Here is a 119,776-nt window from a genome sequence, read left to right on the forward strand (position 1 = left end):
TCTCACTTCAGAAGAGTCCGTTCAACTTGGCTTCCTTTTTGTTTAAAGGTCCCCTATTATGCAAAATGCACTCTTTGATGTATTTTATACATAAATATGTCTCCCGGTTGTGTAAAGAAACTCACAAAGTGTCAGAAAATGAAACCCTCTCTTTTCCTCCTTACCCACATCTCTAAAAACGGGGGTACAATGGAGCTGATCCAGATTTGCTGCGGTCGTGACGTAATATCGGAAATGTGCGCTGGCTTAACGCCCACAGCCCTATCAGAAACGTTGCTGTATCAGAAACAATGCGCTACGTGTTTTGGACGTAATATGGTCTGTGTTCACATTAGCAAGCATCGCTAACACTCAGAGCTAACTTGTACTGGAGAGAGTATGTGTAAAAAAGCGGGAAATAAAAAGGAACTCGCCTTGTGGTAAACCTTCGAGAGAAAAAGCATTTGAGCTCAATACTGTTTCAGAAATAATCCTTGATATGGTTTGAAACATAATATTGCATTTAATCACGGCAGCGTTTAGCTGAGTATCTGCCGGTAGAATTCTCCTGTATGAGCTCTCCTCTTTTCTTTCTTTTTTTTAAAGCTACGGACCCAGAATCAGCACTTCTCTAACAGGGCTGACATATATGAGGTATGAGGCTAGAATGGGTTTATCTTTTTGGTATTTTGAGCAAAACACTTCCTAGACATGTTTTTTTATATATCTGAGACCGATAATTTATGCCTAAAAATAGTATAATAGGAGACCTTTAAATATGCCAGAATAGTGAAGCTGTAACCGAGACGAGAGTCTGTATCCTTGACCTATGTAGAGAAGAGCAGACACCAGGCTTTGAGTGCTGAGGTTTAGACGTCCAGGATCATCAGAGGAGATTCACTGATAGCTCTACTTGAAGCTCCTGGCAGTCCGCAGGAGAACTACTTCTAGATCCCCTAAGCAGATGTCTGCACAGCATGGAGTTCTTTGAGGTGAATCGAAAAGCTGACACCCTGGACTCGAGGGCCACAAGTCGCTGCCTGCTGCATGTACAGACTGAACAAAGATCCATTTGAAAGGAAGGGGCAACCATTGCAAATGTCAAAAGAAATGTATCCTTCATCGTTTGATGTGTTCATTTGGTTAAAGGAAACTATGATGAAATATGTTTGTCAGCATTCTTTTCTCCAATAACAAAATGTCAACTTATTGTGTTGATGTTAAAATACTATATCTTTGGCAAAAAAACAGACAAGTATGAAATGTGATTTTTCTTTTTTAAAGTCACACATTCTTTCTTTCTTTTTGTCACCGTCAAGCTCTCGTTGTCACTTTCTTCGCACTATGAAAACTTTACTGTAAAAGGTCCTCAGTCCTAAAAAATGTGCTACTAAGAATAAAGTTAGCAGATTAGATCGGGTTAGGGATTTAAATTGTATTTTTTTTTTATGGGTGACTGACCCCCACATCTGTAATGACTATAAGTCAGGGGTAGCAAAGCTGCATTCTTAATAATGTCTTTCTCTTCAGATAGTGATAAGATAGAATCAGGTGAAAGAAGTCTGACTAACATGGCAAAAATGATTGGTTTTGGCTCGAGTAGATTGACTGTAATGTTCAATTCAATATTATCTGAAAATGTTTCACTATAGGTGAACAAACTATCATATGCACACATAGAGTGGTTGAAGCAGTAAGCAACTACTGTCCTTCACCGCAATTATAGAAACTACTACATAATGCCTCTCCTCCTCCAGCACAAGCGTAACAAGGCCTCAGTATGGGCCCAGTTAACAAAAGCATGGAGCCACTTTATACTATATACCTACAGGTTGGGCCTGCATAGGACTGAGTCATCATCAGGGACATGGGAGGCTGTAATTATCCCCACTCCTCCCTCCCTCACTGTCTGCTGTTCTGTGCTAAAGAGTAAGAATCCTGCTCCAGTGTATATCTGCCTCAACAGCTGCCCCCCCCACCCCCACCTGCACAGGCCTGCTCGGACCCCCTGAGGGAGAGACAGAGAGAAGTAGAGATGTCGGAGGTCTGCAGGAGATGAGGATGGAGGGAGGGAGGAAGAGAGAGCCTATGATTGCCAACCAGCATGTAGCCGGTAATTACAATGTTGTGTTCCCTCACTCACTCGCTCTTTCTCTCCATCTTTCTCTCCCTTTCCCTCAGCCATTCACACCTTCCTGTCTTACATGCCTATGTGCTCAAGGTTAATGGGGAGTTGAGGGCGAGTGCTAAATAAAGACACACAAACACATGACATACAGGGACCAGACTGTTCTGTGAGCTGGGGAAGTGCTCACAGTGTTACACTATTACTCATAATCACTGTGGCAGTTTGTTCATGCACATAAGTTATGTCAAAATGAGAATAAAGTTGCGTAATTTAAGAAATAATAGTTTCTCTTTTTGGGTAGATTTGATGGGCCTTAACTTTGTGAGCCTTCAACATATTAGCTAAATGAATCAATAGTTTTGTATCAACAATAAATAGATGTAATGTCATGAGTTTTGCCCAAGCTCCTTAGCTCTTTAGAGCATTTTAGTATCCTTCAGCTCTATTTGTGTTTTACTGCTCACAGCTTTACTGTCCTGGTTCCCCCTCTCAGCTCTCATTAACCTTGTTTTCAACAGCAGCTTCTTTTCAGGGTAAAGCTCTACACTACCTGCCCCAAACCAAATCAAAGAGTGACAAGGATAGAGGTTAGTTAGAGAGCTAAACTTAGAGCATTTAGCAGCTCGAGCCAGACATTTCCCTGTGGAGATCAAAACAAAGCTAAAGCTAAAACGGTTAGACAATCCAAGAGGCGGCCAAAAACACAGCTTCAAATGAATGTTATTGTTGCACTTGGTTCAAAATGAGTGCTATAAATCCACACATTTGAAAGGTTTTACGTTAAAGGTATAGTCCATGGAGTTGCGAGCCTTTGTTAGTGCTTTGCTATGTTTCTTGGTGCATTAACGCCAACAACTGTCAATCCAAACAATGACGGAAAACTAACTGCATGACAGTTATTGCAACACACATGGTCACGCTAAAAGAAGGCCAGAAAAATACAAAAGTTAAACTCTAAAAGACTAAACCTAATCGTTTATTAAGTTCACATGACTAATACTGTTTCCTATTTACACATCCAGCAGACACAGAGTCACATTTATTTGGAGTCATTGTTCTGGCCATCCGACAAAGTTAAGTTTAATAATTATAGGGGCCCTATTCTGCTCATTTTCCGGTTCATATTAGTATTTTGTGTCTCTACTGTGACCTGTTTCAATGCTTTTGTGTTCAAAAAGCTCTTTCTTTTTCTCATACTGCAGCACCTCTTTTCACCCTCAGTCTGTTGTGATTGGTCAAACGCTAAGAGACGTGTCGGAAATGTCCCACCTGCTCTGTTGTGATTGGTCAGCTGCATATACTGTAGATCACGTACAATGTGTTGGGGCGCTCGCCAATAGAAGTGCAAGTGTTACATAGTGATGTCATTATGTTATGGAAGTAAACAAAGGAGTCCAATGGAGGAGTTTCAGGCAGGCGGGGGGGGGAGTATGTGGGAATGCCTTTGCAGACATTTACATGCACAAAAACCCACACTACAGGAAAAGGGAAACCCAAAAAAGGCATAATATAGCGCCTTAAATGAATTTTATCTTTGCATTAGTCTCTACACAAATTATTTTCAAATGTTTTAATACATTTCAGGTCTTTAAGATGCTTTTTGCTCCATTTCATAAACTGTACCACTCTTCAGTGCTGAGAACATAGCATATAGTGGCTTTATACATGTATTTTGTATCGCTTGTTTCTCTGCAGCTGGAGTACAGAATGTGTGGGATGTTAAAGAAGATTATAAAACGGACAAGTCAAATCAAGCAATCTGATTCAAATCAATCAAATCAAATCAAGTTTTATTTATAAAGCACATTTAAAAGCGATTTTTGGTTGAGCCAAAGTGCTGTAGATGTAATAAAAACACATTACTACAATCACAATAAAAGACAATAAATTACAACAGATACTGTATATATAAAAAAAATAAATAAAACACAAGGAAAAGTCAGGAGTCGTACTCCGCTCTAACTAGAAGGCCAGAGAGAAGAAGTGTGTTTTTAGTGTAGATTTAAAAACCCCTAGGGTCTGGGCCGACCTCACATGGAGGGGCAGAGTGTTCCAGAGCCTGGGGCCAGCTGCTGCGAAGGCTCGGTGCCCTCTGGTTTTAAGCCTGGTCTTGGGCACTACCAGCAACAGCTGGTCAGCAGACCTTAAAGCTCTGGCTGGGGTGTTGCGCTGGAGGAGTTCGGCTATATAGGCCGGAGCCAGCCCATTTAGTGCTTTAAAAACAAATAAAAGGATTTTAAAATCAATTCTGAACCGAACTAGAAGCCAGTGTAATGAGGCCAGAATAGGGGTGATGTGGTCACGCTTTTTATGGCCAGTGAGAAGACGTGCAGCTGCGTTCTGAACTAGCTGCAGGCGTCTAATTGAGGCCTGGTCCATACCCACATACAGAGCGTTGCAATAGTCCAGTCTTGAGGTAACAAAGGCGTTAATAACCCTTTCTAAGTCTTTAAAAGATAAATACGACTTGGTTTTGGCCAATAGTCTTATTTAAAAAAAGCAGGATTTGACTACAGTGCTGACCTGCTTGTCGAATTTAAAAGTGCTAGTGAAGGTCACTCCAAGGTTCATGACCGAGGGGAGGATGTTTTTTTTTAGAGAGCCCAGAATATCAACCGGAGAGGCTGGAGGTTGGGGTCCAAAAAAGATGACCTCAGTCTTGCTCTCGTTGAGGTTGAGAACGTTTTTGCTCAGCCAGGATTTTATCTCTGCTAAGCAGTCCATCAACTGCTGTAGTGAGTGTTTGACATTTGCTTTGAGAGGCAGATATATCTGTACATCGTCGGCGTAGCAGTGGAAGGGAATATTATGTTTTGTGAGAATTGAACCTAGGGGCAGTATGTACAGTAGAAAAAGGATGGGGCCCAGAATCGAGCCTTGGGGAACCCCACAGGTAAGAGGGGCTTTGGCAAAGGAGAAGGCACCTAGCTGTACCGAGAAGCTACGGTCTGTCAGGTAGGACCTGAACCATGCAAGGGCAGAGCCTGTGATGCCAGCGGACTGTTCAAGCCGTGACAACAGGATGCTATGGTCCACAGTGTCAAAGGCAGCTGTCAGGTCTAACAGCACCAAGACAACTGGGCTACCTGAGTCGGCGGCTCGGAGCAGATCATTAAAAACTCTTAAAAGGGCTGTTTCAGTGCTGTGCATGGGTTTGAAGCCAGACTGAAACTTTTCATGGATTCCATGCATGGTTAAAAAAGACTGCAGCTGGGCGTAGACTACTCGCTCCAGGGCTTTTGATAAAAAAGGTAGCTGGGAGATGGGCCTAAAATCTGCGAGAATGGAGGGGTCGAGATTTTTCTTTTTAAGTAGTGGCTTAACCACGGCATGTTTGAAGGCAGCTGGGACACATCCTGAGCTAAGAGAGGTGTTTAAAAGTAATAAAATACTTGCTCCAACTGAATCAAAAACATCTCTGAGAAGGCGAGAGGGAATGCTGTCTGAGGTGCAGTTTGTCGGCCGCAGGTGCTTGACTACATCCGAGAGAGAAGAGAGGGATACAGCCTCAAAGTGGTCGAGGACAGCAGGGCACAGAAAAGGAGCAGGATCTGGGGTAGCACTAGTGTGGGCTAGCCTAAGAGCAGATACTTTTTCAATAAAGAAATTAAGAAACTTATCACAGAGAGTAGTCGATGGGACAATAGAAGAAACATCACAGGGATTAATGATCGAGTTGAGGACATTAAATAGAACCTGAGGTTTATGGCTGTTTTTGGAGATGAACAGAGAAATGTGCTCTGTTTTGGCTGCTTTGACTGCCGTCTGGTAGTCAGAAAGGCAAGCACGAAGGATTTCTAGGGAGACATGGAGTTTATCCTTTTTCCATTTTCTCTCTGCACGTCTGCAAGCGCGTCTGAGAGCACGAGTACAGTCATTGAGCCACGGCTCTGATAGAACTTTGGTGCGTCTAAGCGTAAAAGGAGCAACAGAATCCAGTATTAGTGTGCATGTCGAGTCAAACATGGAGATAAGCTCATCAGCATTAAAAGCACAGTTCACATCTAATTTACAGATCGGAGAAGCATTAAAAACATCAGAGAACTGTGAGGCAGTCAAGGGGTTAATCGAACGCAGACGACGCGCAGGGGCACGTGATTCGACTACTGCGGAAGGGATGGAGGTTGTAAACAGAACCGGTAAATGGTCTGAGATACGCGTTGCTGCACAGATTTCATCCACAGATACAGACAGTCCAAACGATAATACTAAGTCCAAAGTGTGTCCTTTTTCGTGTGTTGGGCCAGCCACGGACTGAACGAGACCAAAAGAATCAAGGAGATTTAAAAAGTCCCTAACCAGAGGTTTGGACTCGCAACACACATGGACATTGAAGTCTCCGGAGATCAAAACACGATCATATTTCACCATGATCCCGGACAGAAAGTCAGAAAAGTCATTTATGAAATCCTTATTGCACTTTGGCGGACGATACACGACTGCGCAGAGTATAGGCGAGGCCGGGTTCAGTTCAAAAAGCTGCAACTCAAAGCTAGCATAGGTAGTTACAGGGTGAAGCAATCGGCATTGGAGGCTAGCTCTAAACACTGATGCTATGCCCCCACCATGGCCGGTGGCACGGGGGGAGCTGAAGAATGTACAGTCAGGAGGAAGAAGTTCAGAGAACGGTGTATACTCGCCAGCGTGGACCCAGGTCTCGGTCAGGAACATAAAATCCAGTTCACGAGAGGTGAAGAAGTCGTTTAGCAGGAACGTTTTGTTTGCTATCGACCTAGCATTTAGCAAAGCCATGCAAAGTTTCCGCTCCGGGCTTGCCGAAGGTGAAGTGCGTCTCAGCTGACGAAGATGTGCGTGTTGAACGCCGCGCGGGCCGGGAGCAGTCAAGTCGGGCAGGAGGAGCTGCCAGCGGGCCCAGCAGAGTCCGCAGCTCCGGAAAAACAGGGCGAATCCACCGATCCCTCACATGGCGTGCAGTGGGAGGGCCATGACATCCGAGGCGTGGATAAGTCCCAGGAGAAGCCGTCAGGTATGCCTTAAGATGGACCAGTGCACCACCACACTTTCCCCGTCGTCTAAAGCGCTTTCGGCGAGGCAGGATGCAGGGCAACCGGCGCAGGTAGGTGGGAATATTCGACAGTAGAGGGGGGGGGACGATTTATGGTTGCCAGATGTAGGTTTGGGCAGCAATATCAACTCCAGTGAGGGTCTGAGGTGGAGGAGAGCTTGGCGATCGTAAACGAGCAGAGCAGAGACATTCTGACAAACATAAAACAAAAACAGGATAGCTAAAGGCAGAGAGCTGAGGGAGCGGCGAGCCGACACAGGCGCCATCTTGAATCACGTCAGAATGATTGGTTCTTAGCCATGATATACTGAGCGTATACCACGGGTAGAATTGTAGTTACTTTTCACAACAAGTCAGTATCCCCTCCGCGTCTGAGAAAAACTGTATACAGTTGGGCTGAAACTGGGACAAGAAAACAGCGGAGAAGTAACGGGGCAGAAACCCTCCTTTTTACGCAGCGGTCCAGACATAGACATCAAACGGCAAAAACATATTCAGTGTGCAGTTCCTTTGGCATTAGGGCAGGGATATCTAGATACTGTCCAAGGTTTGACATAATGAATTGTGCTACTTTTAAAGCAAGCAACGATGTTTTCAAATCTGTAATCAAAAAGGTCCGCAAAAACGCTATCGACCAATCAGATTGCTTGATTTGACTTGTCCGTCTTATAAATATATTTACATTTCTTCCGTTACGAAACAAACTTACAAAGCATAAGATGGAAACATTTAAGGTTAACTTCGACCTCCGGGGGGGTCTTACTATGGAGGAGTGGATTGAGGAGTGCCTATCTCCAGAGAGAAAAGCACCTAAACGACGACATGCAGAGCTACGTGAAGAGCAGGTAGACCAACTGGAAAAGTACCACCATTCAAAAGCTTTCTGATGCGGGTCTTGAAACAAAGCAGAGAAATTATGACCGTTAGTGGCCACAGGTGCGAAAGCTCTCTCCAGAGCTACTGGAAGCCGAATCTCGGGGACCGGAGGGGGACCGGAGGGGCAGGGGGACCGGAGGGGTTGAACCACGCCCCTTAGCTGTGATATAATGAGCATATACCACGGCCTGTCGTGAGCTATTGCTTAAGTAGAGAGCTACAAGGGAGCGAGCCTTGAATTTATATCCATTGTCAATATAGGACATTTTGAATTGCTACAAAATATTATGTCATAAAAACCTATTTTTTTAAACTTAAACACATTTTCACCCATCGGAAATAAAATGCCTTAATATTTCAGTTGTTATTATGAAATAAAGGAGTTAACCTATTTCATAGAATGGACATCTATTTTTAGGAAGTTTTTTTGGCCATTGGAAATGTATCTTGTAATCTTCTGAAATAATTGTATAAAAACATTTAACATAGTGTCATTTCATTTTGAATAAAAAATGCACCTCTTGCATTTTGCAATAACCACTGCAATATGTAATTCATTTCAAATTTCAAATGTTATACATTTCACAAGTTTTAAAATGCTATTGCATTAAGGCAGGTTAATATAAAATGTGGATGTGAATGCATAATTGGAAAAGTGGAAATGTATAACATAGTGTCTAGTTATTACATAACGCAGTGTCATTACAGTAATGTGTTGTTACAGAGCTTGTAGATCAATGATTCTTTTTTTGTGTCATGTGTATTATTGTTCTACGACAAAGCCTGTCAAACTAATCTGGTAGTATTTGCAAGTACATGGCCAAATGTAAGCGTGTGTGTGTGTGTGTGTGTGTGTGTGTGTGTGTGTGTGTGTGTGTGTGTGTGTGTGTGTGTGTGTGTGTGTGTGTGTGTGTGTGTGTGTGTGTGTGTGTGTGTGTGTGTGTGTGTGTGTGTTGTCCCCCCAGTCATAATATTCATTATTTATTTGAGTGGTTAAAGTAGGACAGCCTGGCCTTCAAAGCTACCTCACTGAGGAGCCCTGATATCTTCTCAAGTCTTGCTCTCCGCTCTCACCCCAACCCTGTCCTCCTCCCTCCTTCCACCACCTCACACCAGTCTGTTATTTTTGTCTCCTTCTCTAATTTTCTCAGCCTCCTCTCCCCTGCTGTCTTGCGTCATTTCTTGCTTCCCCCTTCTCATCTTTCTTCTCTCGCTCCCACTGTCTTGCTCATTGCCTTATCTTTCTGCTTTGCTTGATTCATCTCTCTCTCTGCACTGTTCTCTCCATCTCCATCACACACACACACACACACACACACACACACACACACACACACACACACACACACACACACACACACACACACACACACCAGTGCACAGACCGCTCTACGTGAGTGTGTCCTCTCCTCCCTCCTCTCTCTCCTCCCACTCGTTCACCCCAATCTCCATCTCTCCCCTGCCCCTCACTCATTTTTATTACTGTCACAGGAGCCTTTCTCTCACTCTCTCGCTGCCTCTTTCTCTCCCCTCTCCCTGTGTCTCTGTGTTTATGAGCAGAGCTATATTGAGAGCGTCTGGCTGGCAGACACAGAGGAGAAGAGGGGGCGAGAGTGCATGATGAGGCTAGAGGAGAGAGGGAGCCAATCTGAGGCAATAAACACACCAAATAGGACAAATAGGCAAATAGCAGGTTTCAGACTTGCACGGATTCTTACAAAAACTGACAACATGGCGGGAAAATAAGTCATCCAAGTGGTGAAAAGTTATGAACTTATGTAGGCACATGTGCATGTAAATGGTCTGCAAAGGCTAAAATCCCAAATTCCTTCCAGAGGGAGTTTCTCTCCCACTGCCCCCCTGACTGAAACGCCTCCATTGGACTCCTTTGTTTACTTCAGTAACATAGTGACATCACTACGTAACCCTTGCACTGCTGTTGGCTAACACTCCAACACATTGTACCTGATAGGCTAAGGGACGGGGCATCTCTAACAGGTTGAACAATCATTGCAGCACAGGCAGTATGAGAAAAATAAAGCACATTATAAACATTAAAGCAGGTAAACATGTCACAGTAGAGGCACAACACAGAAATATAAACCTAAAAATGAGCATAATAGGGCCCCTTTAATGATGGAATTGAGGAATGCTTTAAGTGACCATGATCAATATTCCTATTTTACATTAACAATGCATCACCTACACAGGTCGCACCAATCATGTTCTGTTTTCTTCCAGTCGCTGCTAAATGGTTCTGAAATTCTCCCAAAAAACATCCATCATAGTTTACACAACTTTGACCCATCACAGAAAGCCAAAGTCACAATGTCAGAATCAGGTTAACCTCAATCCATTTTCTCAGCAATCTGCCTCTCTGAAGTGTGTTCCTGGGGATTCATTTCTATATCCACCATCCATTGCTATTAGACAGGTAGACCTTGGTTATTGTTTAACAACAAAATAATCCATCCAGATCTTTACCAATTCACCACCACCACCACTGCTAAACTCTGTAAGAGGATATTTTCCTGTACAGCTCGTTGCATGACAAGGCCATCTTAGCCTCTCTTTCAATTAACTCTCTTCTGATTCAAATGAAGGAACTTGTCATACCAATACAGTCTCACTCCCTGAACGTCCAGGAGCGACGCTTGGTCAGGGTCCTATGGCGTGCAGTTGTGACGCGCCGAGTCTCCTTCAGCTTCATAAACGGACGCAAAGAGCTTTCAACTGATTGCAATGTATTCCCATCGGCCGCGGTATTTGACGCTCAGGGAAGCACCGCATCGGTCCATAAAGCCGAACCATTTATTACAATGCATTCATGTGATGACTTTCAAAGAGTAAAGCAAGCACTGCTGAATAAAGTATGATTTGATCTTTTACGAAACGTTTTTTTTCATATGGAATGCAGTTGGAGGTCAACCAATCACAGAGCTTGAGGACTAATCACGGGGTTTGTGAAGCAAAGCACATGGTGTAGTCCCAAACGATAGCTGAGGATTCTGGGTAGTGTAGTGTCTTCTGCCATCCTAAACTCCGAAAACATATTTGTTTCTCCGAATCGAAGGGCAAAAATACAAAAGCATTATACACAATTTAAACCAATCAATGTTGTGTAATTAACAAGGATAATCTGGTGTTTTTGAGTTGATGAGTAGTGCAGATATCACTGTAAAATCAATCGACAGTAAAGAGAATACTTACTTCCGGGTGTAAAATCCTCCGTTATCCAATGGGAATGGACGCTCACATTGCCTTTAACTGCCGCCGACATGGACCGATGCGGTGCTTCCCTAAGCGTCAAATACCGCCGCCGATGGGAATACATTGCAATCAGTTGAAAGCTCTTTGCGTCCGTTTATGAAGCTGAAGGAGACTCGGCGCGTCACAACTGCACGCCATAGGACCCTGACCAAGCGTCGCTCCTGGACGTTCAGGGAGTGAGACTGTGTTGGTCATAGAGAGCAACGGTCAGGCAGTTGAGTTGCTCAAGAGATCATTTTCTGAACAAAGGATAAATTGTCTCAGAACCAAAGAAGACGTAGTAAAATACACAGCCTAATTTGAACTCAAGATTTTGTATATTCAAATTTGTACCTCAAATGGTTAAGCTTATTATGGAACATCACAGTCTCTCTCATTGTATCTGACGCCATTGCACAGAAGCATAACCGGATGAAAGAGCGCACGACCCGGAGCCCTATACGACGGAAAATCATCTGATGAGTCATCCAGTTTTTTTCCCCTTGCATCCAGATGGGTTTATATTTGGAGAAGCTCCCAGCCCTTAGCATCTATTAAAGTTGGAGGTGGGTGTGTAATGACAGCAGCTACAGTGAATCATTAGCTTAGAAGTTTGTTGTCTATGATGATTAACAGAGCCACACTTCCCCATAGGCAGAGTAGATGCCATGACTAGAGGCCTTGTTACAAAAGCTGGCTACATCCTAGGGTGCAACTGCATCTCTGTTTTGATCTTCCTATTATTGTTAAGTTCTCCCAAGGTCTCAAGAACGGAGATACAATATAGATGACTCCAAAAAGGTGGCAAGAACAAGGCAAGCCCAAGACCAGAGGAATATAAATCAATCACTATAAATGTCTTGGCTCATGATTTACATGTATGGCTGTAAATGATTTAAAGCTCACCTATTATGGTATATTTCAACAATATATTATAGGGCCATATCTATACAAAACATGTCTCTGAAGTGTTTTGCTCAAAATACCAAACAGATCACCCATTGTAGCCATACCTCATACCCCTCTATTCCAGCCCTGTTACTAAAGTGCTGATTCTGGGTCCGTAGCTTTAAATGTAACCGAGCTGTTGCTGGCCACGCCCCTTTGCATGCAGGCACTGAGCTCTGTGAAGAGAAGGCTGTCTACCTGCAGAAACTCAGCTAAACGCTGCCATGATTAAACGCCATATTATGTTCCAAACCACATCAACCACATTATTTCTGAACAGTGGCGAGCCGTGACTTTTATACCTATACCAACTTTTGAAGGTTCGACTGAAGCGTCAGCCAATCAAATCATATGCCAGTACAAGCTCTAGCCCATCAAACCGCGTGCTTGTGTGTCCGGGGCGGGAGATTCATGTGATTGGTTGTTGGTCGAGTTTCAGACACGCCCGCCGGCAAGCTTCAACGCACGCCGCCGTGTGGACGCTGCGTAACTCGCAGAGATGGCTAAAGGAGCTTCTTTCATGTAACCCTTCACATTCCAACAGAAACTGAATAGGCATATTTATTTCTTTGGAAATGTTATTTTAAATACAATTAAATCAAGTTATTTTGGTAAAACTAATGAAAAATATAACTAAAGAAATATTTTTAAAAATAAACATTTTTTTATGTTTTTAAATAATTATTTTGTAGAATATCTTAGGCCCTCAGAGACGGCTCGCCACTGTTTCTGAAACAGTATGGAGCTCAAACAGTATGGAGCTCAAACGTTTCTCTCTCTTGCGGGTTTACTGTACCCCCGTTTTTAGAGATGTGGGTAAGGAGGAAAAGAGAGTGGGTTGTATTTTTGGACATTTTGTGAGTCTCCTTACCCACCCGGGGCACATATTTATGTATAAAAGACATCAATAAGTGCATTTTGCATAATAAGTGACCTTTAAGTAACACATAATAAGCCTTAAATAAAATACAAATAGATATGCAACACATACTGTGTTACAGTAGAAAATGTAATTCTAGGAATGGCAACATCAGTTGGTCCATTACTTTGGTCTAGAAAATGGGTCAGAAGTGTGTCGTTCCCAAATATCCTAATGATTTTGCTGATTGACTTCATTTCCATCAATAGCCACCATTGGGTTGACATATTTAGTTCAGAGTCTCATTGGATGGATTGGCATACAACTTATCACAGACATGTGTCCCAGCTACAGGATAAGAAGTCATAACTCCAGTGATCGGTTTCATCTAGTAGAGGGACTGATGAAAATGAAATAGAGGGACTGATGAAAATGAAATTATTGACACAGTTAAAAAACTAAAGAGTAAAAGGTCTACAGACTGTCATGATATTGACATGTATACAGTTAAAAACATTATTGAATGTATAGCCAAACCACTAACTCACATCTGTAATCAGTCAATGCAAACCGGTGTATTTCCAAATAAAATGAAAACTGCTAAAGTCATACCGATACATAAATCTGGAGATAAACATGTACTGTCAAACTATAGACCAATTTCATTGCTCCCACAGTTTTCTAAAATACTGGAAAAAATCTACTATGTAAGACTAAATGACTTCTTCACCAAACATAACATACTCTATGAACAACAATATGGTTTCAGAGCAAACAGAACCACATCATTTGCAGTTATAGAATTTATGGAACACATTACTAAGGCAATAGAAAGGAATGAATATGCAATAGGGATATTTCTGGACCTTAAAAAAGCATTTGACACGGTTGACCATGAACTATTATTAAAAAAACTACAGAGATATGGCATTAGAGGTGTTGCACTATCATGGCTATCCAGCTACCTACATAACAGGAATCAGTACGTTGAAATACAAAGTCATACATCACAACTACTACAGGTTACATGCGGGGTGCCTCAAGGCTCTGTCTTGGGGCCATTATTATTTATTCTGTATATTAACAACATATGTGAAGTATCAAAAACTGTTAAAACCATTCTTTTTGCAGATGACACAAGTCTACTCTGCTGTGGGGACAATCTAGAACAGCTATTGGTCACAATGGAAAAGGAACTGAGCAGGATGAAGATCTGGTTTGACCAAAATAAATTAACATTGAACGCAAGCAAAACCAAACTCATAATATTTGGGAATCGGTCGACCAATACAGAGAAGAAACTCACTATAAATGGCGTCCAACTAGAAAGAGTAACGGAAATAAAATTCCTTGGAATAATCATAGACAATAAATTAAGTTGGAAACCACATATAAGCTATATCAAAGCCAAAATATCCAAATCAATAGCAATTCTAAATAAAGCCAAATACCTAGTTAATCAAGCTTCCTTGTTTATGCTGTACTGCTCCTTCATACTTCCATACATGATGTATTGTGTGGAGGTTTGGGGGAACACATACAAAACAAATACACATCCTATCTTCATCCTGCAAAAAAGAGCAATACGAGTTATACACAAAACTTCGTACAGAGAACCAACAAATACATTATTTATCAAACTAAAAACACTAAAACTACAAGACCTGGTTGACTATAAAACCATTCAAATTATGTACAAGGCCGCAAATCATCATTTGCCTCATGGTGTCCAGGGACTTTTTACACGGAGAGAAGGCATGCACATGTTGAGAGGAAACTGCATTTTCAAAAAACCACCCGTACGTACAAATGCCAAACTTCATTGCATCTCATCAAAAGGTGTTAGTCTGTGGAATAAATGTAGTGATGCACTGAAAAATTGTACAACTTTATATAAAATGAAAGTATTATTCAAGAGCCAAACCATTAGTGGTTATGAACAGTACCTGTAAAAATTCTTTTTGTTATTTCCTGTAATTGTAAAAGTAATTACTTCCTGATTGTTTTTGTAAAAAAGTATCAAGACAAACATGTCGCTGATGACGATGACCTAATTACTTCATTTATACTGCAAGGAAAATGTACGCTAGAAGGGGTAGGACCAGAAAAGTTTTTTAAGCTTCTTCTTGCCCCTGTTGAACACGACAGAGACTAATTTAAGATTTATTGTTGTTGTTTCTTTTTATTTATTTTTTTTTTTGCATTATCATTATTATTTATTTTATTGTACTTTGGTATAATTATTATTATTATGAGTGAGAAGGAAGAAAAGGAAGAAGCAATATATATTATTATTAGTATTGATGTATGTTTTGTTTCTGACATGTTCAATAAATTGACATAAAAAATACTATGATCTGATTAGAATTTGTAAAAAAATGTTCCCTCATTTCTGCCACTTCAATAATAATTCAATCCAATAAGCAAACCGTCAAAATATAACATCACAAGAAACCTGTACTGTAGCTAGGGGGCCGTGCTATATCTATGTCCTATGAGGATATTTTTTTTTGGATACTTTTTGATGATGGTTTGAGAACATCTATATCTTAAGTTATCAGGGACAGAAGCTGATCAAACATGAGGGGCAGTTTGGCATGCAGCTACTCACAGACATCCTTTGTCTGCAGGGAATCGACTGAGAAAACCTGTTTTTAGAAATGTTCATCACCTAGTCTGTCTGTTTTGCAGAAGAGGAGACCTCTGAGTATAATTCAGCTCCTGGCAAAAGCATCCTAATGCTAAACAATAAAGGAATCCTGACTTGGTGCAATGGACGCTACCTCAGTGTATTTTTGTTGTTTTGATTGAGAGACCACTAGTGGCAGAAAATTACATATTGTTTCTTCAACATAACGTTTTTAACATATAAAGCCTATGCGTAACTATCGGTAACTATGCAATCTATGTAATATTCTTGATAATAAAATGGAAGCATTGTAATATTCTTGATAATGAAACATGCTATTGGTAAATCTGTGTCCAATATAAAATGGAAGCATGGGTAACACGTTTTGAGTCTAGACTCAAGAGATGCCCTCTCACACCAGCTGGTTGTATGATCACACAGAGCAGACGGACTCCTTTAACGGCCTCTACAGACAGCAGATCTAAACACCTTGCACCCTTTAGAGGAAGCATAAATCCACTTCCTTAATCCTTCAAAGAGCTGAATACTTTTTTTGTACTAAGAACAGTCCAAAATCCATCACAAAGTAATATGACAGCATTACCAAAAACAGTAAAAGCAGATGTTAAACTACTACTTTATTTAGATGTTATGTTTTTAACGTAGCCTACAGAATAAAATGGGTTATTTTATGAAGGAATCTCACCACCCTACTGCTACACATCTCACAGTCTGCATCATCTTTTAAACAATTCCTCTCGTTCTTTTTTAATTCGGAACAATGAAAGTTCAATTCCCCAGCTTTGCCCATACTCAGGCGGTAATCATTGTTTTCATCAGGACCAGTCTGACCAGGCCTTGAGATTAAATAATGGAGCAAATAAATCAGCTCAATAATTAGACAAACAGTGCAAAAAGGATTGGTTCTCCAGTCCTCCCTGCAACAAACAGTCTCTTTTTCGGTGTGACCCAAAATCACTTAAAATGTTAACATTTGACTATTATTCTTGACTTAATTAAAGCCCATTACATTAAATGTAAATACAATGCAGTTGTATAAATTCCAAAGGTTTAAAATAAAATAGGTGTTGTAGTGCCTGTCAAACCATGAGTTTCAACAAAACATAGTTAATAAAGCTTATTTCAATGGGGGTGCATTCATCTGATCTGATCTGAATCAATTAATGGAAGCAGATCCTTTTTACATAGGATTTCTTTTATTCAAATCAACTATTTAGTAATGACAGCTGTGATCAATTAATTTTTCAATCATCTAACATAAAGGATGAACTCTAAAACTCTATTGTGTAGTTTTGGTTAATACATGGAGGGATGTCGTTTCATTCTGATAACCAGTCATTCTTACCTATCACTATAAATATAGTTAGGTTCACCTTTCACTCAGACTCAAATTGTATCAGTTTTCAGCCATCCTTAATAAGAAAACAAAGTTATAACGTTACAAGAACATTTAGCTTTTTTGAATGCTGCTTTAGTATGACATATAGTCTGTACATAACGAGTGGAGGTAGTCACCATGACGTCGCCCATTGGTTTGTGGACTGCGGTATTTAAGAATTTGGCTTCTTGGCCATCTCATCTTGTTTTTTGGTTGTAGCATCTGGCTTGTTTACATGTAGAAACAGAAGTGACACAAGAAGGTGAAGATAAGTACAATCTGATGCTTCACTTACATTTGTAGGCGACGATATTAGAATGAACTTTTGTTAACTGAAAATAGACTGAAAATAGGTTTTGAGTTCTAAGAAAAAAACATGGTCAACACTCAAACTGGACAAGACCTTGGTAGCAATTTATGAATAACTTATCAAAGAAAAAGCTCTAAAGCACACACTGCTTTGTCTAGTACAAATGCTTTATAAAATACAAATATTAAAAGGATAGTTTGAGGAGCTTCTAAAATATGTTTAAACCTATAAGGCTGACTTATTGGAAAGTGAATGATCAGAAAACCATTCATATTGATGTATTAAAAGTTGTTCTGTTGCAGTGAACCGTCTTGTGTTTTCTCATCAACAGTGCAGCCTCAGTAGACCTCCCACAGAGCCCTGCAGAGTCAACCAAAGTTTCTGAGAGACTTACCCCCCCCCCCCCCCCCCCCCCGTGCCCTATCCCATCATGGGAGGTTTTGATTCACAGGACTGACAACCTTATTATGCGGCACACTTATTATTGATATTACGCCGCAGAGGCGCGGTTGCCATGGTCACCGAGCGAGAGACATTTCATTTTCTCTCCTCCATCATCATTATCTATGGGGCCATCTGTTGTGGAAAATGAATTCAGCCTCATTTGCATGACTGATAAGCACATTCTTTATCTGTCCCACAGAAGGTCATATGCCATGGATTTGGGGACTAGAGAAAGAGAGTGAGGGGGTGAAATGATGCGTGGTCTTACCTCTATCAATGAGGTAAACGGGGTGTGTGTGAGTCGGAGCTTAGATGTGTGCATGTGTCTGCATAATGCATGGACATGTAATGTTTATGTATGCCCTCTTGTTTATACCCATGCCATGCCTTTGTTCTCATGTGGAGGCTTCTGAATTTGCATAAGCACGTGCCTGCGAGTGAGAGTGTGTATGTACCCACCATCATGACTACATGCAGTCATTTAGTAAATGCCTATATTTTTGCAACAATGTGTGTGAGTGACTGTGTGGTCTTAAAAGATTGGGGAAATGTGTGGTATTTTGAGTTTTAGACCTCAAAGCAAGGGTACTTTCATCATGTCTGACTTGCTCAAGTGTTCATCTTTGGGTTTTGGTTTAGTGCCCAGAATACAGTAAAAATTAAAGCTGCACTCAATCATTTTGTATAGCTACTTGGAGTAGCTGAATACACAGAATCTGACAAAGGATCTTATTATGAAGTTAATATCGCAAATTATTTAGCAAACAAATGTGTATTTGTGCATCCAGCCTTCACGGTCCTCTTTTTTTCTTACATGTCTGTGGGTAAGATTTAAAACACTAAACTTGTACATTTCTGTGATATATAAATGATATGTCATGTTTTGTCAAATGTATTATTTGTGGAATTACATTTTCTGAAATGTTAGAACTACTTCTGGTCCAGGAATTCTTTATTTATTATTTTTCAATTGTTTTACTGCACAAATATCTCACTTGAAATTAACATTAATTTGTGTGAAATACTGCATTGTACAATTGTTTAAAGCCATATACTGTGTGAATTAATTACACGTTCAAAGCCGTCTATGTCCAACAAGACACCTCCCAAAGGTGTCTTGTTGTATATTCTGCGATTATTTTGTCAATAAAATTTCACATGATGATAAATAAATTGATTGATAAATGTGTTTTTGTGTAAGACTTAATATAGAGTTTGAAATAGATGAAATCTTACATTTGACAATATTGTAAGATGTAAGATTTCATGTATATTTATTATAAAGCAGGTCTACGTGCTGTAAATCTACTGCGAAAGTATCATAAACCTCAATCCATGGAGAATTCCACACAGCCCGTGTTCAGAAACGATGCCTTTAATGAGCATCTGTATGAATGTCACAACTATACATATAAAAGTAAAAAGTCCTGCTACAGTGCTGTAGAGTTATTCCCCGGCTGCACTGACCCCTGAAAAACTGAACTATTAAGTTTGCTTTATCTTTAGATTTAGTTAACATTATTTTTAACCAGGTATTGGCTTGTATCTGGTTAGTTTAGTCATTTACTCGTGGTGGGTAAAGTTGTCATTGGTTTATATACTCAAAACCCAATCAAGTCACATTGGTCCCTCACAAGTATAGTAATACAAACCTGTGAGTGTTAGTGTGAATCCCCTGAAGTCACTGTTGTGTATTAGTGTGCACTTTTGCTGTGTGTGTGTGTGTGTGTGTGTGTGTGTGTGTGTGTGTGTGTGTGTGTGTGTGTGTGTGTGTGCGTGCCCTAAGGCTTTGTATGTGCTCTGGTCTTTCATGTCTGGCACATTTGTCATCCCATTCCAAAGACACAAGTCTCTCTCTCTCTCTCTCTCTCTCTCTCTCTCTCTCTCTCTCTCTCTCTCTCTCTATCTCTCATACACACACACAGAAAGACACCATACTGTACATAAGTAGGCTGAAGCTTGTTATTCCTCTGCTCTCCTACTCCCAATACGCCAGCAATGCAACCTCTCCTCCCTCATACATCTCTCCCAGCTCCCTTAAGGTATCACTCTTTCTCTTCTTCTTCCTCCTCTCTTTCCCGCTCACCCCACCCGCTCTTCTCCCTCGGTCCCACTGAACAACAAGCCTTCACCTTCTCCCACGCTATCGTACGGAGTCCCAAAACACCAGCATTCTCTTTTTCTCCTCCTCCTTTGGCTCCCTGGCTGTAGCTTGCTTCCACTCTGCAGCACCAACACCTAACATCAACAACGCCCCTCTCATATTCTCCCGCCATCCCTACTGCAGTTCAGGGTTTCTTTCATTCCATCTCTGTATTCACTTTTAAATGTCCTAATATATATGTGGTGTACATACAGTAAGTGTGCACAGTATATTCTTCAGTATATCCCTTGAAATCGTTTTTGTGAGTTATTTAGTGAAAGCATGTGTATGTGTTGAATACGTAAACTGGCAGCTTTAAGGCATTTCCCTACACATACCCAAGACTTGTGCACATCAACATGTAATAAAAAAAAGGCCTGCAAATAGTTCAAGTGCTTTACTTCCAGCTGAAGAGTTTAATTCAAGATGGTAATAGTTTTAAGTAGACTCCATCATAATTACGTCCAAAATTGAGAAGATTACCTAAAGTTTAATAAATGAAATGTTTTGACTTGAGAAAATATTTGCCACTTTACAAGCACAATTGTTGACATTTTAACGACTTTAATAACTTTACTTTTTACTGGTTTTATTTTTGAAATCATGTGCAGTTTTGTTCACACAAAGAACCCTTACTTAGCTTCTGACGGCATCACAAATTCTTCATCTATAGATCGTTTTCATTTGCTAAAAGTACCGAACACAGGTAAGTTGATTATGTTATGATTGTTTTGTCAGTTGCGTCCAGCTTCTACAATATATTGTTTGTTTGCTGGATAATTCTTGTAATTTATTCTGGCAAACTTTAAAGTATTGTGTAAATGTAAATATTATTCTTAATGTACTTTGAGGGACGAGGAAAAAAACACTGGTCTTTTTCTGGGTACATGCTAACATGAACTCCTTAACAGATAATTAATCTTAATCATTTTCCGATTTTTCAGGATAACACTACATTGAACAATGTTTAACCTACAGCGTTATCTGTTTGATTTATTACCCCAATTTTCAGTATACACACAAAATTAGATTAAAAAAATAATCATATTCAATCTTTCATTTTTCCAAAATAAATGTAATCATTAACGGCAAAATACATTTTGTGGTCATGTTTTGGAAGCAAAAATGAAACTATTGTAAAGAAAATATTTGTCTTTAAGGGACTTAAAGTAGTCTTGCATATGTCAGGCTTTGTCTGATCTGTTGATCTCTCTTTCTTTCTGAATATTGTTGTGCTTTGTGAGTGTTTAGCATGTGCTTCAGCACCAGGAGCTGTCCATCCCTCCCTCCAGTGTGCAGTATATTGAGCTCTCAGGGCCACCGTACTGTAACGTCCTCTCACTAACGAGGAGCAGCTGTGAGTTTCTGTACCCAGTGGTCGTTGGACGCGGGGGATCGCCGTCCCCCCACTTATTTGGAGCCCCCACTTTTTTGAAGCATGATTTTTTTTTAATAGTCTAATAAATATAAAATCATTGCCAGTGTTATCATTTGCAAGTGTGTATTTGTTGTAATAATGACGAAAACATAATACATTTCACAGTAATTATAATAAAAACGTAGCTCAAGTATTTATGCAACTTGATTTGAAGCGTGTGTGTGTGTGAGGGGCAGCACCGTGTGTGTGTAGGCGCGTACAAACTGTAACTATAAGTATCTGAGATAAATATGTGTAATGAAACAAATACCAATAACTGTATTGCATTGTTTTCTTATGCGCAATTACTTCATACTGTGTTTGTTTTTTTCGTCCTGCATTTATTGTGCCCCCCTCAGAAAATAACTGGCCCCAGCCTTGCCCCCCCCCCAGTGAAATTGGTCTAGAACCGCCCCGTCCACCCAGTAAAAAAATCCCCACTACACCACTGCCTGTACCCGTATAGTTTGAAAGTTATTACAGTAACAACAAGACATGGAATGTAACGCTAAAAACGTTCTGCTCTGCATATCTACTCAAAGAGTGTACCGTCATACCTGGTAAGTGACCTTAAATTGATCCTAAAATAAAAGTGTTACTGCGTATTCACTGGTAGTTGACGTTACAGTAATTAGCTAACGTTAACGTTTGAGAAAAAGTATTACAAAAACTTTGCATCTCCGACCAAACTATTGTGTTTTGTATACATTACAGTACTAGCCATACTTTTTTGACACTTAAATTGTTTCCCTGGATTATTTGGAAGGTGGCTCGTGACTGTTTCGTGAAAAACTGGTTTTAGCTAGTTTTTTGCCTTAGCTAAATTACCGTGAAGGTGAGTAAGCTAGTTGCAAAGTAAAACGTGTTTAAAATGTTTTGATAAGTAAAATTGCTTATTTTGCATATTTTGTGTAAAAAAACAAGCATTCAAATTGGCCTTTACCAATGAGGACGTTTTTGGCTCGTTATAGCAGTAATGTAAAAGCACAGGTGTAAGTCATAGCGTTAATTAGGTCCCACTGAGCCAACAGGCATAATGGCAGGACCTTGGCACCTGCACACCCAAACAACATGCAACTATTCATGTTATTAGTTACACCTGTGAATGGGCGTTGACAGGGTTATAAGGTTTTTAATTTATCCTTAAAAATAATATAAAACAACCTTTTGCTTGTAAAAAAAACTACTTTTACATGTTTTATAGAAACACGCCAGCGATTAAAAACATATCTGGCTGGCAAAATCTATATCTAAATGTGTTGTTGTGCGTTATAATTTTGAATATGTAAAATGTTGTTTCACACCCATGTCATTACATTTGTAAGACTGTTGGTCTTAGTTACAAAAGTAACACAATTCCCATTTCATGTATCTACAAACATCTTCTGCAGACATTTCAACCACAGACTGATTCCTTTGAATGTTCAACTTAAGGAACCCAATGTTTAATACATAAATAAAAAATGAAAATTCTAGTCACCTCCAGGTTTGAACAGCCAGCCCTGCTCTGCTGTATTAGTGAGAGCTCTGGTTGTACGCTGATACATGAGTCTGTATTATAATACAATAACTGCCTACACATCCATCTCTTGCTAGTCAAATTGCGGCATTTTCCCTATTCAGGCACATTTTACCCCTTTGTTTATTTGTTTAGGAATGTGGGGTAAATTAATTGTGCTTGATTGGCATTAGCATAGCCAAATAAGAATTTGAAATAGCTAATATTGAACACCCTGAGGGAATCTGTGTCCCAACCCACTAGAGTACTTATCATGCCTTCCTCTCCTGCCTGGCAGCATTGTTGGAGCGAGCAGTGCTTGTTGGTTCTGTAAAATACTGCTGTATGGCATTGCATTTGTTTACTGCTATAGGGAAGATCAAAACAATGTGCCTCATATACACTCCATAGTATTGGAAGAGCAAAGCATAGGCCAATGTCTTTGAATGTTATCCTGAATATTTATGTGTAAATATGAATTTATTTGAATATGTTATTGCTTGGTGCTGTCAGATGAGCATATGAGAAGTCCCCAATATTCTGTTCTGCCTATAGGGTGGATAATGCATTTCTCTGATGAGAAGTCGTCGTCGTCGTCCCCCCCCCCCCCACTGGTGGAAAATGAATGAATTAGCACCTCTTGTCCGGTAAAAAATAAACCTAATTTATAATCTAATTATGATGATGTCTCAGGGATCAAATTAGCATTCTCTGTGTTTGCATATCTGGGTAAATATGGAAATCATCACGTCGTTATTTCCATTTCCATTCACACAAGAGTGCGCGTGAATGTCACCCTCTTTATGGTTCGAACATGATTATATTGTAAATATTGTCTGCTGTTTGGGAGCAGTGCATTACCAGTGCTCATCACTGAACACATGGCTGCAGCTAGCCTGTTTCAATACTCATTCATCTTCTGTGCTCTTAATTCTGGTGCTCAGCCAGCCTCGAAGCCTGGGATGGGGGGGGGGGGGGGGGGTGGGGGTGGGGGAAACAAGTGTTAATTAACAGCAAGCCAGCGATCAGCCAGACACTTCCTTTAAGTTTTCATCCTGCATTTCTCAGCTCTCTGAATGATCCCAGCCCAAATAATGTGCACCGAAACCAGAGTGGAGCTCATTTTGCCTTTTTAAAGACACACATTTGTGTCTCTCCCATTTGAAATAAATGCACTGCACATGTTTCACATGGCTCACTATCACCCCCATCCCTCCTCTATTCCCCCTCTCTTCCCCCTCCCTCCCTCCCTCCCTCCCTCCCTCCCTCCCCCTTCTCTACCCGGGGCCCGTGGGAAGAACTGACTCTGGGAGCAGACAGTCTGCAGCCCTGAATAAATGTATAAGAGGGAGAAGGGGAAGGGAGGGCACATCAGCAGGCAGAGAGAGAGCAAAGGAGAGAGAGGGAACGTATTGAGTTGGAGGACATACATGCACAGTGTACAGAGAGAGTGAGATACACATAGAGGCAAAAAGAAACAGAGAGAGAGGAGGAAACCAGTTCAGCGTATAGCACTGAGAAAGGAGAGAGAGCATTTCAGCTTCCTTCAACCATCTCTCCCTCGCATCCCAGCACTAACACATGCTCATACACACTCCCACCTCTTCTCCCCGGCACTCTCACACACTTTCACGCAGACACACAAAGGCACACACACACACACACACACGCACACAGGCACGATTGCTTTAGGGTATACCAGTCGGCTTTGGCAGTCCTCTCCTTTGTTGTTTTTGCTTTTGGTTAGTCTCAGCGGCAGCGCGGCGTGTGCCTGAATCGCCGGGCTGGGTGCATGTGTACATGTGTGTGTGGAGTCTGCGAGGCGGCGTGTGAAGGATGCCACTAGCAGCACCCAGGTAAGTCACTTCCTTCCTTTTTACCCTTTCTTCCTTCCCGTTCTGCTCTTTCTTCTCCTTTTTCTTTGTGTTTTTCTTTCTCCCTCTCTGATCAACACTTTCTCCATCTCGCTTGGGATGGTCGCCTCTCTCCACCTACCTCGCACACCCGCTATATGTACAGCTCTGCTCTCCCTCTCTCTATTCCTCTCTCTGTGTGCTCTCTCTCTCCCTCAGTGTCTCACTCGGTCTGCGTTACATCGTCTCCTCCAGACTGTGCTCTCGCCATCCCCGCTTCCCTCGCCTGTTTCCTCTGCGCTCTCTCTCTCTCTCTCTCTCTCTCTCTCTCCCTCTCACTCACTCTCTCTCTCCAGGCTGCGCCTCATTGGTGTGTCCTGATTCCCTTTTTCCATTAGGCTCCAGGCCCATTGGTCGCCTGCCTTCCAACCATTATCTCTACTCCTCCACCCCTCTGTCATCCTTTCTCCCTTTTGCTCTCCCTCCTTCCCTCATTCCCAGTCATCTTTCAAGTCGTAAAAATGATTTGCATGCAGGAAGAGAGCAGAACTTTGCAGTGAGCACAGTGAGTGAATTGGGAGAGAGTAAGGGAGAGAAGTCAAAGAAAGACTAAAAAGGACAGGAAGCGCATTCTGGAGCGCAGGAGGAAAAAGTTTCAAGAGAAGACGGCAGTTGGTAGGTGACATGTGCTTGTTTACAGCGTCTCGTGTCTTTACTTTGCGCTGCTTGAAGATAAAAGGTACCTCTACAATCTTGCATAGATATTTGAATTGAATGTCCAAAAAAGATGCAGTGCTTCAAACTGAGGTAGATGAACGAATGATGATTCTGAATTCTACTCAGTTGTCTCAGTATTATTTGTTGTTATAGTGGTACTAATTGTTCATATGTATTGTTCAGCATTAATATTGTAACCTTATGGCTCTGGTGCAGTGATTTAAGTGAGATAAAGTAACAGCTGGCTGAGGTGATTTGGTGAGTTTATTGTTCCGGTTGTGTTTGTCGGGAAAGGCTAATATCATATTTATCTCACATTGTTTTGAACAATTGCTTCATCTACTGAAAATATGTTTTGCCTATGAAATGCAGTTTGGATTCACAAAGAGGATGTTGAAGTAGCGGCCAAATGTGAACACTCGTTTAAAAGTTTGTTCTCCTGCTGTAGATAATGGTGCACTGCAAACTTCAGCTGTGTTGGAAAGAGAAAAGGACACTTTTCATAAGGTACTTGTTATCACTGTAGATTTGTTATAATGTTTAATCCAACCATATTTTGATATGATCTAAAATAGATTATTATTATCATATGGAGTTATATTATTTTGTTATTTTGTTCCTGTGTTAGTGTGTAGGGTTTTTTCTTTGTATCTTTACTAAAATCATTCCCTCATGTTTTGCCCTGTTTTATTTGCTATCACTTTGAGCTTTTGGAGGTAGTGAGGAAACAGTTTGGCATCCAGGGAAGGGAGACACTTTGACTGCCAGAAAACAATTAGAGCTAGTGGAAATAGAGACGGAGAAGTGACTGAGGGAGAGAAAAGAGAGACCTAGAAGTTGGAACAGAGTCGAGTAAAGAAATTGAAATACAGTGAACTCTTTGGTTGTGTTGCAAGCATACAAACACATCACACACACATGCACACACAAAGACATGTGAACTCGGTCTATATGTCACCTAACACACAATCCTTTTGTGATTTGCGTTTAAGAAAATACAATGCAGATGTTGTGTGAGCGTGCCTGTGCTCCCGTGGGTGGCATATACTGTACACAGCAGTAAGCAGATGCGCTGCAACATGTTTCATTCTGTCAAGACAAACAAAGCTCTGATACAAAGTGATGTACTTGCGTCTTGCCCAAAGTGTGTCAAAAGGAATGTTTCTCATGTCAACAAATGGTGACAATGTTCGCTGACATCTAGGATACTGTGTGGGAATCTAACAGCGTGTTCCTCATACCAAACAGGTTTTCTTATAACAAGTTATCAGCCTATAGGATATGGGCATAGTACAATATCATTTTTGGTATTCATACTCCTTATCGTTTTATAGTTGTAGTCTGATCTCAGTCTTTTACATTTCTTTTGTTGTAAGAGACAAGCCGGTGAATCGTCATTCCATCCTCTCATGATTTCCAGCAGATAGTTAATGTTTCACTTCAAGCTCTTGTATTTAGTACAGTGTCTTTCAGTGCTCTTCTTTCAGAGCGTTGTGTAAAGCAAGCATGTTGGCATGAGGGGAAGTCATGTTCTTGGGGACGTCCCTTTAGCTGGAAGATGAAGAAAATGCCTTGTTTGTCAGCGAGAGACTCATTTGGGATGCTGAGAGCGTGTGCGTGTTTTGTGCCACCGTGGTGCCTGATCTGCTTTGCTGAGCGAGCCGAGGACAGGGAGACAGCTGAATGTGATTAAATTATAGAGGGAAAGCACGCTAGTCGGGTCTTACTGTGACCAAGATTGCAGGAACCCCCTGCTCTATTCTGTTTCCCTCTCTCTCTGATGTGAAAGTAAAAGAACCCAGCCCCTCATAATCACAACAGTCGTCAGAGCTGGAGGGGAGAGGAAATTGGGTGTTGATGGAATTGCTGAATATGGACTGTAAGGTCATAAGAAATGTATTGATGCACTGTACTCAGGTACTTTTACGTGTGGGAGTTGTCCCTGCCTCTCCGCTGGTATTTGTATTGTTAGTCATTTCAATTGTATCTATGTCAGTTAAATGATTAAAATATGACAAAAAAACATGTACGAAAAGAAAAACATATACAGCTAAACCTAGTCTAATGGTTGGATGGGTGGGGGGTCTTTATTCCAGCGTTGCGTGGGAGATACTGCATGTCCCGTATTCCTCAGCAGCCTAATGAATGAGCAGCAGAAAGCCTCCTGGGGATCCCCCGCATGCGATCGGCAGGAGCGGGTTTGGGGGGTGGGGGCAGCCATGCGCTAATATTAGCCTCCATGTTGAGTGGCTGGATCCCACATGCACACGCTATGCTTAGCATGTCTGAGCCATTCACTAGCCATGACTCTGTATTCATGCTAGACTTTGCAACTCCCTTGGCCAATATGGAACCACAGGTAAAAATTGAATTCACCAAAAAAAACAATTTGTTGATTAATGACTAACTGTACATATTTACATATTAGTATTGCTGGGCTTGAATGTTGAGGTAAATCAGATGCAGTGTAAAATGATATGATGTTAGGATTACCTTTTACATAAGAAAGATATTTAATTACCACCAAGCCAATAAGCAGAATGACTTTTTGTGTGGAAAGTCAGTGATGGATGGCATTCTTGTCCTGTAATATCACCTCCCATGCGTTGGTTGGGGTTTCCTCATGAAGGGGGGTGGGATCAGGAGAGAACAGTGTGAAGCTCATTCGCCTTCAGTGTGAAGCTCCGTGCTGGCATGCTAAAAGGAAGCGGCTGCTGACATTGTGTGGTTCAGAAGAAATGCATTTCACACTATGGAGAAGAGTTGTCGATATAAAAAAAGATATATACAACAGAGCATTGTAACATTACCATGACAAAAACACAAATGTACTTCTAGTAAATTGTATTTTACGAACTACCTGTGTAAACCCAGCACCTGTGACCAGTCTCTCAAAATATCTCTGCTGTACAACTCTCGGTAGCTCGGTGCTACCTCCAGCTCCACACCAGGAGCTATCTCCCCGCCACAGTGCAGATCACACTCTCTCCCTGTGGTGAAGGCTAAGACAGGCTTACAGGCTGGCCTTCTAACATAACCTGCCCTTGACGCTCGACTGTGGTGCACCGACAGAAGGGCTGGCCTGCTGTATATTTGCCCACGCCACGGAGGCTGTCTGCTCTCTCTCCTTAGCGATGAATCAGAGCGTGACACAAATCAATTAAGCAGCAGCTGGGATTATTTTTAATATTTCCTCTTGAATATAATTTTTCTGGAGGACGTATATTTATTCTTATTCTTACTTACACAATGGCTAGAAGGATCAGCCTGTGGTTGTGTTGTGAATGTAGATCCCTGTGAGCCTGTGAGAAGACACCACAGGTAATCAATGTGTTCTTCCAATCAGCCTCAATGACGTGGTCAGGCCAGGGCGGAGAGGCGATTGATCTATTTGAGCAGACACAATGTCAATACTGACGTCTACTCAGTGTGAGATGAAGCTGCTCGTGTGTCCTTCACACATACATCCTCGTCACGCTTGTCAGGCTATCAATTATGATACATTCATTGCCAAGACCAAAATTCTGGATTTTTAACAGCTGTTGGTAATATTATTACATTTCCAAACAACTGTATTTAGTAACTAAGATGTCTTGACTTGGACTTGTTGAAAAACTGAAATTCTTTGACACCGAATCCATCAACTGTCCTTGCTCTCTTACAATGATAAGTAGATTATTAGCTACTCTCCTTCTGCACTTTATAATAGAAGCATCCATAGTGGGACTATTATTAACATGGGTTACAAATGAAAAAACATAAACAAACATTTCTGAATGTGGGCACTGATAAGTTCCAAAAAAAAGGTTAAACGACGGTGGCAGCAGTGGGCAAATAATATATTTGATGTATGCCTTATAAAAACATGTACCACCAGTAACACTAACCACGTGGCAAGCCTACTTGTTACTGGCTAAAGTTGTAATATAACACGTGACAGGTGACCATGTCGATATTTTCTCTCTCTTGTAAAATAGGTATTAATAGAGAATTTCAGTGTGGGCATCCCTCCAGAGATAGCACGGGTGCCCCCCATCTTACACACACACACACACACACCTCGGTGCCTTTCCTCGGGGAAAACATGATCTATCTCCTGGCCGGCAGGCCAATTAAAAACCAATCAGCCTGCTCGGAGTGCGTTGGTAATGGGAAAGCCACGGCAATGGAGGAAGTAGGCTGATTAATGGACATTTTCACCTTGTGGCATAACAGCCTCCCACAGGCATCCATCACCCTAGGGGACAGCGCTCACCTACACTTAGGCCCCACACCTATCCAGCACTGCCAGACATATTACATCAGCTGCAAATGTCTAAGCATATGATGATGAGCATAAAGCCTGCCTGACCTGTAGGCCATTGCGATCATTTGTTGCAAGGTGGCATCCTGACTAAATCTAGGCGGTTGGCTCTGCCTCCTTTCATGGTAAGATTTTAGAGGCCATTTCAGATAGAGGATATACTGGTCAACGTTTTGGAAATACAACTCCTGGAACGTTACTAATATTATAACTAGTTAACCTTTGGATGCTTTAAAAAAAGGCCTCAAAACCCATCTTTTCAATAGAGCCTTTTCCTAGACCTTTTATTTGTTACTACCCTTTTTTACATTTTCTTTTTACTGTTTTCTACTATTCATTCTAACGTGTTCTGTGCTGTTTTATATTGTTCCATGCTAACTGCTTGTAGCACTTCGGGATTTGTCTTCAAATATGAAGTGCGTTACAAATGAAACCCATTGTTATTATTATCATTAACCCTCTGTCCTGATATTTACAGGCTTTGGCGTGGATGTCTGCAGTCTATGTATCTGTTTTGTCAGGTACAAGTTGGACTTGGGGGCAGACACATTTTTAACATTAGGGTCAAGAGTCTCTTGCTAAGGAGGAGTTCAAAACAGTGTGTCTGTGTTTTCCCCTCAGGTGCCTATGTAAGGCAGCAAACATTCAAAAGAAAAGTATAAACTGTGTGAGCGAGGTTTGTTCCATTTCAGGAGCTGCTGTGACCTACTTCACACAGCCAGGCAGCTAGCTGTAAATAAGGATTTTCATAACCTGGTTTGGCCTTTTCCCATTAGAGGCACAACTGTGCCTTGAAGAATATTACAAAGAGCACAGGAGCAGCTGTTTAGTGCGCTGCTAGGATATCATCAAAGCACTGACCTTGAGACTGCTTGTGTTGTCATGCGATTACAATTAGTTTTAGTAATACATTTAGTACAAACGTATGGTTGTGTGCAAACCATGATAGAAAACACGGTACACATGCAGGCAAGTCAATCTTTTGTGCCCCCTCCTAAATCCTAAAGTAGTGTAATCTACATTGAGTCCCCTGATACTCTTGTCCACACACACTATCAGGGAGGAAGAAACATCACAGATTATAACTCCAGCAAGTTTATAAAGCTGAACCTCACATTCATTAAGCTGTAGCTAAAAGTTGACATGATGTTTAAGGATGTGCGCAACTGTTGGATGTTTGCCTGATATGTCACTAAATGTATATAATGGTAGGTCTAAGCATTTACCATGGCAAACAGAATGTACTTAGTCGGTCACAGTTATTTAGAGCTCACACGTAAATACAAAAAGAACATTAGTTATAGGGTTATGTTTGCAGGTAGCAAAACATACTGTAACTAAGCTGTGTAAACAAACATTCACCCCAAGTCAAATATATTATGTAGTTCATCATTATTTTGCATAAACATTTGGAAATGAAAAAGCGATAATTGGCACCTGTTAACATTATCTTTTATTTTTTTAACAATGACAAGATGAATCAGAAAATGTTTCAATCACAACAACACCCGCCTCCTCAGTAGTGACGCCATCGCTGTAGTGTCACCACTGAAAGTCAAGAGTCCTCGGACACTTTGAGACTAAGACTTTGTCTCTGAGATGATGTGAATCTTTCAGTCACTGTTTCACAGGACTCCAGCATATAGGGCTATTACAGGAATGTAGGCAAAAATAAAGGAATACAAATGAAGTGGGGGAAAAAAAGAAAATAAAGAGAGAAACGGTAAGGAGAGAAAAAATGCATGAAAAATGGAAAGAAAAAATGAAATAATAGAACGCAAAAAGGGAGACTTCCAAGCCAGACTAGGGGAAAGTGGAGCGATATTGGAAAATGATTACCAAACACACATCCATTATTCAACAGGGCAATCAGGGAGGGCACAGTCTCCTTATTTATGCTAGCTCTGTAAATCAGATTTGTCGGTTTTGATCACTCTAAAATCTCCCAGTCACACGCCGGCAATATTGGGGGAATATTACACTGTCTAATGGGTAATTGATGACGGCATGTGACACCGGCCGAGACGAATGGACGGCCCACAGGAGCAAGGAGAGAGGAGGTTAGAGGTGTGGGGAGAAGAGATGACTGCTGAGTGCAGCGAGGCTTTCAGCGCACGTATTACGGCTCTCCTCATACACAGGCTTCATCCTACTTTCTCTTTTCCATAGAAGCACTGATGTGCAGGACAGAATGGATGTAAACCCCGATCTGTATGCTCTGCTGACTAAAGAGGGCATTGTATCAGGCGTTTGATTCAATCAGGACTCCAAGCTTGTTGTAGACAGCGATCCTGTTGTTGTCTGTACAGCTATTTCCCTGTTCTAACTGCATAGCTATGATTGAAGAAGGTTGGAGAAGAATGAAAGTAAATTCAAATAAACACGGCTGATGTGTGAAGATCAGGCAAGCACGAATCTGGATGTGTGTGTATGCAGATAAATGTGTGTTTTATGCATGTGTGTGTGTGTGATGGGCTGATGCTACAGCGTGGGGAGGCAGGCAGACATGATGTGCTCTGAGTCGCAGCGTCTCTGTGAGGGTGGCCTGACCTCTGCCTTCAGCTCCGCTTCACAGGACAGCAGCAAATAAGAGGTGTCATCGCATGACAGCAGCATAGCCCCTCTTTAGGACTGACAGCTCATCGAACGCACACACACAAACACACACACACAAATATGCGGTACCAGGCAAATGCGCCAATGCGGGCAGGGATATGTGTACACATGTATGCAAACATGCAAGGCGAGGCAACAGTTGGAACATAAACAGACATAGATGCATACATATTGACACACATACACTTCCGCACAAATTCCCAGGAAAACACACAGTGCCGATCAATAACTGTTTCGCTAACATACGGCTTTTGTTTGGAGAACAATGATTTGGATTCACTTTTGACCACTTAGTGCTTTGGTGTGCTTTGACTAGCTCGGGAAATCAAACTCAGATGCAGAAGGATTGTGCCCTGATCACACGCATTTTTGATTGCGATTCCTTTTTAAGAGTTGTCAGAATAAGCATTTGAATCAGAGAGGCCATTTTTAGTTCAGATATAGTCTGTCTTTTGGTGATGTGCATTTCATTTGAATCAATCAGATTTCTTTCCTGTCCGGTTTTCCGTAGCTCCGTAGTAGTCAAAGAATTCTGACCAAGGAGCTCAGTTGTCGGTAAATCCATGAAACACAGCCAAGAGAATGCACTCTTTGTTTGTGAGGGATGAGAAATGTAGTTTATTGCTTCTTTTGGGGAATTGCCAGAAGCAGAAAGATTTGAAGTCATAAGGTTTTAGTAAGACAGAGATGCATTGTAAAGCCTGTTATTTACACGAATAAATATGGTACATTTACATTTGTTTAAATGTATGTAAATTATGTTTTTCTTTGCACTTAATAACACCTTGCTTAGAGAAATAATAAAATATGAGGGCTGTTGTCTACTGTACCTGTACTTTGTCAAAGCAATGTGCCAAGTACTTACGGTCTGCAGTGTTTGAGTATAAGTGTGATGAGGACAATAGATGGACTCTAGTGCATCAAGTCTTGTGCGTTTGTTTGAATGATTTATACACGCGTGTCCTGTGCATGTGTGTTTTTACGTGTATGTTGGTCGAAGTGTGCGTCAGCAGACAGAGACGCTGCTCTTTAAACTAGAGCATATTCACCTGCTACCTAGAGGCGTCCTCAGACACCCTGAAACCGCTGACAAGGCACCTCTGGGCCTTCCTACTAACTCCACACACACACACACACACACACACACACACACACACACACACACACACACACACACACACACACACACACACACACACACACACACACACACACACACACACACACACACACACACACACACACACACACAGTTGTAGTCGCACTGTCTCTCCTCATGTACCCTCTCCCTGTCTGTCCTTCCTCCGCTCTCTGTGCCATTTCCTTTATCATAGCCTGTCTCCCTCTTTCTGTCTCACACGTTCTCTCTCCAGCCCTCTCTCCCAAGCATGTTGTGTATGTATCATCTGTATCCTAATCTCTGTAACAGGACTTTCCCTCTTAGTGGATGATTAGTTCAAATATAACTGTGAGGGGGGGGGGGGGGGGGGTGCACGTTTTGCCATCACTTCTTGATCTCAGTTCAGCCGTTAACGAGGCGGATGAATCACATATTTACTGTTAACAAGGAGGATGCCATCGTTTTTCATTCCTCCTCACCAAACGCACCCCACAGTCCCATGAATAATAAATCCGACCCTCTGTGTCAGCATCGGTCTCTGCATACAGACAAGGAAGTCATAGTGTAGTGTGATCTGCTACAGAATGCAGAAGGAATTTGGAGCTCTGCACTCAGAGCCTGATTCTGGCTTTTCTTCCATTGCTGCAATGTATTCAGGTCATTGCCAGGTCTCTGTTAAAACCTTTCTTTTTTCTTTGCCTGTGTTGAGCTCCTGATTTTGTTCATTTGACTAGAATTTCTGTTCCCTTTTTCTGAATAAAAGCGCCTACACATTTAGATCTGTAGTCTTAGCCCTCGCCACCGCTCGCTTCCCCAAAAGAAGGCGCTGCCCTGCTCTTGTAAATGACCTAATTTTCCTGCTCGGCCCAGCGTTTTCTGATGTGAGCCGTTCCAAAATAGCTTGGCTACAGCAAAGCGTGGCAAACTCATTTCCATCTTGCATAACAGGGACCAAACATTCCCCCCCTTCCTAAGCTCATCGGCGAGATGGCTCATACTCTCTCAGCTTCCCACCTCATTGTGTGAGGAACACAGGGATATTATGAGTTTCACTCATTCACTTTCAGCCCAGTTTGTGCATTATGTCTGTGTTCCGTCTGCCTTGAACATGTCATTTCTGAGTGTAAGGGTGACTTGGTGGGTCACTTTGATAGAATATACAGTAAGTGTTCAGTCCAGAATATAAAATAGAATAAATTGCATCGTTAACAAAGGCACACCAACATAAGTCATGGCAACATAGCCTATACTATGATCTATATTTCATACTATAACGACATCAAAATACTTGTTTATATGGTATAAACAGCCTATTAAAGCACCGTACTGTACATTGCTGCATACAATCACAGGAAGACCGCAGAACAGTATAAGGACCCTACGTGCAATTGGCCCAAATCTACTCCCTGTCATTGAATGGGCTTTGGATAGAGATAATGAGGAGTAGGGGGTTGAGAGAGGAATCATTATTTTACCCATGGCTGCGGCGCTTCTTAACGGGGTCTGTAGGGCGCCTTCACAAAGCTAATGTAGAGAAATGGAAACAGATGGAAGGCATGATTATTTGATCTGCAAAGAGCTCTTGGTGGGCTTTGTAGTAACTGGACTAGACTGCTCAGAGGCAAGAGAGTGGGTTGTGTACGTCTGTGGGTGTGTGTGCGTGTTCCGAGGGACGCGGTGTGGGTGGCTATTGTTTGTGTGTACATGTGCGAGTGTGTTTGTCCATCTGCTCTCGTGCTTGTATGCATGGCACGTGCCTGCGTACTCCTAAAACAATAGTAACATATTTGTACACTCCAAACAGGGCCCTTTCATCAGGACTGAGCAATGATCAGGTAGAAAACAGGCTTTGCTCTACATGCAGTGTACAGGTTTCTTGGTAAGTCGCTAAAGGCAGTGTGTGTGCTGCCATGCCATCATTTCTGATCATTTGGTAAACGACAGAGTACCTGTACCTGTATGCAGCAGCAAGGTTGGTTTGGCGTGCTCCATTCTGAAATGTCCATTCACAGATACACTTTCATCTGCTTCTCTCCTACACACATATGCTGTACACATAGTTTATAAATGCATATTTTGACACCAGTGTCTCTACTATACCAGGTGTCCACCCAAAAGGAGCATTTCCACTGTGAATAAATAGGTAATCACACATCAAACATACGGAGGCATATGGCTCTATACTGTACAGCCCACACACAATAGAGGGAGAATTAGTCGAGCTCGGTTTTATTCTATTGATCTCACTGCAATGCTGGAGCTGTCTCCATGCCTCCCTACACAGTATTCACAGCTACAGCGGCACTCCCATATACTAGCACAGAGTGGATGGGCCTTACACACAGAGAGGCTTACATCAAACTACTGAAAGCATGCAGATAAACCCAACAACACCAGCACTTACACAGTACAGGGACACACACATGCACTCTGACAAAACATACAGCCTCTCACCTATCCCTCGGTCTTTGTCAAAAACACACACACACACAGACACAGAGTGGGGTACATTATCACATGTGGTTTGCTGTCAGGTGAGGGGTTGGGGGACATGACTGGCTGGTGTGTGTGTGTGTGTGTGTGTGTGTGTGTGTGTGTGTGTGTGTGTGTGTGTTTTTGTGTGTGTGCGTGACTGGCGGGCCACACCTGTCAACTGTACTCCATAGGCTGGGTGCTGATGCTATCTGACAGCCTGGGTGCCATGGCAGGGTGTGTGTGTGTTTGTGTGTTCCGTGACCGTTTGGATGAGTCATTGTTATGCCCCCGCTGCTTTTTTCCCCAGAGGACCCTCCAGTGTCTGACTGGTGGTTTCTGTGTGTGCGTCTTTGTGGTTTTTGTCTGGCTGTGTGTGTGTGTGTGTGTGTGTGTGTGTGTGTGTTCAGACTCTATTAACAGCTGGCCTCTTACTCACAGAGTAAACAAACACGTTGGACCATCATCATTTTTACTGATCTAGTCTCTAGTAGTTTTTGCACCATGCCTGTGCTGAAACATTCACACTGTGCGCTTGTGTCTGTAGCTCAGTCACTTGCTTTAATTCACAGGAAGGATTTACATGAAAGGACAACACCTTTCCCAAATTGGCTGATAGTAATGCAAATCACGTTGCTTCAAACTTAATGTTTCAGCCCACTTCACATCTCGTGTAGCAAATGACTACTTTCTGGATGTGACTCTCAGACACCATTCTTCAATCATGGCCGCCACAGCCCGAGCATTATGAAGCAGCTGTACCCTCCAGTGCCTCTCAGCAGCACATGCATTTGGCTGAAATATTCAGCCCAGCTCCCAGCGTTACCTTGCATGTATAATTACCGGATATGCTGCCTGCCGCTGATAACTCTCCCAAACAATGTTTGAAGGGAGAAGGCGGCGATGAATTCCCAATGAAGTGTGAAAAAGACTGATTAAAATTGCCGTGGTCAAAAGCCAGCGCACCAGTGTGTTCTGCTCTCGCGGACCAGGGGAGATGTAGAGACAGGCTCTGCAGTTAAGATAGCTAGCTTTTTTTTCTATACTGTGCTCGGGATTGATTTGTGGTTGCTATTTTTGGTCCACGGTGAAAATTAAATTGGCATGTATTTTTGTGTTTTGGCTGAGCTCGTCATAATAAAAAACACATTTGGTGCAATCTGTGAGCCGTTGTATTCCATAAATGGGTGGCTGTACAGCAGCATACATTTTCACAGTCTTAGGGGTTCACTTAAGACTCAAACTATGTCTACTGCTAAAATCCATCATTCATTGTTGTTTGAGTTTAATCTTCCTGCCAATCTCCATTACTCTAACGCACTCTCTTCATGATCCAAAGATAAGTGTGTTTTTGTGTATGTGCTGTCAGCTATGCAGCTGTATGTGTTGTTAATTGTTTATGTATGATTGCATTAATTATAGATTGTGTGTTTGTGTGAGAGAGTTCTTCTTGTGTGCTTGATGATACAAACTATACTGTATGTGTATGTGCACCTGTATGTGGCTGCTTGCTACAGCCCAGGCGCCTGGGAACCTATTTGCAGAGGGGAGGGAGGGTGGGAGGGATGGATAGCGTCTCATTCGAGGCGTGTGGGCGTCAAGCTCCGGGCACCTAATTACAGCCCCGGCTCCCACAGCCTGCCTGCGTCTCCCTCAGCCCCCATGTTTGGGTGCATCTTCCCTGGCAGAGTCACATGATACGCTCCTCTCGTCTCCAAAGCTTTGGTCTCAGGAGGGCTCCACCTTACCACAAAGCACGGCTGTGTCTGATTAGCTGGCTTAAATGAGATCCCGAGCTAGCCGGCTATATTGTCATTCTCTTTGTTGACAGTTATGAGATGGGCTGCCAGACAGCCACCCGACACATTTAGCTTGTGAGCTTGATCAGGAGAATTCGGCATCATGTCATTGGCATCACAAATCTGTAGGGACCTCATTTGGACTACTCTATAGTCGAGAAACTAGTGCACCGGCTAGCTAGCATTGTGAGTCTGGGCTAACAAGGCCTTTTTTAGTCTTCCGTTCTTCTCTTGTACACTGATGTATAGTTCAATAATTGGTGGTTATTAGTGAGCTTGCTGGAAGAGGAGCTGGGTTGCTGGTTAACCCTTTCCTCCCTAAAAGGACTGCAGTTGTCTTTCATCTCATTTCAGAGGATTTAAAGGCAGAGAGATGGCAAGAAGAAGTCGGAGAGAGAGACAGAGATGAATGCCTATAGTGGGGGTTGGTTATTATTTTTTTGCCAACAGCAGATGCCAGGCACAGTGGTTTCAACCGGGCACACTTTAAAACACAACACAGCTGCCTTCTCTGCATCTGGGCACCGGATAGAAAGAGGAGGGAGGAGAGAGAAGCAGGAGAGAACAAGGGAGAAGACAGGGCATAAGAATGAGAGAGAGAGAAAGCAGGGGACACACTGTGTAGGGAGAAACATCGGGAACATGAGGGGAGAAGAAGGAGGAGAGGGGAAGAAACAAAGGCTGACACAGATAACATCTATCAGCAGAGCAGCAACATGGGCTGGGTCTACCATTATAAATAGAGAGATACCCACACCCCCCTCCCAACCTCATCCCCACTTTAGTATTCCCTTCCAAAATCTGGGGCCCACTAACTGGGCCAATCCACAACAGGGATTAGCTATCTAGCTGCAGAGGCATTTAAATGTGCTCATAGCCAACTCTGCGCTTTATGTGGGAGTGACTGTAAACACAAACACATACTGAGGTGGCTGGAAGAAGAAAGGAAGGAAGGAACACACACAGTTTACTCTATCATTTTTAAAGGGATGTCAAAAATAATGTAAATACTACAAAGAAGACATGTTGGAAAAAGAGTGCAATGTTTTAAGATGGAATGGAATGTTCTCATGGAGCCAATGGTAACAACAGGGTACTGGACAGGAAGCTATTAAATGCCAATAAATGCAACAAACATAAAAAAAAGATGTGCAATACACAGGATGAGAAATGAGTGAAAGAATATATAAAAAGAGATGAATGAAATGTATGACCAACCAGAAAGACTGTGGACACAAAGAGTTGACCTTACGTGTATTCAGTTGGATGGATATACAGTATACAGCTCTGTATGTGCTCAGTGCCCAGGGGAAAAGGTGGCGAGTCGCTCTTTGAAAGCTTTTTATTGAGCTGTGTGATATGCAAAATGAGGGTAGACTGAAATGTTCCTTTCTCTCGCTCCCCACCTGTGGACAGTGGTGCGGGGCAAAAGTCAGCACCACTGAAAAAAGGAATTACGCACTATTATTATCATACAATATGTATCATTTCAAAGACCCTTGCACCACAGTATGCTTGTTTCTCTCCATAGGTCTGTCTTTCCTTCCTCGCTCCTTTTCTTTTGTTCTACCTCTGTTAGAGTTGTCCTTGGAGCGAGCGCACAGTGCAGCCTTTGGTTGAGAGGAGCCAGTCAAACGCTCCCTTGCTCTCCTGTTGAGACAAGAATAGAAGAGGACATGGGAGGGAACGAGTCAGAAAGGAAAGTGAGAAAGGAGAGGACAGCCTTTTTCAATTCAGCAAACATCTTCCAAACATCTTCCTGAAGCCACAAAGAGCCGGTAAAGAGACGGGGGGGGGGGGGGAGGAGGAGTATAAGCAGGAAGTTGGCTTGATAAATGACTAAGCATCTGAAGACAGGGCTCTGGGCATCTTGTTGGGAAGGACGTTGTCTGCCAAGAAGGAACGCCTCAGACGTTGTGATGCATCATCCCTTGAGATGCAGATCATTCGGTTCTGGAGAACCTGCTCCTCATTATGAAATGGCAACGTGACATTCATTATAGTGTAGCAAATGTGAACAGAAATAGATCTAGTAAATGCTGCGGAAGCTTCTGGTGACAGTGTAGTGGTCATGATCAAATATGAATATTACTCACCAGTCAATATGATGAGCAAATATGCTTCAAAATACAATTCTGATGATAGTATTGTGATTTCCCAGCCTACAAATAGTTTCTACAGACAAAATAAATCTTTGTTTGTTACAAATTGTCACACAAAATAAATACACAATACTTATCCTAATATATCTTATTATGAAAATGCCAATAATGATGCAACCATTTGTAAATCCCCCAATATCGTGAGTCATAATCGCACTTACAATATCATTGAAAACAATCCCGGTAAGATATTATTTCAGAACCTTCAGCCTTATTCATAATCTACTTTTGCCGTTTGGTTAATAAAAGGTTTCAAAGTGTTGGTTTGGAGTTGAACTGTCATATAGTGTCAGTGAGAAATCTGAAGACTTGGAATTTAGGCTCCATTCATAACACCGATCCTTTTGTCTGTCAGTAAATCTTTCTGAAATTGAAGTGGCTACTATAGAACGGTGTTGGGGGTTCATGTTTGGCATTTTCCTGAGCCCCTCGACGCCGACACCAACAGTAAGACAGACCAATAAACAGATAACAGACAGATGGAGCGGCAGACAGGTAAACATTCGGATAGACGGGCAGGCAAACAAATAAAGACACAAACAGATGACGAATAGACAGGCAGATAGTCGGGCAGATTGGCAGAGCGGCTGACAGCCTGGCCGCTTTCCTGCAGAGCGCTATTGGCTAGAAAGAGTGGCTGGCAGGCAGACAGGCAGATGGACAGGCAGGCAACCATGCACACAGACAGACAGAAAGGAGGAACGAGGAATAATAGATGGAGAGACAGACAAAAGACAGACAGGCATGCAGAGAGGCAGGCAGAGAGGTTGCCAGACAGACATGCACCGTTGGTAGCAGGACAGGCAGTTGGCGTAGGAAGGAGACACGGGGACAGCGAGTGCCTCTGGCAGAGAGAGCGAGAGAGAGAGAGAGAGAGAGGGAGAGAGGGATGAGGTCAGTGCACGCCTGGCTGGCTGACTGTTGATCTGTGGCACTGGGCTGGCAGAAGAGGGTCCTCAGGGAGCGAGCAGCTCCACACAGCCCGCCACCCATCCCTTCATCCTTCCATCCCCCAGCTGGGATAGAAAGACAAGCCCTACGAGGGCAGACACTTTTGGTTCACCGTGGCACAGGCAGGTGAAAGAAAGCAACAATGGTGAGGGTTGTGAGGGGAAACTTCTGTAGCAATGGAGAGTCAGGACTCAGAGAGACACGAGGAGAGCTGGAGCTTTGATGGCAAACACTGGTGGTTTATTTGGAGTTACGGCCGGAGAGTTGACGAGACAGGTGGTGTGTCACGAGTTGACACAGCGGTTGCCAAATAACTCTTCTGCAGCTCGAGGTTTTAACTAGTTCGGAGTGTAATAATCAACATTCTTTATCATCCCTGAACAGTAAACTACCTCATGGCGGCTTGTGCTCGCAACAACAATGCGCCCAAGCTGCTCCTCCTAAAGAGAGATAGCAGCAATACCCAAGGCCGTAGACCTATGCCATGGGAAAAGAGACAGTGAGAGGAGAAAATGATGAACTGTGTCAAAGGTTGAATACCTAAGCAAATGGTTCCCTAACAAGGGTGACAAATGCCAGTCAGTAATATTCAGGAGGATGGAGGATGGGAATGACCGCATCTAGCTAAGAACTAGGGGCAGAAACACTGTCTCCTCTCCTCTGTAACAAACACTTGGAGGACATTCTGACAGGACTTGCTGCCACATGGGGCTCTGCATGCACCCCAGGCTTTTAGAAAGGGGGACATGTGATATTCATTGTGTCTCCTGTCTGATACTCTGTACATTAGACTATGCTGCAGATCCTTCACTCTGTATTGTACTCAAGTATTTGAGCATTTCTTCATCACAAGCTCAGAAACAGACACATTTTGAAATGTATTAAAAGTATTTCTATTCACACGTCATATTTCCTTATTGTATCATAAACCCTGAGAATTGAGTTATCAACAATTGCAACATTTATATTCCCGGAATGATCATTTATTTCAGAGGAATGCAGAACAAACCAACTAAGATGCCAATGTAGAAAAAGGTTTCACTAAGTTGAACCGAACTGAGCATAGCTGTCACTGGTAAGTGTCAAATGATATTTCCTGATCATATTTCCAGACCAGCCTGGTTTCAAATGCATTGCTGAAATGTTGAAATGCCTGGATGCCAAAAGAAAGTTGTTGTTTGCTAAAAGGGCTGCGGAGGCATTTCCAGGACACAGACGAAATATGAGAGTATTATGGTCGTTTTGACTTACCCTGTGTTTGGACAGATGAAATATTGGATCAGTGTGTCGATATGTGATTTGAGGTGCTGAGGATGTTTTTCATGGCTTTCCATCAGCTAGAGTTACACAAGGTTAATGTTACGTCCATGTGTGTGTGTTTGTGTGTGTGCGTTTTGCTGCAGGGAGCTAAGCTGCTCCAAATGTCCATCTGCCGAGTTGACAATCCACCTGAGCCCACTCACACATGCACATTTGCACCCACACACACAAACACATGCAATATCACCAATGCTCCTGTACCCACATTCACACCGGTACGTGCAGCAATGTAATCTATTCGAGGACCTTTCAGCACATACCTGTAAAGCCATGTACCTGAACAGCCACAGTATTGGTTACTGCTCAATTCAGCCCCGTCTTTATTGCCACATCTATTTGCATAAAAAAACCTCCCACCTTTTCTCAAGCTGTCACCTTGATGTAGCTGCATTACGCGGTGTGATATCAACATAACAAGTTTTCTGACAAGAATCCAGAAATGTACATATACATATTTCACAACAGGTGTTAAGAGTAAGTACGGGGAAAGCAAATAATGTGGTGGACACACACAAACAGGCATATATTAAAACATACACACACTAACAGTGTACGTTCTTTTACATTAACACACAATTTGTGTTTGCAGATTATTGTTTTTATCAGCTCATACTTCAGAGTGGGCATGTGTGCCGAACACACTCAGTGCCAAGCTGATAACTATTGAAACAAGCTTTTGACTCAGTGTCGCTGGTACGACTATGGCGAGAGCTCACAATCAAATAACAGTAATTTACAAGAGTCACATTAACCCTCCTGTTGTCTTCGGGTCAAATCTGACCGATTTACTACTTTCATCAATCATAACTTTTTTGTTTTACATTCGATTGCAGGCTTTATGATATCCCTCACATTAGACATTTGAACATATAACATTGCTGATCACCACTTTCATTGCATTTTGGATGATTTAGTCAACTTTGTAACACCCATGGTGTTCCTGGTCAAAAATGACCGCCATAAAGAAAAGGAATTAGTAACCATCCGGATCAGATCAAACACACACACACACACACACACACACACACACACACACACACACACACACACACACACACACACACACACACACTACTCTAGATGTGTTCCCCCCCCCTTATGTGCCCATCCCCCCATGTGAATCACACCTGGCACACACACACACACACAGAACAATTTGACACATGTCCCGCTCTTATGTGCCCATCCCCCCACATGGATCACACCTGGATCACACCTGGCACACGCAATACATGTTCAGTGTCTATTCTTTATATATTTACTGCAGTTTGTCATGTATACTAGTAGTCTGATACAATATGTACAGTTTGAAAGGGTGTTAAATGAAATTTGGTGATGATTAATGGTTTTTGTGTTTATGTAATAGCAGTTTAAACAGGACCGGTCAAATTGAGCGCGAACACCAAAGTAAGGGGGGGGGGGAAACGAAGACAATAGGAGGGGTTAAGCACCTGTTCCTTTTCTCAGGATTTGGTTTATGGTCTTCTCTGACACAAAGCATGGTTTCATCGCCATATTCTCTTAGCTGGGTGTGTTTGCTATTTCGTCCTGATAAATGCTGCTGTGCTCTCTAATTCAGAGGACAGAGCCAGTCAATATCAGCTCTACAGTAGCAAAGTACTTACCATGTCGCCAAAGTGTTCTAGCTTGGATCACTTCAAACCCTTCATTCTACTTAGATTCTAAGAGGTGTTTTAGAAGTAGAGGTGTTATTATTGGTACACGTCTAGTTACACATTATTACTTTGCTTTGAATCATTAACCATTATGTTGTGTTTGAAATATTAACAATACGATAGTTCAAAGTGTCCCATAAAGACTAATTTAGCTGCAAGCCTTGATCAGGACATTGTGAAAGAAGGACATACTTAGTTCCTCCATTGCTCCATAGATCACAGGCCTTTTACAGACACAAGTTTCACTGATAAAACACATGACTGTTCTATTGATATGTATCTGTAAATAGAGCCATACCAGTCTGACAGTGAACCAAGTGCGTGCGTGCGTGCGTGCGTGCGTGCGTGCGTGCGTGCGTGCGTGCGTGCGTGCAAATGGTCTCTGACTGTCAGGGAGCAATGTTGAATTACCGTGTGATTCATTCAAATCGAAACAAATTCGCTCTCTTGTCGTCCAGCGCCTTTGACTCCCACACTGGAGATATGAGTCCTATTTGAGGAGAGAGTGTGGGGACATTTTCTGTTCCCTTCTATTAGGCTGCTATTTTTGTGCCACAGGATACCCAGTGACTGTGTAGAGCCCTGTCAGTGACGAATGTGTTTGTGTGAGAAACAGGGGTGGGGTGCCTTCCCACAGGAAGGTGTGCAAGTGTGTGAGAGTGAGTGAGAGATGGATGGAATTGGGGGGATATTCAGTATATGTTCTATCTTACCTGCAGGACTGTGTGTTACAGAGAGAGAAAGAGACAGAGTGTGTGTACAGTGGTGGGGTGTTCTCTCTCACTTTCAGGCTTGCTCGCCTGCGGTGATTCAGTGTGTGTATGCCCATTAGCTTGCCCTAGTGTGTGTATATCTTTGAATGTGAAATGTCTGCTGTTCTGTGTGCTTGTGTGTGTGTCTGTGTGTGTGTTTGTATGCCTGCCAGCTTAGTAAGTTGAGGATACGTGTGTGTCTGTGTGTGTGTGTGTGTGTGTCTGTGTGTGTATGTGTGTTTGTGCGCGCGCCTGCTGTCATCCAGGGGGTAAAGCCTCAGGACATATAGGGTCATGTGACAGACAGCCCTATCTATCTATCTGCAGACTGCATCATTGGTATTCTGGGTAGACACTGGCAGCCAAGCATGTGGGGAGGTGGGGGGGAGTGTGTGAGAGAGAAAGAGAGAGAGAGAGTGAGAAAAAAGAGCTATGAAAAGAAGAGGGGGATTTCAGGGGGGGAGAAAAAAAATAGAATCGAGAACAATAGTGCTCATCAGTGCATTGAGACCTGGATGCAATCAGACACACACCCCTACACACACACACACACACACACACACACACACACACACACACACACACACACACACACACACACACACACACACACACACACACACACACACACACACACACACACGAGAGCATTTATACTGACCTGTGCACTCATAACCATGCTTGCACATCCACACAGACTGTCATCCAGTCATGCATCAGTACTGTTAAATGCAGGCACACACACACATCCTGCCTGTATACACACACACACACACACACACACACACACACACACACACACACACACACACACACACACACACACACACACACACACACACACACACACACACACACACACCACACACACACACCTACACAGCGCCGTCCTTGCCAATTCATAAGGGGGATCTGATATGAATAACGAGAAGGACGATGCCACAAGGACTAAATGTTTGAAAATGTCATCAGCGACAACAAAAGGAGCTATTTCATTAGCCGGGGCAGAGCACTCCAACTCAGCACAGTTTATCATAGCTTAGGGTTAAACTCTCATCTGATGTGCTCAAAGACAGCTAACCTTCAAAAGACGCTTCGCCATCCTTTTTACTGCACAGATACCGCACACTGCCTCTCCGGATTGATCCCCCTGTCTGTCTACTGAGGAGAGATTGTACATGCCTTTGCTGTAAATAAGCGTTCAGCCTACATTGACCGACGGCCACATGCAGGGGTATCAGTTCACTAACAAAGGCCCAGGATCTAATATCTATTTGCCAGCAAAACAGTCAGATCTGCTTATATCAAAAAGTCCAGACGACAAGTGGAGCAATAAGTGATGACTGAGGAGATGTTGTGTTATTATTGGTCGGTCTCAGGAATTGTTAGAGTTTACATTTGTTGTTGACACGTGTGCCCCTTGAGTAAGAATTTGAGCTGAACTGACAAAGAATCTCTTATTCTTAACATTAAAATGACCGTGTGACAAGACACGAGGAAAGATGACTAAATCATTCTAATACATACTGTAAGGGATACTTGTTTGATCCATTAACTAGCATTTAACAAAAGCTTGCTCAAACCTGATTAGCAGTGCCTCTTGGACAATAAAAAGAAACAAGAATGCAACAACATGCCATTATATAAGTTTGTAAAAGGTTTTTCTCAGTGCATCATTTGTTAACCAATGTTTAATGAACACATTTAAGGCATCATAAAAACATTTTTGATGTTAGGTGTATGTTAAAAAACAGATCACCTGCAAATATAATTAACAGATTTTTAAAGGTGTCATTATCAGCCACAGAAATCCAGTATGATTATAAACAGTGTTCATTTTAATCTGATGTTGCGTGAATGTAATAAAAACCCTTAGCAAATGTAGTATTTTGGGCTATGAATGCTCAGCTTCGTGGCTCATGTAAAAATAAAATGTGAGAAACATAAACTAGGGATAATGTCAGTGTTGATTTCCCCTTGAAGTAAGCCACCAATCCATTTTTGGCTTCAGCTAAGTCCATCACAAATCTAACCTTAATATCTACAGAGAATCTAATCAGCAGGTAATAACTCGGCAATAGCATCAGTCTGTGGTTGGTAAAAACAAAAGTTATCACCTCAAAGTTTGGAAAAGTGATATTAAATGGGACGGACCAAAAAGCTTCTTAATTGAGCCTTAATGTTTTCTCTCTCTTGATGTAGAGCTCTCCGTCACAGAACACCGTACAGCAGCAGTCACAGTGTGGTCTCCTGTCGGTGAAGCTGCCGTGCAGGCACTGTTTCCCTGTGGCTTTTCCAAGTCTTGGCTGTCTCACTCCTCAACCTTGGTGTTCTATAGCTGCTGGGGATGAGAGATGGTGTTAACACTTCTCAAGGCGTAAATCACCTCTCTCTCTCCCTCGCTCTCGCTCCCTCTGTCTTGCTCCACCTTACACTCTCTCTCTCTCTCTCTATCTCTGCCCCTCACTGCAATGTGGTTCCTTCACTCGCTATCTGTGCTAAGAGGTGATTGGAGTCTTCCCAGTCTGATAATGGACCACATAAACACACACACGCACACACACACACACACTCACACACACACACACTCACACTCACACACATACCTCTGTACAGCCACAGAGTAGAGAGTGAAGCAGAGAGAGAGAGAGAGAGAGAGAGAGAGAGAGAGGAGACTCATCAAGTAATTAAGGCCCTGGCTCTCCCTTGGAAATTAAAGGAATGGCCCTTTGCCCCCCTTCTCTCTCCCTCCTCTCTCTGTCTCCCTCTCTCTCTCTTCCTCTTCCTGCTGGGCTGATTGCTGTCTGGCTTCTCTCCTCACCTGAGTATTTCACTCTCTCTCCCAGGCAGCCAACCCACAATGCATTGTGCTTGTGATTACCCCACTGTGGGTAATTGCGGCAGTGGTTTTCTCAACGTTATTTTCCCCACTCTCTGCCCTTACGGAGGAGCAGGCAAGGTCCTTTAAGAGAGCAGAAGGGGTTAGGGGTGCGTGATTATTTTTGTTTGCCATTTGTGCGTATGTGTGTCTCCTTTGGAGGGGCGCGCTAATAATAAATGCACTGCATGCGTTCCTGTGTTATTTATTTTTACTTTTTGTGATTAGGCGTGTTTGAGTACAGTGCAGCAGCAGGTCACACATGGTCAGGTCCATTTCTCATGTACTCCATGAGAAAAGCAGGTCAGAAAAGTGCTTTTACCTCGGCTCACTCTCCCTCTTTGATGGGAGCAGGGAACTCATAAAGAGCCGGTCCACTTCACTACCTGACAGCTTCTCTCACCCCTGAACCTCGGCGGCTCAGATACACCACATTTCCTTTGATTTTGTGAGATTTTGACCAGCAAGCAGATTAGTTTTGTAGCTGTTGTAACAAGAAGCACCCAACAGTTAAACTGCAAGTGGTTTTAATACAGTTTGCTCAGTTTGACTTGTATTCTCGCCAGACCTTCCTCGTGCTTTGGCTTCACAATACTCAATAAGATAAGAAGTGAGGATAGAAAATAGAAGGGACGATGCGTGCCAGTAGAGCGTAACAGTATCAAAAGAAGCCAGCCAAATCCACTGACTTATTTTTTTTATATCTCTATATACATTTGTTATAACTATAGCAGCATTGTAGTCTAATCGTTCAATTTCTTGACATTGATAAAACATTTTTTACGAGTAGACATTACTTAAAATATGTCATTCAGTTTACCCTAAATATCTAGAACTCAGATGAAAGTTGTATTACACAAATGTAATCTTCTGAAATGTACTTTTCACAGAGGAACTTGAAAAAAGAGAGTTGTTTGAAGACGTCTTCGCAGCAATATGGATATCAGATTAGGGCCTCTGTAACTTCTTTACAACAAACAGTATGCTCATAATAATATAGGACTGTAGGTTGAAGTACGTGGGATTTAAGTTAAGTTACTTATATTTAAGCTCTATTTGCTGTTGGTATTGATCACGACATTTCTGGTAACCATGACATCTCTGCAAATGATCAGTGTGTAGCAAATATCCTACCATACTATTTATAATTCTTCAACTTTCAGAGCCTCATGAGTTAAATAAGGGCGACTAAAGTGTTTGCATTGGAAGTGGGTTTACCTAAAAAATAAATACCCTCTGATTTACAGCTGGATTTTTCCCAATTTAAGTCTAAAAAAGCCTCTTTTTGGCCTTACTGTATGGCATCGTTTACTGACCTGGAAGTTTTAATTACTCAGTTAGGCCACAAGGTCAAAATATCTTCAACGTCTGGACGCTGTTCCTCCCGGGCTTTGGTAGCACACATCTGGCTGGCAGTGGTTAAGCTCTGCTATTAGAGGCTGGGGACATTGGCGATAAACTGAGGCACTGTCATAAAAAGTGGCATTATGAAATAAAAGTATCATTAGAGCCATTAGGAAATGAAAACATACTGAGATCGCTCAACTGTTTCATATTCAAGTTGTCTAGATGCAGGGCCATGGGATTCCTCCTGCTGGTTTCTGCTGTATCACTGTATGGAGTGTGGTCAGTGTAATGCCTCGGTGGGATTAAGAGGGCTGGGGTGGTTTAGTTAAGGGATATAGTGGATCAGCTCTTTTTGTATCAACTGAAAGCCTTTTGAGTTACTAACCTCTGCACTGTCTGGACATGGAAGGGACTCCTATATACAGCCAGCTAAATAACAAAGTAAAATAATATGAGGCATAGCAACGTATCTGATGTTAGCACAGCTGTACAATTGAAGAGAGAAGGAGAGAAGTGTTTGGGTCAAAAGGATCCCTTTAAGTTATAAATAGTACTTCCTTATTGGTTATCTTGTGTTTTTTCTTGTTATCGTGTTTGCAGTCCTTTTGAAACATTATTTTCCATAGAACAGTTTCAGGAGGATTGGATACATCTGCCAGCTGGCTTTTTATCAGACCAATCCCATCTCCTTCTCTCTGGGTAATCAGAGCAGCTCAAAACAGACCGTCACCCATCCAACACATACGGTATGTGTACATAAGCACATTCATTTCAGTTCTCCTCATCAAGTTATCTTGTGCTCTTCTTTGCATCTCAACACTCCTCTCACCTCACCAGCTTCTCTCCCCGAGGAGCTGGCTTGTATGTACATTTAAAAAGAGTGCAGGGTCATTTAAGGATCTTCCATATGACGCAGTGGAAAGACAGGATACACCATTCCTGTTATCACCTGACATCCATCAGACACATGTAGCTATCCTCTGACACATCTAGGTTCAGCAGCAGCACGAGGGCATTCAGGCCAAGAAATCATAGTCGCTACTTCACCTCAGCTGTGTGCATGTGTGTGTGTGTGTGTGTGTGTCCTAAAGGAGATGAACAGGCACTGAGAAGAACACAGGATATAGAACAGAGAGAGGGAGAGCAATAGAGAGTGAGATTTCATCTCCTCTCTGCCTGTATACATATCTGTGAGAATGTAGGTCAGGCAGCCCCAGCCACTCTCAGAGCCTGGGAGAAAGAGATTGCTGTGTGCGTGTGTGCGTGTGTGCGTGTGTGCGCGTGTGTGCGTGTGTGTGTGTGTGTGTGGTGTGTGTGTGTGTGTGTGTGTGTGTGTGTGTGTGTGTGTGTGTGTGTGTGTGTGTGTGTGTGTGTGTGTGTGTGTTGTGTGTGTGTGTGTGTGTGTGTGTGTGTGTGTGTGTGTGTGTGTGTGTGTTGTGTGTGTGTGTGTGTGTGTGTGTGTGTGTTGTGTGTGTGTGTGTGTGGTGTGTGTGTGTGTGTGCGTGCGTGCGTGCGTGTGTGCAAACACATCACATGAATAAAGCATGTATCTCTCTTGTAATATGTGCTTTTTGTGTGTGCCCCTTGTCCTCACGTGCCGTATGTGTGCTTCTTTATATGATTGATGTGATTGGAGTCCTCTGTATGTTGTGTTTGTCTAAAATGCCTGTCATGTCTGACGTATCACAGAATATGTCACAGCAGACATCACAGCCCACTCTCCGTACTGCAGTGTACATACATACAATAGGGTTTCAGTACAGTGTGTGTGTGTGTGTGTGTGTGTGTGTGTGTCATCCCAGGCTATTTACAGTGTGTGTGTGATAGATACAGGAGCCCAGTAAAGGGCAGGCATGTTCCTGTGTCATTCTCCAAGGGATATACTGAGAAAATCACACACAAGCAAACACACACACTTGTCGGATTCTGGGCTGAAAATAAGTCTACCAGCACGTTGTCATATAATCTACTTTTGTAACAGAGGGGATATAAAAGAATAGCTTGTCCTTGTGCACATGTTAGTCTGTAAACATCTGTGTGTTTTATGGCTGCATTTCGCCACTGATTTTACAAATTGATTGAGATTCACAAGCGGCCGATTTGAATGGATTTGATTCCACTACTGAAATGAATGTGTTGCTGCTGCTTAGCATTCAGATGATTAGATCCCTGCATGTTTTGATTAAACTGCGGTAATCAAGTTAAAGCTTCACACAACTGCTACAAAAAACGAGTAAAGAACCAATCCTGGGATTTTTTTTTTATCAATATGTGATTATTCATATGAAAATATTTTATTTCAAACCCAGCCCTAGTGTGTATTGTGTTGAGATTGTGTGTGTGTGTGGGTGTGTTTGCTGTTCTTTGAGGGCTCTCCCATTGCAGTTGAGGCCTATTCTTCCCTTGCTGCGCTCTGTCTGTCTCTGTCCTTGGTGCTGAAACTAGCACAGTAGATTCCTTGAATACCACACACACACATAAGAAACTGAGTGAGCTGTGTTGTTATATGCTTTACCTTTTGTCTTCTTCCTCTCTCTGTTTCTTGTCCCCAACACACACACACACACACACACACACACACACACACACACACACACACACACACACACACACACACACACACACACTTTCTTTTATATAGAGATATACGGGGGGAATGTGAACTGTGTTCTGATGAAGAGTCAGAGAGCTGTGATTTGTCATCAGCCTCCACAAGAAAACCTTCATCTGAGGACAGAGTCATCACTTGCTGTGATTATAATGACCAAAGGGCTGTGTGTGTGTGTGTGTGTGTGTGTGTGTGTGTGTGTGTGTGTGTGTGTGTGTGTGTGTGTGTGTGTGTGTGTGTGTGTGCGCGTGCGCGCGTGCGTGCGTGCGTGCGTGCGTGCGTGCGTGCGTGCGTCTTTGATTGTGTTGCATGGGATGAAAGCAGGAATGGAATTATGTCACAATGTTTCAAAGAAATAATTTCATATTGGATTTTTGCAAAAAATACACTGACAAATGATAAAACATTTTTATTTTACCAACGGATACACCAATTGATCAGTTTTTTCAAAAATATTTATAAACACGCTTCAAAGCACTTTGATTGTGCATCGTGGCTGTTTTCAAATACAAACCAGCTTTTGACACCAAAAACAAATACGTTAAAGACAGCAGGACCATAGTAGTTCCATTGTTTGCGTTGTTCCCTTTACAACACATTCACACTGTTTCCAGCTCGCCCATGCTTAAGATTCACACAACAAAGGAAGTGGACAAAAGGTAAACACAGAGGTGTGTGCGTCTGAGATGAAGGGTAAAGAAACCCCTGCTGGTTCAAAGTAAAGTCTGCTTATGCGTGTAACAGCCACCTTTTACATAACGCACAGCAGCCACTCGTACAGTATGTGCCTATGGTTGTGTTTGTCCTGAGGGACCAGCTATTGTTTTTGATTTAAGCCGCTTTGAAATAGGTTGGGAATCGCTGCGTGTGTGTGTTTGTGTGTGCGTTGGTGTGCACTTGTGTACGTGTAATGGGCCGTCTGGTAGACTCCCTATGGGGGCCTTCAGTCTTTGTGATGGTCCCTATACACCCTCAACACCTCATCTGTTCTCTCCCATACGTTCTCTCAATTAGCAGCAATGGATGGAGAGAAACAAAGAGAGTCAGGGAACGCAGGCAGTGTTCCAGCGCGTACTATGTTCATTCACACCTCTATCTTTCCTCCTCTCAGTCTGCATTAAGACTATTTGACCTTTTTTTTTTTTTTTTTAAAGCATGGCATCGACGCGTTTCTCTCTCCTCTGTCGCTCTCCCTCTCCTCCTCTAACTCAGCTAAGGGTGGAGAGCAGAGGAGAGAAATCATGGAGGCAGGCACGGATCATTAGCTATATTTGTCCCCACTTCCTGCAGAAGATGATAGATCTAGCTAATTACCCCATGTTGCCAAGCCTATCGCACACGACAAGCGGCCGTCGTTATGGCGGAAATCAACGCTCACTTGGCGTGTTGCCGCATAGCTGATGCTATATGACTATTCATGAGCAGAGAGTCAAAGGAGAAGAGGAACCTTCTGATCCTGTCATGGCTGTATATGAATGTGATTCTGCTGCAAATGGTTTTACTGATGCACGTCTTCTTCTTCTTCTTCCCCCTGTGTAGAAAATGAGTTTGGAGGAGGCGTGGTGAGACGTTCCTCTCCGGCTGAAAGTCAGTAGGTCACGGTGGAAGCACAGGACCGGACCAAAGAGCTGTCTCAACCCCTGACCCTTTCAGGTAGTGGAGCACTTCCTGTTTTCATCTTAAGTGTGTTTGCTGTATGGATCATGCAAGCTGGTGCAGGCAAAGAAAACAAATCTGAAGTGTACGAGTTGCTAGTTTTTTCAATATATATTATTCATACATTCAAACACAAATAGAAACATAGTAGTACACAATATCACTAATGTCAACAGCGCAGCTCACAACACTAAAATAATAATATATATAAATAGGCAAAAGCTGTGGTGCAGAGCAGAAGTTGCCAATTTCACTGTACAGGTTTATCTGGCATGAGTCTGAATGGACAAACAAATCCAAAATGTTTTATATGACAGGGGAAACCTTTTTTCATAACCATTTTAAATAGTTATAAACCCATCTTGTAAGCCACATTTTAAATAAAGATCATCCTTAGTCAGAACTATTTATTATTATTTGTGGAATTCCAGGTAAAAGTTTTTAAAACCTGCATGCTTAGGTAAGTGATATCATTTTTATGTTTTAAAATATAATCACGTTATTTCTACTGACCCTTTTTAATTGACCTGTTCAAACAAAACCCTATACAAAGAATTTCAAATACACCTACAGCTTACTTCCAAAAACAGTTCAATGAATTCTGTTCCCTTCTTAGCAACAATGCCATTATCTAAGATCAAATATTTTTAGATTAAGAAAATCAGGCTGAATAGAATCATGATTTTGTAAAGCCAAAGTATCCAACCTGATCCACTGATCATACAGGTAACACACACAAATCCTTCCCATCCTGAACTGTAACAGCTGTCTCTGGACCAGCTGATAAATGGTTGTATTGTATTCTGATCCCACTCTAACCATTTGAGAGCCCTGCTCTCACCCACCTGAGCCATTTTCCATACGAGTCACTCCCCAGATTTGTAGTCTCTCCTTCTGTCTCCATCACCCTCACTCTCTTTCTCACTGTGACTGTCAGCGCCCACTCAGATGCTTTCTCCGCAGCCCTTCACACTAATTCAGATGCACTTAGCTTCGGTTTGGCACACATGTTTACTCTCACTAGATGATGCACGCCGTAAATACCTATTTGCAGTGAAATTCGATAGTGCCAGTGCAGTTTCGGTGTGTGCATGCTGCTACACTGTACAGAATACTAATCTGTGTGTGTGTGTGTGTGTGTGTGTGTGTGTGTGTGTGTGTGTGTGTGTGTGTGTGTGTGTGTGTGTGTGTGTGTGTGTGTGTGTGTGTTGTGTGTGTGTGTGTGTGTGTGTGTGTGTGTGTGTGTGTGTGTGTGTGTGTGTGTGTGTGTGTGTGTGTGTGTGTGGGTGGAGGTTGGGTTGGGCACCATATGCCTGAAACGCAGTCTCCCAAAACCTCAAGGTGAAACAAAAGGAAACTGATAACGATGTGAATTGTTGTGACAGATGTCTGTGCGCCCCCATCCCCCCATCATCAAAATGATAAACACACACACATACAAAATGCTTGTTCTATGTTTCAGCGCGTATTACAACAATCGCTGTATTTCTTATCATGTTTCATTCCCAGCAATTTCTCCATCAAACCGCACCAACTCTGTAGTTGTTTCTTTTGCAATTTGTCTGTGTCTGATGGCGTTCCTCTGTCCTATGTACTGATAGAGACACCTCATAATAGGCTCTGCCACTTTATTTCCCAAGGAATAGGAATTTACATATTGTTTTCATTTTGAGTCCAAATGTACAATCAATACCAACACAAACACAGTTGTCCTTCTGACAGCTCTTTTTTCCAAAATGCAGGCTGAATCAAATGTTTAGCCGCATTCCACATTCCATTCACGTGCATTTATTAAGGATGGCAATCTTTAACAAGCATTTTTTGTCAACCCTCACACCAAATGTGCTGCATATTAATTCAAATGTATGGATGCAAATGACAGAACATGGTGACAACTTCAGGAGAACACATATAGAGGCAATATATGTTAGATAGGAATATGAAATACATCCCAGTGGGGGTCATTTGAATTGAGATTTAGTTGAATTACTCCAACACACGTTAGGTACTTCCAAGTTGCATATGTGGTCCCACCATTAAGTTAGTGCAGCGTTTCTCAAAGTGTGGGGCCCGCCCCACTGGTGGGGCGCAGAGATGTGATGGGTGGGTTGCGAATGGACGCGATAAACGGGAGATTATTTTGTTATTAATTTTTTGGACCTCAGGCCGGAATGGAACCTGGGTCCTCGCAGGCGGTAGTGGACTGTTACAGCCGGAGACTCGCTACGGCGGTGGACTTTCACAGCGTTTGCGGCGGTACCGGCGCAGCGGCGCTGTGAAAGTCCACGGTCCACCTATGCCAGAGCCAGTGGCCCACCGAAGGCAGCAGCCCACCAACGGCAGCGGCCCACCGGGAAAAGTCCCGAATCTCCCGATGGCCAATCCGAGCCTGCTCACACACACACACAACTGAAACCAAAATCATTTACAAACATATGTAAAAATCTCTCATAAACACATATGAAATGCACTCACACACACATATGAAATCCAAAGTTATTCACATATACATGTGAAACGCTCTCATATAGGCTACACATGTGAAACACACTCACACATGAAATGCACTCATATATACACATATGAAATGCTCTCACACACACACACGAAACACTCATGCTTTTATTTATATGATTTTATTTGTTATTATTGACTGATGTTATTTCTTATTGATTTTAATTGTTATTATTGACTGATGTTTTTTGTTATAAGATGTAGGCTAGAACTTGACGTTATTTAAATACATTTGACGATTTATGAAAAAAATCATTGCAAACAGACATTTTTTAATCAGACTTTTTAACATTTCATGTTTCAGATACTCCAATACGTTTTGAAATGGTGTATTTAAATTACTTTATATGAATTGCTGGTTGTGTAGAAATCAGAGAGAATTGTCTTTGGATCTTGCTTCATTATATGTGTTTGCTTAACTATCCAAGCTCAACCGTTGGTGCTTGGATCAGCGTGACTCTGTGGTTTTTCACCCGGCCCCATGCGCCATTGATCCGGGGTCTAATTGAGACGCAGACAGAGAAGGAGTGGGCCTCCTCCTAATCCTCAATAAGCAGGCTAACCTTCATTACAGCAGTGACATTTTCCCATGGGGTGCTAGGAGAGAGAAACAGCCAGATAGAATATGATGGCTCTCCAACATATGGTGAGCCGCAGAGGCGTGCATGCTCTCTGGGTCCAGCGCTCTCACAGAGCCTTGAGGGAAGGAAGCGAGGAAACAAAACTTCCGCTGCTCTAAATGTTTCATTCTGCTGCTGGATTCTCTTGTTGTAGACGCTGACGCAGGCCATGTTCAAAACCTGGGCCCTCAGCGAGAGTCTGGAGGCTTCAGAGAAGCACTGTTAGTATGCGCATAGGGGGGTGCACTTTATCTAAACATGCATTCATATAGTAGTCAACAGATGATATGCTGCTTCTGCCATTCTGCATCAGGTTGGGACTATTTCTCTATTTTATTATTTACCTATTCTATTTTTATTAGCAGGAGAATTTTAAATCAAAATAGTATTTTTCTAAACACTGTGTGATACAAGGGATGGTAATGCCTGTCACGAAAGTTTAAAATTGTAACGAACGGCATGAAAAATAATTTGTTTAGAAAAGAAGTGGGAAGAACAATACCTTCCAAACAGAGGAAGAAAAGAGCACTACCTACAGAAACAAATAGAAATACATTACAGCACCGCCCACAATGATTGACAAGTGATCTCTGGGTATTTCAGCACAGAAACAGCGGCAGTGGGTACACAGTAACTCATATAGAAGAACAAAACTATGAGTGAAATGAATTGGACTTTAATTTGGCTTAAGAGTTAGATGCTACCGATATTTAGGGCGGTCTGGAATAACGTCTGTCCGTACAATAGTCCATGTGCTAGGGCTGCTCAATTAATCATATTTTAATCGCAATTACGATTATGGCTTGCAACGATTACGAAAACAACGTAATCGAAATAAAACGATTATTCTTTTATTATTATTATTACTTTTTATTTTATTGGTTTTTCAGTTGAATTATACTTAAAGTTCAGGGTAATCAACTGTTAAAAACATACTGTTCAAATGTTCTTTCTCCAATAAATTGATGATTTCAAAGTAAATGGATAATCGTTTTTAATAATCGTGATATCAATTATTGACCCAAATAATCGAGATTATGATTTTTGCCATAATGGAGCAGCCCTACCATGTGCTGAGAAACCTTATGTACCCGACATGATTTCTCTTCCCCTTTAAAGTTGCACATGTTGAGGGCTCTTGCTCGTACTGCAGATTGTTCCAGAGCAAAGACTAGACCGGTGAGAGATGCTCACTGAGAGAGGACTAACTCCACTTTGCTCACATGACTACTTCGGAGAAAACCAAGGTTACTCACTCGCATAGGTACACACTCAGTACTCTACGCTCAGTCTGTCTGAATGAGTGCCTGAAAGGGGAGAGGAGACTGGATTGATAAGTTGTTATTTCCCTTTTTCTTTTAATATCCATTGCCATGGTAACAACAGTTAAGCTTCATGGAAAATATAAAAATAATATATATTTCTACATAGTATAGTTGAGCCTTCCCAAAATACTCTAGGTCTTTTCCTCCCTGCCACGCTAATAAGATTTATAAGGTATCCTTGCCTTTCATCTTTTTATTTTTCTCCAGCTGAAACATTTATGGGCATTCATAAAGAAACACACCATTAAGGCTGAGGGGCTCTACAGTACAGTAAGTGTGGTGTTAATAAATCATGTTTAATAAAAAGAGACATCCAAACAGGGCCACGGCCCCCGTCAGAGTCCAAACCCAGCACCATGAATATTTAGGGACATCTGGAAATAACAGAGCGACGTTAAGGCTCCTCAACAATTTATGATGTGTTGGTGCGGGAGAGACCTACCTTTAGAGGGATGTATGTTGCACTGACATACATGAAAGTGAGGTGGAAGGGAGGATAATGCTTACTCTGGCATAATAAGAGCATGAAAGCAGGGAATATTGAGGAGGCGACAGCATAAATGGAAACCATGCTGTTAATGTTGAATGGTGTTATGTCTGCAGTACATGTGTAGAATGATGGTCACGCATTCATGAATAGACAGATGGATGGATGGATGGAGGATATGATAAATACTTCACATGGGATTTGCATCATTTCAAAATGGGGATTTATATTCCTTCCTAAAACGGAATATAGGGATATTCATTTAATACTTTTTTGATCTCTTTTTTCAATTTACAAACAATTTGATCTGTTTGAAAAATTAGTCTTTCTATAATCTGTTTTAGTTTTAAGTTATTTCCTGGAATACTGAGTACACTTAAAGGTGGGGTAGGTAATTCACTTCAGATACACTTTTTGTTATATTCCATGGAATGCTCTTAACATCCCGATAGCAATGAATACATGAAATGCTTTGACAATAAATACATAAAAAAATATCATCTGTGGAAGCCGTGGCGCTGTAAAAAGCACGACCAATCATCTAAGCCGGCCCGGCTAAAATAACTGGATGGCCTACCTGCCTGTCAGCCTTCCATCTCGTGCACAAACTTATCTCGTGCCCTCATGCGCGTTCGTGTGTGTTGGAGGAGGGGCTCTGTAAGGAAGTCTGAAGGAAGGGGCAGATTTTTTTCGGCTGCGTACTTTCAAATTCTAGCGCACTCGAGCTGGTTTCTCCATTTTTTCCTACCCTACCTTTAACACCATATTAACACTAAATATTATTTTTTTATTTAAGAGATCCTTTCATTCACATGCTTTCATTTATATTCGGCAGTTTTACTGCCCAAGAAATCTATACAGAAACCTGTCAGATATCAGGGATCCTAATGTACCTTAGTCTTTAAATCACTTAACTGTTGGACAAAGGGTAATACTTTACCCTGAGCAATAAGGAACATATATCCCAATTAAATATCATTGATCAGCTCCGTGGTGTGTGTTTAACTGCTTGTTTGCGCCTTCTCTGCAGATGGAGGTGGGTGCAGACGATAAGCGCCATCGAACACGCTCCAAAGGTATCTGCACGGACACACGCGTACACACAGCGGCACTGACATTCAGCGTGACCTTCCCCCCCCCCACACACACACACACACACACACACACACACACACACACACACACACACACACACACACACACACACACATACTGTACATACACCACTGCACAAATCCCAGACTGTCACAGTTGAGTTGCCTCTCCTCACCGCTCTCTCTTCCTCTATCCCTTTTTATTGTTTCCCAGCAGAAACAGAATAACAAAGGCATTCAAAGAGCTTTGTTCCAAATCCAATACATACAGTGATATCTAATCCTACACAATGATACATAGTGCAAAGTGAAAACACATTTTGGAACTATAAATAAACAAATGCGGTAACTCTGTTTGAGCTGATGAACTGGTGAAACCTTTTGACTTGTTCAGGTCCTTTGTGTACTTGGTCACATATAACAAGTAGGTTCTCACGTTAGCCCTTGTCCTGCTCCCAGCTCTCCAGTCCACTCTCACAGGTTTAAAGCATCTCAAACGAAATGACCATCAGAGGATCCTCTTGATGCATATTTCATTTCACTTTAGAAAATGTCAAACATCTTTGACCGAACAAAGAAGGTGTTGACCATTGTTCCGACATCAAGAGGATCATGCACTGTGTGGTGAAGGCTACGACCATGAGCCCCCTGTTTGATTGGGTGACATGTGTCCTCTGCATGTCGGCCAATGAGGGAACAAAGAGGAGGACTGCCACTTTAATCGTCTTCCAGGCTGTGTCCAAAATCACTATTCCCTCATTTGATACTTCTTCTATATCAGAATATGATCAGATCATTTGTACTTGTTTCATTGACTGAATACTTCTATACATGCCACAGACACATCAATTATAACGTGGATCATTTTATGAATTAAATATTATAAACTTTCATGAACAAAATCACTATCTTTACCGTTGGCGAAGCTCATTATAAAAAATGTGTCAGACATATAATATATAATATAAAAGCAATTATAGAAGCAGCACAAGAACATGTAGCATATTCGATAGAACAAATGTGCAACAAATAAAGAAAACTGAAAAACAACATACTGAAATATAAAACACAGTACACTTTAGTACACAAAAAGTCAAACTCAACTACATCAACATGTTGATATTAAAATAACATTTAATTTGATACTAAATTAAATGTTCATTTTAAACTAAAATAATAATACTAGAATAATATACTATGTTGTATAAATATTCTTTATATTATGTAATGTTTACAACCCTAACAGAAAAACTATGAGCATAGCTAGCACATTCTAATCCCCTCCAATCAGATTCCATCTGCACATGCATGCACCGAAACACATGTGTAGCTACTGTCTAAGCACCTTGATATTTAAAAAAAAAGCTCATAGCAGATTGGATCTCATATCTCTTAAAGTACTATAAATAATAATGATCAACATAAGACAGAGATACCATCTAAAAATGATTTATGAGTACGAAGTGTTTCAATGGAAACTCATTTCATGGTAAACCTACACACATTAGAAGTCACGATGATCGGCTACTCAGCGGGTTCCTTTTCATGTGTTATACAAAGAGCCTGTGGATTTAGAATGCACTAGTCAGTCCTGTTCATAATCTCTCTCCCCCTCTCTCTCTCTCCCCCCCCCTCTCTATCGCTCTCTCTTAGTGCCTGTGGATCCAGCATTAACAGAGCTTTTCAGGTCAGTGGAATTTAAAAAGTGCACTGCACTGATACACACACACAAACACACACAAAAGCAACACAAATCCACAGACAGGCGGAAAATGGAGACGGTTACACAAACACATACTAATACACACCCACACACTAAATTGGCCTGCTGTTGTCTAAGTGCTGAGGCAGAGACAGTCAAACACTGCCTGGATCAACTGTCCCCTTCTCACTCTTCCTCTGCGCTGTGATAGCTGCCCTCGCTTCAGCAACACTCTCCAAAGTGTGTTTTGATGCCAGTTATTTCTCTTTCTTGCTCTTTCTTTGGTCCCTCTGCTTTCCTCCCTTCTTACTGTTGCTTCAGCCACACAGTTCCATTCTCTATCCTCATTCCTCACTCTGTGTCTCTTTGGACATCTTCAATGTCACAAAAGATGAAAACAGCACCAACATATATCTTTTTCTTCGACCAAATAATTTCTTATACAAATTCACATTCTGTAAATTACATATGCAGGTTTTGTCAACTTATAATGCTCCAACTAGACAAGTAAAATAATTGTTTTTCTCGTATGCACTTATTGATACTTAGCGTGACAGACAATTATCCATTCATTACCCATGCAGCACAACTCTTTCTCTCTTTCTACGCCTACTGCCTTAAAGTTGTTGTCGGGTGAGTTGAGTGGGCGGAAGGTAGAACACTTCTTTTTTTTGTGTTTAAAAGTTTTCTTTGTCACTGGAAACAAATCTTTCCAGCGTTTTTTTAAAACTATTGTCCTTTTTTAAAGAAATTCAGCCAAGGACGGATGTCATGGTTGGGGAAATTACAAATAGAAGCAAAGCTTTGATACACATTGATTTCTGCTGCAAAGTACATTGTTTAACAATGGGGTCAGGGAGATTTTGAAACCAGACTTAAGTGTATCTTCTGCATAGGCTTCACCACTCTACCCCGTTCATTCATATGAAAGTTACTCAGTGGCGCATTTAGCCAAAAGGGCCAGACTCTCAAGTACAATATTACCAGGACTAGGGATCTGGGTCCAGAGAGCATTTCATCTTGCATTTCCCCTAAGCCCCTCCCCCAATCTGCAGCGTCACGGCTGGTCTTGGCTTATTTAGATGATTGTAGAGGGAAAGTAACTCTGGATTCGACATTTAGCTCCTTTCACAACTTACAGTAAAGGACCTAATGTTGTAATTAAGGTATATTCAATTTTCATACATGGTAGTTGTTTTGAAATTATATGCTGATTTACACATCTCTTTCCCAATGTTAGTGGATGGTGAAAAAGTATTTTTGGGCCCATGACATTACAGAAGCTGTAGTACCACTGTTTGGCCACTACACACATTTGAATGCCCGGCTCACTTCCTGAGCAATCACAGTAGTCAGCAGTAAAAGAATATAGAATCGGAGGATGAAATCCTAAACCCTCTTTAATGGTCACACATGTTCATGCACAAATCAATCACAGCGAAGTGTAGTCTCTGCCTTTTACCCTATAGTAGTAGGAGCAGTGGGCAGCTATTGGACAGCGCCCGAGGAGCAGTGGGGGGGGGGGGGGGGGGTGTCCGGTGCCCGGTGCCTTGGAGGTGAACTGGGAAATCTCCAAGTAGCAGTCCACACTCCATATTTTTAAACTGTTCGGGACTTGAACCAGCAACCCTACGGCTCACAGTCCAAGCCCCTACTGACTGAGCCACTGCCGGATGAACTACAGTACTCACCAAGGAGTTCAGCTGAAGATGAATAGTTATCACTCTGAGCACAAAACCAAACCTTTTCAATAATAAATGTATTGACTTGACTGAAGAGCCTCTATACTGATGAGTCAAATCCCTTGAGTGGCAGCCCTCACTCTGGGTACTGAAATGATACACAAAACAAACTAATCAAAAATTGTTTTCAATGTACGAGGCTCTCGTAAGAATTGGCCCTAATGGAGCCCTTACCCTGGCGTTGTAACAGCTTATTGACGTATGTTCCACACAGCGCAACACAGTCTCTGGGGAGGAAGAGGAGTGTAGCCCAAAGGATCTAACCGGAGTTCATTAATGTTAGCCACTCTGTCCACACCACGTCCACTTCTGACCGCTAGCATGCACACAGACTCCAGAATAGATTTGACATATACTTTTGTCTTCATTTGCGTTGTGTAAAGTATAACATGCTTGGGAATTCAGTAGTGGCTATTCCAGCGTCCTCTACTTGTCTTTGCGAGTTGTTTCCACACTAATAATGTGTGAATTTCATTTTGTCCTTGGCTGTGTGGAAGGGGGTGTTTGCAGCTCAGATAAGGGTTCCTGCTACCTATATATCAATACAATATTATTCCACCTGGAAGATTACTGTGTAGCCTTTAGCTGATATTCATAGATTGTACAAGGTGTACTCTCCCTCCTCTCTCTCCTCAATCCCGCATCCCTCTGCCCATTTTCCATCACCTCCCTCTCTCACTTAGTTCCCTCTCCCTCCCTCCCCTCCCCTTACTCTGCTGCTGCCTGCAGATAGTAATTAATCAGGGGATCGATGTGAAGCCTATCTCCAGGCTGAGGCGTCTATAATGTCGATAATGCTGCTCGATGGCCTCTCTCCCCGGAGAGCTGATAGTCTTCAGGACGAACACGCTTGACTTTGCATGAAGCAGCCTGGACTGCGTCAGATGGACCGCTGCCGTTACGCTTGTGTGCGTGTGTGTTTCTTATTTACAAACGCCAACACAGGTTTGCACATTGACAAGGGTCAGGTGAATGATAGCGTATTACTAGACTGAGAGAATCTCAAAATATAGAAAGGTTGACTATTTTAGGATTCAACTAAAGACTGGATAGTAAATGCTTTTATAGAATTGTCAGTGTTCCTCATTGACATTGAACAGGGCTCTATCTTTCACAACTGGATCAGTTCAAGGTTCAAGGTTCAAGGTTCTTTATTGTCAATCTGACATAGCTACAGAGTAATTATGCAGTTGAAAATCTTATGTCACAGGCTTCTCCAACAATGCAACATAATAACATAACATAATAACAATAAGAGCAAGAGCAATACAAAAATAGTAATAGTTATAAAAATGAAATAAAGTTATGATGTGGAATAGTGCAGTATGAGTCTATATACAAGTTATTGGAATGATATATATATATTAGGTATTAGATACATACTACTGAGTAGCAGTTGAATGTTTGATGTTGTTTCAACAGTTCAATTGTTTAACAGTCTCACTGCCCGCGGGAAGAAACTGTCTCCGTCTGATGGAGTTTGATGGAATAGTAGAATATAAGACATGAGTCTGGATTTCACAGTTATGCAGTCTTGATAAAAATGTATCTTAAGCTGTTGGGAGAGCTTTGTGTTATTTGGTTTCATTTGAAAATAACATATTCTGCTCATTTTCAGGTTCATCTTTGTACTTTGCGTCTCTACTGTGACATGTTTCCATGATTTCATGTTCAGAAAGCTCTTTATTTTTCTCATACTGCCTCTTTCCACCTTTTTCTGATTGGTTTGCTGGCCGGCTCTGTTATCATTGGTCAACCCCTTAGAGATGTCCCGCCCCTTAGCCTATCACGTACAATGTGTTTGAGTGCTCGCCGATAGAAGCGCAAGTGTTACATAGTGACGTCACTATGTTATGGAAGTAAACAAATTCCAATGGAGGCGTTTCAGGCAGGGGGGGGGGAGTGTGTGGGAGAGAAACTTTGGGATGTTAGCCTTTGCAGACCGTTTACATGCACTAAAACCTATCTGACATACTACAGGAAAGGGAAAGCCCCGAAAAGCCTAATAGGGCCTCTTTAAGCCTTTTTTATAAATGATATGTAAGTCATTGAAGTCGGCCAGATTCCAGCTTGCATCACAGATATGGCTTTGAGGTGCCTGACTCTGATGGCTTCAGACGTCTTCTTCAGCACTTCAGATATGGAACAGTCATAGTAATCATAGACCCTCAGGACAGCAAACTGAAGTCTGTATTCTATATGACAAAAGTGTAGGAGAAGCAACAAGCTTGCTTTATTGAACTGGTAGTAGTATTGTGCACAATACGGGTTCAGGGCTTCCGTGTGTTGTTGTAGCTGCCCTCCGTCTGCGGCTATAAATAGCAGCTACTATAAAAATTGGACGGTAAAGGCATGCCTTTCTATTCGAAGCTCTAATTACATGGTTGAATTTCTTTTATGAAAGAAAAGAAACAAAGAAAGCTTTAACAGAGACCCCATCTCAATAAACCTCATCATGGTTTTCACAAGCAAGGTGGGTTTTGGGGAGGAGCTGTGCTAGACGGAGCTCACAGCATAAACATTCCCCTCCAAGTCTCTTTTGTCATTTGCATATTTACAGTCTGCCATGCTAATCGTGTTTATTGGGGTGTATAAGTACTGCGCATGAGCTCAATAGGGGAGGATAGCTTTGTGCCAGAGACTGCATTGGGAGGCTCTGGGATAAAAATGGCCCCCTTCCCCCCATTTCGCGAGATGAACGGCTCCTCTTCCAGTAAACCAATTTCAAAAGACAAAAAGAGCTGTCTTACGTAACTAGGACAGCTCAGGATTGTGCTAATTATGGTTTTAATGTTCAGTAAATAATTCCCCAGATTTTTTACATAGCCAAGAATTTGTGAAGATATATTTGTGTTTTCGGTGTTGTGTGGTTGAGCAGGTGCAGTTCTTCAAAATCACATCATGAAAGAGAGCTGAATCCATACTATGTGATGGATGTCTAGCTTACAGGAATAAGGTATTTGTTCACTTGACTGCATGTATCAGAAAATATTATAGAACAAATTACACCCCTTGAAAAAGCTATCAATATGTAAAGGTGTTCAAGGTGGATGTCTCAGTGCCTAAGGCTGGCTCGCAAAGGTAAACTATTCACTCGCTGATTTGCATTAATACTAACAAAAAAATTCAAAATCCAGATTTGCACGATTTCACCTTGAGCACGTAGATTTCATTGTCAGCCCCCGTGTGCTTTTGCTCTGAAGTGTTGAGCACAGTTAAGTAAGGTGGATAACTGCTAAAGCTGTCAGATTTGCTGCTCTCATACAAAAGACATGAGGTTGTCCTCTGTGGCGCCTGGCCGAATGAGAGGGGCGTACAGTCCGGGCTCTGCCTTTAATTGCCGGTGTCAGAGCTGAAACATGGCCGAACAGGAAATGAGCAAGTTAATGAAACGTTTTAATTATTCAACATAATTGTGGAACGTGACGAGCGTGTCGGTGAATCCCCGGCCTGGCTGTTCTCACAAGGTGTCTCTTCAGCACACACACATTCCTGCACTGACTCCCTCATTCCCTTTGTCTCACACACACTGAACACTTGCTTTCCCGTGGTGCTCTCCCTCATACTTATTACTGGCCATTCTCTTCCCTGATAGGATGAGTGAGATCAGTCCGTGTTATAATTACTTGCCCTTGTTTGCTCGGGGTCGTACCTCCGAGCCGCCCACCTCCACCCCCCCCCCCGCCGAGCCCGTATGCCCACTGGCCTGAGCCCCCGCAGCCATTCTGCAAATCGCTGCAGAGCGGCGGGAACTGGCATATTGATCTGAGAGCTGGGGAGCACAAGAATGAAAGACTTTTCCCTCATTCTCTATCACTGTCTGTTTGTCTTATACCACACACACACACACACACACACACACACACACACACACACACACACACACACACACACACACACACACACACACACACACACATACCATCGGTGCATGGCGGATAATTAAAGAGAGCTAAAACAAACATGAGGATATCAGTTCATCAGCACGCCTGAGACTGCTTCCTATCTCCCCCTCTGTCTTTGGTCGCTCCTTTCTTCCTTTCTCCTGTTTCCTCATCTTGACATTCCTCTTCTCCTCTCCTTCCTGCCCCCTTTTTAGTTCCCCTCTCTCCCCACAACACCCTTTCCTTCCTTCCTTCCATCCTTCCTCTTTCCCCTCTACCCCTCCCATCTCTCTCGGCTGTCTCTGGCAGAGCTAATTCCCTCTTCAGATGGTGCGGCTCTCATTTGCATACTTATCAAAGTGTTTGGACTATCCGACAGAAGCTGTAGGAAGGTGGGGTCATTAATATGTTAATTACACCCCCCCCTTTTTATCCTCCCCACTCTCCTTTAGATGGCAGCGAATCATCCATATCCTCCACCTCCGCTTTGCACGCAGTCTTTGAATGTTTGAATATCCTCAGAGGCTCTGCAAATGCCATGAGACTGTAGACACACGGGGGTTAGGGTAGATAGTTACCCACCTATTGTTGATGTGTATTGTCTTGTGAGTGTGCACTGTTCCTGGTTGCTAACAACATTTAGACTATCATTAGCAACTATGTTGTGGCCTTTATTTTGTTAAGGGCAATTCACATTCCAGCAACGTTACTTGAGATATTGTTGTGCATTTTAATGAAAGAAATTGAGTGTTTTAAACAAAATCATGGATCTCATGGTAGCTAGCCGATAACATCTACCACCATTGTCACTGTAAGTCAAATGCAAGAAAAAAAGCTTGACAGGCATAGCAACAGTAACCAAGGAGGGCGGGGCTTGGCACACTACCCATTACTAACTCTAATGCACGTCTGAGTTTGAACCATATCTAAAGGCACATTTCCATGAGACAAATGTACATACTGCACTATAGATCAAGGCTAATCCTGGCGTTCAACAAAGCTCAGTTAATGAAGAATCTCTATAGACTGAATCTGCATACTGTACAGGATGCTGTTCCATGTCAGTTTAAGTAACATGATTACCATAATTGTCCTATGGAGAGGTTGCAGGGTCAGTAGTGAAGTCACTCAGCTGAAGGAGTGGGACGTGCCGTTAATTCTGACGGATCTGCTTATGGGCAAAGGTTAATGTGTCATTTATATGTTGGCTGTTGTAGCAAGGCTTGGCTGGCAGAGCGTTGCAGATTACTCAAAGTTGACACAGGTGATTGACTGAGGTGCCTACAACAAGCAACAATGGCTGACATTCATTAAAAAAAGACATGGGAAGTTGTAAGCAAATGTTGGCGCAAGGTATCTTGGGAATTGTTGTCCTTGATCTAGCTTGTTTTGTGTTTTTTTTTTATTTAAATGCTGTGCTTTGCTACGGGAATGCCAAAATCCACAGAATTTGCAAATGTATTCAGTAATATGCCAGCAAACAGAGGTAAGTGGTTCCTGGAATGAAAGGGAAACATGAACATAAATCAACATTTTTTCTGTGGAACAGTGAAGTAACTAGAGACTCAAGTGTTTTCTAAAGTAGGGTTCAATAATTTAACCAGGAGAGTGAAGGCAGAGACACTGTTCCCTGCTCACCAGTTTAGATTTGAGCTTTTCAAGGACAAATAGCAATGGTAACTGCTACCCCACTGGACATGTTTATGTTAAGTAGAGTTTCTTTCAGAGTCTTGCTTTCCCCTCTACTGTCCTTCTTGTTTTCGTATGCCGCTGTGCCTCTGTCAGAGCGCCATGTGGAGGCTTTCTAGGTTAGTATTATGTGTGGTGGATAGAATGAATATAGAAGGGACGACAGTATATTATCACAGGGCCATCTACAGTAAATTACAGATAAACAGTGTGATTTTTACAAGAGGCAACACAGGCTAATGCTTGTATTGTACCCACCATTTCATGTTCTGTCCTTCTCCATGGGTGAAATAGGACAGAACAAAGTTAGGGAAGGTTAGGGAGTGAAACAGGGAAGAGAATCATGGAGAAAGGAAGATAGAGGCGTGTGTGTACAATTGAATGAAAACAACAATACGGCATTGGAAACTAGTGAATGAGGAGAAGGCAAGGAGATTAGAGCAGACAAAAGGTGAGATGAGGAGAGCCATTACCTTGTTCTTAACAACAATAAAAGCCTCACAAATCCAACTGGCCTTGCCTCTGAATACATCTTTTTATCTGTGCCAAACCGAAAGGGTGTTCAATTCAACCCACGCAGGGCAGACTTAACAATTACTCTCACTTTAAACGCAATTTCCTGGACGTGGGGAATGATTGACAGATCGTATCCATGGTGTCAGGGGGGCAGCCACACCCCTCCTGACTAAGGCAGAAATTAGAGAACAGTAGGAGCTAAATTACACCTTAGCAAAGACCTCTGGCAACAGGACAGCAAGGAAAGCATGATGAATGAGAAAAGGATCAGAACAGAAAGGTAGAGGGTGAGTCGCGTGGGAGCATGGAGACGATTGGAGGAAATACATTTGTAGTTACACAGCAGCACGCACACGCACGCACACACACGCACACACTCAGATGCTGGTAGACACACAAACAAACGCACCAAGGTAATGGGTCTGCAGCACTATTGGAGTGCAAAGAGAGAGACACTTAAATGTCATCTCTCCCTCTCTCTCACACACACACAACACACATGCACACACACATTCATCTCCTCTCCCTCTACTATGTCATGCTCTTAAAGCACTCAGACTGATATGAGAGCAGCAAGCAACCAGCAGTGTGGCACAATGAGTCTCATGGTATCTACAGTGGAAGAGCCCATTGGCGTGTCCATATAGTAAGGCAGAGAATAACAGATCTACTGTGGTCCCTCTATGCAAGTCAGGTCTTAAAGGGGCCCTATTTTGCTCAATTTCAGGTTCTTATTTGTATTGTGTGCCTCTCCTCTGACATGTTCTCATACTGCCTGTGCTGCAGCACCTCTTTTCACCCTCTGTCTGAAACCAGAGCCCAGTCTGCTCTGATTGGTTAGCTGGCCGGCTCTGTTGTGATTGGTCAACCGCTTGGAGATGTCCCGCCCCTTAGCCTATCACGTACAATGTGTTAACCAATAGAAGCACAAGTAAACAAAGGAGTCCAATGGAGGCGTTTCAGGCAGGAGGGCAAGTTTGTGGGAGAGGCTCCTTCTTGAGGGAACTTTGGGATTTTAGCCTTTGCAGACAATTGACATGCACACAAACCTATATAAGACACTACAGGAAAGGGACAACCTTAAAAAGCATAAAATGGCCCCTTTAAATGATTAGTTATATACTTTATTTGTGTTACTGTTAATGTTATCATTTTAATAAGCCAAACACAACAATGTCCTGATTATTACTACTTATTAATTACTGTACTGTATGTGTATCCAAACCCAGATATGTCTCATGCTTCAGTGGCATAGAATCCAAAGAAATATTAAAAACCAATCAGTGAGCCACACTGTTGCACTGGGTGATAGGCTTCTTCTTTAAATACACACAATGGGTTTTATTTTCAGTCAATCCCCCCCTGCTGGAGGGAATACTCAGTAAACTGGAGCATCAAATGTGGATTAATCCATATCTGAAAATGGTTCCAGACACATGCACCCTTACGTTCGAGTGAGTTAAGCAGTAGCCAATGGGCTTGGGGCTCGGGGCTGAGTGCAACAGATAGGATGGGGAAGTTGTAAAATATGAAGAGACGTACCAACACGTCTGATTTTTTTTTTTTGCGTAGCTTAAACTTCCATAAAAGTAAAATAATCTGCATTGATTGAGGTTTATGTGTTTCAGAATGGTACTGTTGGTAATCAGGAACAGTGTATATCTGAAGTAAACTTGACTAAAACCAGTGTTTTTCTTGAGTCCAGCTTATAAGCAGCACTGACATCCTTGGCAGACTTATTTATTTGAAGCCATATTGTAGGAGTCAATTGAAGAATACTGTAAATGACTTGTTAAAACAGATGTTCCTTGCAGCGTACTGCCTTACAGCTAGTACTGGTGCCGGACTGCAGTCTGGCGGTCCACTAAGTGTTTGCTGCTAAGACCGACGGCGTACTGTAGGTTTACCTCTATCTGGGTAAAGTGCTGCCAGCCTGGCTTCAAGGGGCCTTGACTGGAGCAGGGCCTCCAGAACAGGCTCTTCACCTGGAGAGAGAGGGGTAGAGAGGCAAAGGGCAGCGCACTGACACACACATTCACACATACTCTCTCTGAAAGCGAACTGACACACATGTAGACATACGAGCCACACACGCTGACACACACCTCCTAAGCCCTCACACACGCACAACCTACTTCACATGTAGAGCAGCGTTCCCAGCTGAGTGCCTCTCTCCAACCTGGCAATTTCAGCGGAAAGAGAATCCAGCTAAAGTACACAGGGCGTCAAGCAGATTTCACAACAGGGGGTTTGAATGGCAGAATGGCCTCACTATAGCCCTCGTTACTGATCCGGCAAGATCCAACTCATCTGTTTCAATAGCACTCTATCATTCACACTTTTGTGGATAGATGGAATTAGATTGCAGAAGTCCCATTTTTTTTGCAGCAGTGTTGGATTGTTTCTGTAAATACTGTTTATCTAGTGCCGCACATATTTAGGGGTAAACACATCTCTATACTTACTTCCTCGCATTCACAAATACAATTCATACACAGAAACATAATGTAGTATACGCACAGTGCCAATCGACAGTGATGTTTTGGGTGACATTTAGTTTCTAGGTTGCACAAGATGCTCGTATAAATGAATCATGAGTAAATCTGTGAGGTGTGAATAATAGATGGGAGGAGAGGTAAAAAACAAAGGAGCGCTGTTATTATTTGTTAATAAGACACTCTGGAGCATCACTAACTAGATCTCATTACCACAATACGCGCAGGCATGCATACGCACAAACACGCCCACGGCCACACACACACACACACCTCCAACCGCCCACGTGCACACACACACACCTTGTGCACACAACCCACATGCCAAACACATGCAGACGTCTCTCATCCTGCATGACTATTTTTACCTGTGAAGCCTGTCGTTGCCTAGCACTCTGTAATTACATCCCACACTCCTCCGACGGATGATTAGAAGCAATGATGGATGGGTTAACACTGTCACCTAAAGATGCCTCGGTGCAAAACTAATTAGGTGGCCATACATGTGTCATACAGCTGATACATGCGATAGACCCTCTCAGCCTGCTGCCATAACTGTGGAGCAAGTGCGATACAAGTGCACGACGTGTCTCCCGCTAATCAACAGATAAGAGATGATGAAGTTACTCCACTGTCGATTAATAGATCTCCATGGCTCGGTGGTGTCTCGACTATGGCCTACCAGAATGACACGAAGAGTTACTTTAGAGGCATTTTGCTTTTCAGTTTGCCCCGCCTAACATTTCACTTGAATATCTCAACAATAAAACAAACAGAAACTTTTCTTTTGTTTGCTTAGCAAGGCTTTATATCTTCCAGATGGACGAGTGTTCCGCCCACAATCAATGCCCTGATTTCTTCATCACCCGCCATGAAATCACAGTTGAAATCAGTTGAACTTTTAGTTTATTGCTATTTTTGGAAATGGCCCGTTATATCGTTTTTTTTTACTTTTCACAGCCAGGAAAGATGATACGATGGATTTTCAATCATGTAAGGCAACAACGTTTTTGATCCATCCCCTGTATAGACACATCTTGGTGTTCTTTGGATCAGGAGGTGGGGTGTGCTTGTCTGCTTATACATGCATGCAATGTGTGTGTGTGTGCCTGTGAGATGTGTGTGCGCGCAGACAGGGATGTGAGGGGTTGCGTTGATGATTGCCACGGCTGCAGCTGGGGCTGTGGGCTGAGTAATTGCCTGTCTTGGTAGGGAGAGCGTGGTAGCGAGCTAAAAGTCAAGTGCTCTCTTCCTGCTGGAGACCTCATTTGGATTCCACATTGCTAGCTAGCAAGCTAACGCCAGCCTTGGGCCTGTATTATTCATAGCTTGACAGATAGCTCTCACTAAAAGCATTGGAATTGGGCCAGGTGGTGATGGAGCGACAGGGGGAAGCGGCCCCACTGCAGCACACACTCTGGCAGGAAGAGGATACAGGACAGGAGCAAAGGATACCAAATTGAAGATAGAACGGAGCAACAGGGAGATGAGCAGTTTTAACTGAGCAAAGAAAAAAAAAGAAATAGGGATACAGAGATGAAGCGACGGAGGAGGTGAAGAGGGTACAGAGGGTGAAGAAGGAAATCAGACAAAAGACGTTGGAGCACAGCTTACATTATAACAGAGATAGAAGATGAGTGCACCAACCACAATAGGAGGAAAATGGATAGAAGGCAGAAACGGAAAAAGAAAGAGCGTGTGAGTGAAACCATTTCAAATAGAGGAGAGAAAGAGGCCTGGAAAAAGAAAAAGAGAACAGGCATGCCATCCACCCCCGCCAAGCTCAGCAACCCCTCTGCTTCCATGTGCAGAACCAGATAAGGTCGCATTAATCAAAATCTGCCACTTCCCCCTTCCAAAAAAAACACCGTCTATGCCATCAACCCCCCTCTGTGAAGTATCTGTCACCGAAACGGAAATTTCCATATTTAATGGGAAAGCTTTATATCACCAAAAAGCCAGTGTGGGCTGAGGGTGAAAAGCAGAGAGTTGGTTGGATCGTCAGCTCCGTCATTAGCTCATGCACTTTAGACTGCGTGCGGAGCCTCGGGGTTCATTTCAGTTTGCCTCCGACACCATTGTTATCATTTCAAAAGTGTGATGAAGCTGGACTCTGATTGGTATTCGTCTTGTGCAACTACAATCACTTGTGTAATAATAGTTTATTTGACCAATGCCATATTGTCACCAGAGACTCTTTCTTCATAGCATATTCTGTCCTTATATAAACCTCTAATGCAATTTAAAACACACTTTTAAATGCATTTCAAAACCAGGGCCACCAAATTGACATTGGAATACACATGCGCTTCCTCTCGTCATGCCTTCCCCCGCTGATGCCATTTGTTTATTTTTCCCCTTTGTAGTTTTCCCCCTTATTTGCCTCCTGAGCATATTATGACAAGCCTGCAGAATACCTTTCTGACATTACCCGGCGTCAGATAAACAGGTGGTGTTTATGCTTTTTTTTCATCCTTCTCTTTTCTTTTTTATAACTGCCTCCCAGAGGAAAGGCATCAAAGGGAATAGCAGATCATGTGCAGTGAGTGCGGAGTGTGCCAGGGGGATGTGGGCATGAAGGGGGGAGGGGGGGGTTGGGCGAGGGGGTGGCCAGATGCTTAGGGCCAGCTTCAGGCCGGGCACATCCTGATCTCTAACCCCTGAACCCCCACAAGCCCTCGTCGATCTCAGACTCCCCCTCCCACCCACGGCCAGCCCTCCCCTCAGAGCAGCTGCCAACTAAATTACATCAATGTCAAAAAAGCCCTCCTCCTCTGCTGGGGGAGATGAAGCCTCGTAACATGACGCAGAGTTGGGATCAGAATGTAACACGGGAAGGGCACATCAGTCTGACAGAGTTACAGTACCGGATCATGTTGGAGATATACTATATTGTAGATATTGTCTACAAATCCTATATAAGAGTGAAACCAACAACGTGTTATTATCTCTCAGTACATGCTTCTTACACCGCTGGTCTGTGGCTCAACACCACAAGCCCATTGGTTCCTGCCAGGTTCTTACTGAAGATGTACAGCTTTTGAAAATGGCCAAATACACCTTAAACAGGATTGTGCTGTACTTTTAGAATCACATCATTCAAAAGAAATGAAGGATAGTTTATAACGGATTGACTCAAATAACGGCTGTTCCCATGGTTATGATGATGAGGTATAAGTCACTTTGCGCATTAGTGTGGCTCATTTATCTGTTTTTAGTCGTTTTTGGACAACAACGAAGGAGGAATCAGATAAAGCTGAATATGGATGATATAGCTTGGGTTTTTCCCATGGGATTTGACAACAAAAACAAAAGTCGAAAAGCAAGTCGCTCTGTAGATAAACAGAAAACCAATTTTTATTTTTTTATTATTTGAACAGATTTGAGGACATCCTGTTGGAATTTAGAAAATTGTGGTGGGAATTTTCCCATTTTGTTACATTTATTGGATTAATAACTTAATTAGGAAAATATAACAATCGATAATGACAATAAATCTAGTTATAGATTAAATAGTTAGGGACTCATACACTGTCTATTATTCCTGTAAGAAGCACACACTAAATGAAGGGTAAAATTATAATGTGCATTTGGCTCACAATATAATTTACCCCTGTTATTCTATTCACTCACACTAACTCGTTCTTGTCAGTTCATCTAAACAAACAATTATCATGACAGCCAACACTGTGGCTTACATAGACAAATGGACACGCTGGAGGAAAGCATTTCTTCTCCAAAATGGCTGCTGGGCTAGCAGCTAACTAGCTGGCGTCTCTCTGTAAGTCTCTGGGTCGGGGTGATTGATTGAAGTCATTACGCTGGTGGAGAGACTCCTTACCTGGCTAATCCAGGAGTGAATTTAGCTGCAGCATGACAGATAGCCGCATTACATCCCCGGAATCTGCTGCCGAGTGAGCTCTCCTGCTCAGGACCTCCACCACCAAATCATGTAAGATGGCTTGTATGATACACATCTCAATATTCTGCATGATCCATCACAAAAAAGTGTTCAGTTCTAGGAGTCTGAACAATTCTAGGAGTCTGAACAATTATTTGGCATATTAAATCAAAATAGATCAATACACGTAATTAGCCATTACCATGACTTAATGGTTACCTAAAGTACTGTTTACACCTGCGTTCACCCAATTTGTACAAATAAGTTCAGATAACACGACAACTGATAAGTATTCTAACCATTTTTTTTATTATCAAGTCATCTTCAGATTCAATACTTAGAAGCAAATGGTTGTCATTTTGCTGAAAATCCCTCAAACATGAAATCAGTCATTAAATCAGTTCCCGATTATTGTTCTTTTAAACGTCTGATCAACTTATCCTTTAAGCTCCAACCCACATTTCCAAATCTTTGACTATCATGTGTAGCCCAGCCCTCTATCTGAACAGCCCTGATTTGTCTTATCCCATCTTTAATGCTCTCAGCTTCATCCCCACATCCTCCACCAAGTACTCCACCTCTCCTCGATGGGACAGTATCAGTGAGGCGCACACACCACCTGTGAATAGTAGTTGGCAGAGGAGCCGCTCACGCCTTGGATGGACTCTGGGAGGCAGGATAAAAATGTAGCGAGATGTTGGTTAGCCGCATTTGAGATGTCCACTAGAGTCCGTGCTGTATCTCAGTCCTGTCCGGGCAGAGGGGCTTAGTGTGAGTATTTGACTAAAGTTGAGACTGGGTTTTGTTAGCTGCAGGCTACAAATTCCAGAGCCGGAGCAGTGAATGGGCAACAACAGGCTTATCGAAACCAGTGAGCCGAACAGCATGGCTGTCGGGGACTGATGCCTCTTAGCCGTCTTAAAAAACATATACACCGTCGTATTACCAAGAAATGTAGGATGTTACTGCTTTGTTGAAATATGCATACACACGAGAAAAGATAATACGCCAACATCTCGTATTAATAAGACTTTGGTGTAAATCCAAGTGGACATGTAAATTCAGCACATTCACAAAAACATCATGCATGTTTCAGTGACACCGCAGCTATGAAGTAATATTTGATGAGTTTAAGGACAAGCTGCTGTGTGTGTGCGTGAGCCAAAGCAGCTGATATGTGAGCGAGAGACGGCAGAAAACGCCCAAATTGCAGCGTCTGCCATGCGCTGAGCCTCCTGCACCAAGACTCGCTCTTTTGTTCTCCCCTAGCTAGCGGGAGAAGCCTGACAGCTCTGAAATGATCCTCTCCTCTTTCACACATCCCTCTTCTTTCTTTTCAACTGCTCCACCGTATATCCCCCAATTGTGCGTGCACACATAAGAGCTGTATACGCACATGCACACAAAACATACATTCTCCTGTCTGTCTCGCTCCTATAGCCTCTATTTATCCTCCCCTCTGCTCATCTTCTTTCCCTGTCTGTCTTTCTCTCTCATTCCTCCTCACTGGCTTGCTGTGAGGATGGTGAATCCCTCATGGATTTCTGGAGGGTATCACCATGGAGACGGGGCTCTGCCACACGTGTCTATAGATCCTCCCGCTGGATAGGGGGCACAGCCAGAGGTGGTGCATTCCCTCCATCTCTAGTGTGCTCTGTGGAGAGTGAAGGAGCGTCAACAATGAGCTCGGGTTCAGGGGGGAGAGAGAGAGAGGAGAAAATGGGAAACGGGGTGCAGGTGGAGAGAGATATACTCTGAGATATACAGTGTGTGGAGGAGGTGGTAGAAAGTGGATGTATGGAAGGAAAGAGCAGGTGAAGTTATTATGGGTGAGAACAGACACAGAGAAATATGAGGTGAGAGTGTGGGTGACAGGAAGAGATGACGAGGGAGAGAGGAGAGAAAAGCAGCAGTGAGAGGAGGCAGGGGGAGAGGCAGCCTCCTCCCTGTGTCAGGGAGACAAATAGCGTGTGATGCTAATGACCGGCTAAAGCTTTTGCCCCCGCTGAGAACAGCCGCTAATATGACTGCTAATAAAGGCGCCGTGGAACGCCGTCGCATTCCAGCAGTCGCTCAACTGTCGCCCAAAATTAGCCAAACGGGAGCTCTGCCTCTCCTGCCGCTCCCACCTCACACTAATGCTCCAGAAAATAGGGCCCTGTCTGTAACATTAACAGAGGGTTTTCTCCTGCATACAAGGGCCACTTGTTCACGCCCTCATAGCATTTGTTCCATCTTATAATAGTGAGGATGCCTACTACATGAGATTTGAAGTGTTCCTCTTTGTGATCTGAGGCTCCTTTCTTCTTTGATTGCTACCTCTCGTAGGGCACCCTCCTCTTGTATGTGATTCTGCCAGAGGACAAAGCAAAGAGGAACTTAGATGGGTTATGTTTTCTCATCTTTCCCTGCACAATACCAGCAGAAGGCCTTTGCTTTTTTTAATTTTTAAGGCCACCTGATCATTTCTGGAATTGAAATTGCCAAGTGCAGCGAGTGGGATGCGTTGCCTGTGGTGACAAACGCTGCAGCCAAGGTCACACGGCGACACAGCCAGGGAGCGTGGGATGGCGGAGCTGTGGAGGCTTCCTGTGGCTGAGTCATCGTGGGGCTGAGGAGCGTCGGGGCAAACACACCTCTCACACGGTGTCACAACAACCTGACAACGCCTCTTAGCACGAGCGTGATTACAAAACATTTACATAAGAGGCTCTGCAGTCGCATTTAAACCAGGAGCCAAATATGTGTTCCTGTAGGTGGGACTTCTAGCAGAGTCAGGTTATTATGCATGCTCTCAAAAGGCCTCTTTGTTTGTGCAATCTTGACCCGAAATATTCAAGTGCACTTGTCTCCTTTTAAAAAATACAGTGAGCAAATACACAGCCCCATATTTATTATAAGCTCTCCATTAGCTCCAGCTATTTTTAAAGAGTGATTCAGGTGTAGTCACATACATGAATCCCTGTCAGCCTCTGAGTTGTGCTGCAACGACTGACAGCACATGCACCCTAGGATAAAGATGGAGAGGCAGGACCAGGAGACTCAGAAGGAGAGTGTCTATGTGCCATTCCCACATTTCTCCCTCTTTCCCTCCACGCTCCCCCCCCTCCCCCCTCCTCCCCCCCACTCACCTATCCTCCTCTCCTGCCAGCCCGCCTGCCTTGGCAGCCGCTAACCTGCTGGGACCGGCCCTTGATTTATTTGGAGAGGGCGCTGGAACGCAGGGGCCAGGATGAGTGGCATTTTAATGTGCTTTTGAGATGTTTGGTCACAAGCACTATTGATCACAGTGCCGCAGCACACACACACACACACACACACCCTCCCTCACCATCCTGCAGACCCTCGCGCTGCCCTGGGGGAGAGGTCCGGCTGTCAGGCAGGGAATGAGTTTCCATGTGGGCTTAGATTAATGAAATGAGGCCCCAGGTTGCGGGGGGTGCAGGGGGTCAGACCATTAAGGAATCCCGGGGCCCGGGCGAGATTGAGCCTGCCAGCTGACTGTACCCTGACTGACTGATGGACGTCAGGGACGGAGGAGAGAGGGAGCGGGGGCGGGCAGAGAAGGATGGATAGGATATTGGACTGCTGGACACACTGACATTAAAAACTGGGCCAAAAAGAGGGAACAGTAATGGGTTTCTAAGACCGCGATACCACCTCACCGTGCGATAAGCCTTTTCTGTAGCGAGTCGGCGCCAAAAGCAGCACACATTGACTAACTACCATTTGTCAGTCTCACCCGGAGCCTTGTGCCATTCACTCACATCAGGTCTCACTCTTAAGCAGCGCAGAGCCGGGGAAACATCCAGAGGTTGTAAAAATAGGAGCCAGGGATATTTCACAGCCGAGTGAACATGCCCAAAGCGTGTTTAGCTCTCTCTGACACTCCAGCCCGGACACAGGCTTTTATGTGATGGCCGACACACTCAGCATAACTCGTCATAATTCTAACTGTGAGGGTGCTTTTGTTGGAATGTGCCAAATGTGCGCACACACACTCACACATGAATGTACAAACAGCAACACACATTCTAAAGTCACTCACATGGGGGGCCAGGTAGCAGCTCGGGGCTCTCTGAGGTTTGATGAGTGAAATGGATTTAGCCCCTTTGATCAATAGCCTGAGCGAATACACAGATTATCAGATTATCAGATTAGGATCTGTCCCCCTGCTGCCGAGGGGAGCCGGAGAATACATTAAAACCTGAGGTGCCTTGGCAAGATTCAATTAATCAGGCTACAGGTTGTCTCCCCCCCCCCCCCCCCCCCTTACAGTCACTTCCAGACAAGTAGTCGTGTTTTGCTGCGCTGCATATCGCTCTGGAACAAAGTGTTTGCGGAGCATGCACTGTGGTTTTCTTTTGCCTGAAGAACAAATTGATGTTACCTGAATACAAATGAATGTGAAAATAAACGTAATCTTCCGCCTTGTTTGCTTTAAAGATCAAGATTTTATCTCTTTTGTAAACTGTTTTCTAGAAGAAATGGAGCGTTTTATTAGAATTGCCCCGTAGTTAATGAGTACATGTCTAATTAAGAATCCTTAAGCAAAGTTTAATATTTTCCCCAGAAGAAGAATAACAGGCATTGCTTTCCTTGCAGTAAGAGGCCCATTGTTCCATTGGTGTATTGGATTGTGGATTGTAAACCACAGTAACTTAACACAGAGGCCTCATTGCACATGAGCGTTAGCATTTAAGGCTAACCGCTAATGGCTGCACTCTTATCTCCCCTCCGCAGTGTGCACGGCTGCCCCCAGGCCAAGAAGAGAAAGAGTCTAGACAGACAAACCCTGGAAACGTCCCCCAAGAGGAGCACCTACCTAGATGACATGGACAACTCCACCATGGAGGAGTGCTACGAGACAGACGGAACCGAGGAGATGGACGACAGGGAGGAAGAGGAGGAGGAAGGAGCGGTAGAGGAGGAGGAGGAGGAGGAAGAGGGTGAAGTGCACGAAGAAGGAGAGGTGGAAGGCTACGTGGACTACAACGAGGAGCAAATGGAGCCCGAAGAAGGGGAGGTGGAGAGAGGGGATGGAGATGGAGAGGCTGAGGAGGAGGAGGAAGAGGAGGAAGAAGTAGAGGTGGAGCAAGAAGAGGAGGAAGAGGCTGATGAAGAGAGGGTGGAGGAGGCAGAGGAAGAGGAAGAAGAGGAGGATGCAGTAGAGGAGGTGGACTATGACGATGGAGAGGAGGAGGAGGAGGAGGAGGAGGAAGGAGAGCAGAATCAAGAGCAAGGTGAGATCTCTTCGTATTAACAAAAGCACTTTGGAAAGATGATAACAATGCAGCAAACGCACTATAAAACCTTTTATTCCTCTAAAGGAAAGCAGGTCTTATTAGGGATGGCACAATACCAGAAATGTAGGTAGTCGTACTAAATAGTACCAATACTATTAAATTCTACGATTCTCTACAGATCATAATTCCATGCCTAATATAAATATGTTATACTGCTGCGCAAACATTCCAACAATTTAAACAAATGTATTTTTTAAAGTTTCTAAAACATTTTTAGATGATAATAAACGGCCGCTCAAAACTAAGGTTTCATGTATACAGCTTTAACTCATAATAATATAACCCATTAAAAAGGTGCTCTATTTATGTCATATGTTAGCTTCGTTATTTAGCCACTTCTAAGAGCTAACGTTAGCTAGCTCTCCTCCTGCCCATTTCAACAACTGGTTTTCACATTATATGGAAGAAAATGTAATATGTTGCTGAGGAGTTTACTGCAAACTTGACTCAACGTGACTCAAACCCCCAATATTTTTCTATCCATTTAAAGTGCTGCATTTGCATATCAGTGGTTTATATTTCCATATTTGTCAGGCTGACAGTTGGACATGATGTTCAAACTCTGATTGTGTTTTTTACTGGAAAGAGATGAAAGACCAGAAACAACATACAGTGAATCAAGCATGGCTTTAGCAATACAATGTATTATTCTCACAGTGATTGGATATTTTTTAATCATTCATTCATCTGCACATTTGACTCGCATACTGTTCAAAGCCTTCAGTGTACAGCTGCAGTCTGCCCCCACCAGAACATGCAGGAGATGTGGAGTAGCACCCAATTGTCTTCTTTCTTGATTTTATTTTGATCAAGCTCTTTAGCACTTTAATTAAAGAAATGATCTAAACTGAGGCTAAAATAATCCGGATGCTCCTTTGTAATGATGTCCTACTGAAGTGCTTTAGTCTTTCTCCAGAAGACCTCTATCAGAAACAATAGAGACATGAGAGCTAAAACTGGGACATGATCAACAGAAAGACTAACCAGAAAGTAGTCCTTTTCATAAACAAGGAACCCTTCAGTAGTCTGTCACTTGAAACATATTAAAATCGTAAGAATTTTAGAGATGTTGACAATCAAAGATTTGAATAATGCCTTCCCTGAAGACATGATACAAGAGCACCCTGTAGTTTTGGGACTATCTGCGCCTCCCGACGTGCCTGAGACCAGATCTGGCAGGTTTCTCTGGAGCAGACTCTGCCTTGCACCCCCGCATCACGATTAGACCTGACAGTGCCTTCAAGTCCAATTAAGAGTGAAGCTCTGACAGAGGAGTGTGTTAACCCTGCTTGGCGCGCAGCTCTACCCACCCAAAGTGTTGATGTGGCATCTCAGCAGCCATGCTCTTATTTCCTTGCACAATGTGAATCTCCACAGACTGGTGTTCATTAGAGCCCACAGCCGAGGCCTCAGCCTAACCCCGAGACAGTGGACTGATGCCTGTCTCTCCGAACTGTCAGCAGCGCTTCTGTCCATGAGCAGTAGCTCATTACCTTCCTGAACATCCTCTCATCATATTTTACTCAAGTAAAAGTAGCGATACAAACATTTAAAAATACTCTTTTACAAACAGAATTGTGCATTCTAAATTTCACTTAAGAGTACAAGGGTATTTTACTGTAAGAATTGGCATCAAAATGTATTTAAAAGACCAAAAGTACTCGCTGTGCGTATGGCCAAATTCATATTCTTATATATTAGATTACTGGATTATGATTATCGATGCAACAATAGTTTTATCACTGTTACTACAAGTAGTGCTTTTTTCCTGAGTAAATCTTAACTTTTAATTTTGTCAACATTTCTTTATTAGTTTAGTTATATTTTGTATCAGTTCATAATCTGAATTGTAAAGTAACTAGTAATTTACAGTAAGATGTCAATTGGATGAAGTGGAGTAAAAAGTAAAATGTTAGGTTTTGAAATAGAGTGGAGAATAAAGCAGTTTAAAATAAAAGTACAGAGAATTGTACCTAAGAATAGGACTTGAGTAAATGTACTTCATTAGATTCCACCTCTGATAATCATGATGTTTTCTTTATTGGAATCAGAGGCTTTAACAATATCTTTAATGAACAGCATTTTCCCTGAGAAAGTCACAAAAAATATTTCTGTATGCTTCATTACCGTCGCTGGGCAGATTCCAATCTCCCAAATGTAATAGAGGTGACACTCTGGAGCTTCTCTGTGCTTCTCAGTGGCGTGCACATCTCTGTAGCTAATCCAGAGCCAATTCAGGGCAGGGCAGTCCCTCTGTTCTCTCCTTAATCTGTTTCGCTTCCATATCTCTTTTGTGTACCTTGATTGCTCTTCAAATTGCTTTCCTGTGCCATGTTTCATACCATCAAAAATTAAACCCCTGGTGCAGGAAGCTGCTGTTAGGAAGCCTCCACTGTCAAAATGTGAGCCTGGTCATTCGTGACTGCTCCCTCTTCTTGCTCCAAAGCCCTCACCCCCCAAGCACCAATAGTGTGTTGCTCTCATTAGATTGGTGTGTGTGTACACCGTGTGTACAGTACAGTATATTTTGTTATAGTATGCAGGCTTATCTTGTACGCATCATTATACATTCTGTTGAATAAATCAAGTTTACGTTTAAAAAGAAAAGATTATTACGTAAATATACCTAGAAAAAACAGAATGTAAACTATTTTTAACCATTTCCCAAAAGGAGTCTATACACACATGTGGTAGAGTAAGTACAGACATGATGTCATCAAATTAGATGGGCCATTTATATATAATTAAAATATGTTTGTTTATACATTAACGTAACTCAGTTGAAAATAAATCTACTTTTTATTCCACTGGCCAAATGGCTAGTGAGAATTCAAAATTCTCCAGCCAGCCAATACACTACCATTGGTTTTATTTAGCTGTTAAGTACTTGAAATCTTCTACTAACTGGCATATTTTACAAGTATTCGGCTGGTAAATGTTGCTAATATTGTGCTGTGTTTATTATTTCTTGTTTGTGGTGGGGCGGGGGGTCTTGGTTCATTCTCTCTTCAGGAATGTAAGTGGCAAATGTGACGCCGACGTGAGCGATGTGCTCTTGGTGGCTCAGGGCTGAAATGTGAAAGGCGAGATTGGAAGTGCTCCAGGAGTGAGTGCTTGAAATTACTGACAGAAGAGGTTCAGTAACCTTTTGCAGTCTGTCAGAATCAATTAGGCAGTGAAAGGAATTCTAAAGATACTGATGATTGAATGAAAAAAGAACTTTGCTCGCAAACGATGAATAGCTACTGACTGGGGTTCATCATGTTGCAGATGGAACATCATATTATCTCTCAGATTTTCAACATATTTCAAAATCTTCTGTAAAAAAAAAAGAAGCTGTCTGTAATTCAAAGATATTCTCACAATGTTTTGATACAGCTGAACAATGAATACAATATTATCTCATTTGCAACTATTTGCAGAATTCCTCTGTAATATTATTACTCTAAAAACCTGATTTATTTCCACAAAGACATCCAGGAAATAAGGGCAAATATATGACAGGCCGTAGATAAAGTCCCTGGTTTCATAGATTACCATTTACCAGAGCATCCTTCTCTGGAACCTTCCCCAGCCACTATATTTAACTTCCTGTGCTGATTCACAATTCAGAACACAAGCTGCTGTTAAGACGCTCAAAGTAAATGATTAGGGGAAGCAAAGAGTTCCTTATCCAATTTAGATGGACCAAGCCCAGAAATCTGATTTACCAGTAAAATAGAATGACGGAAATGAAATTACAAGAGGTTTGTTCTTTCTTTCCAACAGAGGATGATCAGATGAGCAGCAGCGAGGGGGGCGAGGGGGTGGGCGTCCGTCGAGGTGGCGGCGGCGATGCCAGATCTGGCCCACCAGGGGGGAAGGACAACGGCGAAGAGTACGAGAACTACGATGAACTCGTGGCCAAGTCCCTCCTCAACCTGGGCAAGATCGCAGAAGACGCCGCCAACCGAGCCTTGACGGAATCTGAGTTGAACAGCAACTCCTCGAACAGTGCTGAGGAAGAGGATGATGAGGAGGAGGAAGAGGAGGATGAGGAAGAGGAAGAGGAGGAGGAAGAAGAGGAAGAGGAGGAAGAGGAAGGGGATGGACCACAGAGGGGGAATCTGAGTTTGGACGTTGACAGTGACGTGGTTCGGGAGACGGTGGACTCGCTTAAACTTCTAGCACAAGGTCACGGTGCGGTACTTTCTGACAATTTAGAGGGTCAGGAGTTTGAGGACGGCACGGAGAATGCTTATCCTCACAACGGGCACAATGGTGGTAACGGACAAGTTAAGATCAACAGTAACGGACAAATAGAAAACAGCGACGAGGAAGTTTGTTTAAGCAGTCTGGAGTGCCTACGGAACCAATGCTTCGACTTGGCTCGGAAACTTAGCGAAACCAAGTCCACTGACCGAAATGGACCACCCGGGCAAAACCATTTTCCGTGCGGAGATCCCAATCAACCGGCCCAGCATCACAACTACGGGAATTTCCACCAAGACGACAGGCGGTCGCTTGAAAGAAACTATTCCGACATGGACAATCTGTTGAAGCTGGAGGAGCAGCTGAGCCCACGCTCCAAGGCCTTCGCCAGTTGCGCGCAGGAGAACCGATATCACAACAACCTGCGGGACTTTGACGAGGACACGGCCTCTGTGACGTCGGACCGATCGGAAGAAGTGTTTGACATGACAAAGGGTAACCTGTCTCTGTTGGAGAAGGCCATTGCACTAGAGTCAGAACGCGCCAAGGCAATGCGGGATAAAATGGCGGCCGAGGCTGCCAGGAGAGACGGGGCGAGGTACGGCCATGACGACCATGGACCACGGCACGGCTACGGTGTGGAGCGCAAAGCCCGGCTTCATGATGGTATGAAGAAGCCTTTCTACCATAAAGGTGAGTGCTTATTTCTCAATTGGAAAATACACAATTGTAGACATGTTTACCTCATTTAACAAGCTCAGGTAAAATGTTTGTCTGCTGCTGTTTTGCTCTGTATTCTCATCTATCCTGTACTGAAGACAGCCCACATGCATTCTGGGAACCTCACCATAACCCCAGGACAAGCTTTTTTCAGCCAATTTGGAAATTCGCATCTCGGTAGCAGCGGGAGCGGCAGCAGCAGCTTATGTTGTTAAAATAGGCCAGCATGGAAACATCAGAGGGTAGGCTTGTCAGGCATAAGTAATGGCAATCTGCACGGCCTGTTAGGACCGCAAATCTCATCCCTGCGATGCAGCTTGGGGTAAAGCTGCCTATTTTTAAACCTGCGCAAGCACTCTGGAGAGGAAGCTACAAAACAGAGGCCTCTGCCTTTAGAGAGGATTCATTCTGTAGGGAACATGAAAAACATTGTACCCTTGTTTGTGACACTTATGACCTACCATTTAGATTGATGTTTACTAAAACCACAGAAAAAATAATATGGCTAATCGTATAGTGCCAAGACTGCAGCATGGCATCAGCAGTAATTGTCATACAGTTAACTGGATGTGCTCGATGTATGCTCTTAAACTCAGAGAGTTGCAGTGTCTAATTTCATGCTTTCATCAACTCTTGATTGTTCCTCTCATCATTTCCCAGACTGCAACAATGTTCACACTAAGTTAGGTTAGATAAATTCCCCCCACAAGGAACATATCAGATTAGGCCAACCAATTAAAGCATGCTTATTTACAGCTGGGTTATATTACGCCTTTAATGCCACACGACTCACAGCAGGTATATATTGCGACTTAAATGCCACACACATGTTCATTTCCAAAGCTTTCCATGGCCCCTGTGTCTGGCTAATGTCGGAGTAATGAGAGGACGCAAAAGACAGTTGCGTCACGATAACATCTCTCTTCGGGGGAGGTAGTGGCAGACACTCGCTGACCAAGGTTCCTATGTGATTCATAAAACAGAACATGGAGAGGGAGGGGGGATCAGATGGGGGGGGGGGGGGGGGTTCAGGGAAGAGCCCTGCTCCTAAGAGAAGCACGGGCTGAGATGAAAATGTAACAGTATCAAAATGACCGATAACGAACGGCAGGCCAACTGACTGCACATTAATTATCCAGAGATGGTATGGTAATGGGGGCCATTTGCTATGCAAAGCGCAGACCGTCCCCAGCCACAATCAATATCCCCTGCTTTCTAATATGCCTTCCACTCTGCTGCTCCCACTGCCTGCAATGGAAGCAGGCGGAACACACGGCAACATCACGTAGGCCATGTGGAAATACAGAATGATATCCAACCTGCTGTTCAAACACTAAAACCCAATGTAATCTTTCTCAAAAGAAACCATTGTTAAGATGCAGACCGAGTTCTTCATCACCACGCATTTCCCTGCCTTTATTTCACTGGTGCAGACAAGAGGCTGACATGACACAGCAAATGTGTACCAAACTCATATGCTCCTAACGTGACATAGATAGATGATAGCCATGGAGGATAATGAGGTGCTTTTTCCTGATGAATGAGGCATGGGATTTCATTTGGTGACTCATTTGTAATTGTATGAGTAGGTGTGCTCCATGCCCCTCAATGGTGTCCTTTCTCAACCCCCTTCACGTGATTGTTCTTCTCTTACTCCACAAACTCTGCTTTTATTTTGGTTTGCCAGAAAGGCCCTTAGGTTGAGCTGCTAAGTTACACAGGCCTGTAAAACTTTAATCAGTGGTCTGTCTTTCTGTGGAGATAATGGCTGCTCCCCTGTCCACTTGGCTAATACTTGCTCTAGATAATGGTTTCTGTCACTCAAATGACTCCAAATTGATTACACAATCTGATACAGCACTATTCTCCTGTCTCTCTGCTGTGAAAATATATTAAGGGCCCTTATTGCTTCGTATATTATCCTAATTTTGATTTTAAATGGTAATGCGCCCAACTAGAGCCATTGCAGGTCGATTGTAAGAACATTCCTCGACCTTGTTTGAGAGTCAAAGTGATTTAAAGGTGGACGGTTACATAGAAACAATGCCAGTTGGCACGGCTCGGCGTTGGTACTTTTTGGTGGAAACTATATCTGATCTGGGCTTCGGATAAGTGTGTGTGTGTGTGTGTGTGTGTGTGTGTGTGTTGTGTGTGTGTGTGTGTGTGTGTGTGTGTGTGTGTGTGTGTGTGTGTGTGTGTGTGTGTGTGTGTGTGTGTGTGTGTGTGTGTGTGTGTGTGTGTGTGTGTGTGTGTGTGTGTGTGTGTGTGTGTGTGTGTGTGTGTGTGTGTGTGCTCTTTGAACCCTTACTGTCACACTCACCTAATAAACTATAATTAATCTTGTTTGAATCTGAACTGAAGTGCTGAAATGCTTTCTGTTGAAGGTCACTAACTCAAGAGTCGTAATATTTCACTAATGTTCACAATTTCATTACAGTAAACAAAATTCACGATCAAAAGAGCTGTCAGCGAGACAATTGTGGCATCTTTGTCTTCACTACGTTACTTCAAATAAGCACAGCAATAAATAATGGTCAATAAATAAGAAAAAAAATACATTTAAAAAAAATACTGTTTTGGTTACAATAGTCAAGGGTGTAGACTTGGTTTCAGCAAGTAGAAGGGTAAAGTCAGGTTCTTCAACCAAAACTGAAATAACTAAACTATACCCATTGGATTAAAATATAATCAAATTGTTATAATTTACTGTTTTAAAACTATATAAAAAAGCAATGCCAAATATAATATTAAATATATTGTTCAAAATTCAATTGCGAAGAGCGCCATGAACCTCCTAGAAATGATGCCACTGGAAATAGTTTTTGAAAAGTCAATGAAATCCAGAACAGACGGACTATCACAATCCAAACAGTAAAACTGCAAATGTTTTGTTAACATCTGTTCCTTACTGATACAGCTGTTCAGCATTTGAACACCCTTGTAACCTTGTGCTCAGTTCAGCATTTCTCATGTGTGATCATCACAAAATGACTTTTTGCTCACAGATATTTCACGTGCAGACAAGAAGGAGAGTCGATGTCCGACACCGGGCTGTGACGGCACGGGGCACGTGACGGGCCTGTACCCCCACCACCGGAGTCTGTCGGGCTGTCCGCACAAAGACAGGGTGCCACCAGAAAGTAAGCACTAGTCGTACACACCTATATATCCAACCGTCCTGTCCTGTGGTGATCAGGAATCGGCATGTTTCCTGTGATCAATGCAGTGTCTGCCCTGTTCTGTGTGATGTGTTCTTGCTGTTATGTGTTTGGGGGGGGGGGGGGGGGGGGGGGGGGCAGTGAGAGTCAAACAGGTCACAGCTGCACTTCTCTTGTGACCTTTTGCATGTGGCCATGGTTTTGCTTGCGGAATGCCTGCCCTGTGTGCCGTGGTGATGAGGTGGGAAATGAAGCCTTGGTGATGTGCAAATAGAGGCTGTTCAGTAATTGGTGGGATGGCCAAGAGCTGTCAATCACTGATTTACATGACTGCATGAGACTTTTTCCTCCATACATTGACTGACAGTTGGTAAATGCATATGCAGTCCTATCTACTGGTTTCATCATTGCAAGGTTAAATGTGTTGCATGCTTCTTCTCATCAATATGTGACTGATAAGAAAAGGTTGAATGCCATGCTTTTGTATCTCATTTGTGTAGAGTTTTAATGTGTCTTCACCTTTTATGTCATTTATGTCAGTCATCCATGCCATACACCCCTGTATCTGTTTGTATTCCTTGCTCAATTAAGTTCTGTTGAACAGAAGGGCTCTATCATACAGCATCTCTGAGCCACGGATCAAGTGAAGTGGCAATAAACATTAGCCTTGAATAAATAGTGAGTTTTGCCTTTGGAGATATTACCCTGGCTATTTAGTCTTGTTCACCTTGTGCCAATAAAAGCCCTTTTATACGTTTCATTGAGTGCAGCGTGAAATTCCAGTTATGATCAGTCATGACCCAGACTGCAATCAAAATAAAAGAGGGTTTAATAATGGCAAAGAAATTAGTTAGCATTAAAGACGAGCAGTGTCAGCTGACTCTTGTTCTGCGGAGCGCCGCTCACATTCAGGTCCCTCACCTGAGACGTCTCAGAGAAATGCAAAATGACTCAGAGCACTTGACCTTGACTGGGATCAAGAGCCCCAAAATGGAATTTGGAATGGGCTTGAATTGATTGTCACTGGAGATTTTGGAACATGATGTCTCCGTTCCTCCTCCTGTTCCTCACTTGTGTGGATGGGGCTGACTTTTTTGGGGGAAACGATACCAGTAATACGGCACAGAATGCTTTGGATCACAAAAAGTTAGTTTCTTGATCTTTGTGGCATCATCTTCGGCCCTTTGCTCCTCACTTCCATAGGATACTTGAGATTGAAACACACACACACACACACACACACACACACACACACACACACACACACACACACACACACACACACACACACACACACACACACACACACACACACACACACACCCAGAGTGGTGTTGCTGTTTAGAGGTGACCTTCTCTGAGTTACCTGCTGTTGGTTGAGTTATATCTTCCTTATCACCAGACTTTGTTAATATCTGGTGAACAGCCTCATGCAGACTTTGTGCTTCACTACTTTAAAAGTATAGATGAGCAATCTCATATTTGAGAGCAAACAATATGTTTTGGCAATATTGTGAAAAAGGTTTTTCCAAGATATGGTGAGTATTAAAAGACATGAGCCTTCTCATTGCTATTTTGGCAACCTTGATTGTTGTACTTGCCATATATCTGACTCTGTTTTAGGGCTGTGCAATTAATCGTATTTTAATCGCAATTACGATTTTGGCCTGCCACAATTACGAAAACAACATAATCGAAAAAAGCGATTATTTTGCTTTGCTAGGTTGTGACAGTGCACTGCGACATATTTGATCTAATTAATTTTGGTCTCATTTATTTGTATTTATCATATTTATATATGTTTAGTACTGTAGCTTGGGGAAGTGCGCTCCAAAATATTTGTTGATCTTGTTTATTGGTATTTATTATTTTGATATTATTTATTTAAATGTATCATTTATTTTATTTATTTTTGTATTGGTTTTTCAGTTGAATTATACGTTCAGGGTAATCAACAGTTAAAAAGATACTGTTCAAATTATTATTTGTATTTGTTTTAAAGTTCAATAAATGCATTTTTTCAAAGTCAATGAATAATCGTATTTAATAATCGTGATATCAATTATTGACCCAAATAATCGTGATTATGATTTTTGCCATAATCGCACAGCCCTACTCTGTTTATGTCAAGGCTTCTGAACTTTGCCACAACAATCAATCAAATTCTGCATTTTACCAGGAAATACTTACCATCCATACGTTTGTACTTTGGAGGACTGCCAGGGGCCCCAACACACCCATTTTGCAATGTCTTCCATTGTCAAGGGCCAGTGATGAAATATATGACATCTTCTTGTGCCTTTCAATCATTATGAGTTATATGTCTGAAGATATTGAACCATAAAAATAGCTTTAATGCCTAAGAGATTTTGTAGGGGAAAATGACAATGTTCCAAGTGGCAATCAACTCTGTAATCTCCAAAATGAGCCCAAAATATTTGGCAAAACTCGTTTTTTTGCTCTCAAATAGCACATACAAAAGATTTAAACAAAATCAAATATGTAAACGAAAACGCTCTATCTGATTTGACACAAAATGACCCTGTAGGGAGGATTTAGCTGTGGGCAAGTCTCTCTCTTCTATTAACACATTTGCTCTGCTGAATGGACAATGTATTATTAATGCAGTGGCTCCATCTAATTGGGAAATCACACGGGGCAACCAGACTGTTCCTTGGGAAATGTGAAAAATTACGATTAAATTATATCTCAAATTCATTAAGTCCCATTCCTGTTTGCTCATTGTGGCTCCTTTCTGTGGCGTGCTAAAATATTTAACTAGCTCACATGGGAGTCTTTGTTTTTGTGTTTAAAAGGGAATTACCACGTCTGCATTTGGAGGCTCATTGCTTCCGGTTTGCACCCTCCTGTCATACTTTTCTCACTGGATCAGGCCTAGTGGTGAAAGTAGTATTCTGATACTTTACTTGAGTAAAAGTACTAATAACACACTGTAAGCATACTCTGTTACAAGTAAAAGTCCTGCATTGAGAATGTTACTTAAGTAAAAAGAACTAAGTATAAATAGAAAAATGTACCCGCAGCAGAGAAATCCAAAACACACAAGATTATTCTAAAGAAAATGAAAATTAGATATTTGTTATTGGTCGCCGATTCATTTTCTCTTAAATCTCTTAATCTCTTAAAAAGAAGTCTAGTGGCTAGTTTAATTAGTTATAAACAAACATCATATCTCATATATTTGACGTTTTATGCCCAAGTTTTAATTTGTAAAGTAACTAAAGCTGTAGTAAAGTAAAAATACAATATTTCCCTAAAGTACCTCAAATAAACACTTAAGTACGACGCTTAGTTACATAACCACAGTTTAATTTCTTGCCATTCTCTGTGTCTCTGCAGAGGGCATGGCGGCACCAGCATATATAATGTATTGGCTTGTGGCATGTTGAGGTGGCAGGCTTGGTCCAATTACCTGCAGCCAGCGCCAATTAGTATGTAAGGGAAGGAGGATGATGAGAGGTTAAAGTTTAAGGGGGCGATAATGATGAAGCTGGTGCCAGTGGGGTTTGGCCCTGCGAGCCGCTGATTTGGAGACGACCCTTCCCCGCGCCCCCGCCTGCAGGGCTCCAACGGCTCCACTCGGACATCCATAGATCATTAATCTAATTGGCTGGTTGCCGAGGGGATCTGAGACAGTTATGGACTGTTTTAATGGTAAATGGTATTGAAGACTGCGCTCTCTACCCTAACAACGCACAGAATGATAACAGTCTATCAGAGGGCTGTGTTCCATGTGTCTGCGTCCCCCATTGATTTCAAGGTTTTGTGTTTTGCATGATTGCTGGCTGTTGGTTGCTCTGCATGCCTAGAATTTCCCTCCATTTCTGTCTCTCGCTGGCTTTGTCCTGTTAAACCTAAATGACATCTTTTTATTCATGACTGTCCCCTATTCCATGAATACTAATTTGAAAGGCCGGATAAGTGGTAGCAATATGGTGGGAAACCTTGCCTGCCCTCTCAAACTAGTGTTCATTAAAATGAAGAAGAGGTCATTTGGGTTCGCACAGGCTCATTTCTTAATGATGTTTATAATGCCAAGCTCCTCACACACTAATAGAGCTCATGCGTGATTGTAAGGGGCTCCTAACCTTCCCTGTCTTTCACTCCTATCTGCTGTCTGCGTGAAGTCGTGGCTATGTATGAGAATGTTCTTAAGTGTCCTACGCTGGGCTGCACGGGACGCGGCCATGTCAATAGCAACAGAAACTCCCACAGAAGGTAAGTGACAGCCTGCCCGCAAGAAACTGGCACTGTCCGTAATGCACCTTTCTTTTTTCACCTTGGGACTTATTTTTTACATTTTTGTTTGGAAATCATTTTCTAATTTCTCGTTTTTTTTATTTATTGTGAACCCCATTCTTTTTTGTCTTTGCAACATATTATTTTTGGTGTGTGAAAAAGTACATTCCTTCTTATAATGCTTGCTCAAATTGAATCATAAAAGCAGTTCAGCTGCCTACCTTTCCCGTGGTTTAACCGAGACTGATTAGAATGCAGCAATTCACACCCTCCACAGCGTAAATCATTCATCAGCTCGTGGCAAAAGAACTGCATCCATCAGGTGCCGGTTTGGAGGGAAGAACTGAAATAGCAGGGCGCTGTCGCCAGTGCTGTCAGACGGGGCGAGGTGACAGTGAGAGAGGAGTGTCACACACAGCAGATGCTCAGGGAGTCGGGCGTAGCAGTAGCCATTAGCACCTTTCTGCCACTCAGCAGGGGTGACAGGAGAGGTGCAGACCCGGGAGCAGCAGCATGCATCCACGCTGGGTTCAGTGAAAATAGGCAGGCACATGGGCACGCACAGTAAACTTTCACTTTTACTAGAAAGCGCTGATATAAACCTCCATAAACTCTGGCACCTGATACACACCGTTATACCGGCACACGTCCCATGACAGCTGCTCAGGAACTCCACACTGGCTTCAGGCCATTGTCAAAGATCATTTTTTCACCACGGCCCGGCACACTACAGTGACAGACTGGATGGGGAGTAATAGGGGTTAAGAATAACAACACGAACTTTTGTGACATTTGGTCAGTCAGGAAGTTTTACAGACGTAAATCCAACCGGAACATGCTGTAGGTGAACAGCCCAAGTGTTGTTGTGTCTTGTCAGCTCATATTTGAAGGAAATACATGCACATTATTTACTTGTCCATATGGGAATATCTATTGTTAGAATTATTTAAAACCGATCAACCAGAAACATGCAAGCTGTTGCCACTTTTAAGAGTTACAAGTGATGAACATTAATGAGTTAGTATTTTAAGCTGGTCAGGTTTTTGGCGGCTGACATGTACCCCACACTTTTAACAGCATGTGCTATTATGATAACATTTTCACCTATCAAAATGTTTCAAAAGTAAGTTCCATTGCTTAGGTTTCATTCTTATTTCAGTCTTTCGGGATGTCCCATCGCTGCAGCCGAGAAACTGGCCAAAGCGCAGGAGAAGCACGTGGGCTGCGACCTCCCCAAATCCAACCAGGCCCCTGACCGAGTCCTAAGGTAGTATTCCCCTTCTCGATTGTATATACATCCCATATGAAATGATAGGTTGGACGTGGCCTAAATATGGGATAGAAAGCAGATAGCATAGATAAAAGTCCTTCTGCAGCCTTTGTTATTCAATCCATTGGCTGTATAGTAGGTGGTCAGGCACTACAAGGGCATGTGTGTTTTGTGTTCAATTATACTGTTTGTATTATATCATTTATTCAGTCACGCTGGAATGTTTTGTTCTTTTTTTCCCCTTCATTTTGTGAAGCGGCGGAGATTTGAGTCTCCCCTTTTTGTTTTATGTTTACGTTCTCCTGTCCCCTGAGAATACTTCCAACAGGCTGCACGTTCATTTCTGCGCTCACTGTCGAAGGCAAGCGGTTTTATTAGATCCTGACAAAATTGGCCTCATGTATCATAGCGCAGGCAGAGCTTTTTGAATGAACTGAACATCAACAGCATACAATCCTGCTTTTCATTTCTTCGTGTTCTTAGATTTGGGATATAAATGCATATCAAATGATAAGAGCACATCAGAAGTATGCCAGTATAATGAATGTGGAAATTCAATTTTGGCAGTTTTTTTATTGTCTAGGTACAACATAAATCACTTGTAGCAGAGATATTATTATATACGGGGGAGAAAGCACCCATGAATATAGTGTAAACAATGGAGGCCCCAAACTCTTAATCATCTCAACCATCTACTAGTTTCCAATCATGGAGTGTTTCCATGAACCTCTGCTCATACCCTTGCATCTGCCCATTTCTTTTGGGCAGATGCAAGTTGCATGAAGTTCCCTCTCCTTCCCCTGGGCAATCTTGAGTGCCTCAGTCCAACTTCCACCCCCTCGTCATTTATTTTCCCGGCCTATGTGCTTTGTCAAACAACTGGACTATCCACAGTATGGTTACAAGAACAATGTCTCCACCAGCACGCCCCGCTCCAACCTGGCCAAGGAGCTGGAGAAGTACTCCAAGACCAGCTTCGACTACAGCGCCTTCGACGGCAGCACCAACCACCCGGTGTACGGGAAACGGGCCATCGCACCCAAAGTTCACGGCCAGAGAGACTCCTCCCCCAAAGGATATGACGGTACTACTCAGAAAACATTCCCGTGTCACCTTCTTGATTTCTCCATTGGTGGATTTTAAAGTTTGAGTTATTCAAGATTGGGTCAACTCATAAGTGTGCTCACCAGATTATGAAAACACCACAAGCCATAAACATTACAGGCTCACAAGAATAGTTCAAATGTTCTGATGTGGTATATTATTTTTGGTTTGAATAACAGTGTCGATTTTACGGAAGAGAAATAGGGTCACAATTATTTGAGAGCTGATCAAAAAGGATTTTTTTCCCTTTCTCAGGCATTCAGGCAGAATGCCCCTCTAATCCTTTTCCATACAATGTACTAGATCTAACAGATTTATTTTTCAAGGCTACGTTTCATGCATCTATAAACTCTCAATTTAGGGCAGAGATTGTAATCATCTTCTTCAATTATTCCAAGATATATTTTAGAATGAATACAATTTGATGTTTGCAAGGGCCAAAGATAAACAAATGTAAAAGCTAACTTTGTCATGGATATACTTTTGGATGACCGTATAAAGTCAATTAACTTACTTTTATGAATGGGAAGAAGTATGCATGCACCTGCATTTCAAGTCACGTAAATCCATATCATGATTTTCAGTATTAATCTAAATGCATCAGCCCTCTTTTCATTTTGAATGTCTTGAATGCGACCCTCAGCCAAGCGTTACTGCAAGACGTCCAGCTCGGCCAGCAGCACCACCAGCACCTACGCCCCCAGCAGCAGCAGCAGCAGCCTGAGCTGTGGGGGGGGGGGCGCGGGAGGAGGCCGAGGGGGCGGGGGCAGCAGCGCCAGCAGCACCTGCAGCAAGAGCAGCTTCGACTTCAGTCACGACATGGAGGCCGCCCACATGGCCGCCACCGCCATCCTCAACCTGTCCACGCGCTGCCGAGAGATGCCCCACGGCCTGGGGGGGAAGCCTCAGGACCTCTGCTCGCAGGTAGGAGGGGCTAGGGACAGTCATATAGTACATTCTGTAGGCCAAGTGCCAAAGAAGGAAAACGAAGGCCCTGTGCTGTGTCCACATAGCGTCTTGTAGGGCCCTGGGCAGAGCCTCTTCCCAACCTTTCATAACAAAAAATGCTCCCATCACTTTTTTAATGGATGTTATATTTAACTAAGCTTCACCACTCAAACTGACAGCCGTAGAGCATGAAGACAAGCCTTGTACCGGGATAAAAGTACAACACTCACCGAAAGCAGCAACATCCAGTGTCCGTCCAGCCATCTGCTAACAAATTGGCTTTTAGGTCAGCAATTTTCTGAAAAGTTGAAATATTTGAGTCTAGAAACGGTCAAATTGGCCACACAAAAAGAGCGGTGCGCCATGAAATAATACACTGTGTGCAGGGCTCAGAAAGAGTAACTACAGTGTGGAGACACAGGCCCTGAAGTGTCATCACTTGCTGCTGGGTTTTAGTTCAGTTCAGTTGAAACTCTTTTTTTTAATAGAAAAAACCCTTGTTTTTACATGACTCTATATTCACTTCACCTCTGCCCTTCGCTGCAGTCACAACAAAATCCACTGACAGATTATCTCTGTGCTTCTTTCATTATACTAATACTGGCAGTGAGAACTGACAGAGATAGGAGGAGTTGAGCTGCGCACCACACACACACACACACTCCCTTAAAGATCTGTTGTGCTGTGTCTCACACTCAGGGCTCAGCACGGCAGTTTTTCATTTTCCGTCACGGGATCAGATAGGAGCGGGACCAGGCGCCGCTTGACACGGCGTGAGCCCAGTGTGTCATTTCTGAGGAGATAAGGTGACGCTGTTTCTGTATTATCTGCGCCCAGATGCTAAGCTACAGACTGGGGGCCAGGAAGAGAGAGCACAGCAGAAGGCTAATGCTGGCTCATTGCTAATGTTGACTGCTGGAGAATAAGGGAAGGTGGTTGGATTGAGTGAGAGCAAAGAAAGCCTTTTTGGTGGGATGCTTCTTAATGTCACAGTGCAGAAAGTGAGGAGAGGAGGATACAGGAGAGGAGGAAAAAGAGGGGAGAGGAAAGGATAAAAGCCAAAAGCAACGTTCCCCCAAAGAAAAGTGGAACGGAATACACTTGGCGGGAACAAACGCCCGAGGACTTCCTCCGGTCCTAAACTCATCCCATTGTCTGTCCTTCCCCTGCTCCGGGCAGACAGGCAGGAAGCTCTCGGGGCAGGATGGGAAGACGGGAGACTTCAGAGAGTTTCTTCTTCTTCTTCTCCCTCTTTCATCTCCACACCTCACCTCGTGGCACACACTGTTCCTCTCTATGTTTGAATGAAACTTCACACACTCTTCTATTCTCGCCTCCTTGTATTTTCAGCCTGTCTATCGGTCTGTTTCCCGTCGTCTCAATCTGCTGCTTGTTACATTTATTCAACCAAAATCTAATTTCCTCCGTTAAACATCAGATAATAACTGATCAAGATCTGGAGATGAAAAACTCACTAGAATTTAATAAAGGAAGAAAAAGACTTTAGAAAAATCCAGAAGAAAATCTCAATTTGAGATGCAGAACAATATTTCCCTTATTGCCGACTCAGTTATCTTTAAATGACCCCTTGAACTTATCTTGTGACCTCATAGCGGGGACCAACCCTCAGGTTTGGAACCAGTGGTTTGTGCAGTCCAGCAGCTCCCTTCAAAGTTAGCGAAATTGTACCTGCGCTTTTTCATAGTCGATTTACTACAGTGGCACTCCAGATTCCAGAGACCCAAGAATTGCTTGATAGTACGGAAGAGGATTTGGGCCACATGTGAAACATTTTTTGAAGATCGGACCAGAAGTGAACATTTTTTTTTAATTTTGAGATTAAAACCAGAATTCTTTTCAAAATATTATTCAAATTTTTTTTCAATAAATCTCAAATTCTGACTTTTTTCTTTGACAAAAAAAACATATATTTGTCTAAAAACAGAGACAAATTAAAGAAACAAAAACTTTTTTCCTCTAATCCTCTTCCACAAAATAGGCATCATTATTTGTCAAGTTGTTGTTGATTTGACTTCAAATGTGTCAGCTTCACAACAGATGACACAATCTAACATCACTTATAAACAGCTGCAGCTCACCAGCTCATTCCCTTTCCTTGCTTGCGTTCACCGTTCCTAGCGGTACACAAAGGTACACTGGTGTAACACACACATCTTTTAGGGAATGAAGCCGTCCTCCTGAAGAATCCTTGTAGAGAAAACGAAAGTGACCTCTCACGCTCTGGCACTCTTCCTCCCAGCATCTCCATGGCAACAGGGGTCAGGGGTTACGGGAGGGTTAGAGCGAGGACGGGTGATCTCTAATGAAGAAGTGGGCTGCATTCTCACATATCGTCCTCGTTAATTCGATATGAAGGGGTGGGTCATGTTAATTGGACGATGACATACAATACAACGGCTGACAGAGAGAGCCATCAGCTGAGCATATTCACCAGGACACGATGAGTGATGGCAACACACGATGGGGCATTTGACCTTGGATCTGTTCCTATGCAACTTGACCTTTTGTTTTACAAACACTGTCTCCATTGTTCTTACTTTCTTTACTCATTTCATACTCATCTTCTGCCTCCTTCTTGCTCTTTTCTCAGCTCCAAGCCAAATCTGCAATTTCACTTTTACTGGAGCTGTAATATCGAGTGTGTGTAAGACAGAAGCAGACAACTACATCATGTATGGTATAGTTACTGTTGCCATGGCGTAAGCAGACTGCATGCTCTTACTTGGAGAAGCAGCAACCACGTCATATTCTGAAAGTGGCCGAGTGACATTAGTAGATTTTCGTTCAGTCCGTCGGAACATTTGTCCCAAAAGTCAGGGTGTGTAAGAGCCGAACACAAACAGAGAATTGAGATCCGCAAATACAAACTGGATTAACAAAAGGTGTTTGTTTATTTGTAAATGTATTATAGTATTCACACGTTTTATTTGTGGAAGGTGTTTTCACATTTACATATTACACATTTACACACAGGTTGTTGATCTACTCACATATATAATATTGAGACAAATCTACCTGATAATCATGAAATCCTTTCAGGACACAGTTTTGCAGAAAGGTGCTAGTGTCAAATAAAGCTGCAACGACTGATCAAAGAATCAACAACAGAAAGTAGTAGCTTACTATTTTATTTATTTAATCGTTTATTTGGCAGGGACAATGCACAGTAATGAACACTTAAAACATTCAAATGTGTCAAGCGTAACAGTGCCAGATTTAGCTTTGAGCTAGTTTCCATCCGCATATCTAACATTAAACATTTAAGAAAATTACATTTTACAAACATGGTAAAAACAAAATACATGATGCAAAAAGTGCAAAAGAGCAAGAGCAGCATACACAAGTATTTACCACATGGCAAACTATTACTAGATAATGATCAATTCATTGTTAGTAGTTTTTAAAGTATAAATCAATCATCAATCGATCAAAGTTTATTTATATAGCCCAATATCAAACATTTGACATTTTGGTCCCGGCGTAGACAGACACCAAAATGACATTTCGGGGATGCTGGGTTATTTGGAACATGAGAGTACACAGGTACAAATGGCTGTAAAAGCTGTTTTCTGCCTCGCGAATAGGATAGTATAAATTTTTCCGGCTTTCCTCTGTTTTACAGTATATCATTTTATAGTAAATATATTTGGGATAATAGACTGACAAACGAGACATTTAAACACATCACCTTGGACTTTGAGGGGCTGGGATGGACATTTTTCACAATTGTCTGTCATTTTAGACCAAAGAAATATAGTAATACATGGAAATATAATCAAGAGTCTTTGATTTGGAACCCCATCATTTCTCTGTTTGTCTTCCATTTTTCCAAACGCTTCAATAGGACTTTTCTCATAGTAAGATATCTACTGACCCAGCAGTAACATTGGTTTTCGGCCCTTTTTTACTTCTATTTTGTAGTCCTTGGTTCAGCCACAGCTCTTGCAGTTTTCATGCCCAGACCAAACTCTCTCACCCCCCTATGTGTTTGAGTCAATGTGCGTCACAGAGGTTTTGGCTTAAGACACCAGGAGAATCCCCCCCGAGGGACACTGTCGGCTGAAATCAGCATTAGAGCGGCTATCCTACTCTGCAAAGGGAACAAGGAGAACAAGAAGGAGAGGGAAGATGAGAAAAAGGAAGTTAGAGGACACACACACGCCAACCAAAACACAAGCCTTACGGGATACGGGCCATATGTAGAAGAAAGAAAAGGCATGCGTGCAAGGATCTATAGATACAAACCCACACTCGGTAGTGAGCCGTGTTGGATGTGGCCCTCTTTGTCCCAGAACACAGCCTCTATTTTTGGGATTGCAGCAGTTCTAGTTCCAGCCACTGCTGCTCATCACTGCTCTCAAGCCCACCCCTAACCCTCAGCCCTGCCCCCCTGGGATGTCCACTCACATTAGCCTCACACAACACAAAGTCATACACACACACACACACACACACACACACACACACACACACACACACACACACACACACACACACACACACCCATCTGACGCCACAGAACACAGAAGAGACCATGGAAGGAAAGAGAGAGAAAGAAAAAGGAGGGATGCACTCGTCCTTGAGCACTGATGACCTCTTCTTCTACTGTTGACCCTTTTTATGAGAGACACACTACTGTACACCGCAAGTGTCTAATCTCATCCACTGCAGACAAAAAGACCAATTGGAATATTGTTACAAGTATTTGAACTGCAGGTGTTATTGATCCCTCTTTTAAGACGTCTAAAAACGACACAAGTGAACAGAACACTGGAGGAACAGAATATTCAAGCACTTTCATGTACTTTTGAAGTATTCACCACTTTTTCAGCTACTGTTCTGCCCAGCTCTGATCCTAGAATATGAATATGTTTGACTTCTATGTAATCAGAAACGCTCTCTCTCCCTCTCTTCTACCCGCTTCTCTCCATCCCTGCCTCCCCTCTGCATCCTCTTACCCTTTCTCATAACCATCTCACTGGAAACCCACAACTCAACGCGCCCCCCAAAAACCACATCCGATTTCCAGAGTCCGGGCCTGGATGTCGATGAGAACGGTACGTTGGACCTGAGTATGAGCAAGCGTCTGTGCAGCGGCGGGGGGGACTCGGTGCTCACCCCTCTGGAGCCCATGTCACCCCAGAGGCAAGCTGCCCTGCTGGGCTCCCGCTGCTACGGCATGGGGGACGCCGCCGACTGCTGGGACCTGCCTGTAGACTACACCAAGATCAAACACATAGACGAGGACGAGAAAGAAGTAAGAGAAGAAATAAGGACAAATGTTGGAAATGTATGTTACTGTCAATTTCTCAGAAAGGAGGAAATATTCGTGCCAGTCAGTATCTGCCTTTCGAGGTTGAGTCACCTTAAAAATATCAATAAAATGTTCTTATTTGAAGCACAGCACATTTCCTACTCAATCCTATTCATACTAATATTAAATGTTTGATCAGTTACACACAAGCTCCTCTCTCCTCAGAATGTTCCATCACATATTCAATTTCCTTTAAATGATGAAGAGTAGAATAATAAATAGAGATGACTAATAGTGTGATGCTGGGAATAATTATAAAGCAGTAGAATATGATAGTTTGTGGTTTTAAATCTGATAGACAGTACAGTTGGCATGTGTTACCTATACTGTCTGTTCCATGTCTCCAACCCAAATGATTTCCCTTTGACACAACACAGTGTCTCCGAGTCAAACATTTGCTGTCTGATTGTCTTCTAGGTCTCTTACCTCCCCGTCTTACTCACTGCTTGGCATCATTAGAAAGTCATATCAGGGTTTTTTTTTAGGGGAACCTAATGAATCTGCATGTTAATTGTCAGCAGCGTGGAGGTATCTGCTCTGTGTGTATCATGCTCCCCGCATGCTGGCTTTCTGTTTTTACATCTCGCTCTTCTCCAAAATAAATTATGCAAAGTAGCACCTTGGGAGGGAATTGGAATAGCTCATCTCATCAAAGAACTGCTGGAAATCAATGCACCACTGCTGGGTGCGCCTGTCGGTGTGTACAGGCACACACATGTGCTTCTGTAGGAGTGTGTGGGATGTGAATATTCATACGAGCCTGTGTTTGTACCCATGTCTCGTTGGGAGTGTGTTGGCATGTGTGTGCGAGTCCCATCCCTAGCCTAGTTTCCGCGTCTCTGTGCATGCATGCGCCGTCCTCCTTCCTGTCTGCCTCTCCCTTTAATTAGAGCCGCTCGCTGGCTGACCCAGCATCACAGACTCTGAGACAGCTTGAGCGCTGGATAATTTGGGCCCTATCTGGACCTGTCTCTTTATGGGCATTACTGTACATACACTGCGAGCACGGAAGGGAAGGGAAGGAAAGAGAGGATTTGCATCAAAAGCCGTCGTGCCCCGGCTCGCATGCACTGCAGACAAAGCACGGCCCCACATAACACAGCCAGCTGCGGGCTGACGCTGCACCGCAGTGCCATCTACTGACCCACCAGAGCATTACAGGATCTCCACCAGACACCTCCCTCAGTGCTCTGTTCTCACACGCACACACACTCATGCTCATTTGGCACTGAGTCATTATTTCCTCCCAGGGAATCTATTTTTCCAGCTCTGGTAGACTGACAGGTGAGGCTCAATAGTCACACAGGCTCTCCCATTAGCATTCAAATTGACAAGACTCCATGGTATGACAGGTGGGAGTGTGTGTGTGTGTGTGTGTGTGTGTGTGTGTGTGTGTGTGTGTGTGTGTGTGTGTGTGTGTGTGTGTGTGTGTGTGTGTGTGTGTGTTGTGTGTGGTGTGTGTGTGTGTGTGTTGTGTGTGTGTGTGTGTGGTGTGTGTGTGTGTGTGTGTGTGTGGTGTGTGCTGCGTGCGTTGCGTGCGTGCGTGCGTGCGTGCGTGCGTGCGTGCGTGCGTGCGTGCGTGCGTGCGTGCGTGCGTGCGTGCGTGCGTGCGTGCGTGCGTGCGTGCGTGCGTGCGTGCGTGCGGAATGAGCAGACAAAGGGATAAGGAATGTGAAGGAGAAAGGCTGATTATTGTAAACTCAGGAAATAAGTTTCATCATGTGCTAGTTGTAAAACACATTTTAAGTGATTATAACTTACTGTATTGTTGAATATATGTGATATGATTTCTGAGTGAAAAACCATCCCTTTACATCTCTCTGTTTCCCTCCTTCCCTTTTGTCTTTTCTTCCTCTCTTCCCTCTGATCCCACCCACAATCAGTCAGATGACCTGGACCCCTTTCATGACCTGCTGGAGGACCGCTCCTTCACCACAGATGTTAACATGCCCAGCCCCAAGCCCAAGTACGCCCAGTGCAAGGAGAATAAAAAGGACCTGATAACGTAAGAGCCCCTCCCACTCTTCCCACTGTTCCTCCTCTCCACCTGACCCCACTCATGCTCTGCTTACCCCCCTCATATTGTTCCTTTCTTTGCTTTCTACCCTCATCTTTGCTCCCATTAGCCGCAGAGAACCACTGCCCTATGCCAACCTGAGCTGCAGGCTTGCAATAGGCCTTTATTTAACAGCTGTATCTGTCCACACTGATCTCAGACATGTTATAGCATCTACTGGTGCTGTAATTGTAGTTTCCCCCTTTTAAAAGCTTGATTTTTATAAGAAACTTGTTTCATGGCCATATCAAGTTGTTGCTCTCAGGAACCTCAATATTGATCACAGACAGTGAAGCTAAACTGGAAACAATGGAACAATTAAATCAGGAATTTCCTCTCCTTCCCTTTGGGCTTTTAAGTCTGTCTATTTTTCCGACGGCAGATGTCCCACACCGGGGTGTGATGGAAGTGGTCACCTGACAAGTAATTTCACCACACATCGAAGGTGTGACTTCCTCTTCTCCTGGTGGATTCTAAGTCTACTTCTCTTTATTGTTTTCAGCTTACCTCGACCATGCTGTCAGACACCTGTAGGCACAATCTCTCTCTCTCTTTCTGTCTTATTTGTTAGCCCTTTGAACATCCTGAAACAAGGGTGTCATGAAAGAAGTGAAGACTAAATTAATTACAGATTGGATACACGCTCATTTTCAAGCTAAAGCCTGGGATAAAATGATTTCTCAATGGGCCGGGAGTAAAGCCTTCTAAGCTGATGTTATTCAGTCCTCCAGGCCCTTCCCACAGTGCAATGCAGACTAAGCATTTACTATTCAAAGTAAGGAGACTTAAACAGAATTGTTGAGTGGTGCAGAGCGAGGTGAGTCTGCAGCGACTGAATGATATCAGTCTCGAGGCTGCTGTGGCTCTTAATACATCATATTCTCCTGAACAAGCTCAACATTAAGTTATAATCGATGTCGAGACGTCCTTGTTGTTACCTACGGACACAAATACTCCGAGGGTTAACTCATTTAATTCAACTCCCTGCACTTGCATCATGGCTTTTCTTTTTCTGCATTACCTGATTTTACGTTTGCATGTGTTTGTATAAATCTGTGTGAGATGATTTAGTGTTACAGTGGACCGGTTGACGTGTCATTCCGGAGTAACTAATGTTCCCCTGGTGTATTTCTCAGTCTCTCAGGTTGTCCTTTAGCTGATAAAAGCATTCGAAGTATGCTGGCCAACAACGCGCAAGAGCTCAAGTAAGGCTTGAGATGACTCACTGATATATGTGTGATGTGTATGTCTCGCTCATTGTGCCAAGCTCCGCCTTATTAGTGCTAGTGCCCCTAACGGTAGGATGGGGGAACGTAAAGCACAGTATGAATGGAAACAAGAGACTGCTCAGAAATGGAGGCATGGGGATTTATTTCACAGCTTTTCATGGAATTAAGGATAATTAAGGAACCTTTTTAAGAAGGGTGATATTTTATATTATTTGTAATTGTCAACAAACACTTAAGAAAACATACCAGCAATGTAATGAGTAGCCAAAACACACAAACCCAGACAAACACATTTTTCTAAACATCACAAATTGTACAAAAAAGGGTCAAAATTGTGTGTTAGTCTATTCTGATTTCAGGACATACATTTATAAAACAAGTCATAAATATATAGTTTAATTTATGAATAAAAAAGAATACTAAAGAATGTCCTAAACAAAAGGAAATGCATTTGTTGGGGACTATTTTCACCCGCGGATTAATCTACATTTGGTGTGCTATGAGGATAATCAGCATGGTGTATGTGGGATTAAGTAAACAAATTTGGAGGGCTTTGAAAAATGGGTATTTATTATACTGTAAGTCACCGTAAGATAATATAGTGTAAAATTAGTAAATGGTCAGGAGTACAAAAAATGTGACTGACAATGAACAGACAGCAGGGTAGCATTCATACATCGCCTGTCATGGTTGTGCGAGTATAAATATATATGAATAAAGCCAAATTAATGAATTACCTACCCTCCAACCCTTCTGCTGTATATTCTCAAAGGCTGATTTAAGTCGTGAAACAAAAGATACGTTCTCAAAAGCAATGAAGGAAATCTTGGCATCCATGTCACGTTTAATCGACAATGGGCATAACATTACAGCAAAAGCTATAAATTAGACACAACATGGATTATATCGTCCTCAAGATCCTGCACCTTTGCTGTAGACCCTGAGCCCTTGTTGTGTTTTCTGCCCCAGGTGCCCGACACCAGGGTGCGATGGTTCGGGACATATCACTGGCAACTACGCCTCACACAGAAGGTACAGCACACATACACGCATCCACCAATCCCTCCATTATTTCAATACATCTCCCTTTTCTGCCTCCCATACTGTACATTCTGAATTGACTTGAAGCGGACTTACTTCACCCTGCCTCCACTTTCTCACACAGACGTACTGTATGCTTCAGCTTTGTAACACTGTCATTTATCTGCAGTCTCTCAGGGTGTCCTAGGGCAAGGAAAAGCGGGATAAAGATCATCCACAGTAAAGAGAACAAGGAGGACCAGGAGCCTATCAGGTACAGTGCAGACACAGATCGTCTGTCTTCTGTCTCCCTTTAAAACCCCCAAACTCTTCCTCCTGCTACCAACTCGCTCACTGCTTACTTTACATTTCCTATGTGAAATATCAAACATGATACATGACTTTTCTGTCCCTGTTATTGAGTGATGGAAGGAAGCTGTGTGAACAAAAAGGCAAAAAGGCATTGTGCTGTTTTCTAATCACTGCAATGCTCTTTGGCGTGCACTGATGCAAGCAGGCATAAATCAGTAGTGGCTCTGACAAGACAAATGTGCTATAGTTGTGTAAAGTCTCTGGTGAACCCCTCAGACACACAGGTGAGGGGAGGCAGAGAGAGGGGGGGGGTGGAGGCAGAGAGAGATTGATTCCACTCCTGAACCTAAATCCCACTACGGGCTTCTCTGGCCTCGGCCCTGCAGCTGCATTGATTTCTCCGATGGTGCAGAGCACAAATAACACACTTTGGCCCTTCTCAGCTCTAACCCTTCTCAGCTCTAACCCTGGTCAATCTGTCGTGTTCTGAGCACAGTTTGACACAGGTAACCCGTCACTAAGCTCCACTGACATTGAAATATCTTTTAAAAACATTTTGAATTACTATTTGAGCTTTTGAAACATGAGAAGAATTCTCCTGGCTTCAGACGAAGACATGGATATATGGAATCTATAGAATCCATAGACTGAAGCACACTAAACAAACTCATTCTAAATGAAAAGTGTTTCTTTTCTTTTGCAGTATGGAGCGATAAGGGAGTACACATATCTTCCCTATTTACTGTAGACAAGGAATGATCACATGGTCATTTTCTCTCTTTCTCTTTAGTTCATTGTGAAAACATTTGGGATAATTTAGTCACAGAATCAACACAATATATATCATTAGTCTAGTCGTTTTTTGACATTTTAAATGCGGAAAAGGTACATATTATACATGTAAAAGATGTCTGAAAATATTGGAAAATGCCCATTATAATTTCCATAAAGCCCAAGTGTCTACAAGGTTTCAGAATGTCTTATTCTATCAATCAAAAAAGTGCAAAACCCAAAGCTCTTCAGTATGATGAAAACATTATTTTTTTTAGAGTGGGAGGGGTTTGTATTTTTTTCAAAAGGGTTTTGTAGTCAAGTCAAAAGAAGAGTCAAAATAAAAGATGTATAAAGCAGGGAGGGGTCTTGCAGATGTAAGTTCACCCCGGCCTCCCCACCCCGCTATAGCTGCTGTCCCTAACCTCTTGTGCTGCCACAGTGGTGATGACACACAGCAGGCTCTCCCTGCCGGACATTATGGATTCCTGGATGGCGGTCAGTTTGGCTCCTCTGAACTGACACAGCTCACATGTGTCTCCACTCACAAGCGGCTGGATGTTAGCTCTGGATCTGTCTGACAGCAGGTTGCACCAGTTTGGCTCTCGGGTCAGGGTGAGGTGTTCTGGGCTGATATCTGTGTCAGGCAGCTGGAAGAGTTCTGGCTTAAACTGGTCTCCAACGTTCCCCTCGAAAGAGAGGCTAGCAAGAATGTAAAGACATTTCTGGAGCAGTATTTCTTTCACATTGACCATAATGATAATAACAAGATTTGTAGCGGATTAAGAGTTTGTCCCAAATAGTAATGGATAAATAGTTTGCAAAGACATTTAAATGTGGGGTTGAAAGTCAACCAATTACCAGATTTTTCTTGGAATTAATCAAACGATTAATAATTAAACACATCACCTATGGCCCATATCTTTATTTTCCATATACAGTGTTAATCTAATTGAACTGAGGAGTAATGTAATATTGATGTAGAAGTAAAACCACCTTCTTCAAAATATATTCCCTCAAAATATTTCACATCAGATTTTCTAAATAACTTTAGTTAGTATTTAGATTTAATCATACATTTAAAAGACATAATTGTGTATCGCGATATGTGGATGCTGATTTTATTACCAAAGTATTCCATTGAAAGACAAAAAAATATAATATTGAATCCTTGAATATTATTGAACACAGCCCTACCTGGATGTGCAGTGTGGAATTGGTCATCATTTAATTGAGTCCTACCAGTGTGGGTTTTTCCTGGGTTCAAGTTTTTAGAGCTTTGCGGATGGATTCATTAAAGGGGCCCTATTTTTCTAATTGTTTACGTTTAAAGATTTTAGCCTCTGCAGACCATTTACATTCGCAAAACACATAAATATCACACAACAGGAAAGGGAAAACCCCAAAAAGCATAATAGGGCCTCTTTAAGAAGATACCTGTGACTTACCAAGGGAATGATCTTCAATGACACAGAAAGAGACGCTGGCAGACAGCAGTGTACGTGATACCGCTGTATCTTTATGTCCTTTCCTAAAGCTGTACTAAAAGCAGGTAGCTGCTGTTTGTAGACTGAACTGATACTTTCACCACTAGCTTCACCTATAATCCATTTTGCCAGTTGTGACATTTGGAATAATTTACTGCCTCATTGGATCTGATTAGCACTGGTTTTGATGCACTGTCAGCATTCCAAGGCTGTGATAAGGCTGCCACTGGGACTGCTTTAAAATAAGATGATGGTATCTTTGTTTATATCAAAGCAGTAGAGATGGAGGGGAACAGAAAAATGATATTCACTCAAACACTCTGTGGTGTTTTAGTACTCAGGAGGAAAACACAATGTAGTGTTTACCAGAGCGCCTCAGCAGGTCATTCTGTGAGAGGATGTCTCCAATATGATAGAGAGATAAGAGATAACGGTATGAACTTTGAATACGTAAGTGCCTTAAACATTGAAAGTGAATAAAACATTTCCCTCTGTCCCCCCAGGTGTCCTGTTCCAGGATGTGATGGTCAGGGACACGTGACGGGGAAGTATGCGTCCCACAGAAGCGCTTCAGGATGTCCCATAGCAGCGAAGAGACAAAAGGACGGCTACATGAACGGCATCCAGTTCACGTGGAAGTCCGGCAAGACGGAGGGCATGTCCTGCCCCACGCCGGGCTGCGACGGCTCGGGACACGTCAGCGGCAGCTTCCTCACACACCGGAGGTGGGTCTGGGGACTGAGGCAGTAGTAGTAGTAGTAGACTTTGGGTTTTGTGTGGATTAAACAAATGAGATATCACGTGTTAATTAATGAGCTTTAGAAGTGCTTGTTGGCAAATGTTGTTACCTTTTTTTTAGACTTACCCCTGGATTCCACCGGGTCCGTCTGCGCCGCGGTTTTGTTCCGACCTCCTACAGCGTCAAACCCCACCGGGCGCGTTTCAGAAGAGGAGCGTCTTGCGTGCCGGCTCGCAGTTTTTGTTGATTTGGGCATATTTCCTGGACAGGCTACTTTGTACAGACAAAGTTAATAATAACTGTAATATTCCAGTTATAAACGACATGAATCAAAGATGTGTTGCTGTATTTTAGTGGTAAAAAAATGCATTCATCATCATAATTATTCTATATATAATTTACACAGTGTAAACCAGAGGAGAACGCTGGCATTTCTCCTCCTACTTAAAAGACTACGGAGGGATAGGGTCTGCAAAATTAGTTTATTTTGGGGATTGACTGGATGCTCTGACCGTTCCACTTCCTGCCCGGCGCTATGCAGCCGTGTATTTGTATCAGAGCCCAGCGCCGAGACGCTTCTGGGGCGCTTCTGAGACGTAACTGTACGTCCACACAGCAGCGTCGCGTTGAAGCTTGCCGGTGGGCGTGTCTGGCGTGCAACCAACAACCAATCAGATTCATCTCCCACCCCGGACATACAAGCACACGGTTTGATTGGCTAGAGCTTGTACTGGCATATGATTTGATTGGCTGGCGCTTCCGTCGACGCTTGAAAAGTTGAACTTTTCTCAACTTTCGAAGCGAGCAACGGAGGCAAATCGACGCTACGGAACCACAATGCAGTTTGGCAAAGCGTGACTTCACCCCATCAAAAGTGAATGGGAAGCGTCTCCGTTGAAGCACGCAACGCTGCCGTGTGGATGGGCCGTAACGCGGCCGTAACGCGGCCGTAACGCGGCCGTAACGCGGCCGTAACGCGGCAACGCGTCCGTAACACGGCGCAGACGGACCCGGTGGAATCCAGGGGTTAGCCACGCTAGCTGTTTCCAACTGCTTCCAGTCTTTTTGCTAAGCTAAGCTACATATAAACCAACCCAGTCTCACGGCATTTCGTGTTATAGTCACAACATTTAATCTATTGATTCGTGTTCACCAACAATGTATTTCTATTGGTAGTATGTTTCGTGACTGCAACACGTCTTTTTGTCCGGTCAGGACTTGGAAGACCAGAAGCTTTGTGGTTCATAAAAACATGTTCTTACTCAATATCAAGCCACGATTATTGTTTTTATTTTAAATCGTATAATGTCTGACTTTTTTTGCCGTCCACGAGGAAAATAAATGGGGCTCAGAGCCTCGTCATACTGAAATCTGTATTTTTTTAATCTTTTTTTCCTTTTAATTTGTTATTCTTTTCTAAATAACACACTGTTTTTTACTCAACAATAACACACAATTATCCTTGTTTTTATTTATTTGTTTAATTCTATAATCTCGGGCAGTTGTGATTTGTTCACATTGCATTACGTGTGCATGTGTTTGATGACGAACTTGTTATGAGTTGATAGATAAAATACTTGATTGTGATCTGAGATTCAGCCATGTATTAATTTTACTAAATGTAGTCTTTGGGCACAATCGACTACGTCTTTTCCTAGAATATAAAAAAAGATATATTCCCATTTGCCCCAAAAATTAAGAAAAAATGTCTTTAGGAAAGCCTGAAGACAAAAGGGAGTGTGTGTGTGTGTGTGTGTGTGTGTGTGTGTGTGTGTGTGTGTGTGTGTGTGTGTGTGTGTGTGTGTGTGTGTGTGTGTGTGTGTGTGTGTGTGTGTGTGTGTGTGTGTGTGTGTGTGTGTGTGTGTGTGTGTGCTAAACATGCTAAAACAATGTTCCCTTTCCTTCAGTCTGTCGGGTTGTCCACGTGCCACCTCCGCCATGAGGAAAGCTCGGCTCTCTGGAGTGGAGATGCTGACAATAAAGCAACACGCCAGCAACGGTAACTACTACTGATTTTCTGAACAGAGTTCCAGTTTCACATAATAACCAATCAGGAGGGTGTGTGTGGCGAGCATTGTCTAGGTAAAGGCTTACATTGGAAATAAACTGCCATTCAATTATGGGGTATAAATAATGAGAAGAGTGGCTCCTATGTGAAGAACAGCGCTAGGCTAAGTTACTAATCAGACAGGGAATATCCGTACTAGCCATGTGTGTGTGCGTGTTCTCCATATGTTTCTCTAACACTTCACACTAGACTGCAGTGATATTTGAGGCTTCATAAAGAGATGATGTGACAGGATCATAATGTAATATGTCTGTGCGATTCTTCTTAGTCAGTTAAAATGGCCTGCCGCAGTTTTTAAGTAGAGGTGAAGACAGTCACACACACACACAAGTCGAGCAAAATTCTTCGTCACTTCAGAGTCGTATTTTGTCATTTTAAATCACTTAATTCCACATAAAGGCTGTTCAAATAATTGATGTCTGAGGCCTTTCAGCTCTGTGTCAGTGTTAATGCTGCTCTCCTCTGTAGGACTGGAGCATGAGGAGGATATCAAACAGCTGGATGAAGAAATCAAAGATTTAAGTGAATCCAATTCACAGGTGGAGGCCGACATGATCAAACTTCGGACACAGGTAAGTCCCCTCTGCTCCACCACTCTCACAGGCCTTAAGTCTCTGTATGGCGTACATCTGTAACATCCACCGTCCTCTCCGCAGATCACAACAATGGAGTCCAACATGAAGTCCATAGAGGAGGAAAACAAGGTGATTGAACATCAAAATGAATCTCTCCTGCATGAGATGGCCAACCTCAGCCAGTCACTGATAAACAGTTTAGCTAATGTCCAGCTCCCTCATATGGTAAGGGCCTCCAGGAAACGGCAAGCCGGCAAGTTGCAGAACATAGCTAACGTAGCATTAGATTATTATTTTATCTGTGTATTTAACTGCAGCTGATATTGCATGCTTAGTTTTAAATGTGAAGCACTGCTTGTCTTTCCAAACTGTGAGGGGGAGTTGTAGATTGGACTTGAAAAAACATATTTATTCTGCATAGCACATTTTAAATGAGAAGTGTATATACAGTAGTTTTTATTGAGGTTTTGTCTGTTTTTAACAATGCTATGATGATTCAAAAGCTCTATTTGAAAGTGTATAGCAAAGTGTTTGAATTGCTTGTTTGTTTTTTTCAATGTGCTTCAGACATCTTCTATTGGCTATCATTCCATCTTTACTTTGGCTTTTGAAGATAAAGCAAAAAGTATGACATTCTGTTTTCAAAGTAATCACACACGATTTCATCCTTTCTTCCCTCCTTTACTCTGCCACTCTTTTCAAATATACTCTAGCATAGTGTTTTAGTTAACAGTAAGATTTTTGTCTAAGTGTTTTTATGATCATATTATTTTATATTTCAGCAGCTGCTCAGATAAGTCCATCATGCTGGAGTAAAATGTATCTAATCAGTTAGAATGTGACCATGCCATCCTCACACCAGATGTATGTTTGTCTTCTTATATGTATTCATCTATAGCCTGCTTCTATTTTTCCACTTATTCTAGCTCTTGTGGCTGTGCATCACATACTGTCGCCTAGTGTTTAAACATAAGAATAACAACTTGTTTCCTCAAATCAAACTAATAGAAGGCTGTCCCTCCTCTCCTTCCATAGAAACCACTGGCACACAAAGAGCCTCCTCTGAGGAACAACAGCTGCTTACAGTTGCACCAGCAAGTAAGTTAATAACTCAGATTATGTAATTAAAAAAGGAACGTTAGCATGTCGACAGTATTTGTGAAATGTGATCAATATTGAGTTTGGATTTTCTTTTCAGAACACATTGTACAAGAAGATTTTCGGACATCATAAATCCTCCCTCACCTCCGTTTTCCTCTAATAGCCTCTGTGTTGTGTCTTTGGTCCTGCAGGAGCCAATCAGCGAGCAGAACTTTGACGCCTACGTCACCACTCTAACGGACATGTACACCAACCAAGACCAGTTCCAGAGCCCGGAGAACAAAGCCTTGTTGGAAAACATCAAGCAAGCGGTTCAAGGGATTCAAGTGTAACCAATCAGCAAAGGGAGATTTTTGTTCCCCCGGCAGGTGTGGGCGACGGTTCCAATCCACAAACACACAGGCGCTGATGGTGCGGTGCAGTATCTTACATAGTGTTATATATTCTGAATTGTGTTCTCTCAAAAAAAGAGGTACGATGCTACAAAACACCTCGAGATCATTTTTTTCTTTTTCTTTTTGGGCCTTGCTTTGAGGAAGAACATAAAAAATTGAACGGCAAAATAGTTTTGGAGGACATTCACATTTTGTACGTTTTCATATGCGCTGACATAGTGTCATGTGATGTTTCTAGCTGCTCATGTATGCACATTTTTAGTGTATATTCCGAACAGTAAGCTAATGCTAACGGGACGCGAGTTCTTTTTATTGCTTGACAACGAAGCATTTTAGATGAAAACAAACTGGACAGCGGTATGAAAACAAAAAAAACGACAAGCAAGGAGGAAGCTACTTATGTTTCTCCTCACTGGATCATTTTGGACTTCATGATTTTAGATGTTTTCTTCCTTCTTTCTTCTTCTTGCGTGTAGATTGTTCAAGAGCAAGAACTGGTTTGCCAATCGCTTTATTTTCTGACAATGCTTGAGAAACGTTTTGTGTTTTGTTTTGATGAAAAAAAAGACGTGTAGCTGTAGGTGGGGGCATTTTGAATTGGTGCTGTAAATGAATCCGGAGAGGAAACTGACCTGATGTATGTATGAATGTATGTATGAATAGTTCTATTGTAAACATCATTACACGGAAACCCGATGGTGGAAATCCCATTATCTAGGAGAGCCAATTAATTCCTAGAGGAACACATCTGTGCGGTACATGTATGTTCACATGCTCATCCTAAACTAATCTCAAATAGAAATGATGTGTAAAGACAATGACTTATAGAATACACATTCTAGCCTTTCTAGTTCAAATCTGCTCAATTTCGAGACTTGTGTTGCTAGGGTCAAGAAACGTCTCAGCAATATAATTACTAAATCATTTGTTTATGGTAAGAACGGGATGCAATCTACAATGGAAAAACTAAAAGGTTGGGTATATGCAATTTCTTGTTTATAAGCATAGCGGGGTAACATGGATCTTTTTAATATAGCCTATGTAAAATATTGATTTTTATACAAATCTTTTAATACGAAAATCTTTTTAAAAAAGAGAAGGAAACCTGGACATTGAGTTTTAGAAGGGAAAGTATATGAGTTTTTTTCTGTACGATTTTGCACAGGGACACCTTCGTTTCCATGTTTTGATGTTCTTACAGAAACTAAAAGCAGTACCCGAGAGCCTAACGGAGGGTTTCAGAGGGTTTTGTAAAGAGTATTTATAGAGTATGACAGAGGGACTTACAGGGTCACTGTCCCCACTTATGTGCCAGTAGACTATTTGCACTTGTCCTTGAAGATATTATCCTTGCGTACGGCGGCGTGCAATTTTCCAGACGACCTCTTTGGCACACGATTGGAGCAACCAACTGCTTGGAGCCACTGTAGGCGTGGATTTAGTACCACTGAGAAGGAAGAACAGGGACTTGAAATCAGAGAAGAGGATGATTATAACCATAGCAGTTATACTGTAGGCTATTATCAAATGTAAAAACATTGTTCTTTCATTTTTGCTATGTTTTAGGAAGATGAAGTTATCCCCCAGCAGCACTTTATATCTAATCACTGTACAAAGGATTAAATAGTCAATCAAATCAAGGTTTTAAAAAAAGCTGAAGAAACGGTGAAAAGGAGACCTTCGAGGGGTGATACAATCCAGCGAGGCGCCCACATGCCTGGCTGTGTGCACCCCTCAATTCTGTTGTTCTAGTTGTTAGCGATCATGTTCAGAATTGCCTTTTTGAGAGCTAATGCAAAAGGTGCTTGTCGTTCACCTGATTGAATCTCATCTATTGTACTACTGTCCTCTTTCAGGACTCTACTACCCATCATCCATGACTGCATACGCCTTTTTCCACAGCATCGTGTCTGCAGCTTTTTGCCAATATAGTAATGCTTCAGTAGAGTAATAGCTAGTACCAGTTTTTGAATTAATTCTCATTATCAGTAAAAAGGGAAATGGATTTTAAAGCACAAACCGGCTGCTCATCTGATGTTGGTACATAAATAACAAATCTGAATAGAGATATCTGTGACTATCTATAGGGAACACAAAAAGGTTGTCACATATTTAGAAAGCTGACTTTTCATATACAACTATTGTGGATTCATCAGAGTTTATTATTTAGTTTGAGCCAATTCCTTTTTTGGGATTGTTTTCAGTGACCATTATCAAAGACAGGATTTTGTATAAACTATTGTGCTCTCTGTGGAACTGAAGTTTGATTTATTTTTGTACTACACAGCATGGATTTGTTGACATTTTAATTTTGCTATAAATGTGTGAGATCACAAGTTGCTGTGATATTTCATTTATAAATTGTGAACTTTGTACAATTTTTGTCATGCTGGATGTTGACACATCTTACTCTGAATAAAGAAAAAAATGTGTTGCCAGAGGCCTGTAAAATGATGTATTGTGTGTGTTTATTACAGGCAGATACTGCAGAACCCATCTTCATATTCATTCTTAAAGAGGCCCTTTTATGCTTAATTGGGTTTTCCTTTGCTGTCGTGTGTTGTGTAGGTTTTTGTGCATGTAAATGGTCTGCAAAGGCTAAAATCCCTGTGTTCCCTCCAGAGGGAGTTTCTCTCCCACACTCTCCCCCCCCCTGCCTGAAACACCTCCATTGGACTCCTATGTGTACTTATGTAACATGGTGACATCGCTATGTAAAACAATGGAAAATATGAACCTGAATAGGACTGTAATAGGGCCTGTTTAAACTGCTCAGTAGTATATCACAGAGGGTTTAACTGTTACTCACACTTCACCAGCAGATGTCAGCAAACTACACCAGGGCGTACCTTACACTATGCATCTATCAGAGATGATCCATTACTGTGACTTGATGAAAAGCAGGTTCATTTCCCACAATTAAAAGGGAATTGGAATGAAACCACTGATTTGCAAACTAACCTCAAAAGCCCCTCTGCTGCTATTAATCACTGTTGGAGCAGTGCTAAACAATTAAAGCAGACTTTAATTTTACACACTTTTTTTATTGAAATACGTCTGTGTGCCCGGCTCATTAATTAACATTCTGAAGCAGACAACTCAATTTGTCATTTAGCCAAGATAATCTAATCCACAATGGAGGAATTACAGAAGGCTACACGCCTCTGTCCCTGATATTTTCCTTCTCTCTCTGTCTCTCTGCCACTCCAGTTTAAACATGTTTCATAGTAGTGTATTTTGTGAGAGTTGTGTGACATGTAAGACAGTTTCCCAGCAGCAAGACAAAACCATGGATGTTGCAGTAATGTGTTCATCTTTAACCAATACTACTACTAACTGGGCAGGAGGGAACTTTTCTTCTGGTTACATTTTAAATTCTTAAATTGGACACTTACACATTTGCTCCATGTTTATTTTTAGATAGCAACATTGACATTAACTAGTTATTTCAAGGACAATGTCTTGTATAACACTTTCTTCTCTTGATATACAGTAGTGCTGTGTGTTGGTGTTGTTGGTCTCTCGTCTGCACTGTAGCTTTCAAATAGCCTCAGCTCTCACATCCGCATATGATATTAACAAAATTAAAGTTAAATATTTGACATGGCATGGGGATTTCAGTCAACGCGTCAGATTCCCATGAGCCTCCAAGTCTAAACCTGACAACTCAGCCTGGAGACAAGGTTTACATTTTTACTCTCTCTGTAATTTGTTAATATGATTTTCTTCTTTCTTTCTCTTTTCTTCTTGGTGTGGGACACATTAAGGAGCTTGAATAATGGATACTATACATACATTGACAATTATACAGCAAAAAATATGCTCACCCCTTTCTTTTTAGAATATGTTTTGAATTTGGATTTCACTTTAAGGTTGACATCAAATTGGAACAAGAAGGTCTTAGTGCTTTAAAAAGAGCCTTTGTTTTGGATTTACTTGGATGTACTTTCTGCATACTTGGAATGCATAGAGAGCAATAATGGCCTTTGTGAGAAGAAAATGCTCCAATGCACATTGATAGAATCAAATATGTCCGTTAGAGATCCCACCAAATGAAAAACCCAACTCAATAGAATATTATAAAACAATGCTTCCACTGTTCAACGGTGCCTCCAGGCCATCAGGCTGTGGAAATAGCAATGGGACAGCATTGTTAAAGGTGGAAATGCTAACAATAGTACAGTCAGCAGCATGCCAGCAACAGCAGACACAACTACCTCGCCCACCCACACCCAGTCTACCCGTTTCCATTTGAGATAATAGACCAATCGACTGAATAGAGGCCTACATTAAACAAACAGTTTACTTATAGGTTGTAAATAAAAGCTTCTGGAGAGGAGCTCTATCATATGTTCATCAGTTCGTATGATGATGACACATCAAATCATTAATGTGTATGGTGTCTCTGCCTGAGAAATGTGCCTTTATGTATTAATGTGTTATTTCTATAATAACCAGCAGATGGCAGCAAACCCAAACTATTATCAAATTAACGCTGTGATGTGCTAATGCTGTAGGTTGAGTCTTTTATAGATCTTAAAGGGGACCTATCATGCAAAATGCACTTTTTGATGTCTTTTATACATAAATATGTGTCCCCAGTGTGTCGGGGAACTCACGCAGCCAGTGGCGGTGCTAGGGGGTGGCTACTTGGGCTCAAGCCCCGGATGTTTTCTGAAAAGCCCCGGATGTTTCACTTAAAGCAATTTTAAGGCCGGATTTCCTACAATCATAAATCCGCCCCTGCACGCAGCGTCAGAAAATAAAACCCTCTCTCTTTTCCTCCGTACCCAAATCTCTAAAAACGGGGCTACAACGGAGCTGATCCAGATTTGCGTCCGATATGACGTAATATCGGAAATGTATGCTGGCTTTACACCCACGGCCCTATCAGAAATGTTGCTATCAGAAACAATGCCCGACTGTTTTGGACGTAATATGGTCGGTGCTTGTTTGCATTAGCATCGCTAACACTCAGAGCTAACCTGTACTGGAGAGCATGTGTGTGAAGAAGCAGGAAATAAAAAGGAACTCACCTTGTGGTATAACCGGCAAGAGAGAAAGCCTTTGAGCTGCATACTGTTTCAGAAATAATCCTTGATAATCCATGATATGGTGTTTCATCACCACAGTATCTGCCAGTAGCCCAGAGCTCAGCCCCCTCCTTTCTTTTTATCAATTTTTTTTGTTTTTTAAAGCTTTATACCCCAAATCAGCATTTTTGAAACAGGAAGTGAAATGGAGGGATATGAGGCATGGCTAGAATGGGTGATCTGTTTGGTATTTTGAGCAAAACACTTCATAGACATTTTTTTTTACATATCTGAGACCTATGCTATTGCCTAAAAATAGCATGATAGGTGACCTTTAATGTGGTAAAGAAAAATGGTGGTAGACCAATTTTTGTGAGTGACGCAATTGTTGAACATCTAGTTCCATCATGCCATACATGCATGTTCCCGTTTTCGCTTCTGATTGGTGCACCAGAGCCAATGTACAGTAGCCTAACCAATTATGCACACCTGTAACTAATCAACATGCTAATTAGCCGACGGTTAGAACACAGTAATTATTAGTCAGTTGTTCGTCGAGAGAATGGTAAGCCAATTTCATTTTCAGTCATGTAAAAAACTAAAATGTGAATTAGACTGTTCTGCAATGGATATTTTCTGACTAAAATAATGCTGACCCAATGCTTTACCTTTTGTTTTGGCTTGCTGTCATGCTATTACTTAGTTCAGCTACCGTTACTTTTCTAACTGCGCTACAAATATTAAGTGCTTTCTTGACAGAAAAACCCCACATTAGCCTATTATAGCTTGGTTATAGACAAGTGGTCTAATAGGAGGGCCCTGCTGCAGCCACAGGGGCCCTTTAAACTCAAACAAATAGGCTCTATAGCTAAACCAAACCGTCTCTGACTAAACTAAGCTAGTTAGCTAATCTGTCATAATTTCCCATTTAAACATACACTCTCCCAAGGCAGGCATTTCAACATGACAGAACAAGCCCAGGTGTAACTTTCCTAACATTTTTAATATTATAAATAATGGCTGCTTTTAATGTAACAAGAGCAGGGCCCTACTGTAACGTATGTGCTTGCTGGCTCGATAATGACTTCATTATCGTAGGCTATGTTTTGTACTAAACTTTTTTCTTTAATCTTATCATAACTTTATACACTCGATTACATCTTCCCTTTCAACTCCAGGCTACTACTTGCTAGCTATAAGCAACTGAAAATCTACCTTGCACTGGCACAACCAGTGGTGTAAAGTAACTAAGTAGATTTACTCAAGAACTGTCCTTAGGTACAATTTTGAGGGAGTTGTACTTTACTTGAGTATTTCAATTTTGTTGCTACTTTGTACTTCTACCCCACTACAGTTCAGAGGTTAATGGTGTACTTTTACTCAAATGCATTTATGTATTACCTTAAGTTACTTTGTAGATTGGGATTTATGATGTGAAATATAATCAACACCTTAATAAGACTTTAGTTACACCTGGAGTCAATCCACAAGCTAATATGCAAACAAAGTGATTAAAAATAGCTGAACCTTTACCAGCTGTGATAACACTTTAATGCATCAATCATTATAATAAAAACATATAATATGTATGATT

At 42.5% G+C, this 119,776-nt stretch overlaps 1 protein-coding gene across 1 annotated transcript; it reads left to right on the forward strand.

The window, feature by feature from the left end:
• Window positions 1-25,291: 25,291 nt before the first annotated feature.
• On the forward strand, window positions 25,292-115,594 carry myt1lb (myelin transcription factor 1-like, b). The gene is made up of 22 exons (XM_034124599.1): window positions 25,292-25,433; window positions 53,019-53,132; window positions 59,112-59,157; window positions 60,829-60,862; window positions 79,848-80,347; window positions 84,179-85,294; window positions 88,327-88,461; window positions 92,628-92,718; window positions 93,899-94,003; window positions 94,864-95,093; window positions 95,757-96,037; window positions 101,112-101,339; window positions 103,280-103,401; window positions 104,589-104,657; window positions 105,651-105,713; window positions 105,892-105,975; window positions 108,775-108,996; window positions 110,918-111,009; window positions 111,547-111,650; window positions 111,735-111,782; window positions 112,689-112,751; window positions 112,946-115,594. The coding sequence occupies exons 3-22, from the start codon at window positions 59,112-59,114 to the stop codon at window positions 113,084-113,086; spliced, it is 3,774 nt and encodes a 1,257-aa protein (XP_033980490.1). The 5' UTR covers window positions 25,292-25,433; window positions 53,019-53,132; the 3' UTR covers window positions 113,087-115,594.
• The last annotated feature ends 4,182 nt before the right edge of the window (window positions 115,595-119,776 follow it).

Source organism: Trematomus bernacchii, unplaced genomic scaffold (assembly GCF_902827165.1).
Source record: "Trematomus bernacchii unplaced genomic scaffold, fTreBer1.1, whole genome shotgun sequence".
NCBI classification, from domain to species: Eukaryota; Metazoa; Chordata; class Actinopteri; order Perciformes; family Nototheniidae; genus Trematomus; species Trematomus bernacchii.

What these genes read in the sequence shown, in the direction of transcription:
- myt1lb (XM_034124599.1), top strand. Translation starts at nt 59,112, where the DNA reads ATGGAGGTGGGTGCAGACGATAAGCGCCATCGAACACGCTCCAAAG. An exon ending in AGAGCAGAATCAAGAGCAAG is followed by an intron (nt 80,348 to 84,178) that starts GTGAGATCTCTT and finishes TCTTTCCAACAG; the next exon opens with AGGATGATCAGATGAGCAGC. An exon ending in CTCAGGACCTCTGCTCGCAG is followed by an intron (nt 96,038 to 101,111) that starts GTAGGAGGGGCT and finishes TCCGATTTCCAG; the next exon opens with AGTCCGGGCCTGGATGTCGA.